Source organism: Ochotona curzoniae, unplaced genomic scaffold, assembly GCF_017591425.1.
Source record: "Ochotona curzoniae isolate NIBS_2020 unplaced genomic scaffold, NIBS_Ocur_1.0 patch430, whole genome shotgun sequence".
NCBI classification, from domain to species: domain Eukaryota; kingdom Metazoa; phylum Chordata; class Mammalia; order Lagomorpha; family Ochotonidae; genus Ochotona; species Ochotona curzoniae.
This window is the reverse complement of record NW_024467007.1, coordinates 6,522-140,200: the sequence shown is the minus strand read 5'-3', so window position 1 is coordinate 140,200 and position 133,679 is coordinate 6,522. Positions and strand designations below refer to the sequence as shown.

At 39.8% G+C, this 133,679-nt stretch overlaps 1 protein-coding gene across 17 annotated transcripts; it reads right to left on the bottom strand.

The window, feature by feature from the left end:
- Positions 1-12,132: 12,132 nt before the first annotated feature.
- On the bottom strand, positions 12,133-128,979 carry LOC121167799 (sarcolemmal membrane-associated protein). Of its 17 annotated transcripts, XM_040997436.1 has the most exons (26): positions 128,674-128,979; positions 83,714-83,867; positions 69,878-69,950; positions 69,199-69,201; positions 63,797-63,833; positions 61,560-61,622; positions 57,624-57,719; positions 57,306-57,377; positions 55,654-55,794; positions 54,405-54,542; positions 52,076-52,244; positions 51,939-51,989; positions 51,395-51,448; positions 47,010-47,072; positions 44,750-44,752; positions 35,808-35,867; positions 34,218-34,220; positions 28,694-28,774; positions 28,348-28,407; positions 27,209-27,331; positions 26,203-26,277; positions 24,893-25,213; positions 24,324-24,441; positions 21,835-22,006; positions 17,240-17,377; positions 12,133-14,002 (listed from the first exon to the last, which is right to left on the bottom strand). In XM_040997436.1, the coding sequence occupies exons 1-26, from the start codon at positions 128,869-128,871 to the stop codon at positions 13,910-13,912; spliced, it is 2,559 nt and encodes an 852-aa protein (XP_040853370.1). In that variant the 5' UTR covers positions 128,872-128,979; the 3' UTR covers positions 12,133-13,909. The 17 variants fall into 17 exon arrangements, with proteins under 17 accessions (XP_040853370.1, XP_040853360.1, XP_040853361.1 ...); XM_040997426.1 differs by lacking the exons at positions 34,218-34,220; positions 44,750-44,752; positions 69,199-69,201 and having other exon boundaries at positions 26,203-26,298; positions 51,398-51,448; positions 83,720-83,867; positions 128,674-128,978; XM_040997427.1 differs by lacking the exons at positions 34,218-34,220; positions 44,750-44,752; positions 69,199-69,201 and having other exon boundaries at positions 51,398-51,448; positions 83,720-83,867; positions 128,674-128,978.
- Between the last annotated feature and the right edge of the window lie 4,700 nt (positions 128,980-133,679).

The window sequence follows — 133,679 nt, the reverse complement described above, 5'->3', positions numbered from 1 at the left end:
CGGGGAGGCCTCCATGCCCGCTCAGCTCAGCAGTGCTGATTGAACCCACGCCTACGAAGGTGTTCACCTGGCCTGCCGGAGGGAGCCACGGGTACAACCAGTGACTGTTCAGAGTGCTGTGCTGTGCTGTGGAGGTTTCGGGGGAACCACATCACAGAAACAAGAATGGGGATAAGAGATTTGTCCAAAGTCATTGGACTCAAGCAGCAGAATAAACTTGGGGTGCAGGCAGAGTCCATCAGCAAGCAAATCTTGGGCTCTTCTCACCAGGCCCATTCCTTTTCTGATGCCAGCAGCTAGTTATGGAACCTCTCTGGCCTCCCTGATGCTTGCTGGTCTTGCAAGCTTCAGCAGAGGACGGCATCAGGGAGGGAAGGGGAAGGAGGGGTGGAGACGCTGGCTTGCCAGCGAGACTACGGGCTATGAATGGGGCTTCTGTTTGCCTGCCCTGTGCGTCTGGAATTTTGTAAGAAAACAATGAAGTGGAAGGAGGTGAAAGCATGTTCCTTAATGCAAGCCCCCGCTCCGAACCCCCCCTCTATCCCCAACTTATAAAAGCCCTGCTTTGTTCCAGGCCAAGCTAAGAAGAGCCTGGGGAATACAAGGTTTGGGGGAGTTCAGGTGTTTGGGGGCTGGTATGCTGAGGTCTTGGGAGGGGGCAGCCGAAACATGGTCTGAGACCACAGACTCCCCGTCACCTCCGTAACCACACCAACCCCGGGCTCACGCTTGGTAGTCTACAAAATGCTTTCTCAGATGTTTTCCCCATGGAGAGCGCAGGCGGGGACAAAGAGCTCTGACTCATCCTGCTGCCAGGGTGACTGTGGTGTGCCAGGCACTGTGGGTCCCATGCTTTGTTCATCATTGTCCCTGTTGTGAGGAACGTGACAACTGGGCGTGTGTGTGTGTGTGTGTGTGTGTGTGTGTGTGGTAGTGGGGTCTTGGGTTCCCTTCCTGATAAGCCTGGGAACCTTGTGCAAGTTCTTCAGTCATTGCATCAGTGGCAAAAGGAAGAATGGCAGGGGCTGGATGAGTGGTGAGGATTCTCTGGGCTGTTGGGGTGGAGGGTGCCTGGTTTGGGATGAGGTGGTAATTGAGGGTGGCCATTAGCCATTATGGGTATCGAGAGGCAAGTAGTCTGGCTGGACAAAATATGGTCTATCCTGGGAGCACCTCAGGGTGTCACCTGAATGAAAGGTCTATCCCACAGAGCAGGGTGTAGTGGCAGGGGAGGCACATATGTCAGGGAGTCTGGGAGAAGTGGGGGTGAAGTGGTGCTTCCCGTGGGGAGGGGTCTGCGGGGCTGCTGCCTTTCCGTTTCAGTTATGATACACAAGCACTGGGAGCTAAGGAGGGCCAGCCCCCTCTGTGTCCCTGGCCTCTGCTCTGACTGTTCTCGTACCCTGCTCCAGCCACCACAGCTTCTCCCAGCACCTTCTAGCATCCTCCAGCAGTCCAAGCACCCTGCTACCTTGGGGCCTTTGCACATGCTGTTCCCTCTGCCAGATCTGTTCTTCTGCCAGGTTAGCTCTCTCATTTCTTAAGAACTTGGGCTCGGGTGTTACCTTTCTAAGGAGGCCTTCTCTGATCACTTTATATAAAAATAACAATTTGCTGATGGGGAACCCTGACCACCACCCCAGGCTGAAGCTCCCTTCAGAGCACTTACCAGTCCATGACACACTTTATACTGCAAATCTGTCTGTACTAGAATGCGAGTCCCATGAGGGCAGGAATTTGGTTAAATGCTGGGACTTGAGCACTATGCTTGGCATGCAACGGGTCCTCCAAAAGAAAGAAGAAATACTTGCCAGATGACTAAGCCATTGTTAAGTCAGGAGGCTGCTGCTCAGTGATAAAGTCTAAGTCCTTTTTTGTCATATTCGGCCACTACTTTGCTGCAGGCATTGGACAAAACCCTGGAATGCCTTCGCTTATCTACCCAGGTACCATTGTTGTCGTGTTTTGTAGACAAGGAAACCAGACCTCAAAGAAATTCCTTCCCTTACTCAGGTGAGTTATGCACAGGCACATGACATTCATTCCTGATGCAACAAGACTCTGCAAAGGTGGATGCCATTACAACTACAGCGCCTACAGGTGATCTGTATCCTCGCTTCATATTTTTCTGTATTTATGATTTCTTACCCAAGAAGCATGCGTTAAGTCTGTATTTAATCCCACATGCACATCTATCCAAGGCTTCACCAAGACAGCAGGCATCCTGAACAGGGAGGCTGCCTGTGGCAGGGTGCTTGGGCAGGGGTAGGAATGGGGGAGACTCCTGCTATAGGATGGACTCAGGGATGCAGGGACTGCCACTGTTACCATCGGTGGCAAGGGCTAACGTGGAAGAAAAAGCCTCTTCCACATGGGTAATGCTGTGACTTCTTTTCCTTCTGGACTTTTGTGTTGCATGGACTGGACCCAGCGTTGTGGTGCAGTGTTAAGCTGCCACCTTTGTCAGGATCCCATACTGGAGTGTCGCTTCTGATCTAGTTCCCCATCAGTGAGCCTGGCAGGGCAGTGGAGGATGGCACCAGTGCCACCCGTGTAGGAGACCTGGATGGAGTCAGTTTAGCTTTGGCCTGGACAAAGTCCCTGACGGGAATAAATCAGCCAATGGAAGATTTTCCTCTGCCTTTCAAATAAATACACCTTGGGGGCGGTTGTGTGTGTGTGTGTGTAGGGGGGGAAGCTTCAGGGGCTGTTTAAGGGCTATTTGGCTTAACTGATGTCATGTTTGGCTTTGGAGCTGTGACAAGGGCCACATTTTCATCCAGGCTGATTTTCGGCTGAAAGAGGACTGCCTGACAGCCCCATACCTCTCAGGGTCGGCTTCTGTCCCTGCAGGCTCTATGCAGGAGACAGGCAGGCTGTGACAACCTAATTCCCTCAGCTCCACAAGCTTTCCCTCCCTCCACCTCCTGACTGCTAGTCACTCCTGGTCAAAGCCCAAGAGATGTCCCCATTCTTAGGAAGTATACTCTAAATCCTCTGGGGACAAAGACACTGGAGGAATGAGTGGACGCTTGCAAACAGTTTTCAGAATGGAAGTGTAAGAACACAGAGAAAGCAAATGGTGTGGTGTGTGCAACTGGTAAATCTGGGTAAACACGAAATCTGAAGTCACAAGGAAACAAAGGAAGAGATCTAGGTGAGTTACGCCACTGCTGTGCTGAAAGAAGCTGAGCAAAGCCTCCTGCACTTTTTTTCCTTTTTTCCCCTTTTCTGGTACTAACCCAAAGCAGGAACTGCGGACACAGGCGATCGCCCCGTTCCTCTCCCTGTTGGCCCTCTCCCGACCCTCGTAAACTTCCTCAGACGAAAAACATCCTGTATGGAAGAGGCCTTTGATCAGAAAAATATGTAATAAATGTCCAGGGCCAGAGATTGGAACCTCAGAAGGGGCTGAAGGAGGTAGGAGGGAAGGTGCCTCCCCCAAGGGGCGGCCAATGCGGGTCACCCGGAAAACCTGCTGGAGCCGCCCCCCGGGGCAGTGGGGGCTGCATGAGGGGAGGGAATGCGCTGCAGCCCTGTCATTAGTCCTATCATTATAATACGGGAAGAAACTCCTCCAGGGGACTCCTTACTGACAGTGCTCAGTCCAACAGGCGCTCAGAGCACCTAGAGGTTGCCTCAGGGATTTTGATGGAGACTGGGAGGGAGAGAGGGAAGGACAAACAGAACTGCTCTGCAGTAAATTCCTTTCTGCTTAGCCAGCCTGCGTTCTCCTCACAGCCAGCAGAGGGCAGTGGTGCGGTCTTTGCAAGGGGCAGGTGCGCACCTAGGCTGCTCCCCTCCCTGCAAGCACTGTTCCCACCGGAAATGCCCTCTGCTCCGTGTCCTCTACAGATTGTTCAGCCTAGCTCATCCACAAGAACCCCATTCATATCTGACACCTACCTGCAGCCCCCCTGCAATGTCCTCCTGCTTCTTCCCCCAGGAAACCAAGGTCTTTCCTGTTCTTCGCTTTCGGTCTCATCCCCTTTCTCAGGTTGCTCCGTGGGGGAGGTCATTGATTCTGAGCCACTGCATCCCTTCCATCTGTATGATTTGGTTGTTCAAACATTGAATGCTCTCTCAGGATGCACAGACAGGAAGCTATTTTGAACTGATCAAGCCCACAGCACCCTCTGCTGTTCACATCTTTCTGGAAAGCATTCTGAAAGCCCCAACAAACGACCACAGTTCCATAAGGACTCGGTATGGAAGGTAACATTGTCACCTGACAGGCACAGGCGAGGGAGCCAGGTTTGCTGGTGTTATGGCAGCAAGGAGGTGGATGAGCTATGTTGGAGGTCAGGAAAGCTGGGGTTGAGGTGGGCACCACAGAGGTCTGAGCTAGGACGGGTGTGGTTCCGAGATAACCGGAGACAGGTTTAGCATTCTTACCGCCAAGAACACCAGGTTAAGAAACGCTACCACAAGCGGTAGTGTGCTCTGTCACTAGAGGGAGTCCCGTGCAGGGCGGATGGGGGTGGGGGAGGGAAGGTGTGCAGCTGGTATAAAGACTTGCCTTGGCCAGCACCGGAAGCGTGTCAATGTCTAACCGTTAGTGCAGCTGCCAGTGGCCCAGAGTGACCTGACAAAAATAGGGCCAAGCGGCTGAGGTTTTCATAAAGCTAGGCCACTGAAAATACTTTGCTCCCCTGATATGGGTTTGCGATCCAAAAGGCTCTGAAAACCAAGTTTTCTGGTTTGGCATCACAACTCCTTTGGCAGAAAACCGTGACCTGAACTGACATACAGCTTTAACCGCTTTTACTTATTCCATGTAGTTGAATAATCATATGGCTCACTGTAGAAACCTCGCAATTTACTATGGGGTGATGCATGCACCATATTACATTCTGAACACATCTGGCCTTCAGGGCTTCCTGAAGAGTTACAGATTAGGTATATTAGCATATCAGGTGTGTCCTTTTATTGTTTGTTTTTAAATGTTGCAATAGTTTATAATGGTGTAATAGTATCTTTTTAAAACAAAAATTAGTGTTACAAATTAAACATTTGACAACCCAGAGTCTGGCTCCAAAGTTTTCCGGAGCATTTTCTCAGTCTCTGAGGCCCAACTCCAGCAGAAGTCACCACTGCTACTTTACAAAGCTAAGCTTGATTAGAACCGAGGTTGCCAGCTGGTGGCCTCCCTGGTCATGCCAGGCCTGCAGCCATGCTTGGTTTGCCCCATACAGCGCATTCTTACTTTCCCTCTAATCTGGAAAGTGAACATAAAGTCCAGTTTCCAGTGTCTCTTGAAAATTCAGAAAAAGTCCACTACAGTCCTGCCAAGGGGTGGCTGATCCTTCTCTGCTGACTGGGACAGTCACTGGACACAGGACCCGAGGGGCTGCTGTTCCAAGCTTATGACTGCTGTCATGAGCTGTGCACAGGAATGGTGTCCCAGCCAACACCTCCACACAAAGCCAGGAGTTACTGCTCCAGGGAAAGCCTGTGCGGAAACAGGCCTGTGGCAGACCAACGGCACATGGGACAGAAGGCAAAGGGCAACTCGCCCAGCTCAGTGGGTTCATTAGTGGACGACACAGAATAACTCCCTTAACTGGGAATCCTTCTCCTGTCTGGAGTTGTCAGTTACAGTACATCTTAAGTCTAGCCACTGAGAACCTCTATGATGATGTGACACGGCCCTTGACCTCCAAAGATGCCAGCATCCAGAGGACAAAGTCTTGAAAGATGGGGTTGATGTGTTTTAAGCATCGAAATGAGAAAGGGACAAACCAGGGTCAGTTTTGGCTACTCAGCCTTTACCTGCAGAGCAGGAGGAGCTAACACTCTGCTCGGAGGGGAGTTGATACTGATAAAATAGGCCAGCCTTACACAGATGGTCTGTTTCAGGGAATTTCCAGATGTAGTGGAAACAAATCTTTACCCACCTATGCATCTACCTGAAATGGATGTCCGATTCTACCACATGCACGTTTTATTTTTCATGAAATAGCTAACGTCCCCTCCCTATTTCTCCTGTGTCTCCCTAAATCACGTTTCTTGCCCACCAGCACTTCAGAAGCAAACATGGGGAGCTGGAATTTGCACTGTCACTATTTATACGTTTCCTACATAGAAAATGTGTAGAGTGGTTATGTTTTTCACTCAGTGTTATTTCAGCTCTATCAGAGTTAATGCGTATAAACCCAAAGCATTAATTGGTTGAATTGTATCTCATCATGGAATCACCCACCACAGTTCATCTGGTCCCTATGGATGGATGTTTAGGTTGTTTCTTTGTTTGCACCATTACAAATGCATCAGTGAACACGAATGCTGGTACACAGGCCTAAATTAAATTCCCAGATATATGAAGACATACTATTGGTCCAAGAATCATACATTTTCATTGTTACCAAGCATTATTCAATTGTTCTCCCAAGTGCTCATATTAAGTTACAGTCCCACCAGAACGAGTAACTCCTGTCAGGGTGCATTTCCATGAATGACCCTTTCACATTTTACTGACCATCTGGATTCTATTTTTTTCCCCTTTGGTAAAGATTTATTTATTTAAAAGGCAAAGCAACAAAGAAAGCCTAGAATTCCATCTGGGTCTCGCACTTAGGTGGCAGGAACTCAAGCACTCCCAGGCACGCTAGCAGGAAGCTGGGTCAGATGGCATGGATGGCCTGGCACTGAAAGGATGCTCTGGTATAGGATGTGGGCATTGCAAGCAGCAGTCTAACCCACTTCATCACAATATGTGCCCCACAAAAAGTTTTCAATGTTACTACAGTTCAATTTGTGTACCTTCAATAAATTGGCCTAGCATGAAGGTCATAAAATTATTTGTCCTTTTTCTTCTAAAACAACATTTAGTTTGTGTTTTTAAAATAAAGACTTGCAGGGCCTGGCATGATAGCATAGTGGTAAAAAGTCCTTGCTTTGAATGCACCGGGATCCCATATGGACGCCGGTTCGTATCCCTACAGCCCTGCTTCCCATCCAGCTCCCTGCTTGTGGCCTGGGAAAGCAGTTGAGGATGGCCCAAAGCTTTGGGACCCTGCACCTGCGTGGGAGACCTGGAAGAAGCTCCTGGCTCCTGGCTTCAGATTGGCTCAGCTCCAGCAGTTTGAGACCGCTTGGGGAATGAACCATTGGTCAGAATATCTTCCTCTCTGTGTATCTGCCTTTCCAATAAAAATAAGATAAAACCTAAAAACAAAACACCCCCCCCCCCAAAAAAAAAACCCCACACTTTCTGACTAATTGTTTCAGGTATTTGGAAACACTGTGGATATTTGTATATTACTGTTACAAAGCCTAGGTTTGTGTCCTGGTTCTCCTGTGGATAGGCTGGAAGACAGATGTGAGCATCTGGGTAACGAATCAGCAGATGCAAGGTTCTTGTTTGTTGATCTCTTTTTCCAAAGAGAGAGAGAGGGTAGCAATAAAGAGAATTAGTAACTTAGTAAGTTAAAGCACACACACACACACACAAATATCTCATGAGACAAGGTCCTTTTCTATGGTTCAATCTCCCCTCATGGTGACTGAAGGCATTAAGTGGTTTGTTCCAGGTCACAGAACACACAGGAACACTTATCTACTGATTGCTACGCCCACTGGGAATCACAAAACAGTGATTCAAGTTTACCTTCTGACTTGGATCCTAATCTCTTTATTCAACAGATATTTATAATACGGTAGGAACGGTACTAAGTTTACTTATGCGATGGTGAGTGAAGACCAACACTTAGGTGCCCTTATGGAGCAAACAGTCTAGTGGAGAAGAGAAAGAACTATCAGTGACAGCCTGAGGAGGGAGAATTGTGGACAGGCACTCTAGTCCAGTATTAAAACTGTGGGGCTGGCATCATGCCGTGGCAGGATAAGCCTCTGATTGCAGTGCTGGCATCCCATATAGGCGCCAGTTAGAATCCCAGCTGCTCTACTTCCAATGCAGCTCCCTGCTTATGGCCTGGGAAAGTAGCAGAGAACGGCTCAAATTTTTGGGCCCCTGCACCCATGTGGGAGTCCAGGATGAAACTCCTGGTTCCTGATTGGCTCAGCTCTGGCCATTGTGGCCATTTGAGGAGTGAACCAGCAGATGGAAGATATCTCCCTTTTTAAGAAACAATAAATAAAAACTGTTCCTGCAGTTGAAGAAAATGGGAAGTTTTTTTTTTTTTAAAGATTTATTTTTATTATTTTTTCATTGGAAAGGCGGATATACAGAGAGGAGAGACAGAGAGGAAGATCTTCCATCCGATGATTCACTCCCCAAGTGAGCGCAATGGGCCGATACTATGCCGATCCGAAGCCAGGAGCCTCTTCCGGGTCTCCCACGTGGGTGCAGGGTCCCAAAGCTTTGGGCCGTCCTCAGCTGCTTTGCCAGGCCACAAGCAGGGAGCTGGAAGGGAAGCAGGGCTGCCGGGATTAGAACCGGCGCCCATATGGGATCCCGGGCGTGCAAAGTGAGGACCTTTAACCACTTGCGCCACCGCGCTGGGCCCGAAAATGGGAAGTTTTAACAGAATCATTACCTTGAGAAATCTTAATAATTTTCAGTTTTAAAAAATGTATCTATTCTCCTGTTACCTGATGATGGCTCAAATGCTTGAGCCCCTGTCACCAACATGGAAGGTCTGGCTGCGAGTCCTGGCTCCTTCTCTGGCCCGTGGCTTTTGCAGGCATTTAAGGAGTAAAACCGCAGGAGGAAGATGGCTCTGTTTCTCTGCCTTTCAAGTGGATGAAAAAAAAAATTTTTTTTTTAAAATACATTAACTCTGAAGATTAACTATGGGGTGTAGAAATAGGGGTGATGAAGAAGGATAACAAAACAATAATTATACTAGAGAACATTTTCAACCAAAACCAAAATGTTCTAACCATGCAAAGATTCCGGACAGTGAACTAATTTATGGCAGAAACCAAGGATTTCAGAAGCAGAAACAGCTGAGGTTTTTGAGCACTGCTGGAGTTCTTTCCTGTCTGCTTGTGCAGCCTGGCGTGAGGAAAAGACCCTTCAGCCTGGCAGGGAAGAATTCCTGCCATTTATAGGTTCAAGCAGGCATGCCTGCTTAAAGTTCTATATGGAACAACATTCTGGATGAAGAGAAACTCTACGATATCGCAGTAGCAGTATAGATGCATGAGATGAAGTGTGGCTACCTTGTTAAACTCTGCCAAAGCAAGAGGCTAAAATGAATGCTGAAGTGGAACACTGGAACATAAGCCACAAAAGATCCCCTACTTGCTTCTCTCTCTGCTTGGGCCCCTTTGCCATCAGTCTCAGTGTCCTTACATGACAGTATAAGAAATCATGTATCATCAAATCTGGGATAAATGTGGCTAATCTTTAGGGGGGGGAAAACAAACTATGGTGCTTAATGTATGGCATGAGCGGCACCATAAGCACAGAGATGGGACCAGACAAGACAGACAGGAGCAATGCTTGCCTCTGAGCAGGGGTGTGTTACCAGAACAGCCACACTGCAACTTTGCCCGACAACAGCCCCTTCCCAGAACGAATCAAAACCTTTCACCTGTAAATCACAGTACAGACCACCCAACTGGGCAGAACTCCAGCACAGCACAACACAGAGCCTCAAAAATGATGACCCATCACAATGCCTTTAGGAAAAAGCAATCTCAGATCTGAATGGTTTTCAAAGGCAGGTACTTCAAGAGAAACCAGTTCTGCTCCCCTGACCATCAGGAAGGGGAACTCACCTTTGGTTCTGCAGTCAGATAGTCCTGGCGTGGATGGCTGGGTGGTGAAGGAGAGAGGAGATCACTCATCTATGTCGCCACAGGTTCCTGGGTCTTCAGTTACATTGGATTGTGACTGCCATGTCCCCTGTTTGAATTCCCCCTCTATATTACAAGCTCTATAAATACACGGACTGAGTATTGCCAAGACTGGGCATAATGTCTCAAACATTATTACACATTCAATAGGCAGTTGTTAAAGGTGTGGTCATAAAACCACTGAAACCTGGAGACACAGTGTGGAACAGCAGAAAAGAAAGTCAACATCTTGATTCTCAACTTTACTCACTCTATAATTCTGTGTACAAATATACAAAGCAAGTTCAGCATTCTGATATTGTTGAATGAACATATCAGAATTCATAAGTGCAAATGAATATGAATGAGTTCCTTTCAAAGTAGGTATTTTGGTAAATTCTCATTCATCTATGGAAATCAGTTTGGAATCTTTGTTTTTACCTTTAAGCAACATCACATGGCTTTAAAACATTTTACAAAAGCAGTATATATTTACCAACTAAAAATACATCAGAAATCACAACGAGGGAAGGGAATTCACTCAGCATCATACAAAACCAACCAGTTTTGTGGTCTGTGTATAAATCTTCTCAAGTCCTCCCACTATAAACATACCCTGTAAGTTTACATTTTTCCTTTTACAAAACCAAGGTTATTCTACACTGATATTTCTTTTACTTTATGAGGTGTGAATATCTTTCCTTACCTTTACTACAAGTATAGTCACCTGCAGGTTGGCAATACTGATTTATTTGACTGATCCTTTGCTAGATATTTACGTTGTTCGTCTGTTACTCTTACAGAAAGCGCTAGTACAAATACCTGTTAAACACTTCGTGCGTATGCCTGCTTATCTTCTCCAAATACATTTCCAGGAGTGATTTTTTTGAGCTAGGTTTTATTTTTAACTTCATTGATTTGTATGCAGATTTTTTCTACTTGTTAATATAATTCCATTTTTTTCCCTCTAAGACTTTTTTTTTTTAATGTGAAAAGCAGAGTGGCAGAGTGAGTGTGTATTCCCATCAGTGTTTACTCTCTAAATGACCCCAACAGGAGCCTTGGACTCCATCTGGGTATCCTACGTGGCTTTTTAATGTGCTTCTAGCACATCAGCAGACAGCTGGAACTGAAGTGGAGCAACCTGGACTGGAACCAGGGCTCTAAGAAGGGATGTGGACATTCCAAGTGATGGCATAACCAGCTGGCATGTAGCACCTGCCTCAGATTTCCATCTTTTTGGTAACAGACACATCAGTACTGGAAATAGTCACAAGTTACTTGGGATCAAATCTAGTGATTAAAGTGAGAACTCGAGCTAGGTAATACTATTTTTGCCTAAAAGTCTCTGAATGTACAGCAAGGTTTTCAACATGTCACTCAAAAGTGGCTCTTAGCTCCATTACAATAGGAATTCCAAAACCTTGTGTGAAATTGGTTCAATTCTAAACAAAGCGTGGTAGTTAGTTTTCCAAACAGACTAGTAAAAAGAAGATGAATAGAGCTAAGTGATGATGCCTTCTTAGGATTCATAATGTTACAATCTAATCTCATTTACATTCATAGAAACTCAACGGTTCAGTCAATTAAAATAAATGTACTGTTCATCTGAAACTTTAATAACTGCAGTATTTTTTCCAGTAGGACCTTTTCGAAAACTAATTTTCCACTGAATGGCACTTTAGATACATTATCTTTGAATTTTCACTCTACCACCACAAATATTATGCTCTCCATTTTAAAGATGAGGAAATGAAGATTAGGAGAAGTGATATGTCTGATAAGGCACATACAGCAACATCGAGATGCGAATACAGATCTGTTTAGCTTTAAACACCATTAAACACCATGTTCTTAATTTTTTGACTCTGTCATGTAGTAACTGTAGGTATTTCTCAAATGGGATCACTACAGGGTCATTCAATTCATAATTTCAGTGTTTAGAAAAATTTCTTAATGACTCGTCCTTACCTGTTAATACTACTACTCTACTTAACATGGAAGCCAGCTGAACAAAATTGGAATTACTACTTGTGAATAGGTTCACTTATGTTCTTGAGAAATAGTGGAACTATAAAAACCCATTTATTCAATTTTTTAAAAAAAGCAAATATTGATACTGGCTTGTACAGTTAATGAGACTTATCTGGCAAGTGTGTCACATTTCAACAACAGCCATATTAAGGGTGGGAGGCGCGCGGAACTAGAGCGGTAAGTCAAATAAAAGCCTAAAAAACCTGAAGGAAGGTTTGGTGTTTTCTTTTAAACCTCAAAGACAAGCAAATACATGTATGTGATGTATAAAGAATCATTTCAAGAAAAGACTATTAACAACTTAATAGCAGAGGCAGTACTAAGAAGTTCAATGATATTCAACTCAAACATGCATAAGGAGAGTAAAGTTATTTTATTAAATCATGCACATCACGTGTGTTAGTGCAAATAGTTTAATCTGTACTCCAGAAATTCTATTGTACTTTATATCTTTACAAAATAGATTTAAAACAATTATTTACTTTAAAAAATGTAATTCTGAAGTTAAGCATTTCAGAACAATATTTGCAATAACCTATATACAAGAGGTACTGGGTACCACTGGCATATTAGCATTCTGTGGTGGAGTGGCTTCCTGCAACAGAAAATGATGAAATGAGCTACATGACAGTATTTTCTACAAGTTGTTTGTGACTAATTCCTCCACAAACCTAGTGATCCTCCCAACAGCAATCTCAAATAGCTTAAAATATAGCTTTTAAAGTACAAACAATGACTGCCAAACATTACAAGGCAAATTATACCCTAAACTCCTATGTCAATCTTTGGCTAGGCCTGTGGATTGCCAAAGAACATTCAAGCCAGTTCACTCACATTCCCTCTCACTCTTCACTGACTGAAAATTTTAACTATGTGATCCTTTAGGATATAACTATGACCTAAATAAACTTTACTGACGTAACTATGGTGCTGCACAAAACCATAGCGAAACTGTCATGTCTGTGTTTTGAATTGTATAATATTAAGCAGTGCTGAGGTGCCTCTTTGTGCATGGAACACTATTAATGTTGGGAATAGTGCTTCTTATGGACAGAAAGTCCCAATTAACAGCAATAAAAAGAAAATAACCATTGGCATAATCAACCAGGATATCTGTTGATAGATCACAACAGCCACCTTGCACATGAATTAGCTCCAAAATATCATAACCAAATTAAGTCAGTAAAATCTTATCTAAAGAGATATTCTTTCTTCAATTAAACATGCTTGGAGGAACAGATGATAGAAAAAAAAATCATGCTTTCTAAAAATGCTGTATATGAGAAAGTAAGTTGGCTTTTAAAGAAAATATCTCTTTAAATACATGAGGTTTAATAATTTACATTCCAATTGACTCAATGGTTTGGTTGACTGCACTGAGACTGTGTAATTACTGTTTTTTGCTCCCAGAAATACTTTAGTTTGCTCAAGAAAATACACAACTCTCATGGAAAGTTTTCAAAGCTGATGTCCTCCACATCTTCAAGTCACATTAAGGCTAAACAAGCGTGCACATATTCCCAAATTATTACTCTAACAGAATATTGTTCAAATGTATTTTTCCTTAAAAAAAAAAAATCCACACAAATAGTTGTCTCTATGTCTTGTTCCCAATAGCTCAGTGGTTTTACAATAAGTAAAAATGGCGTAAATATGTAAAAAATATATATATGTGTATATATTTCAAACTGATAGGCACTGAGCACACAGGGCCTCTCTTCCCATGTACGTACTGGTTGTTTGGTTCGGGTAGTTACCGAATCAGAAAAATGAATTATCTGGCCATCAGAATTCAGAGTAAAATACCCATAAACTTAAATGTTATAAATAATTTGGTGTACCAAGAAGCCTACTTTAGGCCACCATAATATTCAGAATTTCAACATACTAATTTAAAAATTACATGAAAAATTGCAAGCAAATTATTGCTTACAGTAGAATAAGTCACAATTTTATATCTTCTTTATAGACAGATACATTTTATATAATTTAAAGCAATGACCCTACAGTTGTATTCTTGCACTTCTGTTGTTTTAAGAGGTAAAAAAGAAGAAAATGGTTCTGTTTGTCCCCAGCATGAGTGTGATGCCAGCTTCTAGAGGGAGACGGTGTACGGACTCAAGGAACGCTCTCATGGAGAAGCTCTGGCCAGACCTGGCACGTACAGCACGATGGCTGTCACCGCAACCAGGGCAGCCAACATGGGCATCCAGGGCCAGGGTTTCTGTGTGGAAAGAAACCAAGAGTCAATATCACATTCTCCCCTCTTTTGTCATACCTATTAACCCCTTCGTTGCAGAGAGTCCTGAATACTTAAGAGGATATTGGAAAAATCTTATTTTTGTATTGTGAAAGCAAAGTTTGAATAGAAAAGAAAAAAAAAAAGTTAAGAGGGAGTGCAGGTATAAGGAGAGTTGTAAAGTAGGAAAACTCTTTGGAAGTCTAATGCACCCCATGAGAACCCCAGGGAATTTTCAACTCTTACATTATAAGGAGAATCTACTAATGATTTCTAAGAAATTCTGGGACTTCAACTGCTTTATTTACTTCGCAATTTACTTTTTCCTACATAACTGATGAAAATAGGCCCCTATAGTATTTCTGCCTAGAATGTTTATTTCTTGATTTTAAAAAGCCTCACACATTGGGAGAGTTTTGCACATGGGGCTGTAACTAAGGTGACAGAAAGAAAATGGCCTGGACTTTGACTCTCTAATGTGAAACCACAGCCCAGAAGACAAAGTTAGATGGGGTTGAAGATGGAATGGTGTCATCAGGGGCCTTGCGGATCTGAGCCTCTCGGTGAAGACCTTGCCTTGCATAATAAAATCATATGAACATTCCACACAAGCACTGATGGACTATTCCCTAACTTTCAGAGGGTTTTATAATATTATTGTGCCCTGGCTGATGCCTTTATTTTTACTAGTATTCCAGATTTCACAGAGAAAACTGCTTTTTAAAGAAATATTCTGATGTTGCAGCTCAGAGCTCAGAAAAAATGGGATAGGCTTATGTTCTCACTGTATATACTGGGGCTGGAGTTGTGAGTCAATGGTGCATTATGCTAATTTCAATCTTTCTAAAAATATTTATAGTCATAGTGTAAATAGCCAAAAGTCTAAAAGAAATTCTTTACCAAAGAATGATAGTGGGGAAGGAAGGAAGGGTGAGACAGGTTGAAAACTTCAAAGAGGCAAACTCTTCATTTCTCATTCAAATCTGATTAAGCACATAATAGGGAAGGGGTTACAAATACTGTAGAAAAGCACTGTTTACTTCAGTTTGCTGGAGATAAAGACTCAGTTAAAGGAAGCATAGTAATAACTGGTTAGGTTGGGATTCATGGTTAGAATTACTACAAAGGAAACAAGACAAAATGTTATATGATTAGTGGATTGTTCAGCTCACTGGCAGGACACAAATACATGGCATACTAAATGAAGGGTTTGCTTCAGCTAACAAAATACCCATGTGGTTTTGCCATGCACTATATTACAAATATGGCACAAACAGGTGACGGGGACAAACAGACAAGGACTCAACAATAGTGCTTGTACCTTTCTCTACCACAATGGACCGAAACACCAAAACAGGAAAGCCAGGAATAGGCCGATGAATACGGCTGGGACGGGTTGTAATATGGAAGGCTAAAGAAGGCAAGGGATATTAAAATCATTTTATGCTATGAAAAAAAAAATCAAATAAGATGATTTAGACCCCGGGGGGTAGAAGGGAAGGAAGGAGAACAAGGTAATAGGAATATACCACTCAGGTTTCGCACTGATTCAAATATTTTAAAGACATTTGACACAATCCAGAACAATGGACTGTGATATGTATGTTGGCAAATTACCAGCTGAGAGGGACCAGCTGGAGGCAATGGGCAACGTGGGTGTCCTTACCACGCTAATGAAATGCAGCACATTAAGACAGAGCAACGACAACACTTCACCAACTCATGCTCTGCTTAACAGTGTATTATTTTTGTTTCAAATCTGGAATCCATTATTTGATAATGTACTCCCTTGGCAATGACTAAGTTTATTTTATCCCTCCATGAAACCCTTTTTGCAACCCTCCCCACCCCCAACAAAAGACAACTCACTTGCTTATGAGATGGTATTGCTTTCAAGCTTAGAAATAAATGCTCTTGATAATGCATACCCTCTAACACAAGGCCTGAAAAACCTTTGGTATATACGTAGGCACCTGACTCTTGGGGCTTTTGATATGTTAGCAGAATATAATTATCTTATGGAGGATTTTGATTATGCCAAATGTTTTTGTAGGCTTATTTAATAGGAAGTAGACTGAAATACCTTAATCAGAGGGATATGGATTAAGACAAAAGTAATGAAACTACTATTGTATGATTTTTTAGAAGAGTTCTATCATCTACATGTTAAACTGTAGATTTATTCTCATAAAATGAAATCTATTTTTCACTTAGCATAGAGCTTCCATATACAATCCACCAACTTTTAAAAGGCTTCCGTCTAAGCAGTAAGCCTTTGTTGCTTACAAATCAAGACTTTCTTAAGCAAAGGGCAGTTGGACACATCTCATGAGCATTCTGTGTGCAACTGCGTAACTGGACGGCCATGCAACATCACTCGGAAGCCTCGTGCTGCAAGTTAGGCAGAGTGCCTTCTTCAGCAGGAAGCACGTGGCTCACACCCTCTGCAGTGGCCAAGCCGTGACAAGAGCCTGGAATAATCAGAGCACAACCAATCACACTGAACATCCATCAGTTAGGGCCCACAAAGGCGATGATCACCAAGAACACACAACACAACACTTATTTAGTATAACAGCTCATCAAAGACCATCTGCCTTTCTCACAAATGGAACCAAACACAATTGGACTCAATTTATACCAGTGCCAGAATATTCTCAACTTTTTCTCACTGAAAGTCCTGCAGAAATTCACCAAGTATTTTCTAATATTTACAGGATGCCAGGGAGACACTACACTTTTAGGATGTACCTTGGTGAGAACATTATTAGTATAAAACGAAAACCATAAATAAGTCTCCATTTTTTTTGGGGGGGAATAGAACCAAATGCTAAGGATTAGTATTGTACTACTTTCCCTTAAATGGATCCCTGGTGGTACAGTGCTTCATTTCTCAGCAAAGGAGGAAAAAGAGCAAGATGATGGCTTAGTGACAGAACTTCAGACTTCAAGTGGGAAAAGCTGACAGGTTAGCTCTTTTGATTGCAAACAGGGCAATCCACGCAGGACTTGGTGCCTTCGAGGGGTACAGGTAAAAGGGCAAATTCCTACTAAAAGAAACTAATAACAATGATTCTATTGTAGAATTTCATAATGAAAAGCTTATTTCATTTGTATCACAGGCCATTAGTTCCCAGATCAGTAATACAGTCCTCTGAAAATCCATTTCCAGTCTCTCACCTGCCTTTCAGTCAAAGCTAAGCCAAATTCGCAAAGACTTACATTATTATTTCCTTTCTCTTGGAGCAGCTTCAGGTTGTCTTTACATTGTTTGAGCTCATCTGTGATTGATTGCTTTTCCTGCTCAGTCATTTCAAACTTCAACTTCAGTTCTGAGAGTACAGTCTGTGTCTTTTCATACTAAAGGCAAAGAAAAAAAATTGTGCAGACTCAACTTAAAATGGGCATGAAGTTATGGTGCTATTCAGGCTTATATACCAGACCCTACTCAGTCACCTGCAAGGCCGAAGTCAAGGCTTCCTGGTTTAAGCAGGGTAAGATTCACATACACTCTTGTCTTTAATAGTTACCTTGAATTTCTTTAAGAATATTCTGGCCCTTACGTGTAAAAGAAAAATTAACAGGAGTCACCATTTTGTCATCTTTTTCTAATACAAAGGATCACTTTTCACCTTTTTCACCAAGTGAATTATAGGAGAAAAGGAAAATTGTAAACTGAGAAACAGAGAAAGAAAGCAAGCAAGGGAAGAAGGAAGGAAGAAATTCCATAGCCAAATTAAATGGCAATATTAGAAAGCTTGGATTTATATCCTGGACAATGTCACCCAAGCTATTTAGCCTTGAAGTAAAAAGTATTAACTCCCAATAGGTTTTTCTTTATCCAGCATTATTATGTACTAAAATGTTCTGATTGAGATTTTTAGTTAAATGAAACACAAAATAAATCTAAATATTTAGCACTATGGGAAATTCTGATCTTTTCTACATAAGGCTTGCATCAGTTAAAAATAATTTTAGGGACAAGTACTAGGTACAGAGTCAAGATGCTGTTTAAGAAACCTTAATCCTTAAACCTTAACCTTAAGATACTGTCTCTGAGTATCTGGGTTCAAGTCCCGGCTATGCTCCGGATTACAGCTTCCCACCACACCTCGGGAGGAGCGAGTGACAGTTCAAGTAGTTTAGCTCCTGCCACCTGCTTGACAGACCTGGATTGAGTCCTGGCTGTAGCCTTTGGTTCCAGCCATTGCGGGCGTTTGGGGAGTCAACTTCTGGGAGGGGGCTATTTCTTTTGCTCTCTCAGATAAATATAGTTTAAAATGTTTTTAGACATCTGTTTACGAAAGAAGCTTTACTTATAATGAAACTTGCTACTGTCTGTCCTGGGAAATGGTTCACTGTAATGTGACTTTCAGACAAATGAAATCCCTGGAACATAAGTGAGACCAAAGTAAAATGAGGTGTGATCTGCTCCTACTTTAACAGGCCCTAGGAAGTTAGAATTCTACAGGTTCCACTTTTAGACATCTTTCTTGCAAGCCAGGCTTCCAGGCAAAGAGCAGAGACTGTTCTGCTACTAGATGTGTCTTCCTCCCTGCCTCTGCTGTCCCACACTAGCATCTTTGAAGCTTTTAGAAGGAAGACAGAAGGAGAAGCACCAAACAGGAAATACATACACCATGGGTATGTCATACCAGAGATTCCACTACTTTCTCCATTATAGCCTATAAGGCTGCAAAGTTTCCAGTTTCAAAACTACTTATACCATAAAAATTCTTTAATAAAGGAAACTTTATTAATGGTGTTTTTAAATAATTCAAGCATCTTGGACTAATTAGGAACTCATCAGTATGCTCAAAAAAGATGAATACTGTGGTGGGCATTTGGCCTCACGGTTAGGACACTGCTTGGGAAGCCTTTCATACTGAAGGGCCAGCATTTCGGCCCCAGCTTTGCTCCCAATACCACCTGCTTTCTAATGTACATGCTGGGAGGCAGCAATGATGGCTCAAGCTGGAAGTTTTCTGCCACTCACACAGGAGGCCTGGATTGAGCTGCAGATCTTGATTTTGGCTCAGCCTAGCCCCGGCTCTTACACAATTTGGTAGAATAAACAGTGCATGGAAGCTCTTTTCCATTAAAATATAAATACAAGAAAGAATGAAAATGTAAAAAAATAACACTAGAAGAGAGAGGCCAGAGGAAGTGGTTAACGCCAACACACAGATTACTACAAAGGGAGAAGAAACACAAGAGTACAGAGGTGAGGGATGGGGGAGCGGGGGGAGAAGAGACAAAACCTGAAACTGTCACCTAACAATGTTCCCAGCATAAACCTGGGTGCTATGCCAGAGAATGAACTAAAGAATCCTTTACCGCAGTTTTTTCCAGTGGATGTGAAGGTCTGTGATTTCCTTCCAAGACGCAGAAGGTTACTGGAAGGCTGCCAAAGCAAAGTCACTCTACCTGGCCTAGTTTCTGCACCTTCAAAACTAATCAATTCTCAGTGATCCACGACACAATCTGACTCTCAACAATAACTAAGAAAGAAGAAGCAAAAAGTTCTTTGCTGTCCACAAATTTCCCTTGCTTTCCTTTTCCACCAATCTTAGATCCAGCCTGCGCTTTACATTAAAGCATTTAATTATTCTAGGCCTTGTCAGCAGAAGCAGAGGAAGGCTGCAGCTCTGTCAGGAAGATCCTGCTGTTCCTTCCAGAAGGAGGGGCTGCAAAAGACTCTGGCCCCACAGCCAAGTGGTGAAGCCAAACAGCTTTTCCGAATCAGCTTTTGCAGTGTGAGCTCGTGTGCTCAACATCTTACGATTGTTATGATTAAGTAATGGCAAATCAGATGAAATTAAAATAGTAGATGGTTTCTACAGTCAAATATAAAGATGATATGCCATTATTTTCTCTTAATACTGAGATTTAAAATTTATTTTTCTCATATGCTTTAAGTATTCATCTGAACACTGCCACAAATATATAAATAAAATTTAACTAGTGGAACAAAGGTCACTTTCTGCAGCTTAAATTTCACACCTTGCTTGTATGTCATTTTTTTTTTTCCATCTTGCTTTCCAATTGGGGTGGAAACAAGCTCAGCCCCAATTAAGAGGCAAATATCACACAATATCATAAAACATCTTTAGTTCTTATTCATAAAAATAACATGTCTGAGCTTGCTTCTAATAATAGAAGAGGCTGTTACAATGAGAAAGATATACAATCATAGCACTGCACTGCACCTTAAGTATGATTCTGTGAGGAGAGAAAGGGGAAATGTAGGCAGTTATAAGTGTGTTAAAAGGTGATTATTCATTTGCAGTGGCTTATACCAGTAAGAACCTCATTAAAAATTATTTTAGTTACAGACTAGTATCAAATATGTTGACAACAGGACAAACGGAAAGATAGCAAGTTCACATTTTCACAGGATTATGACTGACTATATATACAGCATTTCACAATGGAAAACAGTGAACAAGAAAATTGAGAAGAAACATATTGACAAGATCAGACATTTTTTAAATATGCTGCATTTAATGCAATCCAAATACTATCAACAATTTAGATATCGTGACAACATGCCACTGCCATTTGTGGAAACAGTTAAAGCATTTTGCACTGACTGCTCAGTGACCAAAAACAGCGAACAAATAATGCAACAAAATGGCTAATGCATTCACAGTAACATATAACAGAATCATCTTCCAACCATAGCAGTCTTCCCAGATTCTGAAAGAATTATGGCATATGGACTGGAAGGACACAAAGTGCTTACAGTATTAAATACCAGGATATTTACTTTGGCACAAAATTTGTGTTCCAACCAAATAAATGAGATTTCTCCTAAAACACATATCCTTTGCAAGGTAAAAATGAACATATTACATAACCAATATGTCCACATGAATTTTACAGCTTTTTTTTTTTTTTTTAGGAACAAACATGAAGACAGAACAATAATCATTTCCAAGTTCAGAATACTACAAGGAAAGGAGAAGGCAAAGAAAAACAGCATTGATAAAACAATTTTTTAAGAAATAATTTTGGGAAAGTCATTATTAAAAAAGTGAGTCCACAGCTTCCTTCCAACTTATAGAGTCCTTCATTTAAGACAGTCAACAATTGGGATGGTCCTTGATCAGTAGATCAGGCCTTAGCAGCCTTTCCATCCCCTAAGCAGGCCAGGTGCAGATGCAAGGAGCACCAAGGAGCACACTGCTGAGTGCAGCTCTTACTGCGCTGCAGCCAATTCCAAAGCCTTGGAAGGTCTCTGCTTTAAAGTTAACTCTTATTATTTTTAACATCCTTAATTAAATAGCTGCCAAGCCAAGGTTTTAAGCAACAAATCATGAGAGATGAACATGCATGCTGGTGAAGAAGAAAAAAGGGGATGGGAGATGAAAGTAAAAAGATTATAAAACATGTGGTTGGCTGAGTGATGATGAGGTGAATTTTAAGTAACTTTTCAGGTTGGCTTCACCTGAGGAGTTCAAACAGCATTACAGTATGGCTCTAGTCTGCTTTCTAGACGAAATTATAGAAGATATTGTCTTTGAAAGATAAACAATAGATTGAGGGACAGGGCACAAAGGGCTTCTCATATAGGTCAACTAACTTGCAAAGAAAAATTAAAACGCAATTATGCATATCTGTATTTCTGAAACCAAACTCTGCTGATGAATCATATTACACAGGTAGAAATCACCAAACAGGGATGCTCCAAGGATCAACTTTGTGACAGTTAATGGAACTTCTGCTTCCCTTTACTTCTAACTAGCATGGATATCTGATTTGCTTGTGGCTTTAAGTCCAACCATAATTGGGCTCATAATGTCTTTTCGCTTTACCTCTTTCTGTACATCCTTTGCTTGGTTTTCAGCCTTACTGAGGAGAGTTTTTAGGTCAGCTGAATCCCGAAGATGCTGTTCCTTCAGGGACCCCACTTGGTTCTCAAGCTCTTTCCTAGTCATCTGGAGGATGCTGAGATCACTGGTAAGCTCTAGACTCTGCTTCTGAGAACTGCAACACAAATGTTGACAGGTAGTTATTCGTCGGCAAAAAATGGGACACAGCAGGAAGTCCAATTTCTTACATATCTCACTAGGAGGGACAGAATGGATTCCAGAGGAGGACAGGAAAGCATAAAAAAAAATGTGATGTTTCATAAAATAACAAGCATTGAAGAAATTATATGTTTAAAGCTGTATTCTACTAAATACACACAGATGGAAAAAACATGCAAAAGAATTAGGAGGTATATACTTTTATATTTTGTTAGGCCAAATTATATATTTATTATGTCATGAAAAACTATCTTCTATAGGAAAAAAATATATATGTATTATTCAACTTATTTTCTAGTAAGTTTAAGTGACTGACAAAAAGGACAGAGTCAGAAACTTACAAGCTTAGGAGCTACTGCCAAGTCAAAAAGACAAAACTGCTTTAATGAGAAGACACCAAACTGGGGGAAAACACTAATCCTGGGATGAAAAACGAGGTGCCCCTGACACGACTGAGCTGTGGCATGTTTTCTACTTAAATACTCTTGAGCCTGCATGTCTGTGCCATATTATACAGACACAAACAATACCAGAGGATCTTAGTGATCCACAATGTCAAATAAGAGGCATGAATGCAATCCTATCTGAAGCTGTGCTATAGGTTTAATTCTGATCACTTCTATAATCTGATGTTAAAACAAAAAACATGATATGAATAGCAGTAAAACAGCTTGATACACAGGAGTAGAAACTTCTTGTTCAATTCCTTCTTTTATATCACAGACAACAGAGAATGAAGGCAAAATAGGGTAGTGGAACTGTACAATTTCCTTCCTATAAAAACCAACAGAGAGCCCGGCGCAGAAGCCTATGGCTAGAGTCCTCATCTTGCATGTGCCGGGATCCCATATGGGTGCTGGTCTTAACCCTGACAGCTCCACTTCCCATCCAGCTCCCTGCTTGTGGCCTGGGAAACCAGTTGAAGATGGCGTGAAGCCTTGGGACCTTGCACCTGCATGGGAGACCTAGAAGAGGCTCCTGGCTTTGGATTCACTCAGTTCTGGCTATTGTAGCTACTGGGGAGTGAATGGGGAGTGGATGGAAGATCTTTCTCTCTGTCTCTCCTTCTCTGTAAATCTGCCTTTCCAACAAAAATAAATAAATCTTAGAAAAAAAAAAAAACGGAATCAAACCTATTAATTAAGGAATTGCAGAGTATAAATCACATAGTGATTATATGCTAGGTAATATCTTAAAGATTTATTTTTTTAAATTTTTATTGGAAAGTCAGACATGCAGAGAGGAAGATCTTCCATCCACTGATTCACTCCCCAAACGGCCGCAATGGCCGGAGCTGCGCCAATCCAAAGCCAGGAGCCAGGAATCTCTTCTGGGTCTCCCACTTGGGTGCATGGTCCCAAGACTTTGGGCCATCTTTGACTGCTTTTCCAGGTCACAGGCAGGGAGCTGGAAGGGAAATGGAGCAGCTAGGACAGGAACCAGTGCCCACATGGCATCCCAGCATGTGCAAGACAAGGGCTTTAGTCAATAGGCTACTGTGTCAGACCCCCATTTCTACTTTTGATGCAGCTTACTAATGTGCATCTTGGAATGCAATGTGTGATGATGCATTAAGTAGTTGGGTCCCTGCTAGCTACCCTTAATAGAGAGAAACCTGGATGGGGTTCAAGGCTGCTGGCTAAAGCCCCATTCCGTCTCAGCTGTTGCTGACATTTGGGAATTGGACCTGCAGATGGAGGATCTCTATCTCTTTCTAGTTTCTATCTCTTGCAAACAAATTGAAAATGAATACACAAAAACCATTCAATAGAATGAACCAAGCTTTTAAGGAGGAAACCAACTTTAAATAAACTGAAATATGACAAATGTCATTAAGGAGACTTGACTCCATTATATTTGTTTGAACAAATATAATGCATTCATTGGTTTGCCTGTAAGGGACTGGATACTAAAATGATTCAAGCAGTTTTTGAGAATTCTTGATCTTACATATTATTTCTCTTCATATAATTCTCTCAAATTCAGAAGCTGAATTTTTATCTCTCAGTATATGTTCTTTTTCATGGTCACCTAGTCACTAACAGAAAGGGTTACTGGCATGAAAGAAAAACATTACTGAAATTTACAAGGCAAGTTCAACTACTAATTGCACATCTTTGATGTTTAGGTTTTTCAAAGGGGTGAGAGAAATTTAATGAATTTATATTCCATGAATACACCAGGAAGGTATTTAAATATCAAAAATCCATTAAACTCAGATAACAATTCAAGATAAAGACATATTTTGAAGCTACAAGAGAGTTCTTGCATACTTGTGCAATTCTTTTTCCTGTCGTTGCAGTTCTGAGGATAACAAGACATTTTCCTTTTTTAGAGAATGGCATTCGGTTTCCAATACATTCCATTCCTTTCGCAACTTCTCCAGTTCACCTAAAATAGTTCCAAATCATACCTGTTAATAGCGGAATGTAATTTCCAAAATAATTCAAACGGTAATGGTATTTCAGAGAATATACTTTTCCCACTTGAATACTTTACATGGCTGTTCTTTGATTCTGCTTACTTTGCATCCATATCCAAGAAATTCTATTGGAGAAGTATTCTTTTCCACTTCATTTTCATTATGCAAATAATTTCAACATTACTCAATATTACTTAAATAAGATAGGAAATTACAAAAAAAAAAAAAACAAAAACCCAGCTCTTTAGCTTGTAGAGCCTGCAGATCTAAAGAAAACGCTTAAAACTCCAACATATACACTTCAGTGCTTTTATACAATTGATTGTTATCAGAGAGGAAAAGGCTGAACAATTCTTTCTCACGAGTGAGGAAGTTACCGCTGTCCAGAGTTAAGAGCTTTCTATAAAAGAGCCCAATCACCTTGCAACCTTGTGGCTTCCTCTCTCTGCTGGTCCTCACACTGCTGACAGCGAAGTTGGAAACTGCTCTGCAGACTCGTGACTTCTTTCTCATATTCCGAGGCTGCTTTCCGCCACCGCTCAAGCTCGGCTCTCACCTTCTTAAGCTCTTCTTGCAAAGAAGCAATGTCAGTGTCCCGCTCAGAAGCAGCCTTTTCTGCTGCTTGATGAAGGAGCAAAACTTCATCCCGGGCACTAAGCAATTCATCTCTAGTACTTGAGATTTCACTGTCCTTCTCCTCCCGGAGATTCTCAATATCCATGTGTAACCTCTGCAGCTGGGCTACAAAAGTATATGACTCATCACTTTCTTCATATACAAGACTTAGGAATAAAAGAACAACTCACATGTGTAGCTATTATGCAGCCCAGTTCTCAACACTGTTGCTTTTGCTTAAACTGTATAGGCAAATCCATATCTGATGCAAAAAATGTCAAAATACAGGTTCCAAAAAGAAAAGTCAAAGTGATATTTATTTCCTCTCCCCAGAGAGAAATAACGTTTTGTTTTCATTCTTCTAGATTATTTCCTATGTTTTTATACATAGATAAAAATCAAATATTAACAGGAAGAGATTATACTACATATATATTGTTCTCTTCCTATTAATTAAATAAATTTTAGAAAGAATTTCTAAGATGTATTTGACAGACAGAGTCACAGAGAAAGAGGGAAAGACAGATATCTTCCGTTCACTAGTTCACTCCCCAGAAGGTCTCAGCATCCAGCACTGGGTCAGACCGAAGCCAGAGCCTCAGTTCAGGTCTCCCACATGGTTGGCAGGGGCCCCAAACACTTGGGCCATCAATAGGGAGCTGGATCAGAAGCGGAACAACTGTCTGCTCCACTTCCCTTTCAGCTCCCTGCTTGTGGCCTGGGAAAGCAGTCGAGGACAGCCCAAAGCCTTGGGACCCTGCACCCTTGTGGGAGACCCAGAAGAGCTCCTGGCTCCTGGCTTCGGATTGGCTCAGCTCCAGCCATTGCGGCTGCTTGGGGAGTGAGTCATCGGATGAAAGATCTTCCTCTCTGTATATCTGCATTTCCAATAAAAATACAGAAAATCTTTTAAAAATAAAAATAAAATAAAATAAGATAAAATAAAATAAAAATAAAGTCAAATAAAATAAAGGCTCCACAAAGACCTGGTTATAATGTAAGGTTTTAGAGAATTGAAGCTGTGAAAAAGGACCCCAGTCTGCTTACTCTTTGTTTCTTTTGAATCACTAAAAGCAGAGAATAAGGATTTTAAACATCCTTGGTGTGTTCCATACCTTGAAGAACCTGTATCTGTTTGCTGGATTCCTCAACTTGACTTCGATAGGCTTTTCTTTCTTCTTCCAAAAGAGCTAAACACAAAAACACATTATATCTAATTATAGGAAGTAACGAAAGTATTAAGAATTGAGCAGCTAGCAGTTCCTATGAAATTCTTTCTAGAATATTGAAATTAACAAAAATTACACAGTAAGTATTATCAGTTAGATAGTTTAGATTTTAGGAGCATAAAACAGTGGTAAGTAACAATTTAACCAATTGAGTAGACATGTACCTTTAAAATAATATGTGCTATTCCTCACATGAAAAAAAATTCTTGATAATTGCTAATCAGTGTTTTGAGCTTGAATTTTTAAAAGCCAGATTTAAACTCCTCATGTTTACTGCCAACCCAAAGTACTAAATAATTGCTGAAGAGTAAAGTTTATTTTTTTCTTGGGATTAACTATATTAGTCTGTACCCTGTAAAGGGTTCAACTAAATGACTACCAGTTCCAATTTCTTCAAGAAACAGGAAACGAAGAACTAGTAACGGAAGTCCCTGTTCCCTCCTAGTAGGTTAAATTTTCTTCCTGGTCAAGAAGGTCATCTTAGAAAACAGCAGGACTTTATGGACTGTTAATTTTTCCCCATTTTAAGACACTCCAAAAATATTTACTGACTGCCACCAGGTAATTACTATCAATGATGTGGAATGTAAGTTCTAGTGAATATCACAGACTACTGGTTTATGATAGCAAAGGTAAGGGAGCTGTTAGAAAGTAAAGCAGCTGGGATGTTGGCAGATGCTGCCCTTTAATTTTGCCTGCTTTCTTTCATTTATTGATGAATGTATTTATAAAAATCAGAAGGAATATATATTTCCCTTGTAAATTATCTTGTAAAGTAGCTACCACTAGGTACAACTAGTATATATACTCTGGATTCCAAGTTTGGGTCCATCCAATTCAACCATGTTGCTTCCACATATTCCTTAAAGAATCAAAGCAATCTGGATCTCACCTTGAAGTTCAAAGCATTTTTGTTTACTTGCTCTAGCTAGCTCCTGGGCTTCGATCAATTCCTTGCGAAGATGCTGTATTTCTTGTTTTGCCTCAATTTCTGACTGTGCACCCTGCAAGTCATCTGACAAAAACATGTTTATTTTAGAAGCAAGAGTTAGTGTCACACCATAATCTTTACAACAAAAGAATGTCAATCTCTTTTGTGTTGAGACATGCATAACCAAGATAGCACAAGAAAAGTTAAATAAAATCTAGAAGCAAATTATAGTAAGTATTTTTAGTCATTTTATCCTGGAGAAAGAGCACAGTTAAAAATACATATTAGTAACTCACGATAATGATATTACAGCAGACATTTGCATGTTAAATTACATATTCCATTAATGTAGAGTTTAATAACACTTGAAATTCATTGAAATGGGCATAATACAATTCTTATCAATTTTTGAATTTCTTGATAACAAGTCAGGAAACCTTCACTTGAAACTGGAAATGGAAAAGTGAAAACTTGCCTTCAAGGAAAAACATTTAGTACAGTTAACTCAGTTGTGAAACATAAAATGAAAAGTAGGCCCTATTGCGCCCACTTTCATCACCATTTCCCCACATCACACACACACACACACACACACACACACACACACACACACACACTCTCTCTCTCTCTCTCTCTCTCTCTCTCACACACACACACTCACACACACTCTCACGCACACACACCGACTCAACATGGGTCCTCCTCTAAACTCTTTCTTGCATATATATCGCTTATCCTTTCTTGTACACTTTGTATTTTAGTTCTATCTGCAAAATTTATTAGATGAAGAAGAAGGCCGTAAAATGAAGAGATTTACAACTGTAACAAGTAAATAATTGTTTTGGTAAAGTTATGATTTTTTTTTACCTTAATTACTAGCAATAGTAAGTTCCTATCAGAGATGAGAGAGCCAACAAAAAATTACAGTTACATTTCATGTTCTACATATACCATTTTACCCTTCACAATATTTACTGATTCAAATTATTTTACAACTTACATAGTTTTATTTGAAGCATAGAACACCAATTATCAACTTTGAATTTTACTTCCTGTTACTTTACAGAACCTATCTTAATTTCTTCAAAATATGAAAGTACCTTTTAATAGGGACACTTTAGCAAGAGGTTCATTTAGGTCTTGTTCATCCATCTGGGCGTCTAATGAGGGGAGGAAGACAAGTACAGTCAATACTCAGCTATACCAGCAAGCTATCATTATGAAAAGAAATAATCAGAACTTAACATAGGTATTACATTTAGATAGTTGAAAGTGGTTTTAGCAAAATATCCTAAATTCAAGGGAGTGACCTGATTAAAAAAACAAGCACTGCTTTCCTTCTCAAAATAAAAACTTAGAGATCTCTACGTACATTAAATTCTATACTTAAACTGCCAATAACAAATACAACCACAGGCTGTAAAGCATCAGGCTACATGGACTTACCCGTAGTGTCGTCACTGCTTTTTTCCTTGCTCGGACTCAGAGTATCGGATAAATCAGATTCCTTTGCTCTTGACTGGTTTTCTACAGAGAAAAGAAGAAAAGTAAAATCTCAAGATAACAAATATCTGGAAATGCTTCAGGGAATGAATGCTCATAATCCACTTCTATGCAAAATACTGTAGGAATCAGTAAGGATGATTAAATCTCTTACTTCTTCAGCACCCTGGTCCAAAATGGAATGCAGGTTAATACACGCAGCTCAGGTTAAATTACCATGTGGCTCATGTCTGCTGCTCAGAGGGCTGGGGCTTTTGTTCAAGGTTGTCTATTTGCCAAATGGAAACAAAAAATGAAGCAAGCTTTGCTAAAGTTCAGGGAACCGCAACAAATATAGCAAAATTCCCAGGACAATGTGGACATTGTATGAGGATGATGAAAGGAAAAGACTCTTTTATATGAAAAACACTAGCTAAGAGGTTGTCCTAGAAACATCTATACTCATAATAAAACTCTTTATAACTAAAAAAAAAAAATCACAACTATTTGATATAAAAGCATAATTTAAAATGGGAAACTGAGAATATTTTATTTCTAAAAAGAGAATTAAAAAGTCCATGGAAATGTATATCATGAAAAACTATGTATTATTTTCATGATTTTTGAGGCACAAAATAGACTTTTTTTTTAACTTTCCTTTTCTATGAGCTTAAAAAATACATGTATGTTTATTTCAAAGAGAGTCAGACAAATCTTCCATCTGCTGATTTACTTCCCCAAATGCCAGCACCAGTCAGGTCTGGTCCAGACTGATGCCAAGAGCCAGGGGTTCAATCCTTACCGGGTGTGGTAGGAACCCCATAGACCACAATTTTCTGTCTCCTAGGACATACCTTAGTAAGAAGCTGGAGTTAGACGCAGAGCTGGGACTAAAACTCCAGTAATCTACCATGGGAGGTGGGTACTTCAAGCAGGGACTTAACTGCTGTGGCAAATGACTGACCCTTGATGAACTTTTTAAAGTACAGTTACAGCAAAAGCTCAAAAAAAGTTTGTGAAAAAATGGAATTTAAGTTTTTTTTTTTCCTAACAAAAGTTTTGAAACCCATTCAGTTTTTTTTTTTAAGAATACAGGTTTTTCATGAATTTTTTTGAAGACCCCTTGTATATTTGAATACATTGGGAATAAACTGAAGATTTGTTCATTTATTTGAAAGACACTACGAGAGAGGAGAGGCAGAGGGGACAGAGATCAGAGATCTTCCACTGGCTGGATCACTTCCCAGATGGCGGCTGGCAATGGCCAGTGCTGGACCAGGTCAAAGTCAGAAACCAAGTGCTTCATTCAGGTCTCCCTTGTGGGTGAGCTAAATGAGGCTATCTGCTGCTTCCCTGGCCATTTGCAGGGTGCTGGATCAGAAGTGGGATAGCTAGGACTCAAACTAGTGCCCATATTGGTTGAGTTTGCTTTTCCCTGACATTGAAAGTGATTTTCTCTTGTGTGGCTTACACGTTCTATAAAGTACTTTTCTTTCCTTTTTTTTTTTTTTTTTAAAAAGATATATTTCTAATCCTTGCCTTGCATGTGCCAGGATCCCATATGGGCGCCAATTCATCTCCCGATTGCTCCATCTGCCATCCAGCTCCCAACTTGTGGCATGGGAAAGCAGTTGAGGATGGCCCAAAGCCTTGGGACCCTTGCACCCACCCATGTGGGAGACCCAGAAGAAGCTCTGGATCCTGGCTTCAGATCAGTTCAGCTCCAGCTGTTGCAGTCACTTGGGGAATGAACCAGAGGATGGAAGTTCTTTCTGTCTCTCCTCTCTGTAAATCTACCTTTCCAACAGGAAATAGATAAATCTTTTAAAATTTTTATTTTTAATTGGAGAGGCAGATTTACAGAGAGGAGAGACACAAAGATCTTCTATCTGCTAGTTACTCCCCAAATAGCTGCAATGGCCAGAGCTGAGCTCTTCCAAAGTCAGGAATCACAGGCTTCTTTCGGTTCTCCTATGCAACTGCAGGTTCCCAAGGCTTTGGGCCATAAGCAGGGAGCTGGATGGGAAATGGAGCAGCCAGGATACAAACCACTACAATATGGTATGTACTACAGTGTTTATAGGCTGAGGATTAGTCAGTTAAGCTATCACGTTGGCCCCTCTGTAAGACAGTTTAAGCTCCTTTATCTCTAAGGAAGTCTTCATTTTTCTAGTATGTTGTTCCTTTTTATTACATCTTCTGTATTTTCTTAGAAATTACTCATGTTCTATTTATACCATTCTGTGTGTGTGCATATTTATTCCCTTCAGGAGATTATAGTCATAAAGCATATGTTTTAAAAATAATGTTATCTACTTGAACATATTTGTGGCAATGTGAAATAAAAATTTTAATTATGCATACCCACTTCTAAGTTCCAGTCCCAAGGAAACAGTAGCTGATGCACTGTATAATATATAAAGGTGCTCATTGCAGAACTGTTCATGAAGAACATTAAATCTATTATGAAATAGAAAATATTCTATACACTCCATTATTATAATATAGTTATTACTAATGGATAACAATTGAAGAGCAGTATATATAATATAATCTGAAGTAGACTGAAAATAGATGCCCCTTTAACTACATTTACTTACTCAAGTTCTGGGAAGGCCTGTAACAGGGCTCTCAGTGGTTATTTCTGGCAGTGGGGACACTTCAGACATTTACTTTCTGATTTCAAATAGTCATCCTGTTGCCAAGCAACAGGCCTGCCCTACCTCTGTGTTATCCTTAGAAAAATGCCAGACTGTAAACCTTCTGAGAAAGCAAAGGTTTATTATAAGCTTGCAATGTGACCAAGGAACAAAAATCAAAACCAAGTCTATCTCCCTATTCAGATAGGTGTTTGGGATTTATACAGTTAGGGTAAATGGGACATAACTGGGTAAAAACAAGTGATGGAAAAAAGCAGACACAGAGAAAAAGGGTGTGGAAAGACTTTTGTGTATGCACATTAACATGTTTAAGATGGCTTCTGAAACACATCAGAGTGTTATTTGACACCATAATGAACCATGAGGTAATCTCCAATATGAATTGTTCCCTGAAGATTCCAGTCGTAATGTTGGCTGTTGATGGTTCTGTCTAGTTTTATCAGGGAGCCTAAAAAGACATTTCAGCAGATACTTAGCAATGATAACTGCTATGAGACAGCAAGTAGCGATGCAGCAGGCAGGCAACTGACTATTCTCAGCTATTAGCATTTTAGGTATTCAAGAAAGGCTTGTTGATAAGGGGAGATGGGTCCTTTAATGTCAATAGTTTCAATGTGGGTATATTTAAAAAATTTTTGGAGTATATACAGTTTTATAATCAATGACATGTAAAACCACTATTGTCAATATCCAATAAAGTATTAAAATATAACTTAAGGCTACTTCATGTAAGAACATTTTTAAATCTGTGCGTTAATTCTGAAACAAATGATGAATTACAAGAAGCCTTTTCCTTTTTCCTGGTTGCCATTTGTAGTAAAGGTCAGCTTCTGAGTGACAGGGGCTTAGATTAGAAGTGAAGTCACAGACCACAAAGGCCCCAGGAATCTAATCTGGAACCTCTGCTGCATTCATACTGTGGTACAGTCAGACATTTCTGAATGTTCCAGTTATAATCACAAAGTTACTATCTCAAGTAAAACAGGCCAACACATCTAACCTCTATATATGGATAGAAAAGCAACCACTTTGTAAGAACAGAAAAGGAAACAGGAAAGAGACTCTTCTCAGATTTTAGTATTTTTGGCAATTTTATGATCAAGATATCAAAGTAAAGCAATAGCAGGGTATTTTCAGAAGCATTCCTCTGGCTTAGAAGTAACTTTTATTCTATATTTAGAGTACTGGCTGGGAAGGTGGAATTAATTGCCTCAAAAGGTGGGATATCCAATCTTCCATCAAGATCTTACCAGGATGTATATTGCATGAGAGCGGAAGTTTGCGTTTATTTCATTAACTGCTATATTCCCAATGTATAGAACAGTGTTCAAAAAAGACTGAAAAAGACTTAAGGGCCCATATCTACTTTTGAGTAAAACGGCAAGCTTTTATTAAGTCAACTCATGATCTATCATTGTTGATTCCTGATAATATAGTGATTGCTTGGAGGTAAACCAACTCCATTCAAGAATGAAACATGTCTTTTCAAAACTTCTATTTTGGAGAAAGCATTTGGCCTAAGAGCTATGATGCTGGTTAACACACCTATGTCTCACATTAGAGAACCACGGTTTGATCATTGGTTTTAGCTCCTGACTCCAGTTTCCTGTCAATATAGACACTAGGTGGTAGTGGTGATGGCTCAGCTGTTTTCCTGTCACCCACATTACAGATCTGGATTTGGTCCCACCCAGTCCCATCTGCTGTGGGAATTTGGGGAGTGAACAAGCAGACAGTAGTTCTGTGTGTCTGTCTCTCACAAAAACAGAAATTTTTAAAAAGCTAACCTCTTCTTTACTTCTGAAGCAGCATTTAACTTTCTAATATTAAGCAGTCATTGCTGGGGTAAATATGTGGCATATTGGTTAAGCTACTGTTTGGGAGAGAACCATATCAGAGCGGCAAGGTGTAGGTCCTGGCTCCACTCCCAATTTAAGCTTCCTGTGCACTGCAGGAAGCAGCAGATGATGGCTCCTTGCCACCCTCATGAGAGACACAAAACGAGTTCTTGGTTCCCAGCTTTGACCTGACGCAGCAGTACCAGCTGTTATGAGCACTGGAGGAGTGTAGCAGAAGTTGGGAGATTTGTGTCTCTGCCTCTCTTACAAGGAAAAGTAAAACAAAAAAAGACAAGCATTTGGTGTGGTGGTTAAGTTGCTGCTTAGCACGTAGACATCCTTTGAGGCCTGGCTCTTCCTCCAATCCAGTTTTCTGCAGATGTATATCCCAAGCAGCAGCAGATGATGGTTCAAGTATCTGTACACCATCTGCCCACGGGAAAGCCCCAAACTAAGTTTCAGCCTTCTGATTTTGACTTGGCCCAGCCTGGTTGCAGTCTTTTGGGGAAGTGAACCAGCAGAGAGAAGATCTCTTTTCTCCTTTTCAATTAGGTAGATACGTGTTTTCCTTGTTATCTAGGTTTGATTTATTTTTATCGAAAGGCAGATCAGATTTACAGAGAGGAGAAATACAAAGATCTTCCATCTGCTGGTTTCCTTCCTATATGGGTGCCAGTTCATGTCCCAGCTGCTCCACTTCCCGCCCAGCTCCATGCTTGTGGCCTGGGGAAGCAGTAGAGGATGACCCAAGCCCTTGTGCCCCTGCACCCATGTGGGAGATCCAGAGGAAGCTCCTGACCCCTGACTTTGGATCAGCTCAGTTTTGACCATTGTGGCCACATGGGGAGTGGAAAAACTTTCTCTCTGTCTCTATGTAAAATCTTCCCTTCCAATAAAATAGTACACAAATCTTAAAAAAACAAAACAAAACAAAACAGGAGCAAGGGCTAGCACAATGGCTCACCTGGCTAATCCTCTACCTTCAAGCACCTTCTTACATATGGGTGTCAATTCATGTCCCCGTTGCTCCACTTCCCATCCAGCTCCTTGCTCATTACTAAGAAAGCAGCAGAGGATGGCCCAAAGCTTTGGGATCCTGCATTTGTGTGGCAGACCTGGAAGAAGCTCCTGACTCCCAGCTTTAGATCAGCTTGGCTCTGGCTGCTGCAGCCATTTGGGAAATGAATCAGAGGATGGAAGACCTTTCCACCTCTATCTCTCTTCCTCCCTGTAAACCTGTCTTTCCAATAATAAATAAATAAATCTTAAAACAAAAAGCAACCCATAAACCAAGAAGTAGAATTGCTGGGAAAAAACCATACTCTTTTTATACACAATGATAACCAGGCTTTAAAAGGAGGTTAGCAACACTACACAAATATTTTTCCTTAGTGACACTAAAATAATTTTAAACACATATTCTCATTCACTATGCATCCATCAAAAGCACTAAGGTACCAAGACACTTTTCTTTAACTGATTTGAGAAATTTTTCTCTTTAACTCTACTTGCACTTCAAAATGCTGGCTACTCAATCAGCTAATTTGAATAAGTACTTAGGTGATGAAGTAAAAGCTATTTTAAAGTGTGTTCTCATCTAACTTTAATAAGATGAAATGAATTGCCATTGGTACTAAAAATAGTTCACTGTTCTGAAACTCAATGCCTGTTTGCCAGAACAATATTAGTGATGCATATTCTATGCATTCTTTCCCCAAATATGGCATCTGCTGTGCACAAACTTTACAATGGAATCCCCCAGATATTTGATAATACCACCTTTTAAATATTAAAAAAGGACAAATAAATCCACTTACTTTAACAAAACAGAATATACTAAAATTTAGCATTCCAATCTCTCATTACTCATTTTAACTGATGAAAAAGACTATAAATCTAGTTTTAATTTTTACACTCTGATGAAAATTCCACTATGACAATGAGCATATCTGCAAATTTATTTGCTTAAAAGCCATGTTTTAAAATTCACTTTTCATCTTCTTTCTTCTTCTCTAGATCTGACAATTCTAACAGATTAACATAGTAAACTACTTTCCATTATGAAATATGATTCTATACTCCCAACGCTAATCACTTCTCTTTAATACACTGGCATGACAAAAACTAGTATTTAAAAATTTTTTTTTGTATTTTTATTCTAAAAAGTAATAAATATTAAATGTCACATGTACTTTAAAGGTGTTATACCCACAAAGAAGTAATTCTAAGAATGTTTTACTTGAACTGTATTATAAAAGATTTGCTATGTGTTTGATTAGAATCCTGTGACCAAAGACGAAAATAAGACTGGAAATCAAATCACAAAAATTCTTAAATATACATAGAAAGTTATTTTAAGAATTAACTTTCAAAAACAATACTTATAGGCCCATCTTAGAAGCAAATTCCAAGATATCTGTCTTAAAAAGCAAGCTTTACTAATGTCTGATACTCTTAGAGAACCGCCATTTCGGCAGTAGTAAGACCTAATCGGATGGTTAAAACACAATGACCTTGAAAACGTATACATCATGATCCAAAAGAGTTATCAAAAGCCATAGGGAAAAACAGAATACAAACCTTTTGCAAGCTTTGTTTCTTCTACCACTTTGGTTAGATGCCCCTCGACGATCAGCTTCTCTGCCAAAGAAAATAAACGTTAGTATCCCAGCCCAAAGGGAGCAGCACTTCCCCGAGGCCGGCAGTGTAACACATTCCATGACCAAATTTAAAGATGATAACATTACTCCTATGACCAAGCTTGAACAAAAACTTGAACCTGGAAGGGAAACTAAGAGAACTCTAAACTGTGATAGCGCAATAACGTTAAAACAGAAAATGCAGGGCAATCAGACAACTTGCTTTTTATTTTTACTAGATTTCTTATTTTAAAAACCCTGACCCTTTTGCAAAGGACTTGGAAAAAATAGCGCCATCCTCTTTTAATCAAAGGCAGCAAGTTAAAATAAAGCAATTATAAGAAGGTATCTTATCTAAGTTAAGAAGCACAACAATTATGTTACACTAATAGTTTGCCTTTCCATGCTGACAAATTCAGCAGAGATCCCTACTGTATAACATATTTCAGGAAATGGAATAATTTTAGAAATTAAACAAATTAAACGATTTATTTTTCCTGTAAATATATAAAGTGGTATACAGCACTGCTTGTTCCTGTTTTCTTAAAAACAAAAAGCCAAAGCAATACACTTAAGACACTATTTCTTATACTTCAATAGCAGAATGATGGACTATGACTGTTTTGAATATTACTACTGTAATAATATAGGGGAAATCTGCGGGGGGGGGGGGGCAGGAGCCGGGAGGAAGAAATTTGACAGGATGGAAAGGGAAAAATCCTAGAGCCTATGGAACTACATAATAAAATAAATTTTAAGAAGGGACATCACTCCTACTGGATGTCCCTTATAATGTAAGCTGTCCTTCCTGTTCTTTGATTTGTTTTACCTTATTCCTGAAATTCCCTTCATAGAAACAGCAATTTTTAGCCATTTTTCTGGCATTTACATTTCTACTTTTTAATATACTATCTTAAAATTTTCTATTAAGCTTTAATATCCTGTCATCCACAAAAGCTACACTTTATCAATCTCTATCAATATTTACATTGACTTTTATATATCTGAGTCATATGCTAAGATTTTCTTTTCCATACTTTTACATTAAGTATTTTTGTATCTTACATTGCTTCTTTTTTTGTTTGCTTGTACTATGCTTTTGTATATCAAGCACAGCCCAAGTTTAAAAAAAAAAAAAGACTTATTTTTTATTGGAAAGGCAGATGTACAGAGAGAAAGATCTGTCTGCTGGTTCATCCCCCAAATGGCCACAATGGCTGGAGCTGAGCTAATCTGAACCAGGAGCCGGGAGCTTCTTCCGGGTCTCCCACGTGGATGCAGGGTTCTAAGGCTTAGGGCTGTCCTTGACTGCTTCCCCAGGCCACAAGTAGAGAGCTGGGAAGTGTGGCAGCTGGGACATGAACCAGTGGCTATGTGGGACCCTGGCACTTGCAAGGCATGGATTTAGCTACTGAGCCATCACACAGGGCCCCAGCCCAAGTTCTCATAGAACATAAAACATTCAATATTGTCAAAAATACTAAACAGTCTGTGATTCCCTTCCCATAGTTCTTTGATCTTGCTCCAGTCTGGGTGGTCCCCTGTGCAAATGTCTTTGTCTCTAGATTCTAAACCATCCTCTTCTATTTATTCCCTGATTTTCTTCTATTACATCCTCTCATAACTTCCTAAAATGGATGATAACAGGTTAGCTTTGAGGACTGGCACTGGTCATGGCTCTCAGGTTAAGCCAGTAGTCGTTATGCTGGTACCCCATAACAGACTGTTGGTTTGAATCCTGGCTGCTCAGATTCCTGCTGCTGCACCAGAGAAGGCAGGAGAAGACGGTTCAAATGGCTGGGTCCCTGCCACCCCTGTGAGACAGCAGCGTGGCAATCTTGGCTCCTGGTTTCAGCCTGATCCTGGCCCTGGACACTGTAGCCATTTGGGGAGTTAACAGGAGCATGGAAGAGCAATTATTCCCCCTTTGCCTATTTTCCAAATAAACAAATAGTCTTCTTCTGTTTGCTTTTTTAAAAAAGAAGCAAAATGCATGATTCCACAGTCAGCTACAATCTAAGAAGGTGATTTTAATAACAGTCTGATTTCTGTTCTCCAGTAAAACATGATAGAGACTTTGTGTTCCGTATCACCTGGCTTGCCTGTGCCTTCCGGTCACCCGAGAGGACTGCCTGGTACTGAAGCAGGTCCAAGGACTGATGTACAGCGTCTGAGAGTATGAGTTTTCTATACTTCCCTCACCTTTCCTGCTGGGGCACCTGAACCAGCATGCTGAGAGAGCAGGAGGCTACATCAGCAAAGCCTGCAGCAACCCAGGCCCCTGAGTGGCTGAAGGACAGAGTAGAAACCTTCTTTCTTGTATAGACCATGTTTCTTGGAAGAATCCCTGAGAGGTAACTGTTCGTTTTCCTCTTTTTTTAAAATCGTATTTATTTATTGTGAACACTAAGAAACAAAAAGGAACATAGAATAAAAAAAACCTAAGAAAAAAAAAACAAAATAAAGGTATAGATTAGCTAAATTTAATAAAGCAAAATTCTGTGTAACAAAAGTCCAAGAAACAGACCTTCCCACCAGCCTCCAAAGCCTTCCAGGTAACTCCTACACATCCATACCCTGATTTCTAAGGTATTTACTCTCTCACATTTCTTTATAATCACACTATTTAAATATTCATGACTAAATAATATACTGTAATTTTTACTGCTTCTGAACTTAAAAAAAAAATTATTTTTCTTGGAAGGACAGGTTTACAGAGAGAAGGAAATAAAGAGAAAAAGATCTTCCATCCATTGTTTCACTCCCCAAGTGGCTACAATGGCCAGAGCTGAGCCAATCTGAAGGAGCCAGGAGCTTCTTCCAGGTCTCCGATGTGGGTCCAGAGTCCTAGACTTTGGGTCATGCTCTACCTCTTCCCCAGGCCACAGGCAGGGAGCGGGATGGTAAGTGGAGCAGCCGGGATTAGAACTGGTATCTATATAGGATTCTGGTGCATGCAAGGTGAGGACTTTAGCCAATAGGCTACAGCGCTGGGCCCTGAACTTTTTTTTAAAAAACAAAGTATTTTCTTGAAAACGCAGATTTACAAAGCAATATATTCTACCAGCTGGTTCACTCCACAAATAGCTGCAACAGCCAGAGCTGAGCCAATCTGAAGCCAGGAGCTTCTTCACAGCAGAAGTTCACACATGGGAACAGGTTGCCAAGATTCTGGGCCAACCTCCATTGTCCCAGGCACAAGCAGGGAGCTGGATGGGAAGTGAGCAGCTGGGATACAAATTAGTGCCCATATAGGATGTTGGCTCTTAAAGGTGGAGAATTAGTCAGTTGAGCAATCGTGTCAGCTCCTGCTTTTGAACTTTACATAGCACGTCAGGCTTCTTTCACAGCACACCTCAATATCATTTGCCTACTAAGGGTCTGTTGCGCTATTTGGAGTTTTGAACAATTGGGAATATGACTGCTGTGAATTTCTTCGAGTTACATTTCTCTGCAGGCAATTCTGTAGGGAAGTTTAACATCTGAAAATAATCATCTACGCATTTTGCTTAGTCAGAAAATATCGAACAGATTCCCAGAAATGATCAATTCTTTCCAATGTCTGAAGAGAACCAGGCCAGTTTCCTCGCTGACTACATTACAGTTGTGACATACAATAAAAGAAAGCTCAAGCTAAGAAGTTTAAAGGGAGCACAAGTGTGCCAAGACTGAATTGAAAGCTAAACAGCTGTCCTCCTCCCATGACAGCTGTAACTGAAATGTTTAAGCAGAAGATAAATTCAAATACCACAGACAATCTAATACTAATGTCAGCTACTGAGGATATCTCAAACAACCCAAGAATCTGCTGCTACATATCATGCTGGATATTTCTCTCCTTTTTTTTCTTTTTAAGATTTATTTATTTTTATTGCAAAGTCAGATATATAGAGAGGTGGAGAGACAGAGAGGAAGATTTTCCTTCGGATGATTCTTTCCCCAAGTGATTGCAACGGAAGGAGCTGAGCTGACCTGGAGCCAGGAGCTAGGAGCTTCTTCTGGGTCTCCCATTTGGGTGCAGGGTTCCAAGGCTTTGGACCATCCTCAAAAGCTTTCCCAGTTCCCAGGGAACTGGATGGGAAGTGGGGCCACCAGGATTAGAACTGATGCTCATATGGGATCCTGGCTCCTTCAAGGCGAGGACTTTAGCTGCTAGGCCATTGTACTCAGCCCCATGCTGTATATTTCTAAGTCTCAAAGGTGGATTTCATTCAAGAAATAATGCTATGAAGTCATCAAAATAATGTGTTTGAGATTAAACTTCCCCAGGTAAAAATTTACATACATTTTGGTAATCAAAAGATATTCCCTAGACTATAAGAAAATATTATTTAATAAAAGTAATAAAGCCAGATCAATCAGCTTTCACAGTCATATAATGGAAGATAAGGAGAAAAACAAATTATTTCCCTAAAAAAGCTTCCATAAATACTTCTCAATTTTATCCTCTCCTCACCCCATAAATTTCATACTTACTAGCTAATGTGTAGTTCTATGTGCCAGGCACTACTTACAGCACTTAGCAAAAACAACCTCAATTCATTTTCCTAATAATTCCTACAGGTAGGCACTGCAATACCATTTTATAAATGAGGAAATTGTGATTAAGAGAGGCTAATTTGTCCACTATTACATAAACTATGAGAAAATATGTTAGTATTTGTATCAAGATCTCTCTGACCCACAAGTCTTATGTGAATCTCATTGGACTGAAATTTTCATGGTGGGAGGTCTGTGTTCCCTCAGAAGGGTCTAGGAGCATCTATTTGTTGGCAGAAATTTAGCGTTGTCTGTTTCAGAATGACAACATCAACAATAAAGGAGGAAGAGTAAAGCAAGTGAGAGATTTTATTAAAAACCAGAGATTCCTGCTTGCCAGGAGGGGTCCCCAAAGGAGTTGTCCATCTGGGTCTGGGTCCTGGGAGGTTACACAGGGAGCATAAATAGATTATGTTTGTGTGTGTTCATCATTTTGTTGTTGTTTTCTATGATACTGCTTTCCTTTATTTTTTTGTTGAGGATTCTCTTATGGACAAATGCATACTGACTTTTCTAGTAACCTTACAAATTACATATATTATCCAATTTACATCTTATGGTGTAAGCTATATTCTTATTTTCTGTGTTTTGATCTAGCAAGGTCTGTGATATGTGATTTAATCATCACCACAGAACTATGAATTTACAAATTTTTCCTTGTTAAAAGATAAAATCAATTTTTGCATTAAGGAAATCTCTGACCTAATTATAAACATCATAAATGGAAATGAGTGAAAGTGACCTTTAAGGTCAATAAAGTTAAATATGGGAAAGAAACTGAAATCAGATTTTAATAAGCTATCATCAAGGTAAATAAACAAACAGCTCCAGAAGGTATTTGTCCTAGAAATGAAGACGGAGGACCAGCTGAGAGAGGAGCAACTCAGTGACAGTGCAATGTCGGCCTCAGATGTTAAGATGCCGTTTAGGATGCTGCATCCCATCTCAGACCGCCTGGGTTTAAATCCCAGCTCTGCATCTGACGCAAGTTTCCTGCTCATGTTTGTTCTGGAAAGCAGCGAATGATGGCTCCAGTATTTGGGTCTCTGCACCCACAAAAAGAGACCTGGGCTGAGTTTCTGGCTCCTAGTTTGAGCCTGGAAAAGCCCTGCTGATATGGGAAACTGCAAAGGAATCAGCAGGTGGAAGGTCTTCTTGTCTCTCCACCTGTCATTCTCTGCCCTTCAAATAAATCAATAAGCCATTAAAAATATGGATATAGATAATTTTTTAAAAGATACAGCCTACACACTTAAACACAGTTGACATGAATTTTAGATTATCACCTGAGTAGTTATATTGGGAAAATAGCAAGTAGAAATGTTAGAAAGCTGGTCAAATGGGAAAATGATAGGTACAAATACTCCTCCAATATATCCTACACAAACCACCATAAGGACAAAGAAACAAAAAAAGAAATTTAGCAATATCTAGCTTACATTCTTTCTTGATATGATGGGAGATATAACCTCCAATAAGCAGGGAGCCTCTTGCTGTTGAGAAACTTCAGTGAAAAAAGCAAAGTTTAAAAAGCGTTCAAGCAGGATATGTAATCAGAATAATCCCAAGATTGTTCACAGAGGCTGACCTCATAGTGATGAAAAATAAACGTTCAGTCCCAGGAGCAACACTTGGCCCAAATAAGGCAATTTCTATGTGAGAGCAAAACCCTAACAGAAAGAAGCAAATAAGAAAAAGCACACACAGATACTGACTGGAGTTTTATGAGAGTCAGGACGACACATTTTTGAAATTTAGAAGAAGTATCCAACAAGATATGAAACATTAAAAGAATTAAACTTTTGTCTAGAAATAACAACAGCACTTAAATCCCACAGTCAATGCGGATTAATATAATGACATAAGGTTCACTTCAGGCCAGTTAACTCCACCAGAAGGGAGATGCCCTTGAGGGAGTACACAGTCTCTACAATGTAACCTCCGAGGAACTTTGTTCTGGCATCCGGCTGTGATGCCACTGCCCTTTCCAGGACACACAGTAGCAAGTGAAATCAAACGGGCAGGCAACAGCCCAGGGAAGGCTGCTTCGCACTCTATGCCCACCCAGCGAGGTCAGATCTCCATGTGTTTAGATTCTCCATGTTGCACTTTTCATCTTTCCCATCAGTATACAAGATATATACATGACAGAGCACATGGCCATGTATGAAACAGACTTAGAGATGCAGATTTCACGAGCTCAGAAAGCTTCTTGGGTGGCAAAACACAGAAACCTCATTATATCCATTAAGTTTACACAGTAAACATTAAGTAATTAAAATCTGCAGTGTTTGTAAAGTGTGAAGTTCTGCCTAAACCAAACTCATCTCCCGAATCCCCGAAGAAGAAAATACCGCAAAAACTTTTAGTTTTATTGAAAAAAAAAAGTTTTTAATATACAAAATACTGAATTTGTGGTTCTGGAATTACACAAAAGATTTAAATATAATCTGTTTGAAGTCCAGTCTCTCTGACTGGGATTAAGAGCTATTCTCTGAAACGATAATTTAAAATAGTTTGTATTACCATAAAAGGAAACCAAGTTGAAATGTTTTCCATTTCACTTATTGTCCACAAAATCACCATGGAAACTGAGAGCCAACAACCAAATAATTCTCTCATGGATTCATAAATGTTTTTATATATTTGTATAAAATACATACATATAAAAATTAAAAATCATTATATTAAAAAGACATGTACAAAGAATCAGATGGATAGTAAACTGTTTGCTCTCTAACTTATAAAGCACAAGTTGAACTGATACCAGGCAAGCACAAGCACCAGTAAACAATGAAGGCTAAGTATTTAATGTTTGCTTTTCCAAAAACTGGTCTACCTCTGCATAGAGAATATACTCTTCATGATCGTAAATCAGTTCAAATGCCTATTACTGAAAATGGCAAAAAGTTTGTGTGTACTTGTCAGTAAATAGTCTCAAATGGTTAAAAAGTGGTTAGTACAAATTTCCTACACTATGAGATTTGCTGGACTTGCCTGCGATAATACTTTAAAAAAAATTAAAAATTTCTATTATGGCATCTTGTCATTGAAGAATGAAATGTCTCTTTGAAAACAAACTGAATTTAAGGTAACCTTTCCTATTCTAATTCTGGCCATGCAAATTTAAGGAATCAGCTAGAACCATTAATAACCAAATCCTTGCTATTTGCAACTTAGAAACCAAACAAATCCTAAACACAGGCCTAAACTAGTAGTCATTGTACTCAACGACCCAGGGGCTTCAGAGGTTCAAGAATATTTGTATTTTTGTTGTTCTTTGGTCAGCCATATGTACAAAGAGTGAGATTTATTTCATTTTGCTTTACTTGCAAGGCAGAGTTAAAGACAGAGGGAGAAGCAGAAAAGATACACAGAGAGATAGACCTATTGATCAACTTTCCTTCAGCAGGTTCACTTTCCAGATGGCCCAATGGCCAAGTCTGGGCCAGGCTAATACCAGGGGGCCAGGACTCCACCTGGATCACCCACACAGGTGAGAAGGATGATGTGCCTGGGCTATCTTCCATTGTATTAACAGGTGGCTTAGCAGAGAGCAGGAACAGAAGTGGAACAACTGGGACTTGAATCATTGCTCATACAGGATGCTGGCTTAACCAGCTGTGCCAAAATGCTGACCCCTGAATGGGATTTTATATTCTAATTTTTCCTTCTATGTACCACAAGCTTAATATTTCCTAAGATATTACATAATCCTCATAAATATCACTTTACAAGTTGTCTAATATTACCACTGAGGAAATTTGCTGTAATTCACAAAACTTCTTTGCTAATTCTGAATGTCTATTTGAACCATTTTTCCTCCATAATTACAATGCAGTGAAAATCTCTAATCAACTTTATGTTCAAAAAATTGTCCTGTGTTACAATTATAAATATTTAAAAATGATTTTAAATAAAATTGTCCATGATAAATTACACATTAATAATTAACAATTAAAAGTGAAATAATTTTTAATTTTCATTTTTAAAAGATTTTTTTTTTATTGGAAAGGCAGATTGACAGAAGGAAGGAGAGACAGATATTTTTGGTCCACTGGTTCACTCCCCAAGTGGCTGCAATGGCTGCAGCTGAGCCAATCAGAAGCCAGGAGTCAGGCGCCTCCTCCAGAGTCTACCAGGTGGGTACAAGGTCTCAAGGCTTCGGCCCATCCTCTATTGCTTTCCCAGTTCACAAGCAAGCAGCTGAATGGGAAGTGGAGCAGCTACAATATGAATCAGAGCCCATATGAGACCCCAGTGGTTGCAAGGTGAGGACGTAGCCACTAGGCTACTGCACCAGGCCCATAAAGCATTTTTATAAACTACAACAGATTAAAACACTTTCTGTTTTTTGATAATTTTATGTTCACATTTCTTTGGGTTCAAAATATAAAATCCAACTTTCAAAACAAAATTAACTTATCAAAGAATGATCACATGTAATAAAGTATAAATTTTTTTCCGAAGTGGATACTAATTATCTTACCCCAAGTAGCTGTATTAATTCATAAAGTTTTAAAAGTTACTTTAACTAGAGACAACAAAAAGATGCACTGACCTTTGCTTTGGGAATATTGTGGTTTTTTTTTTTAATACCTATTCATTTTTATTGTAAAGGCAGATATACAGAGAGGAGGAGAGATAGAGAAGAAGATCTTCCATCCAATGATTCACTCTCCAAGTGACCGCAATGGCCGGTGCTGCACCGATCCGAAGCCAGGAGCAGGGAACTTCCTCCAGGTCTCCCACACGGGTGCAGGGTCCCAACACTTTGGGCCATCCTCGACTGTTTTCCCAGGACACAAGCAGGGAGCTGGATGGGAAACAGGGCTGCTGGGATTAGAACCGGTGCCCAAATGGCATCCCAGCGTGTGCAAGGCAAGGACATTAGCCACTAGGCCACCACGCCGGACCCAGTTTCAGTTTCAACTACTGCTTCCCAGTCACTTCCTTGCTAACGTGTCTGGGAAGCAAGCGAATGCTGGCCCAGATATGAGGGCTCCTGCCATTCGCATGGGAGACCCCGATGGCCTTCCTGATTCTGACTTGGCTTATCCCTGGCTGCTGTGGGTATGAGGGGAGTGAACCAGTAGATGCAAGATCTGTCTCTGTTTACTCTGCCTTTCAAGTAAATAAACAGGCAAAGTTGTGAACAAGACAATGAAATAAATCGCTTCAAAATAATACTAATATATCTAATATTATAGCGTATAATATTAGATATGTTATAGCATCTAAAGTTGGTAAATCAGAAGCTCCCCTAAAGCTATTCTCCAGAAGGATCTCTATGGAATATAATATTGATCTACTGACCTTCTGCCTGCTGTAATCAGCAGGTGTGACCCTTCCCTGTGCACCACAGATGGGGACACCACACAGGCACGCACACCCCCCCAGATCAGATCAGACATTCAGGAATGTGTGAGATCCCTCGTTCCGAGCCGGGGAGGGAAGTGTGTGAGGAGGAACGTGGTGAGCAAGACAAGAAAAAGGGAAATGCCTCAGAAAGTATTTGCCTAATCAGAAAAAGAACGGATGTCAGCAAAGGATTTTTACTAACTAGAGTGGTCTTCACTTCTTACTAAGAAGATGAAGAAATTACAACAACCTCAGGAGCACTATAATGTAAACATTTACATGATTTTCAACAATGGACCATAATATTTTTGTTCAGGATTAGCATGGCTGTCTAAACTGCCTCAAAAGACTACTTTTCTTTAAAATCATCTTAAAGACAGTCTTGCTCTAAGATGTAGGACAATCTACTCTAACGTCTTTCCCAGAAACAGCAAGTTCCTGTGACCCTGAGGGCCATCTTCGGAAGGGTGCACCAACTAATTATTTTGGTGGCCTCAGTTAATCTATGTATTTAAGAACCTCAAAATTTAAATAGTTGATAAAACTAAAATTCAAATAAACAGCTTAATTTTACTCTTTATTAAGCATCCACAGGAAGCTTAGACACTTAACATTTAAAACTGCTCAGTAATGATTTTTAAATTGAAAAGTCAGAATTACAGAGAGAAGGAGAGACGGAGAAGGATCTGCTGTTTGTTGGTTCACTACCCAAGTGGCCATAACATCCAGAGCCGAAGCCAGGGGCTTCTTCCACGTGTCCCACGTGGGTGCAGGTCCCAAGGCTTTGGGCCGTCCTCAACTGCTTTCCCTGGCCACGAGCAGGGAGCTGGATGGGAAGTGGAACAGCCGGGATTAGAACCGGTGATCATATGGGATCCTGGCGCATGCAAGGTGAAGACTTAACCTGTTAGGCTACTGTGCTGGGCCCAGTAATGATTCTTAATTAACAAGCCTGAAACTTCCTTGCGCGCGCACACACACGTGTGTGTGCGTGTGTGTGCGTGTGTGTGTGTGTGTTTGTGAGAGAGAGAGAGAGAGAGACTAATCTGAAATGTTCTGTTCCATCTATGAAGGCAAAATGCAACAGGAATATTTTTCTCAAAAGAGAGAAATACTGACACTATGAAAAGGCCGGCTATTGTCTGAAGATGGCCCTTTGTGCATGTCTAGTAAAATAAACACATGGAGTTTCTCATTTAGCCTGACTGCATTAAAACCAATGTGAAAAATACTCTGTACTCACTCTGGCATTCTATGAATTGATGAATAAAAGTGCAGTCCCCGCCACTCTTTGAAAGCAAGTGCTCTAATAAAGAAAGAAACACCTTTAAGGATACGATATTGTTGGTCTTTGAAAACCAACAGCAAAGAGAAAAACGGAAATGTATAAACATAGCTAATTCTGGATAAAATTTGAATAGATTTTAATACATATTTTTCAGTTGAAGATAAAGGACTGAAAATGATAGTTTAATAATCATTAATTTGTACCCCAAATGGTTAGCTTTTAAAGGTGCAGTTTTTATCCAAAGAGATAGAAAAAAATGCACATATTGCTTTAAAAACCTTCTCCCATTTTCAAAAATGTTTCTCCATGAGAACTTAACAAATACCTTTAAATAATGTTAAAAATTTTGTATTTTATTACTACATTAACATTTAATTTCTATTTTCTAACAGCCCCTCTTAGAAGCTAAATATTCATATCAGTCAGGAGATAAAAGGTAAATATGTTAAAAATACCATCAAATAATTCTTTGAAATTGAAGAAACATAAAAAATTCTATATTTATCATTTCACACAGTCTTCCCTTTTGAGTCATTTAATCTTTAATTCATATATTGTCAAAAAGTTACACTGTTGAACTTTGTTCAAATGATTATAACCACTGTCTGTGCACTTTAAATTAAGAGCTTGGCCAACGGCTTTTGTTCAGATAAAACTGAGTTGTTTTCTTTTTTTTTAATGAATAGAGAGAACTAAACCGAACCACAGTACTTCTAATAAGTTTTAGCCCTTTTATTAAAGTTAAATTTATTACTCTGATGCAAATAACTACTGAATTTGGATAATATCTTTCAATGACATATTTGTGTCTTTTTTCAAAAATACTAAATAGATTGGGAAGTTTGAGTGTTAAAGATAAATCCCAACATGTTGACAATCTGAAAGGTGTTAAAACACTAAAACCTGTCAAAAATGGACATGAGTTCGTATCACTCTCACAGGAAAACCTCTGCTCTCCTTATCTCAACCTTCCACATCCCTTGATCAACTCTGCAGCAGAAGCAGACACCTCCTATTCTGACAGTAAGTCACTTCTCTTAGCTGCCTTCTCTGCCCCTACTAAATCTGTCATCATCCTTCAACTAGTTACAAGGCGTGCAGAGCCTCCAGTCCACAGTCATCATCAGTAACAGGGAAATAAAAGGTTCATATAACTCACGTTTTGGAATGATCACTGCATTACATATTTGAGATGTTATAGGGATAAAATATAGCCCTTAAAAAAACCCAATGTTGGGTGTAAAAGAATCCTAAAGTTTATAACTATTTCATAAAGAAAATTTGCTACTTGGAGCCAAGAAGATCAAAACAGCACACCTCAGGAGGGTAGTAACAACCAAGAGAAAAGTTGTTCTACATCATTGCTAAGCTACATGATACTTTCAAACTATACTACATCAGAAGCCAACTAAAGGAATTCATAGAATCTATTTGAAATCAAATTTCAGAGTAAAATCAACAAACGCTGCACAACACCTATTAAAGCAGAAAACTCCACCATTAACTGACAAAGCTAAAAGTCACTTTTGTCTACTTGGATTTTAAAACCTAGACTTCATTAAAATACTTACTATACTGTTTTAGATAAAATTTAAGATCAAGTATACACACATATATGTTTACAACTTCTACAAAGAAATTGCCTATATGTATCAGAGAAAGCTCTTACAGATTACATATATATAAAAGATTTGAATCATGATAATATCACTTGAATTCCGATCTTTGGGAATTAATTTTCCCCAAACTAAAAAAAATTGATAAAACAATCTCAAAGAAATTATATTTACTGAAGGGAAAAGGGTTGCTTATAAATAAAGATAGAGAAATGTAACTTAGAGAAATACTATTAAATTGAGTTTCAATTTATGCATGAGTTTCCTATACATTCTGATTTCTTACACCCACACTGTCCAACACTATAGCCATTAGTCACATGTGGTTGTTGAGTTCTACAAATACAACTAGTTCAGACTGAGGTGTGCTGTAAGTACAAAACATACACACCATGATTTCAAATATAGTAAAAAGAAGCAAAATAGTTCATTAATAATCCTCTAATGCTGATTACATGTTGAAATGCAACATTTTGGATACTGTGAATTAAACATATCAATAAAATTTGTTCTGCCTAATTAGGTTAACTATTTAAACCAAAAAAATTAATTATACATGTAGCTCATATTTTCATAAGGCATTAATATTCTAAATTTTCTAAGCTATAATACTTATTAAATAAGATACAAACGTTACAACACAAAATCTGTGCTTTCAGCAAAGTATATTTAAATAATTTTAAAAAGGGAGCTCATTGGAAGATGTATTACTTTATTATTTAAATAGTAACTTTCATTAAAATCAGGACTCTGGCAATATTAGAATACTTTGTAATTGGCATGTTCCTATATTATAAGCAATTCAGAGTGGAAAAGGGGCCCCATCTTAATCCAAAGTCTATTTCATAACTAAATCTGGTAAAACACAATTTGAGTATATACAGAAATTTACTGCTTAGTTACTCTAAAATATTGTTAATCTGTCTCAAGTTACCCAATTTATCACCCCCGACCCAAATTCCTATACACCAAGGAAATAATAATTATAGTATGGTTTACCTTTTAGTATTTAAAATAACTTTAGTTTTAAATCAAGGTATCTATTTATAACTATTACAGTATGAAAATAATCTACTATTCTGAATCAGTTAAATTTTAAGCAATAATTTTCCAACTCTGTAAACACATCCTCAACACCTGGAGGGTGATGGATTTGATTAAAAAGTACATATGTCAGAAAGAGAGAAACAAGCAAAATAATGACAGAAAACATAAAAAAAATTTAAGCAAGTTATCAGAAGATGATTAGATAATTTCATGTAAGTTTTCTGTATATATTTGACAACCAACTAGTAATTTTTGTGCAATGAATATAAACTACACCTTTAAAAATTCTGAAATTTAAAGTTGAAATTTTAAGAAATCAATTTAGTTTACAAATCACACTTAGAACAAGTAACAATTAGTGATGAAAGTGTTATCCTGAGTTTCAAAACTTATGAAATATGCGATATTAGGCCTTGACTTTGCTATATAGATCTACCTGAGCCTATTTTGCTAGTCTTAATTAAAAACAAGTTAACTGAATCAAACAAAAAAAATATAAAAATCCACCTCTTGACTGACTGCTGCCCAAGAACTACCATGATAATCCCTGACGCCTGGAAAAAAGTACTGAATATGAAGTTCTAGGCATGGATCTTGTTATTTTCCACTTAATGTTTATATCAAAAGTGAGATGACAGGCACATAGATGAGTAAACACAGAACGATATTGCTCCTTTTGCACTGCAAGCAGGTAGTGCAGGATCTGCCTCCTTACCGGTGCTTGAGCAATGCTAGATGGAAGGGGAGGGGTAGAAGAACAGGCATCTTCAGAACTGAAGCATTTTAAAGGCCACTTGATAAAATGTACGTCATGTTATAGTAGGCAAAGCAGTAACTAATAGCTTACAGTTTTTGACAACAGAGAGCTCACACTATGCTTAAAGAATGGTGACAGAACTAAGAAGTAACAAAGGATTTTTCTGGTGGCAGAAATGACTGATTTCATTCTTTGATCAATGAAAGACTGATAAAGAAAACAATCCAAGGGATAGATAAATAAATTCGAACATTAAAAAAATAGGGGTCGGGGGTAAGCGTTTGATTCAGCAGTTAAACTGCCCACATACCACATCAGATTCCTAACTACTCCACTACCAATCCAGTTTTACGGTAAGGTGCACACTGGGAGAATCAGGTGACAGTTAAAGTTCTTGGGTCCACGGCACCCATGTCAGAAATCCAGACTGAATTCTAGGCTTCTGTTTCCAGTCTGACTGAGCCCTGGCTGGCGCAGGCACTTAGGAAAGAACTCGCACAGCACCTTCCTCTTTCTCGCTCTGCTTTTCAGATAACATGGGGTAGGGTGGGAGCAGGGGAGGATGCTCAGCAGGTGCTCAATTATCTCCTAGAAGCAGAACCCAATGGAACAAAATGGTAATATACCTCTTTGTAAAATACAATAGGGACTAGGAAGAGCCTACACGGACCAGTAATACAGTTGAACTTCGTCATTTTCCTATTATTTGAATAGTTAAAATTTCCATACAACAAGGAATATCTAGGAAAATAATACAGTAACATGTCTTACAGAATAAAAGGAAACCTGATTTTGAAAGATGGAATTCAATGGTCTGTGAATAGCATGCATTTCATTCCAAATACTTAAAACCCTAGGCTACCTATCCTGCTTAAACAGTAAAAGGAAATCACGGGGGGAAGAATTTAAGTTTTTTACACTACCTTTTTCTCTGCTCCCATTTATTTTAGGTAAGAAGTCATCAACTTGTATCCCTAGGATTAAGACAGTATATCATTGCCTAATCAAAGAAAATATGACTTAAAAGTGGTCAAAGTGTAACCATGGCATTTTATATTTCAATTCATACTAAGACTGTACTGAATGAACATTTTAAATGTATTTTTACAAGAAAAGCTCAACTTGCCATTTTTCCATTAATTTAGAGTAAAGGTTCCAATTCCATAGCAGCCTTACACTGAACCCCAAAAGAAAAAGGATCCTGCCATTCATGTATTGTTCTTACCTACAGATCTCAAAGGAAACACACAGAAATTCCATTCATCTCAAGGACTAAACAATGGTGCCCACTGGTGGCAATCAAATATATTTTAGAAGGAAGTCTCCTAAGAGCTCAATTATTTTATATTCAATCATGTAAAATATCCCTTTAAGAAAGCACTCAGTGTGAGATAATAAACAAGGTCTAAGGTTTAATGATAAAAAAATATTCGGCTTTAAGTAAAGAAACAGGATCACACCTACCTAAGCTGCTGCATTCTTTAAGAGTTTTCTCCTGAAGATGTCCTAACCGTACTGTAAATAAAAGTCCAAGAAAAAGATATTTCACAGATAAAAAGAAAGAAATCGAATCAAATCAATTTATGGATTAGCTAACTTACCTTGTAAAGCTGTCAGCCTTTCATTGGTGAAATCATTATCAGCTTGCAAAGCTTCTATTTTTGCCTGCAGCTCCTGTTCCTTTTCTTCCATTTCATCTATCTTATGCTGCAGTTCTTTTTTCTCAGCCTGTCCCTTCTGTTGGATTTCCTCTTGTTTTCCTTCTGCTACCTGTTGAGGAAAAAAATAAAATACAGAAAAGAAAATTTAGTTATTCCATAAGACCTTCTTATGTTTTCATAAGCCTTAACAAGGACAGCCTTATTCACCTAAATATCTAAACAAATTATTCCATATTCTAGAACATACTGGTGTTTCTAAACTGGGAAGATAAAGACAAAGGTGTAATGTCAAAAGGGATTGACACTCAGGTCAGTCCTTCCCGAAACCTAAAAAAGGAAAAACGTAGAGCAATCACACAGGCTCCCCACCATGATAAAGAAAGGTTAAAGTTGAAAAAAAATTAATTTTTAAAGAGGAAAGTAAAATAACTAAAATTACTATAGTTTTTATCCTAAATTCTGAAATGTAACTTAATCTGAAATTTTAGGTAAAATTGCATTTAGCTAGGGGAATACTGGCACATGTACTTTTTCAAAAGACCTTTAAAAAAGAATAATTTTTAGGGCCTGGTGCAATAGCGTAGTGATTAAAGTCCTCGCCTTGCACACACCAGGATCCCATATGGGCGCCGGTTCTAATCCCAGCAGCCCCGCTTCCCATCCAGCTCCCTGCTTGTGGCCTGGGAAAGCAGTCAAGGACAGCCCAGAGAATTGGGACCCTGCACCTGAGTGGGAGACCCAGAAGAGCTCCTGGCTCCTGGCTTCAGACTGGCTCAGCTCCAGCCGTTGTGGTCACTTGGGGAGTGAACCATCGGACGGAAGATCTTCCTCTCTGTCTCTCCTCCTCTCTGTATATCTGCCTTTCCAATAAAAATATATAAATCTTAAAAAAAAAAAAAAGAAGAATTTTTAAACTATTACAGGTTAACCAGCCACACAAAGAAAGGGCATGATTTGGTCTTCCTTAAAAAATGCATATGTTTGAAGTATTCAATCCATGGTTGGAATTACATGTATGTATACTGTATGTACAGATCTTGATATACTTAGTTTTAAAAGCCTTTTTTTTTTTTAAGATTCATTTATTTTTATTGGAAAGGCAGATATACAGAGAGGAGGAGAGAGAGAGAGCGAGCAAGATCTTCTGTCTGATGATTCACTCCTGATGTGGCTGCAATGGCTGTTGCTGAGCCAATCTGAAGCCAGGAGCCAGGATCTCCTCCATGTCTTCCATGTGGTACAGGATCCCAAGGCCTTGGGCCGTCCTACACTGCCTTTCTAGGCCACAAGCAGGGAAGCAGAGCCGCTGGGATTAGAATTGGCATCCATATGGGATGCTAGTGTGTGCAAGGCAAGGACTTGGGCCACTAGGCTTTTGCGCCTGACCCAGTTTTAAGAGTTTAATGAACTGGGCCCAGGATAGTGGTCTAGCGGCTTAAGTCCTCGCTTTGAACATGCCAGGATTCCATATGGGCACCAGTTCTAATCCCAGCGGCCCTGCTTCCCATCCAGCTCCCTGCTTGAGGCCTAGGAAAGCAGTCAAAGATGGCTCAATGCCTTGGGGCCCTGCACCCACATAGGAGACCTGGAAGAAGCTCCTGGCTCCTGGTTCCAGATGACCGCAGCTCTAGCCGTTGCAGTCACTTGGGGAGAGAATCATCCGAAGGAAGATCTTCCTCTCTGTCTCTCTCCCTCTCTGCATATATCTGACTTTGCAACAAAAATAAATCAATCTTAAAAAAAAAGTTTAATGGACCAACTAGACATGACCTTGTGCTGTGACCTACCCTAACCTCAAGGTCCCGTATGCACAGGGATTTGCAGCTGAGTCAGAGTCAACGCATCCTTACAGGTTAAAAGAGGACAAGCAGATCACGCTGAGATTCCTCTGGGCTTGTTCTAGCACTCACTGATCGTGGTTTGCCATCAGGATAACCCAAAGATAAGCAGTTTTAGGATTAAAAAACATAGCTAAAATCTTGGGTTTTGCTAAAGCTCATTTATCAGAACATACTTCTGAAAATACATGATAATATATTAAAAGATGCCTACTGGGAAGCACCTACTAAATTTTCACCCAGAGGAAATAAATCAGCTTTTAATTGTCTATGGGATTGCAAGTTGGGCTGCATGGAATATAAGCACCTCGTTGTCATGATAAATTTCAGCCAGTACGAAGTTTTCCTGCAAGTTTCAGCGGCATCAACCTGTTGAAGTAGCCAGTGTGTCACAGACTATTAGCATTCTTTCAGGGTGAGTAAATACATACCTTTAATTTATCAGATAGATCTTTAATTTCATTAACTGCTCCATTATATTTATTGGCTAATTCTCTTAACTCTTCCTGAGTCCGTTCATTCATTTCTTTCAGGTGTGTACATTCATCTTCAGTATTACTCAGGCTTCGCTGCAATTCAAGTTTGTAAGTAATTTACTCAATAAATATAACTTAATAACTTAGAACTACTTTTTAAATTTAGTTTATAAAGATACAATTCTATGAGTAATTCTAACCAACATTTTTTTTTTTGCCTTGGACTTTTTATAAAACATAGTTCAGTAATATGTGGATTTTAATTTATTTCAAGGCATATGGAAACAAAAAGTGCAAGTATGAATTTGCAAAAAAAAAAAAGCCCTAGGGGTCAGGAAGAGAACGTTACCTTTACGCAACTCTACTCTAAAGGGCCACAATCTGTTACTTTTAACCTTTAAGATATTTTGAGTGTATTAACTTTTATGATATCATGCTTAATGTGAAACAATTTTATTCCTCAAGTACCCAGAAAGAGCACTGAAGATAAATCACTCTTGGAATCTCTAACACTGTAAGCAACAATGAGTTCCTCTCTGGAGGACAGGTGAGCTAACGTGTAGTAGTCAGTTCCAGACCATCCTGGACCAAAAGCAAAACCAGGTGACAGGAGGCCATCTGGCACACAACACTGTCCACTGTATAAAGGCTGAAATACATAAATACAAATTGCCAAGATTCCCTGGTTAGGAGTCCTACCCTCCTAATGAGAACTTGGCTAAAGCAGTGTACTCTTTCCTTCCTACCTGAACAAATATTTTCTAGCCATATATTACCAAGTTTCAAAGGTCCTGGAGCGGCTGGCACCGTGGCAGAGTGCGTTCAGCCTCCATTTGTTAACACTAGCATCCCATTTGGGGACTGGTTTGAGATCCAGCTGTTCCAGTTCTGATTAGCTTCCTGCTAATGTGCCTGGGAAAGCAGCAGCAGATAGCCCAAATGCTTAGGTCCCCGAACCAATGTTGGACACCTTGAAGAATCTCTGGGTTACTAGCTTTGACCTGGCCCAGGAATGACTGTTGCAACCACGTGGGGATCAATCAGCAGATTGAAGATCTCTTCCTTTCTGTCTCTCTTCTTCTCTCTATAACTCTGCCTTTCAAATAAATAAATATAAAAATATTTAAAAATATAAAGGGCCCTGAAAAGTTTAAAATTCAGAAATAACTCTACTAGCAACCTAATACTTTTAAAAGTGAAATACCTCAACTTCTGAAAGTTTTCTAACAACTTCAATTTTCTCCTGAAGAACTCGCCTCAAGGACTCTTTGGCTGTTGTCTCATAGTTGTGTTTATCTTCCTGCAATGCTATGAGTTCCTTCCGTAAACTATCTTCTGTTTGATTCTAGAAGAAAAAAAGGATTTATAATTATAAACAAGTTGTTTTTTTCTTAAAAAAGCACTTAGAGTTTTTTAAATATTAGCAGATTATAATATTTTTAAATTCTATAATAAGGTACCTCCAAACACAAATGATGCTAATCATTTATAAACTGAAGCTATATTTAAAAACTGCATCAGTAAATTATACCTTTACAAACATATTAATATTCACTTCCAATAAAGACAAAAAGTGATTGACAATTTCTAAAACACAAAATTAAATACTCAAATTATTAGTATTCTGCATACCATCTTAATTACATCCAGAGGCAAAAGTAATTATCTTTAGAAGCACCAAGCCTAAAATAATAGTTCAAAAAAAAAAAAAGCAAAAAAAACGGTATGAAAGGAACAATGTGGACTTCAAGTCTGAGGTAAGAAATGTGCAAAAAATGTCTTTGCTTGTTTGTCAGCATAAATCTAACAAACTCCACTAGGCTTTTATAAAAAAAGACTAAGGAGTCATTCTGAAGAGGTTTATTCTGATCAAATATTCAAAACAAATTGATCAATTACCCCAGCCAAGTGTTGGCAGTAAAAATCAGACCAAACGGATACTCTAAGGTGACTATGTCAGCCAGTGGATTCTGGAGAGAATCAACATGCTTGGAGTGGTGAGATCAGCAGCAATTCAGAACTGTGGAACTATCAAAACTTCTTGAGCAGGACCCTCGGAGCATGCCCAAATTGGGGACACTGAGATGATTGTGAGGCTGGGTGTGGTTTCTCCCTTTATCTCCCCTCTTCCCTCAGATACAGGAAGGAAAAAAGGGAATGTGGAAACAATGGTCTCACCCATCTTCCTCTAGCCCTTGATCCTTTGCACCCTAACCAACTATGTAAAAATAAAATACAATTTAAAAAGTTTTTTTAGAGGCCAAGTGTGATAGCCTAGTGGGTAAAGTCCTCGCCTTGCATGTGCCAGGATCCCATACGGGTGCCAATTCTAATCCTGGGGGCCCCCTCCGCTTCCTATCCAGCTCCTTATTTATGGACTGGGAAAGTGGTCGAAGACGGCCCAAAGCCCTGGGACCCTGCACCCGCATGGGAGACCCAGAAGAGGCTCCAGGCTCCTGGATTCAGATTGGCAGCCACATGGGGAGTGAATTAATGGACAGAAGATCTTTTTCTCTCTTTCTCTGTATATCTGACTTTCCAACAAAAATTAAAACAAAACAAAAAAATCTTAAAGAAAAAAAGGACCAAAAAACTTGCCAACTGAAGGAACTTCTGTAAATGACCTAGTTTCTTCAAAAAGCATCAACTACAACGGAACAATTATAGCTATACACGAGCATTCATTATATTATTACTTCTACTCACAGGTGTTACTTGAAATTTCCCATTTCAAATGATTAAAAGAATGGTGGAAACACATCAATGTTTTAATATTTACTCAGAATTACATTCAAAGAAAGGAAGTCACAAAAAATACTATGTAGATTTCTTTACATAAATGAGATTAATACTTACTTTGGAGCATGCCTGCAATTGGTTTCCCATAACTTCTAACCGTGATAAGAGCCTATCTTCATCTATTAAAGCCTGTTGAAGAAAAGTTAAATATAAATATAACCCAAGAGTATCTACACAATAACATACATATATAAAGATTTCAATTAACAAAAGATGAAATCATAAAATTGACCCATATCTGGCTAAATTTTCAACATATGTTCATTAGTTAGAAAACTATGTTTGCCACAAAAATTTAGTTTTAGTTCATTCAAGCTACAAAGAACATTAAACCATATTTAAAATGTTTCTTGAAAATAAACGTAAGTAGGATACCTGCCAACTGGTATCGGAAGCCTCTTGGGTGATGGCCAGTAGTCGCTGAAGCGTAGCTAACTTCTGTTCCAACATCTGTTCCCGATGTAAGGCCTCCTAGTATTATAAGTCACAAAAGAGATTTTTAATAAACTCAATGAGTCTTTTAAAGAGCAATCAATTAAATTTCTTTTGGAATATAGTCTCATATTATTACATTTCTCTTAATATAGTCCAAAAATTTTTAAACATAATTTTAAAAATGTATCTAGGCTATATTATTTTAGAATTTGATGGATTTTAATTTTGTTAGAGATGTTCTAGCTGCAACTTCACCTATACCAAGAAAAGAATTCACCTGTTTACAAATATAGTAAATATGTAAATAAGCTTTTATTAAAAAATAAAAGCAACTTTGAGAGGCACAGAGACAAAAATAAAGACAAAGAGAGTGTCCTCGGTCAGGGCTGGGACAAGGCTGAGGTCAGGAGGCGGTAATACAGAGCAGGTTTCCAGTGCAGAGAGCAGTGACTGAGCAATTCCAGCCATCACTGTGGCCTCCAAGGGTCTGCATTAGCAGCACACTGAACTCCGAATCCAGAGCCTGGTAACAAATCCAGGCAATTTGGTTCGTGATATGGGTGTCTTAATTGCTACACTAACTCCCTACCGAGTAAACTGCTTTAGGTTTTATTTAGTTAAAATTTAGAAGAGTGTCTTTAAAAATCTATACCAGAAAAAGCCAACAATTGGTTCACGCTTGCATTTACTCATATGTATGCACACATATGTAATATCTACACACACACACATAAATCCAAAACGTATATCTCAAAACAAACTCTGTATAAAACAAGATAATATAATCTTGGCAAGCAGCTAAAATAGCTTATAATTTTTTCAGTGTATAAAAATGATCTTTTAAAATGAAACAGCTTTTGTTTAAAAATTTCTGTGCTTTAGAAGTGCTTATTCAGGGAGAACCACTCTCCCAGCTATTTTATCACAGCATCTCTAGGTGTTCTAATTTTCTGACTGTACTCCACTTAGCAGCAATTAATAGGCTGCAAGTAAACAAGAACTCAGCAAATATTGCTTCAACGTACTTAAGGGATCAATGAGTTAAATAACAATTTGGCAGCTCCAAAGGAATATTTTACAGTGAAAATCACTTGTGAACAAAGTCTGATTGTTAGATGACTGGTTAACATTTTATAGCTGTTAACATCGTGACATACTTTACTGGGAGTAGTTTCCATGTGAAACGCTGGCGGCACTTAGTTGTGGTTTTGGCATACACTCTTTTTTTTTTTTTAATCTATTTTTATTGGAAAGGCAGATGAGATTTACAGAGAGAGACAAAGATCCTCTATCTGCTGGGTCACTCCCCAAATGCCCTCAATGGCCAGAGCTAAGCCGAAATGAAGCTAGGAACCTGGTGCTTCTTTCAGGTCTCCCATGCAAGTGCAGGGTCCCAAGGATTGGCGCCATCCTCCACTGCTTTCCCTGGCTACAACAGGAAAGTGGATAAGAAGCAGAGCAGCTGCGACATGAACCGGTACTCATACGGCATTTCAGTGCTTGAAGGTGAGGATTTAGCCATTGAGTTATTGAGCTGGGCCCAGAACAATGAATGAAAAGAAGAATGTACACCATGTTTCTCATGTATATTTTCAGAGTGCAAAACAAGATTTATTTGAGAGTGAGAGAGAGGTCTCCTGCCGTAGTGACAGGATGGGGCTTCAAGGGAGGAAAGACCCTGGCATACATTCTTTACCTTCTTTTATTCCTGTTATTATCCAAAGAACATTTACTACCTTAAAACTGTCAAGTTACCTCAACAGACAAGTGTACACTTCAAACACAGTATTTGATGTTTGAAGCAAGAATTTATTGCCTTTCATGGGCTCAGTACAGTACCCTAGAGTGGCTAAAGTCCTCGCGTTAAATGTGCCAGGATCCCATATGGGCACCAGTTCTAATCCTAGTGGCCCTGCTTCTCATCCAGCTCCCTGCTTGTGATCTGAGAAAGCAGTCAAAGACGGCCCAAAGCCTTGGGACCCTGCATCTGTATGGGAGACCCGGAAGAGTTTCCTGCTTCCTGGCTTTGGAACACTGCAGCTCCAGTTGCTGTGGTCACCGGGGGAGTGAATCATGGGGGGAAGACCTTCCTCTCTCTCTCTCTCCTCACTGTGTGTCTGACTTTGCAATAAAAATAAATAAATCTTTTTTAAAAAAAGAATGTATTGCCTTTCACATCCTTTAATAATCAAGGAAAAGGTGATCATTTTAGAGTTAGAGGTATTATATTTTTACACAACTCAAAAATATATTTAAAATATCTAATAAAAGAACTATCTCAGAATCTATAGAAAAAGGACAATTTACATTCCATGTTTATTTGCTCCTAACACCTTCCTAATATACAAGAAGTTATAGATGCTATAGAATGTTTTACAGAAAAATCAGTCTACTAACCAACTATATCTTTAGAATCTACCTCCACTAGATGGTGTAATTACACTTTATAAAAGGTCTCTCAATTCTAAGACATGGAACGCATGCATTCTAACTTTTATTCAAAAGGTTCAGAATCTACATTAGCAATTCAATAACGAAATATACAGAATGTGTGGTATAATTTTCTCTTTAAGGAGACAGAAAAAGGAAAAGTGAGGTGAGTCTACCATGAATATTCACAAGAAAAAAAGTTAGGAATCAACAAACCAAGGCATGAGCTTAACTAACAGATTATTAGTATGAGCAACAATAGGGAACAGCCTTGGGATCATGATTTAAAGATTATGAGCACCATATTACTCAGACACAAAATGAAATTTATGCCAAATTAATCTCAAAGTTTTCTTGCATCTCTAAGAGCAGACAGATTTTTGAAAAATGCCTTCCTATTGAAAAGTAAATAATTTTTCACTGTATATACCAGGCAATAATCTGTGTGTTTTATATTTATAAATTCATTTATTCACAATTCAGTAAAATAAATGCTATTATTCTATCCATTTCACAGAGGAGGAAAATGAAGCACCTCAGGAATTACAGTTAGGGATCACATCTGGGGAATTCTTTGATATTCTACGAAAGCACAAATGTGTTGAGCTGTTTTTGTTGTTGTTGTTGTTTTAATGTAAGAACACATTATACCTGGTAGAAGATCCAGCTAATACACTGATAATTTATTTTTATAGATGTGTATATCCTTAACTGAGGCAGAACATCCCTCAGTGACTGATTCCCATTAAAGAAGGTAGGAACCCCGGATCACTGGCTTCGTTCTATAATTTCAAACAAAAGACACCTGAATGTAAAATGACTCACCCAAGGTCATGGAACTGATTTAGGAAGAAAGCCAAAATTTAAATAACAAAACAAAACAACAACAAAAAAAACCTCAATCTCTAAATTTCAAGCACAAAATTTTTGTTAATCATCTTCCCTCACCAGAATAACTATAACTCAGCCTCAAACTATATTAGAAAGTCAGATATACAGAGAGGAGATACAGAGAAAAAGAACTTCCATCTGCTGGTTCACTCCCCAAGTGGCCACAATGCCTGGAGCCAAGCTGATTTAAAGCCAGGAGCTTCTTTCGGTTCTCCCACACAGATGCAGGGTCTCAAGGTTTTAGATCATCCTTCACTGCTTTCCAGGCCACAAGCAGGGAGCTGGATGGGAAGTGAGACTTCCGGGACACAAACCAGCATCATATGGGATCTTGGCACAGGCAAGGCAAGGGTTTTAGCCACTAGGTTAGGCCTGAACTGGGCTGCATGAACCTATTTTTAATTCTTTGTCCTTTCTTTTGTATTTATATTCTTCCAGTACTTTAAAAATTCTTTTTTTCCCCAGTGCTTTTAAATTCTGTTTGTGAGCTAAAGAAATAAATGTAAATTATTTATTTGATTCTGCTTTTAAGAAAGTCTCAAGATTAACTTTTACCTGAAGATACTGAGAAAGCTGGAATAGTTCCTGAGAGTACATACTTGGAGTGTTAGCAGCAACCTAGAAATAAAATGATACAGTGTCAACAATCACATAAAACACTTTTTATAAAAGACATTGAAGACAAATCAATTCCTTGAATTATCTATTTGCCTAAATGCACAAAACATTATTTTAAAAATTCATCAGTTTCCTTAGTTGTCAATATACCTCTGTGCTATGTCCAAAGTTTGTAAATGGTATTTATACCTGATTACCTGGTTTAAAAGCTTAAAAGCAGGTGGTAGAACAAGTACTACTCATGAAAACAATGCAGAAATAATACTTCCAAAGTCAGAGCCACTTACTTTCCTTTTATAATTCATTGTTAAATGGTTCTCCAAAACAATTTATTAAAAGTAGCCATTTCCAGAATCAGGCTGGACTGCAACACCCATTGGTTCCAGTGGAAGACAGGGCTGGAAACAGAACCGACCCAGCAATTGCAACCACCAGCTGATTGGGGCGATGGACTGTGCCGGGCCCTGTACTTGCAAGTACACACAAGAATCTGGTCTGGGATCACCTCAGACAAAGTTTCTTTTGGGATCTCCCCAATAGAACTGCCGGACTCAGAAACCATGGTCTTGCCATGGAGTACAAGTGCCAGAACCAAGCCTCCCCAGAGGCTCAGACGGAGCAGTGGAGAGAATAACCAGCTGCACATGGAGGATACGGCAGTCTATCGGAATCTGCAGAGGACACCTGGCATCACCACAGAGGACAGAACAGATCAATCAACTACCCCAGCCATATGTTGGCAGTGAAAAACTGGGCAAACGGAATCTATGGTATGTCAATCAGAGGATTCTGCAGCAACTTCACTGTGCTTGGAATGGCGAGATTGGCAGCAATTCAGAACTGTTGAACTATCAAGACCACTTGAGCAAGATGGGTGGGAGACTGGGTGGGGCTTCTCCCTTTACCTCCCCCTTTACCCCAGATACAGGAAAAAAACAATGTGGAAATAATAGCCTTACCCACTTTCCTGTAGCCCTTGAACCTTTTTTGCCCTAATTAACTATGTAAAGATTGTCAAAAAAAAAAAAAAGTAGCCATTTCAAAATGGTATTTGTATGTGTGTGTGCTTGAGGGTGTGAAATTTCACATTTTATCCGGTGGCCAGAGATAATTACTCTCTCTCAAACTATACACAGGTTTTAAGAAAAAGGATGAGAGATAATGGTGTTCAAACCTACAAAAATAAATAAATAAACAAACACTGCAAATCATAGTCAAGCTTTTAGAAATCAAGAGTATTACAACAGCTTGGTTTTCAAACCTGTGGAATGGAGACCCATGGCATGGCTGCAATTTCCTACTCAACACTAACAAAGCCTAAGCGGTAACTTATTAATGAGGTCACAGTATCATTCCTTTTAGTGATCAGAAAGTATACTTTTATTAATGTGCTGACTAGAAGACAAGAAAAAAAAGTCAACTTTTTTTTTAAACTAAGTTCTAAGTCACAAGACCATTATTTATTTCTGGAGTAATTCTTGGTACTGCAGAAACCCAGGATTAAACACTTACATTACTAAAAAGGAATCAACAGTTTAAAGCATGCTTTCATTCTTTTCCCAAAAGGAAGAAATAAGTAGAACATTTGTCCCAATAGTTCAGTTACTGCAGTAAGAAAACCAATACCACTTTAATGCCAGAAGATGTGAAAGAGTTTTTGCTATTAAGTAGTATCTATCATTTAATGCACTGCTATTTTTGAACAAAAGAAAAATAGTTCCTAGTTGGTAATTATTACGTAGTTTATGTTCAGATCATGTTAAAACTGATCTTTGAAATAATACCTGAACACTGCTATGAAAGAGCACATATTTCTTTACTACTTTCCAGTATATACAAATGTTGAGTGAACTATGTAGATGGAAAGTTTTAAGAAATTTCTAGACAAAGCTATAACTTAGAGTAAAAAATAATAGCAAACATTCCTTACCTTTACCTAAGAACTAAATAGGTACTTATAGTCTATACAGTTAATGGGTTGAAATAACAAAGCCTTTTATTGAAGAAACATCCTAAAATTTCCAGATATTAAATACCAGAGGATTACTACATAGTTATACATATTCTACATATTTTGTTACAGAGAAATAAGTTTCTAGATGAATCATATTACAAACAAAATAGTTTCAAAGTAAACTAAAACAGGCTATAAAGAATAATTATTAGCAACTTACTTTGTCAACAGGACTTGGTAATGGGGCATGGATGACACTGAAAAGCAAAATTTAGAATTTTTATCGAATTTCCTGACAATTAGAGGAGACAAGAATATGACAGTACCAGAATATCACAAACCACAAAACTGACACATTTGCCTTCATATAGCTAAAAGAACATGAATTATCTTTTTAAACCTCTGTAAATGTATAAATTTGTAGGGAATAAAAAGGGGGTAACAAATACATTAACCAAATTTTTACACATCAGTATATTTCTAAAAGCAAGCTCCAATCCAAAAATGTATTAAATACTGGGAAAGAATCCACACTTACTGAGGGTGGTGATGGAGTCTTAGGCTATATTTTTAAAAGACAATTTTGATTAACATGTAACATATACACTTTTGAGGCAAGTGCATAATTTTAATATATACAGAAAGCATAAATGGATCAAAGCAGATATTGAACATCCCCACTGCCCTACCTTCCTTTCAAGTTTGGAGGCTTCTAGCTCCTGCTTTCCAGGTTCTCAGGCTGTAACATATTACGGTGATCTATGATTGCCCCAGTGTGCTGTGGTACACTGGGACCTCTCATTCCTATCTGTCTGAGTTTTGTTACCCTTTTTCCAACATCCTTCCAATTCCTCTCCTCCCATCATTCCCAGATTCTAATAATCACTAATATAAGTTCAAAATGACATTTGTTTAAACTTCACACATGAAAGAGAACCTATAATATCTACCTTTCTGCACCTGGCTTATTCATTGAATGAACCTAAAATCCCAACCATTTTATTGTAAACGAAATACTGGATTTAATTCTTATTAATCATTGGGTACTATTCCATTTAGGTATTTACATTTACTTAAATAATTCACCTAACGCCAGACATCAAGATTGGGTCTACATCATAGCTACTGGGATTAGTGCCACATCTTTTTGGTAAAACTCATCCTATTGAGAGTGAGACAGTATCTCATTGTGATTTCGATTTGCATTTTCCTGGTGGTTAATGATAATGAGCATTTTTTCATATATTTCTTGGCCAGTTGCATTTGTTTTAAGAAATACACATTCAGATCATTTCCCCAGTTCTTAAACTGCAGTTTCAATGTTTTTTGATTAGTAATTATTATACTTATTGATGGGTCACAATGTGATGTTTTAATACAAGTACATAATATGTACTGATCAAATCAGAGCAATCAACCTTTCCCCTTCTATACCATCACTTTATGAGGTTTGAAGTTCCTTTCTTACATCTGCTCTTAAGACATGTATTTGATTATTATGAATCACAGTCACACAATTATTCAGTGTAACATTTCTTTGATGTATCCTGATTTTGGCACCTGTTAACCAAACTTCCTTTATCCTCTGAAGTCCTCTCACCCTCTAGTATCACTACTTCATGCTCAGAGAGGTTTCTACCTTCCATAAGAAGGAAAACTGTTGACATTTGTCTTTCTGTGGTTTACTTAACTTACCCCGATATCCTCTAGGATTTGTTTTATTACATTGACATAGCAAAGAATCACTCTCTAAATCCCTCATCTCCAATTTGGGGATGTATAGGTTAAGCTTCTAAAATTAAACACTCCTATGGAGAATGTCTTATAGACCCAAGTTCTACAGTAAAGAAAGGCTAAGATCTGGAAACCTTCTCTAGTGAACAATAATGCTAAATAGAACAGCAGTACTGGGACCAACTTGGTGGTAGGCTAACCCTCTGCCCTGTGGCCTGGCATCCCATGTGGGAGCCTGTTCACGTCTTGGCTGCACCACTTTCCATCCAGCTCTCTGCTTGTGACATGGGAAAGCAGAACATGGTCCAAAGCCTTGGGACCTTGCACCCACGTAGGAGATCTGGAAGAAGTTCCTGGCTCCTGGCTTCAGGTCAGCTCAGCTCTGGACACTGTGGTGATTTGGGAAGGGGAGCCAGTGGATAGAAGGCCTCCCTCTGTCTTTCCTTCCCTCTCAATCAAATCTTTCAAATGAATACAAATATATTTTTTTTAAAAAGGACAGTAGTACTATTTTGCTGTACCAGCCACCTCAGAAATTGAATACTTAAATGTACGTATTAAATTGAACTGTCACTTTAAAACAAACATTAAACAGACAGTGTTACTAGCTGCTAATTGCTTAAATAATACTGACACAAAGTTTAGAACTAAAGCATGCAAGTTCAGAAATTACACTGACTGGGTCCAAATTCTAGCTCTTCCTTCCCAGCAAAAGACAAATTGCCTGATCAATGCAGATCTCCTCTTCCTCAACCATAAAAATGAAAATTATCAACCCAAATTACTGTATTGAATCTGCTTAAATAAAGAGCTTCAAGCAGGACCATGATAAGCCCACAGCTAAGGAAGGCAAGGCCTCTAATTTCATATCCTACAAAATAATCTATGTGAGTTGGGGGTAAGTCTGGGGCACACATATCTGCCTTAGCAGGTACTAATCATTTGCACCTGACCAGTCACTCAGCTTGAAGACTGGGTCAGATTCTTAAATTCAAGTGGCTAAATGTGTGTAAGCTGCTAAGGAACTGATCTGGCACAACTGATCAAATTTACTAATAATTTCCAGCACTCCACTCCTTTCTGAGCATCCATGATCTCTGTGTTACAGAGGTTTCTCTATATAACTCGCTACTGTACTTCTATGTTTTAATTAGTGTGATTAATTCACTAAATTTAATAATTTAATAATCATGTGCAGGCTTCAGTTTTCCTTTTTACCCTATAAAATTAGACATTTTAAGATAAGCCCATTTAAAAAAAAAAAAAAGATTTACTTATTTTTATTGCACAGTCTTCACTCCCCAAGTGGCTGCAATGGCCGGTGCTGCACCAATCTGAAGCCAGGAGCCTGGAGCTCTTCCGGGTCTCCCACGCGGGTGCAGGGTCCCAAGGCTTTGGGCCATCCTTGACTGCTTTCCCAGGCCACAAGCAGGGAACTGGATGGGAAGCGGGGCTGCCAGGACTAGAACCAGCACCCATGTGGGATCCTGGCACGTTCAATGTGAGGACCTTAGCCATTAGGCCACTGTGTTGGACCCAAGATAAGCTCATTTTTAAGAGTACAATTACTATATATTGATGATAGAACATATATGAAGTAAACCATGAACAAATAGATCAAAACTGCTCAGTGCTAGTACCCTATCCAGATATAACCATTTTGGTTATATATTCTTTTATTTGCATATGCACATAAAGGGAAACAAATAGGAAAATGTAAATGGGAGCAAATGGTGCTACTAAAATTTGGGTAAGAATCTAGCTTTCTTACTGATTCAAACATAAAATCTTCTGTTCTTGTGAAAATTTAGTTAACAAACAAAAGGATAAACATCCAGTAACACATGTGATAATATGCATTTGCACTTCACAGACTCTCTTGGATATAGGCATATTTTATTTAAATTATGAAGAAAGTCCACGTGTATATAAAAGAGCCAGAGAATGCAGAAAATGAAAACAAGTGTTCAGTATTAGAACAGTGGAGCTTCATGTAGTATCTACATTTCTTATCATTAGAAAATTGCTTATGGGTCAGGGTAGTAGCCTAGTAGCTAAACTCCTTGCCTTGCATGTTCCAGGATACTCTGTGGGTGCCAGTTCATATCCTGTCTGCTCCACTTCCCTTTCAGCTCCCTGCTTGTGGCTGGAAAAGCAGTTGAGGAAGGCCCAAAGCCTTGGGACTCTGCACCCACGTGGGACACCCGGAAGAAGCTCCTTGCTCGGATCGGCTCAGCTCTGACCATTGCAGCCACTTGGGGAATGAACTAGGAGTTGGAAGATCATTCTCTCTGTCTCTTCTTTGTAAATCTGACTTTCCAATAAAAATACATCTTGAAAAAAATTGTATACTATAAGAAATCAAGGAACAAGAGTCAGCTTTTGGAGAATAACCTGCTGAAAATCTGAAAAGCACTAACTGCTATATACACAATCTAAAATCAAGGCATGTGGCACATCCAAAAGCATGTTAAGCATTACAAAAATTGATTAAAGTAACAGGAACAGCTCTAATGTGGATCACACATGTATTCCATGCCAGGTATTAGGCTGAGTACTTCAAGCACAGAATGTTGCTTAATCTTCATAAAGTTCCTGCTCCAACGGTATTATTGTCATCTTCATATTTCAGTTGAGAAAATGAACCCTGATCAAGTCACAGAACACCTGGCATTAGGCTTTGACTACACTACTTCTGAAGGCTATCGGATCTTCTTCCAACTCAGGAGAATGGCCTGTCCAAAAATTTTCCAGAAAGGCAATCAAAATCATGTACAAGGAACTACAGCAAAATTGTAAACGATGCTAATATTTAAAAAAAAAAAAGTGGGGGGGAATACCAGAAAGAGGGTAATGGGAACAAAGGTGAAATGGACTAAAAAAACCCAATGACTAAGGTCATAATTAACTGAAAAAACTCACACACTCTGCCAGTTGGAACCTGGGAACCCACACTCCTCAGGTAGCTGCTCAAAGTTTGAAGGAAAAAGCTGTTACCAAATACAGACCTCAAGGTCTTTCAAGAAGCTATACATCATCAGTAAATTAAGAGTTACTCTTAGTTATAAAATATTGCTCCTGGGCTCAAAAAAGTTGTTTCATTGAAGTTCAAAATTTCTCCTATTTTCATAATTAAACCCGTTTAAAACAAGAAACATTAATTTTGTAAATTTAAAATATCTTTAACATTTATGCTGTATTTCAGATACTCTTTAAAAAAATTTTTTTTTTAAATGAGTACAGAGTGCCAGTTTAAGCCCCAGGTCCTCCACTTCTTAACCTGTTAACACATCCTAGTTGGCTTCAAGTACTTTAGGACCCCAGGACCCCTTCTACATGAGTGGTGAAGGAGTCCAATGGAATTCCAGTCTGCTGGCTTTGGCACATCTCAGCTCTTCCAGCTGTAGAATGAACTAGCAGATAGAAGATTCTCCCCCGTGCCCCTTTCTTTTCTATGTATATATTTCCTTCTTGCTTTCTTTCTGCCTGGTCCTCTCACATGAAAAATAAATAATGATAAGAAAGCACTGGAAAAACATTGGGTTTAAAAGCTTTGTATGGCATACAACAGGTAAAGCCACCACCTGTTACACCTGCACCCCATCTGGGCGCCAGTTGGTATCTCTGCTGCTTACTTCTGATTCATCTCCCTGCTAATGACCTGGGAAAACCTGGGCAAGATGACCCAAGTAGTTAGGCACCTGCCACCCACAAATGAGACCCAGATGCAGCCATTTGGTTAGAGAACCAACGGATAGAAGCTCTCTCTCTGTATAAACCTTTTTTTTTTTCCATTAAAGGTATCTTCTAAGTGAAGTATAAAATACATGACTAATCAAAGTACAGACGGTCACAGTGACAGAAGAATCTCTATTGCTTCTCTCCTACTCACTGCTCTTGTCCTTCAGTTTCCATGCTCTCACGCATCACTGTCCCTCCTCTTTTAGGGCAGAAAATATCATGTTGAGTACAGAAACAAGCTGCTAGCAATTCAAGCATTTAAAAAAAAGGATTTTTAAGGATCATGCAGCTGTGTTGTAAAAATCACCAAATCAAAATGTACTTATGTTTATATTTTAAAATCTAGATTGTATGTGTGACTTTCACTTAAATACACACACACAACACACAACTTGAAACTGTGAAAAAAAAAAAAAACATATTCAAGGGCCTGTAAGATTGTGAGCTCGGTATTCATGTATTAATTGTACAGGCAATCAGTGTCTAAGAACCGCTACAGTAACCTCCTACCCAAAGGGATGGAGGTGCCACCACGACTAGCATGCCCCAAACACTGTGAAAAAACAATTAGACACGAATTAAAATAAAAACTATAAAACTAAATTTAGAAACAAAATAATCCCTGCCTCTAATGCTTTCTATTTAGTATAATTTCAACTAATGTGAAAAGCAATTTAAAATAAAGTGTATCATACTCCAGGAAATATAACAGCAATTATATAACCTAATTAAAATAATCTTACAACACTGACTGTTTATTATTGTCTAGAATATTATTAACCAAAATAATTAATCCCCGAATTAAAGAGCACTAAATTATACTCACTCTGAGCGGAGCCGGGCTTCCATACCATCTGGTAGAAAAAGTTTTATTGTGGAAACAATACACCCGTGGGTAACTGGTTAAAACAAACAAATATCATGAATAAAACAATTGTTTAAATATAAACCTTTGTACTTCTCATATCTAAACATGTATTTCTTTTCCTAAAAATAACTTCTAGGGAAGAAAACAAATCTGGTTTAGTAGCAGTAACAAAATATTCATTATCCTGGAGAAACTTATCTCTATTCATAATAAATCATAATTATAAAACAGAATTACAGATGGAATGGTTTCAAAAAATCCTAATTTCCAATTCTGTAACAGTCAATATATCATATATATGGAAATACAACTGAGTGAGAAAAATCTAACTCTGTTTCCTTTTCAAATATAGCCTTCATTCTAAACTCTCCTGCCTCTAATCTGTAACTCTTAGTCACACTGCATAAAACTCTATGAAGTTATAAATAATTAAGAAATGGCATTTAATATCCCCATTTAATGTCAAGGAAATCAAGACCAGTGAAATTGCTTATTAGAACTCACATTTGAGGTTTCTAGCTCAGTATTTACAATTTTTGTTTTGTTTTCTTGATAGCTGTTTCTTGTCCCGCCCGCAACATTTTTATATAACGTCATAACGCTGAAGATAATTTATTATTGCTACTTCCTTCCTCCTCTTCCTACTGATTATTTTAAGAGACAACACTCCTCCACAAAGCAGTAACTGTACAAAGCTTCCCTGTGAGCATTTCCTAAGAAAAAAAAATTCATTTTCTGGTTTAAAAATTGATGACTCTTAATTTCTACATTCTTCAAATACTCCATCTTCCTCGTTTAAAATATTAATTAATTTATTAAAATTATTAATTGAGAAATGGCAGAAACACATTATATCATGATAAATGTAGTATTTTATAATGGTTACATGACTATGTAGAGTTGTCAATAAACAATGAATGGTATATATAAAACTGGTGTTGCAGATAAATTATACTCCAATAAAGCTAAAGCACAGAGCTAAGATACTTGGGAGAAAATTATTATTATTTTTCATAGATTCATTTATTTTTATTGGAAGGCAGATATACAGGGAGGAGGAGAGACAGAGAGGAAGATCTTCCAGCCATTGATTCACTCCCCAAGTGGCCACAATGGTCGGTGCTGAGCTGACCTGAAGCCAAGAGCTTCCTTCAGGTCTCCCACATGAGTGCAAGGTCCCAAGGCTTTGGACTGTCCTCTACTGCTTTCCCAGGCCACAAGCAGGGAGCTGGATGGGAAGTAGGGCTGCCGGGATTAGAACTGGCACCCACAAGGGATCCTGGTTGCATGCATGGCAAAGGCTTTAACCATTAGGCTACCGTGCCGGCCCTGGGAGCAAATTATTAAATGATCAGGCTCACAATATAAGCAAGAAGTACTATGATTAGCATTTGGAAATATACATGAAACTTAAGCAACTTAGCACAATTTATTTAAAACTGATATTCATTATTTTTTTACACAAAAAAATCTTAACAGATATCAAAAACCACATTCCACAGTCTTCTAAACTCTGCTTAGCTAGCAAAGTATCATAAGAAGCCAAGCTACCTGTAATCTCCAAACTACCTTATCTTTTCCAATCTCTGTCCTGTCCTCAAGTTTTCCCTTTGGCCACTGACCTTTAAGTGTCCCTTATCCACCCCACTGTGCCCCCAGCTATGGGTGTGGCCAAATGCTGTTTATTTTGCAGGATCAGACTTTCACCAAAGATCAGAATCTGGGTTAAACATTCCAGAGCCTTCATATCTACTTCTGACAACATTAAACACATTGCATTGTGAATATCATTTACACAACTGCTGTTTCACCAATTAAGCCAGAGAGCAGCAAGGATTGGTGGTTTCCCACTTTTTGAATGTTTCTTTGGTAAAATCATTTGGTACAAAGTAGGCATTTAACATACATTTATGAACATATCAAGAGCACACCTGCTTAAAATTTTATGGTTCAAAGGCAAAGATGTTTTTTACAGCGGGGATAAGGGGATTCATTTCCTTTGCATGAATCACATAATTTTCTCTTAAAGATGAGGAACAGATGAATTTATAAAGCTCTATAGCCTTTCCAGAGAATCACAACAAAGAGTCCATAAGAAATACAGGAGTGCAACACAAGTTGGAGATGCAACAACAACTATACTTAACTAATATATATAAACACCACAAAAATTTTACAGAAAAGTGAGCATTTGGCCTAGTGGGTAAGATGCCACTCTGGGGCCTAACGGGGTAGCCTAGTGGCTAAATTCATGCCTTACATGCACACCAGGATCCCATATGGGCGCTGGTTCATGTCCTAGCTAATCCACTTCCCATCCAGCTCCCTGCTTGTGGCCTGGGAAAGCAGTAGAAGACAGCCCAAAGCCTTGGGACCCTGCACTCATGTGGGAGACCTGAAGGAAGCTCCTGGCTTCAGTTCAGCTCAGCACCGACCATTGTGGCCACTTGGGAAGTGAATCAGTGGACAGAAAATCATTCTCTCTGTGTCTCCTTCACTCTGTAAATCTGACTTTCGAAAACAAACAAACAAATCTTCAAAAACAAAAAGATACCATGCCATTTGGGATGCCTGAATCCCACAATACCTTCAGTAGAAGCCCAACTCTGCTTCCAATTCTGCTTTCTGTACATGTGCAACCTGGAAGGCAGCAGGCTGCTAGATGGTTCAAGTAATAAGGGCCCAGTTAGCTACATAGGAGGTCTGGATTGAGTTCCTGGCTCCTTGCTTTAGCCTACTCTAGTTCTGGCCATTTGTGCATTTCAGGATTGCGTCAACAGGTGGGAAGAGACTCTTTCGTAAACATATTTTCATAATTTTTAAAAAAATTTGTACTTCCTATACCTGTAAATACTTTTTTAAAGCTCATGGAATCATATTATTACAAGTTTAATACATTTGCAGAGAGAGAGGAAAAAAAAATCCATGCAGTTCTTTTCATAACATACTTTTCCCAGGATCTCTGAAGACTCTTTAGTATGCAAGGACTTAAATTTCCTTTGCACAAAAATAAATTTACCTTTCACTTATTTCATTTATTTGAAAGGCAGAGAGACACACACAACACATATGGTCACATACATACACAGAGAGAACTCCCACCCACTCTCTGGTTTACTTTACAAACGCCCACAACAGTGGGGGAACAGTCAGACCACAGTCAGACGCCAGGAGCTTCAGAGGGTCTTGTGACAGGGATCCAAAAGCCTGAGCCATTATCTACTGCTTCCCTGGCACACATAAACAGGAAGCTGAAATGAAGTGGGGCGGCGTGGAAGGCAGAACTCCGAAGCCAAGCCGCTCAAGCGGCATGCTATTTAAACAAAGGGAAGCCAGTATTGCAGACGATGACTTTACCTACAACGCCACAATGCCAGCCCTATCTTGCTATTTTTTCAACAACTGATTTTAACTCATTTTCATTTTATTTGAAAGGTAGACAGGTAGAGAGGCATCTTTCATCACTGGTTCACTTCCTAATGTCCACAACAGCTGGAAGCCCAGAACTCAGTTCAGGCTTCCCACACGGCTGGCAGAGGCTATAGTCATACCTGTTGCCTTTCAGTGCATACATCAGCAGGAAGCTGGATTCGCAGCAGAGGACCCAGGATTAGAATCAGATACTCTTGACACGGATACAGATACAAGCAAGTACTGACTGCATATTGTACCAAATGCCACTCTTTGTCCTAATTCTATTTTCCGTAATTTTTTGAAGCCCCTTTGTGCTTAATTTGGTAATTATTTTTAAAGATTTGTTTATTTTTATTGGAAAGGAAGTTTAAAAGAGAGACAGAGAAAGATCTCTCATCTGCTGTTTCACCCCTCAAATGGCTGAACTGCCAGAGCTGAGCTGATCTGAAGCCAGGAGCCAGGAACTTCTTCTGGGTCTCCCACGCAGGTGCAGGATCCCAAGGCTTTGGACCATCCTCTACTGCTTTCCCAAGCCACAAGTGGGGAACTGGCTAGGAAGCAGAGCGTCTAGAACATGAACTGGTGCTCATATTGGATCCCAGCAGATACAAAGGGAAGGATTAGCCAATTAAGCCATTATTTTGGCCTTCCTAAATTGGCCATTTTTTTTTAAAAGCAAAACAAGTCAAATTAATTACAGAACAAAAATGTAATGCCAGAGCTAAGAATTTGTGATGCGTTACATTAAGAGCGCTATGGATCTGATATATTACACTGGAGTTCACCAAAGGGACTGATAAAAAAAAAATTATGAAGTGAAACAATGCAAGGCAAGGACTTTAATCACTACCCCATCTTGCCGGGCCCTAAAGCATTTTAAAGTACATTTTTTTCACTCCAACACTGACAGGGAACACCATCACAGATTAATTCCAGGATTTAAAGACACAATCTCATTCAAAGATACATTCTAAACAGCTTCTCCAGATAAGGGGACCACAGGAACAAAGCCACGTGCAAATTCCAGATATGTAAAAACATAAAAACAGGTGTGTTAGAATTGAGGCAATGAGGTATCTATGGAAGAGCCATCTGCAATTACCAGTTGTGGTTATGAAACTTAAAAAATCAGAGTCAGGGTCCAGCATGGTCGCCTAGGGGCTAAAGTCCTCGCCTTGGGCACGCCCGGATCCCATATGGGTGCCAGTTCTATTCTAATCCCGGCAGTCCTGCTTCCCATCCAGCTCCCTGCCTGTGGCCTGGAAAGCATTTGAGGATGGCCCAAAGCCTTGGGACCCTGCACCCGCGTGGGAGACCTGGAAAGAAGTTCCTGGCTCCTGGCTTCAGATTGGCACAGCACTGGCTGTTGCCATCATTTGGGGAGTGAATCATCGGATGGAAGACCTTCCTCTCTGTCTCTCCTCCTCTCTGTATATCTCTGACTTTGCAATAAAAATAAATAAATCTTTAAAAATAAGTAAATTTTTATTTTATTTTTTTAAAGATTTATTTTTATTATTTTTCATTGGAAAGGCGGATATACAGAGAGGAGAGACAGAGAGGAAGATCTTCCGTCCGATGATTCACTCCCCAAGTGAGCGCAACGGGCCAATACTATGCCGATCCGAAGCCAGGAGCCTCTTCTGGGTCTCCCACGCGGGTGCAGGGTCCCAAAGCTTTGGGCTGTCCTCGACTGCTTTCCCAGGCCACAGGCAGAGGGAGCTGGAAGGGAAGCGGGGCTGCCGGGATTAGAACCGGCGCCCATATGGGATCCCGGGCGTGCAAGGCGAGGACCTTTAACCACTTGCGCCACCGTGCCAGGCCCAGTAAGTAAATTTTTAAAAAATAAGAGTTAAGACTTCATCAGTTGGGGGGCCAGTATAATGCCTCAATTCACTAATGCTCAACCTGTAAGCTCCGGTATTCCACATGAGTGCTGGTTCATGTCCCAAATCCTCTACCTCTCCTTCAGCTCCCTGCCTGTGGCCTGGGAAAGCAGTAGAGGATGGCCCAAAGCCTTGGGACCCTGCAACCCCATGAGAGAGACCCAGAAGAAGCACCTGGCTCCTGACTTTAGATCTGTTCAGCTCCAGCCACTTGGGGAATAAACCAGTGGATGGAATATCTTTCTCTCTCTCTCCTCTCTGTAAATTTCCCTTTCCAATAAAAACAAATAAAATTTTAAAAAAATAAATAAAGCCAACATGAACTGATTACCATTTGTCTGTCCTAAGCTATTACCACCTCTGTTATCTTAGACCACTTGTTTTGTTTTGGGGGTGGTACATTCACTTTGTGTTACACAAGCAGCATTTTCCACTCATTGTTCACACAAACAGTATAGAACCCAATTCACAGAGAGGAAGATCTTCCATCCGATGACTCACTCCCCAAGTGAGCGCAGAGGCCGGTGCTGTGCCGATCTGAAGCCAGGAGCCAGGAACTTCTTTCCGGTCTCCCACACGTAGGTCCAGGAGCCCAAGGCTTTGGGCTGTCCTCAACTGTTTTCCCAGGCCACAAGCAGGGATCTGGATGGGAAGCAGGACTGCTGGGATTAGAACCGGCACCTATATGGGATCTCGGCGTGTCCAAGGTGAGGACTTTAGCTGCTAGGCCACCGTGCTGGGCCCAACAAATTGGTTTTTTAAGTTCCTCTAAAGTTGCTTAGCTATTTTTCCACCTTTTATATATCATCTCAAATTCATGGATTTGAACATACTTAATGTATTTCGATCCAATGTTTATTATTTGATGCTGAATTTACCCACTGTTAGCCAGTTGAGGTTCATTCCCCTTATTTCCTAGAAGTTTTTTTGAGAGACATCAATTTTAGATGACTGATTTCATTGCTTTCTGGACTAGCAAGATTGTAGGCTTTATTTGCTCTAGTCTCAGAGGCAGCTGGTTCTCCTAGGAATCTTGTTTCTATTTGTCTGGTGGAGGAATTCTTTCTCCAGGCAAGTATATGCATTTACTTTATTTCTCCTAGTACACCAGGGGGGGATAGTGCTCATTACTTTATTATTTTTTTTACTTAGCCATGAGTATGGCTTTCTTGGTTTACCTGTTCCTTCAACAAATATTCACTGAAAACTCTTGGCTACAAGGCAGTCTGAAGGAAGTACTGGAGAAACCAAGATAATTATAACCAGGTGTCTGTGTCTAAGAAGCTTTCATTCAGAGAGAGAACAAGCCACAAATAGCTACCATATACACAAAGGGGAGGAAACAAGAATTACAAGTCTATAAGAAGGGCAAACTGCTTGTGGAAATGGAAGGCAAGGGCATAGGAAGGTTTTATAAAAAGTAAAGAATTCAAAAGTTGGAAGGAAAGGTAGAAAGAAGGGCATAAACCAAGAATCATGAAAAGAAAAGGAAGTGAGAGTGCATGTGCAAGGCAGTTGAAGGAAACTGGAGACAGGCAACAAGGGTTTGCATGTCAAGGTCCTCCTGGTGTCAGATCCCACGCTAAGAACTATCCATGATGAACCATGCAAATAGCTATGTTTCCATTTCACAGACCAACTGATTTAGGAAGGGTTGAATTAACTTGTTTGAGATCACACCTTGGATTAGTCGCCAGTGCTAGGTTTCAAAAGAAATCTGAAGGTCATCATCTCTAACCAAATTGAATAGCTTAATTTATGAAGGAATAACGGAAAATAAAGCAAAAAGGTTGAACCAATTCTATATTTTTGAGTACCTCAAATGTACAAGTAAGCATTTCAGGTTTTATTCTAAAATATGGCACACCTACTTAAGGCTTCTAAAAGCCGGAAAGATACAAATAAAGTTGTAATTTGAGAATATTCTAGAGGCAGTAGGTTGGCAAGGTATTGTGGGCAGAGGCAGTAGCAGGGAAAAGAGAAATATATGGTCTAAGCGATACAATTATTAGGGATAAGGAAGACACAGAATTCAGAAAAGATGCCATGAGCTAAGGTGTATGGCAGAATGACAGAGAAGTAAAAGAAACTGAGAAGTGAATAGGATGTTCTAGCTTGAAGGTGAAATTAAGCTATGTGCAATGTAATTACAAAGCAACAGCAAGACATTCAAGAGGAAACAACCAGCAAGCACTGGGAATACAAATTCAAAGCCAATAGGAACAGACACACAGCAGACGAGGTGAGTAGGTCAACTTGGGACTTGGAGACAAAGCAAAGCATGTATGCAGCCCCTGCTAGGAATCTGATCATGCAGGGTTATTAAGTTCAGTTGTATAACATATAGGATCCGCATCAAACAATGCTCCTTTTAGGACTAAAGGTTGTATCCAGGCATATGCAGTTTCACAAAGCACTACAGGTGATTTTAGTACCCAGTCTGTGCTGAGAATTCACTTTTAAAATGAACAAAAGGCGACTGCTGTGCCACCAGAATGGTTGCCTTGGTTAATCTTGTAAAGCTGGCACATTCTGTGCGCAATCAGCTTGTGATTTCCTCTAGCAGCTGGAAAGTGGAGTTGGTTAGGAGAGCCTTTGATGGCCAATGATAAGTTCCAAAAGAAAGACAGAGGAGCCTAGGCCTGAAGCTACAGAAAAAGAAGCCAATTTATGGCAAACAGACTGCTCAAATGATAAGTACAGAACCTGATAGTAATAATACTAACCCTGAACCTGAGCTGAGCACTTTACATATGCTTTCAAGGCCCACACTGAACATGGTACTATGACCATTTCATAAGATGAGGAAATTAAAGCATAGACAAGCTAAGTGACAGAGGAATAAAAAAGATACTGATTAATAAGGCTAATAATTTCCAAGCCTTACATTAAGCCTCTAGTAATTATGAAGAACGGTGCCAAAATCTTGGTTGACACACTGTGATAGAAAAAAATGTTTCTTCTAAAACTTTTTCTTTTAATTAACAGGTAATACTTTTATATTTTTGTAGGGGAGTACAAAATTTCAACACACATATAAAGCATAAATTGGTCAAATCAGATAATTAATATTTCCATTTTCTTATCTTTTCTTTGTTTGGAATATACCAGCTCTTCTCTTCCACTTCACAGATGTTTATATATTTTTGTGACCTATAACTAGTTTGCTGTGTTGTAGAACACTAGAACCTGCTATATTGATCTTTAAAAAAATTTTTTTTCATTTATTTCAAAGGCAAAGCAACAGATTTTCCACTCACTTCTGATTCACTTTTGTTTATAGGGTTTGATATCTATAGAGTAGGTTATTCATACATGTGAGATCATCCACATTGCACATTTAAACATCAAAACTAGATTTTTTGAAGAGCTTAAAGGAAACACTAACATAAACTGATATATTCAGTGGCTCCAGACTCATATCACTATATATATATTTCTAAAAAGTTCTGAGAGGATAAGACACTGGTTAGAAGGGTTGTGTCGAGGGCTGATACAATAGTTCGACTACTCCCCTGCCTTGCAGTTGCAGCATTCCTTACGGGTGCTGATTTGTGTCCTGACTGCTCCTCCTCCCTGCTTATGGCCTGGGAAAGCAGGAGAGGATAGCCAAGTTGCTGAGACCCTGCACTTGCATGGAAAATCTGGAAGAGGCTCCTGGCTTTGGATTAGCTCAGTTCCAGCTCTTGTGGCCATTTGGGGGGTGAACCAGTGGACAAAATATCTTCCTTTCTTTCTCTCTGTAAATCTGCCTTTCCTGATATTTATTTATTTTATTTATTTTTTTATTTTTTTTAAGTCCTAGCTTTAGTCCCTGACTCCAGCTTCCTGATATTCTAGACCCCTGAAAACAGCAGCGATGACTCAAAGTAACTTAGATTCCTGCCACTCTCGTGGGAGACCTGGATTGCGTTACTGGCTCTCTGTTTAGGCTTCAAACAGATGCAGGCAGTTGGGGAACAAAATATCTCTCTTCTCTGGCTCTCTGTTGCAGCCATTTTGGGAGTGAACCAGCAGATGGAAGACCTCTTTCTGTGTCTCTCCTCTCTCTGCAAAATATGCCTTTCAAACAAAAACACGTAAATCTTTAAACAAAAGTCACTATATGGTACTGCTTTGCATATATTCACACTTTATATAACATATTATATCATACATATCTTTCTTCAATTTACGTGAGATTTATCTTGGAACTTTAGCTCATATAGTTTTACAACTATATAATATTTTTGTTACTTTTTACTCTATTTTACTTATAAATTTTTTTTTAAATCATTTGAAAAGCAGAGTTAGAGAAAATGGCCTCAATGACCAGGGCTGTGCTAGACTCAAACCAGGAGTGTAAAACTCCATCCAGGTCTCTCACACGGGTGGCAAAGGCCCAGGCACATGGGTTCTTGGATGCTACTCTTCCATGAGCACTGCCAGGGAGCTGGATCCTAAAGTGAAACAGCTAGGGCTCAAACCAGCACTGATATGGGATACTGGCATCACTACAGACAATGGCTTAACTTGCTGCAGCATCACAGTGCCTGCTACCTTAAAGATCTTTTCCTCCTATTTAGAGTTTTTATTAGAGATAATCACTAAATATGATTAAATGCTTTTTAAACTTCTATTGCTTATATAAAGTTACTGTTTAAAGTTATATAGATTTTTTAGGCTTTGGATTATGCTGATATTTGCTGACACTGAGTCACCTTTGCATTCCTGGAATAAATTTGTTGTTTATTCTATGATTTTTAACTTAATCAAAATTTTAATTATAATACTAGCAATTTATCATACTAAAATAGCTTAGTTTCTGTACTAATTCTTCAGCAAATTTGGCAGTAATATATGTTAATTTCTTTCAATTTAGTTGAGAATCCTTCTGTTTCTGGTATCTTGACAGTGATGAATTTTTAGTAACTTCTCAGGTTCTTCTAAGAAAATTGATGTGGGCATGACATGATGGCTCAATTGACTAACCCTCTCCTTGTCAGCAGTAGGATCCCATATGGGCGCTGGTTCTAATCCCGGCAGCTCCACTTCCCATCCAGCTCCCTGATTATGGCCTGGAAGGCACAGAAGGATGGCCCAAAGTCCTTAGGACCCTGCACTCACATAGGAGATCCAAAAAACTCCTGGCTCCTGGCTTCAAATTGGCTTAGCTCTGGCCGTGTGGCTACTTGGGGAGTGAACTAGCAGATATAAGATTTTTCTCTTAGTCTCTCCTTCTCTCTGTAAATCTACCTTTTCAATAAAAACAGAGAACTCTTTTAAAAATTGACTTTAAGTTTTCCACATATTGGGATAATTTTGCTAGGAAAACATTAATATCACTTTTCTCCTTATTATTAGTAATCATACATTCTCGTAGAATTCTTTCAATACAGTATGCATTTGTGCTTATTCATGCTTCACCTAATGCACCTTATGATTTATGGATAACCTATCTTACTGTTTAAAAAGAATTAGCATTTCAATTGTTTTTAATTCCTGCTAGAGTTTTGTTTGCTTCATTCATTTCTGCTTCTTCCAAGCCTTTTTTTTTTTTTTTCTTATTCTTGGTCTAATTTCTTCTGATAAGTGGCCTGTTCCTTTAGTATTTGTCTTTGGCTCTTGATAATGCAGGAATTTAAGATTATAAACTTTATCTGACTAACTGATTTACTGTATTGAGGTATAAAGTGTCCTTTCCAGGGCCTACCATGGTGGCCTAGAGGCTGAAGTCCTCGCCTTGAACGCCCACGATCCCATATAGGCGTCAGTTCTAATCCCGGCAGCTCCACTTCTCATCCAGCTCCCTGCTTGTGGCTTGTTGACCCAGAGCCATGGGACCCTGCTCCCACATAGGAAACCTGGAGGAGGCTCCTGGATCCTGGCCTCAGATTGGCGCAACACCGGCCACTTGGAGAGTGAATCAATGGACAGAAGATGTTTCTCTCTGTCTCTCCTCCTCTCTATATATCTGACTTTCCAATAAAAATAAATAAATCTTTTTTTTTTTTTTTTTAAAGAAGCAAGTGTTTGGCTTAGCAGTTACGACATGTGCATGCCACATCAAAGCACCTGAGTTCAATCCCTGGTTCTAGCTCTAGACTTCAGCTTCTAGATCAAATACTTGGTTCCAAGGTTTAACCCTGCCCCGACCATGGCCATAGTAGGCATTTGACCCAGCTGATGAGAGCTCTCTCTCTGGTTCTCAAACAAATAAGTCTTTTAAAAAAAAAGCTTCCTTTTTTATCCCCTTAAAAACCATCCAATTGATTACTTTTTTTTTTTTTTTGCTTTTTTGGTTGTTTTAAATTATTTTTGTTGGTTTTTTTTTAATCCCATGCTTATCCAGTAGTGTTGCATAATTTCAACAATATTCTCCAAGAATTATAAACACTATTATTTAGCACATACTTTTTTTTCTGGCATAAGCTTAAAAAGATAATACTTAATTTGTGATACAGCTATATCCCCAAAACAGCTCTTGGGTAATGTATGTCAACTTTTTAAAGCCAGTAAGTTAAAAAAAAAAAAAAAGATTCTAAGATCATAAATAATGAAGAAATTTTTTAAATTTTCTTAAAGTTAGCACAAAAGGCAAATTTTCAAAAGAAGCGTGTAGGACTCCTACATTGCTATAATAATACAATGTTAACAATAACCAAGAGTTTCACAAATATCCTCTTAGTTTTCCATAGTACTTTCTTTCTACAACAATATCTCTCATAACTAGATGAGAAGGATGGAAAGGAATTTGCAAAGAGCTGCATTCTCTAATGGCTTACTATGGCATAAGCTCATCTGGAAATCTGTAAACTAGAACAGTATATTAAATGCTCTGGGAAGTTCTACTTGCCAAGGTCAACCAAACATTTTTCGTATGTATTTCATTACCTCACACTTCCATCAGTTAACACCTAATAATGCTTTTTAGGAAATGGAAGCTTAGGAGACAAATAGTCCTTGGAGAAAAAGTCTCTTCTCTGTGGTTTGTTCAAAAGTGATGCTTCATATACTGAGCTCAAGTTGATGCTTGTTAAATGACTCAGTATCAAGGGAGGTGTGATATGGTAAGAGTCATTAAAGTAATGAGTATTCAGTGCTGCTATTCCCAGAATGGTTATACTTAAGTAGAATTCTCCTAATAGTGTAGTCACTATTTTGCAACAGAAGTCAATGTTTCTCTTTTGTTTTACCATTGTAAATGGAAGTTCCTTAAGACTTCAGTTCTACTTAAGTTCAAATACTTGAAATCTAATTTCTGAGGAAATCAACAAAAACCAGAAAAAAAAAAAGCCTACTACTGAAGTAATAGCTAATGAGCACACTCACACCCCCCCCAGCAGTAACCATTATATCAACCCACCACCACCACCTCTACTGCTCTGCTGTGCAAAATGTCATCTGTTAGCAATGTTATCACCACCATTGCATCTTCAGAGAAAAAAAAGAAAAGCTTGCCAAGCTATTCCACTGTCCATATCAAATGAGGATAACGGGATCACACACTACCGGTTTCTAACATGAAGTTTTAAGATCCAACAACAGAATTTTAGCATTATAAAATACATAATAAACTAAATAGTGCCAGTAACCTTCAGAATTACCAAGACCAAACAACATTTATTTAGCTAGAAATCCTTTAATTCCAAAAGCTGTGAAATATGACATTTTGTTTTAAAACCTGTGGTAAGTTCTATGGGCTGCCTACCTCTACAACATTTCCCTCTTGTTTCTTGTTAACAGAACTCTGATTTTGTTGGTCAAACAATGCATGTAAGACTTCAAGGGACAAATCAAAACTGATCTGTATCAATGGCAGATGTGCCACAGCTTCTACCCGGCTGCAGGTTGCTATAGGTAATTATGTAACCCACCCACAGAGCCAGTGAGATAGAAGAAGAAATCTGTTTGGGAGATATCTAAAAGATTGCTCTATTAACTCAAAAAGAGCCACACTTACAGTCAATACCTTTTGACTATGTGGCAATAAATCAAAGCATGATAAAAACTACAACATTTCAGAACTCAAAATTTGCAGGGTTGAGTGGAGTTGAAGTTGATTAAGATGTTTCTTGAGAGTTGTATCCCACACTGGAGTGCCTGGCATTGGGGTCCCACCTCTGCTGCTGGTCAGGCTTCTTGTGAATGTACTCAGCAGACAGCAGATAACAGCCTATGCACTGCCACCCGTGTGGGAAACCTGGATGAAGTTCCTGGTTCCTGGTACTGGCCTGGCAAAGCCCCAGCTATTGCAGACATTTGTGGAGTGAAATGTGGAGTACGCAGAGAATGGAAAAATCCATCTGTCTCTCTCTCTCTCTGCCTTCCAAATAAATAATAACCAAAACTTTAGAAATAAAAATATTTAAAAAGCAATAGAAGAAATAGAAAACTTTGTTTTTCATGGCACATAATGCTGAATTTAAATAGCTTTTATAAGTACATAAACATTAACAGAATTTTAATAAAAACACAACTTTTAAAATAAATAATAAGAAAAATTGATCCATACCCGTACCTTTCCGTGTGTTCTCCGTCACATCTACCCCAAACTGAATAATGTCTCCAGAAAGAATTTCACATGGTGGACTTTCTTCGGAGCCTCGACTCAATCTCTGGCTATTTATAAAGGTACCATTACTACTTTTAGTGTCTTGGAGATAAAACTGCAAGAGGGAAAAAAAAAAAGAAAGAATTTAGATTAATAATAATTTCAAGCCTACCTTAGTTTAAAGGAAAAAAGTACTTCCAATTTTGCAAGATACTCCAGGTGAATTTTTTACCTTATCAATTCAAGTGGCTTACTTTTGCTAAGGTTTTCTACCATCAGGCTCCTAGGTTTGGCCTGGCCCAGTCTCAGCTATTGTGGGTATCTGGGGGAATGAAATGGCAATGGAGCAGCTGCTTGTTTTTCTTTCTGCCTCTCAAATCAAAACAAAACAAAACAAAAAAATTCAAGAACTTCTTAAAATAATAAAATCCAGCCAAGAAAATGGTGCAAACACTTTGCAAAGTAGCTTGTTAGATGTTCAAACTATTATACATAAAATTAGCATTCTACTTCTAAGTATATATTCAAGAAAACTGAAAACATATATCCTTATAAAACTCATACACAATGTACATTATTTACAATAGCCAAAAGATCGAAGTAACTCAATGATAACGAACAGATGAACAAATGTGGAATAACTACACAATGGATTATTACTTGGCAATAAAAAGTACTGAGGTAATGATATACACAATATGAACGAACCTTTAAACTTTCCTATGTTAAAAAAAAAAAAGCCAGTCACACACACCCAGAACTTAAATAATTTCATCTATATCAAACATCTAGAATAGGCAAATGCATAAAAGCAAAATGCACATTAGTGGTTTCAAGTGGTACAAGGTTGCTTTCCGGGGTGATAACAATAATCTAAAATGAGTGGTAATGGTCACACAACTCTGTGAATGAAACAGAAACCATTTCCTTGGCCAGCACTATGGTATAGGGGGTAAAGCTGCCACCTGCAGTGCCGGCAACACATATGGGCACCAGCTTGTGTCCAGGCTGCACCACTTTCAATCCAGTTCCCTGCTCAAGTATCTGGAAAGCAGCAGAGGCTACCCCAAGTGCTTGGGCCCCTGCACCCACATGGGAGACCCAGAGGAAGCGCCTGGCTTCTGACTCTGGATCAGGCCAGCTCCAACCATTGCAGTCATTTGGAGAGTGAACCATGGATGGAAGATCCTTCCATTTCTCTCCGCCTTCTCTCTGTATAACTCTGCTTTTCAAATAAATAAAATAAAATCTGAAAAAACCAAAACAAAATAAAAACAAAACAAAACAAAAAAACATGCTGGGTGTATATTTTAAGACAATTTTATAGGGCCTGGTGCTATTAATAGCCTAGTGGCTAAATCTTTGCCTTGTACACACTGGGATCCCATATCAGCACCGGTTCGTGACCTGGCTGCTCCACTTCCCATGCAGCAACCTGTGTGTAGTCTCAGAAAGCAGTAGAGGACGGCCCAAAGTCTTGGGACCCTGAGCTAGTGTAGGAGACCCGGAACAATCTCCTGGCTCCTGACTTCGGGTCAGCATAGCTCCAGTCACTGCAGTCATTTGGGGAGTGAACCAGAACATGGAAGATCTTATTTCTCATTGTTTCCCTCTTTAAAAAAAAAAAATATGAAGAGTCCTGCATTTTAAAAAGGAAGATCTTTCTGTCTCTCCTCTCTGTAAATCTGCCTTTCCTATAAAAATAAATCTTTTAAAAAATTATGGAATGATTCCTGTATAAAAAAAAATAAAGAATTTTAGGGGGCCTGGCACCGTGGCTTAGCAGTTAAAGTCCTTGCCTTGAAAGTGCAAGGATCCCACATGGGTGCTGGTTCTAATCCCAGCGGTCCTGCATCCCATCCAGTTCCCTGCTTGTGGCCTGGAAAAATAGTCGAGCACTGCCCAAAGTCTTGGGCTCCTGGACCCACGAGGAGACCCAGAAGAGCTCCAGGCTTCGGATTGGCTCAGCTCTGGCCATTGTGGCTGCGTAGAGAGTGAATCATTGGACGTAAGATTTCCTCCCTGTCTCTCCTTCTGTCTATATATCTCTGACTTTGCAATAAAAATAAATAAATATTAAAAAAAGAATTTTATAGTAAGCTATCCTTTTTTAAAAAGCCAATTAGACAAAAGCCTTTCTTTCCAACTCACTTTGACTTTCTAGTTTTACTTCTAGGATGACTTATGAAAGCAAACTGTCTTTATTGTTCAGATAAGGGCAAATGGTTTCTAGTAATATCCATCATTAATATCTATCAATTAGCCAACACAATTTAAAATCAGGAATGACACATCTTGAATAAATTCTCTGTGATAAAGTGGACTTGAGATATTACAAACTAAAATACTGAACCAAGTACAACATCTTCGCTGCCTTCCCAACTTTCATCACTTATTTTCCTTCTTTAAGGGAAGGGATAGCATAGGAAATTGAGAAGAACTAGGATCATATGCTTGACTTGCTAGAAAGAAAACAATCCAAAGAAAAACGTTCTAGTTTGCTGTTCACATCTTTCTGTCCTCTGCAGCCATACTTAAGCCAGCAACATATTGCCCAGAATAGGTTTTAAATAGTCTTTCCCAAGAGAGAATTGCAAAGAATACATCATACACTAAAATATACTTTACACCATTAGGTGCTCACAACCTTAACATTAAAACTATGACATCTAAATGTGAGAAAAGTAAGACTAGGCATGTGAAATATTTTTCCAAAGGTCACAGAGCAAAGTTTATTCAAGTAGAACTAAAAGGGCCATTTTCTCCCATTTCTTCACGCTGACCTTTATGTTTCATTTATCTTCACTCCTCCCACAAGCTCTTCCAAATGAAACACAAAAGACTAAGCAATCTGTAGAAAATGTGAAATGACATTTAATTTCATTAATTCCAAGGTGACAATTTAAAAGTCACCAAGCTACCTATAAATGATTTATGATTTGCTTATATTCAAAACAGATCAACTGTTGCTTTGCCTGGCAATTTGTACATTTAATTACAGATTATGAATAAAGAAGATTGCATTAATATTTTTCAAGTCTATTTAAAACTCACAGGCCCTAACATTTCATACCAGAAGAATAAAAAAGGGCAATATTTTAAAGTAAAAGCACTAATCTTATTTTTCTTTTTTTTTTTTTTAATACACATCTCTAAATTCTGATTTGGCTCATTTCAGTAAGTTGAAGAAGAGCATTATACTAGATTCACAGTGGTGGTTTTCAAACTTTTTTTGATCCATTAGTGGTTATTAAGTCAATTGAAGTAGGTTGCCATCAGCATTTTCTTTTTTTAAACATAAAAGGGCTCAAAATAAAGAGGACATGAAATAAGGCCATTATTGTTCGTAAAATGTTTGGTTTCCAAATATTTTAGAGTAAAATCAAAATCATTACTTACCACTGCAACCCACAAAGCCTAATATGATCGATCTGGCTCCTCGCTCCCTCTCTGAACTCAATCATTCTCACTTTTTTCCACAGTCCTCGCTCTCAGTCACACTAACCTTCACTCATGCCTGTGACCTCTGCACTTGTGTATGGCTAGATTGCATTATATTTAGTTTCCTACAGAAATGTTTTCACTGATATGATATAACCTTTTGTCTTTGGCTGTTTGAAAGGTTGATATTGCAAATAATGGTTTTGCACCTGCTGTAAAATATTTGGCCATTATTCAGACTACAATGTACAGAAACTACTCTATTTACTGCCGGGTTAGGCTTCCAAAGTTATATAGATGTCGTAAGGAAGGAGAAAGAGACCATGCTTACAGTTCCTGGATGAATTTCCAGAAAGCTGGCATGTAGCTAATTCTAGCCACTTTCAAACCAGAAATACCCTGCTTTATGCTAACAAACTTTGTCAGATCTTTTCTTCATCCCTAAAAGAAATCAGTGGTAACAACATTAACAATCATTTATGAGACTTAAGCATGTTGTTTTCCCAATAGCTTAAGGAGTGCCCTACCAGCTTTCATGTTTGCACTAACCACCAGACATTCACTTTGCTTTTTCCTGAATAAACTTTAAGTTACTAAAACCCAGGCACTGGTGGCAATTCTTTAATTGAAAGAGTTGTCCCTATCCCATCACCCACTTTTCCTTGTATCTTGCTGATTAATTTTAATGACAAAAGCTTTCAAAAAGTTTCTTTTATAGATTAAGCATGCATATGTTTAACTAGCATTTGGCAGAATTTTCAACTTTGCTACAACCAGTAATTACTTTTATTTCTACTGCAAGGATAAACTAGACCTTTCTAATCCTTCCTATATTAATATTCAAATACCAAAATGTTAACAACATCCAATGTTCCAATATCCAAACACCAAAATGTTAACAACATTTGAGCAAAAGCTGGAAAACAAGGCACAAACATGGTAGACTTGGCAAATGTCAGAGACTTCAAACTATACATACAGGGACGTTTTAAATATGTGAATACAGAATGGATTCTGAGGTAAGTGACAGAGCATAGATTTGTATTATATTTAAAGATTTATTTATTTGAAAGGCTGAGCAAGAGAAAGGAAGAAAGAAAAATCTTCCATTTCCTGTTCACTCCCCAGAAGGCCCCAACAGCCAAGGCCAGGCCAGGCAGAACACAGAATTTCATCCAGGTCTCCCACATAGGCACACAGGATCAAGAACTTGGGCCGTTCTCTGTTCTTTCTCAAGCACATCAGTAGGGAGCTAAATAGAAATTTGTGCAACCAGGACTTGAACCAGCACCCACATCAGATATTGACACTGCAAGCAGCAGTTTAATTTACTGTGCCACAAGGACAGCCCCAACACTGATTATTGATTCACTTCCAGCCAGTCCCACAAGGACTTGCGCCAGCCCCAACACTGATTTTTAAAATAACCTAAATCTAAATCTCAGATCAGAGTAGTAAAATAACAAAACCAAAAGTTCACAAACAACATTCACAAAAAAAGCAGAGGACTTTTTATCCATTTACACCTCAAATCACAATGAGTGAGGAAAACGACCAACAGCCACAAACCCTGCATGGACTCAGTGTGTGTGAGTATATACAGAGTAGCTATGGAGCATTTGAGGACTTGAGGAGGACACCACACTAACTGCTAGGCATTCCAAACTAAACTAACTGCTAGGTATTCACTGCATAGAACAGAGGCCAGTTTGAGATGAGAAGCTGAAAATGGGAAATGTTTTTAGCTTACTCCAATCCTGAGGAGGTATCTTCTAAAAAAAGCTCAAACAGCCTGTGGCATACAGATGCTAAACAACGACCTACCAAGCAAAGCCACCCTGCAGGTCCAGGGTCCACACTGTGCGCAAAGCTCCTAAAGGACACACAACTGACAGAGGACAAGCGAAAGGACATCCAGATCAAAGTGGAGAAACCCAAGGAGCCTAATTCTAAACATTTCACACAAACAACAGAAGAGGGAGCTCTCGGAACTAGAAACGGCACCCTGAAACAACCTGTTTCCAAAGTCCAGGAAAACTAATTCCACATACAAAGAAATGAGCAACAGATCAAGGTTCATCCCATGGTTATTTCATTTACTTATTTTTTTTTAAAGAGAGAATAAGGAGCAAAGTAATATTTTTATAGAAAATGAAAGACAGACCTTGAGAACAGATTGAAATTATAACCTCCTACTTCAAACCAAGCTAAAAGGCATTAGGAAAATAATTCAAAACACAGAACATCAGTATAAATCACAACTACAAAACTCTAGAAAGGATGAAAAAACTCAAAAAGATAAACAGAAATAAGGAGAAATCCATTTCAGAAATGAATACAAACCAGAAAGAATACAACAATGATTTAATATAACAATGCCTTAAAAAAGGGTAAAAGTGAGAAAATTCCTAGTTTTCTTCTTTTTATTTATTTTTAGGATGGACAATGTTAGAAATGGAGACAAAGACTGAGAGGAATCTGCTGATTCACTCCCCACGTGGCCAGGGCTGAGCCAGGCAGAACTCAGGAGCTCCCACACAGCAGTAGAGGCCCATCCACTTGGGTCATTCCCCATTGCTCTCCCAGGTATATCAGCAGGGAGCTGGATCAGGAATGGAGCAGGTGAGACTTGAATCCAGAGACATAGTAGCAACTTAATATGTTATGCCACAACATGGACCCTATGTGAAAATTTTTAAAAATCAAGGGAAAAAGAAACACAAGGTAGGTGAGGACAGATGTTTGGCACAGCAGCTAGGATACTGCCTGGAATACCTGCACCACATCAAAATATCTGGATTTAGCTCTGATTCTTCTGATTCCAGTTTCCCATTGCTACATACTTGAGAGGCAGTGAATGACAGTTCAAAATTTGGGCCACAGCCATGTATATGGAAGACCAGCAAATGAAATATTTCCCTGTCACTCACTCACTCTCTCTCTCTCTCTCTCATCTAAATTAAATAAAAAGAAGAGAAGCAGGAGGAAAAGGAAGAAGAAAAGAGAAGAGGAGAGGAGAGGAGAGGAGAGGAGAGGAGAGGAAGAGAAGAGAAGAGAAGAGAAGAGAAGAGAAGAGAAGAGAAGAGAAGAGAAGAGAAGAGAAGAGAAGAGAAAAAGGAAAAGGAAAGCAAAGCATGGAACTTCTTCCAGATCTTCCACATGGGAAGCAAGCGTCCAAACACTTGAGCCATCTTCCACTACATTTCCTAGGCCATCAGCAGGGAGCTAGGTTGGGAGTGGAGCAGCCAGAGCATAAACTGGTGTCCATATGGGCTGCCAGCATTGCAGGTGGAAGTTTTACCCTTCCATGCCACAATGCTGGTCCCGGAGCAGTGTCAATGCAAACTCCCACTATGGTAAATCATTCAGTCTAGCGTTTACTTGCCACCCATCTCAGAGAGAGATGGCACATCCATTAGATCATATGCAGAGCAACTCTAAATAAAAAATTAAGAGGTCTAATTTAAGTACCTAAATCCTAAGAGAATAGAAATTTAGTTCGGCACGATCAGTTGCTAAGGAGGCATGAGTGAGGGTGGTGATTGGAATGAAGAAGAAAGAGGAAGTCTAACAGGCACTGCTGTACATTTAGACACAGTCAAGGCCCAGTTTCCAAGGACTATTAAAACAAAACAAAGGAACAAATGGAGAGTTTGAAGATCATGGCCCCATAAAGAGAACCTTGGGACTGGACTAAGAATTTGAGATTTCGTAAAACAAAGGCAGTCCTAAGGGATTTGATTTTTAAAAATTGTTTTAAAGAGATTATTGTAATAGCTCTAATGATTTAGCAGCTGTGTGTAGGATGAACTACAGTGGGAGTCACTGGAAATAGCGAGATCCATGACTTGCTCACTTAACCATCAGGATTCTAGTTGTTTCTTAGATTATACAAACTTAATTTCTAATATGCATGGTCAATATAAAATCACTTATATATAACCTTTATGCCTGCCTGACTAGCAAAGCACCACATGTTTCAGAAGCTGGAGTTTTGTTTTGTTTTAATTATGCCATGGAAGAAGAACGTAAGAAACCTGATTCACATTCCACAAGAAAATACGTTGAAATGTGGTGAAATGTCTTCACCAAAATGAAACCTCACCCATACACTGGAATGAAACTTGCAAACCTATCCACTCAAAACCCTTACAAATGTTATCATTTTGCCAGGATTTTTTCTTATTTACTAAGTAACATTTTAGACACATTCCATTGTCCAATCTTGTGGGGCCAGCTCACAAGGCAAAAAAGAAAAGACCTGTCTGTAGCTCTCTCCATAGGAAATGATATTAGGAAGGACATAAAATATAATCAGCGATAGTGAAGATCTTTCTTCATCCCTCAGGCTATCAAATAAAATGAAAATAAATATTTAAAACCTAAAAGATGCAAGAATTTCAAATTCTAATATTTAAAGTACACATTTATACAAATGCCACATATTTTACATAGCATATTAAGGACAGAAACACAGGGATATTGTGATATTTAAGTACCCAAACATTTTGACTACACTAAATAGGCCATTCTTTTCATGACAAAATGGTTGTTTAAATGATCCTAAATTCAGTTGAAACAACAAAATAAATCTACTACCTTTTTTTTGTAAACTTCACCCACAGAATAGCCATGTTTCCCACAAACAGAAATCATCGTGTTTATATTTCTGGGAAATATAAAACAAGCATACTATATTTAAATCATTACATATTATTTAGTAAGGCACATAACAGGTTTAAAATGAGGATAGTTGATATTGATCTATACAACCACTAGGAGAAAAGAGAGAAGGAAAAACTGAAAAAAAAAGGACAAAACATTAAAATACATTAAAGATTGGTATAATCGGCAAAACACAGGAATATAGATCTTACTTGGAAAAACTGCTCTCACACACAAACTTATCTCTGGCAAACAAATTCTGTGGAAATGTTAAAAGATGCAAACAGCACAATTGCTGAAGAAATAACATTCAGTTTTTTTTTTTAACATTCACAGTTTTTAAAAATATTTTAAAGGATGTTGAAAATCATGATGAACTTTTCTATTATTTAGGCATAATTACTCAAGTTGGAATGTAATTTTAATGTCTAAAACACATTACAGAGGGGTAGGTATTTAGCCTAGAGGTTAAGATGCCTGCACCTTACACCGGAGTACTTAGATTAAATGTATAGCTCCTATCCTGACCAGCTTCCTGCTAATGAAGTCCCCAGGTCTATCAAGCAATTGGATTTAGGCAATCCATGTGGGAGATCTGGATTGTGTACCGAGCTCTTGGACCCTGCCCAGGCCCAGCACTGCAAGCACGTGTGTATGTGTGTATAGTATGGGAGGAAGGTGAATAAGGAGATGGGACAGCTGTTTCTCTGGCATCTATAGTGATTATTAATTCCTCAGATTTATTTCCTCAAGGGTTCTGATAATTTAGACATCAACGAGTCCTTTTAAAAAATGAGAATTCTGCCTTGAAAGTAAAAAGGAACTAAAGTTACTGAAAGCTCTAAGTGAATCAATACAAGTAATAACATTCTAATTTATGAAACAGTCATTTTTACTGAGATGGAAAATGACTATTTGGATATGGAAAAGACACTCTTTACAGGGTCGAGTACACCAAAGAGGCTTTCATTTCTCTCTTACCACACAGTTCCCAAGATCCCTCGTGTTAGACACAGCCTCTCAAGATAAGAAGGTAATGTTCCCTGGTAGGTACGAATCACTATTTCTTCTATATTTTTGAACAAAATTTGGCAATAAAAAGCATCATGCAAATTCTATATTTATTTACAGCTTAACATAGACAATATTTCTTTTTCTCCAAGAAAAAAAAAATCTTTTTCCCTAAATTTACAGTTTGAGAGAGAGGGGGACAGAGAGAGCAGCAGAAAGCTCCCACCCAACTGGATGACTCTGCAAAAGCCTGCAAGAGCTGGGACTGAAGCCAGGAACTCAACCTAGATTCCACATGGAGGTCAAGGACCCAATTACTTGCTATCTCAGGGTCAGCATTAACGAGAAGATGGAATTTGGACATAGAGTTGGGACTAAAACCCACGTACTCCAACATGGAATACAGGTGTCCCAAAACCATAATTGTTAACCCAAATGCCTGCCTTTCCCTAAAGATCTTTAGAGGTCAAAGTGTTGGGATCCCATATACGTATTGGTTTGTATCCCTGCTGCTCCAGTTTCCATCCTGCTCCCTGCTTGTGGAGTGGGAAAGCAGTAGAGGAGGGTCCAAAGCCTTGGGACCCTACATCCTCAAGGAAGACTCTTGCCACTGCTACCACTTAAGCAGTATTTACCAATGGATAGAAGACCTTTTTTTCTGTCTCTCCTCTGTCAATATGCCTTTCCGATAATTTTTTTTGGTGAAAATTTAAAAATCTTTAGGGCCTGGCGCGGTGGCCTAGTAGCTAAAGTCCTCACCTTCAATGTGCTAGGATACCACATGGGCGCCAGTTCTAATCCTGGCTGACCTGCTTCTCATCCAGCTCCCTGCTTATGGCCTGGGAAAGCAGTCAAGGACGGCCCAAAGCCTTGGGACCCTGCACTCCTGTGGGAGACCTGGAAGAGCTCCAGGCTCCTGGCTTCAGATCAGCGCAGTAGCAGCCATTGCAGCCGCTAGGGGAGTGAATCATCAGACGGAAGATCTTCCTCTCTGTCTCTGCTCCTCTCTCTATATATCTGACTTTGCAATAAAAATAAATAAATCATTTTAAAAAGAGAGAAAGTTGTTTTTCTAAAAAAACTGTTGATTCATTTAATGTATCTATAATTCAGCATGGAAGTTTTAATCACAGCAAAACAAAAGAGAGGTAATTATTCAAATAGTGACAAGGATAACAAAAATAACCTCCAGTTTTCCAGTTCTGGGGTATTTACCAAGAGCTTGGATAAACTTCATTGCATGTATTTTTTACTTAATTGTTACAACAATCTCATATTTTATTTTAAAAAGATTGATTTATCTGTTTGAAAGACAGTTATAGAGTGAGAGGGAAAGACAGTGCACTTCTGTCTGCTGGTTCACTTTCCAAATAGCCACACAGGCAGACAGGCTTGAGTCAGATCAGAGCCAGAAGCCAGAGTCTCCATCAGGTGTCTCATGTGGATGGCAGAGGTTCAAGTACTTGGCTCATTTTCTGTTGCCTCCATGTACATTAGCAGGGAGCTGGACTAGAAGCAGAGCAGCCAGGACTTGAACCGGTACTTTTAGGAAATGTCAGCATCACAGTTGGAGGCTTAACCTGCAACACCACAATGCCAGCTCCCACAATAATCTTCTTTAGAGATGTATTTATTTTTATTTGAAATGCATATTGACAGAGAAAGAAGAAGGGAGGGGAAAAAACAAGAGCATAAACCTGATTACATTGTTTCACTTTATTATTTTTTAAGATTTATTTTGTTTTTATTGGAAAGGTAGACATACAGAGAGGAGGAGAGACAGAGAGGAAGATCTTCCATCCGTTGATTCCTCAAGTGGCTGCAACGGCTGGAGCTGCACCAATCCGAAGCCAGGAGCCAAGAGCTTTTTGTGGATGTCCCAGACAGGTGCAGGGTCCCAAGGCTTTGGACCGTCCTCAACTGCTTTCCCAGGCCACAGGCAGGGAGCTGAACGGAAGTGGAGTTGCCGGGATTAGAACCAGCGCCTATATGGGATCCTGCTGTGTGCAAGGTGAGAACTTTAGCCACTAGGCTACCGTGCCATGCCCACGTCGCTTCACTTCATAAATGTGCTGTTGACTTCAAGTTCAAGAGCTGTGATAACTTTCAAAATAACCCAATCACCCTGTCTAACTTGACAAAGGAACCATCCATTCACTCTATTCTGCTTACCTAGTGTCACTTCCCAATCAAGTCCCAGTCCTCTGCTTGTTTGCTCATGCTATTCTTAGACTTGATTAGCCCTTGCCTGCACTCACCCACACTCTCCACCTGCTAAAAGACTCCTTTTATTTCTGAAATATAGTATAAACATCTTAACAAATAAAATTTCTTCCAGATAACTAAACAAATACCTAAACTAAATAAAACTTGAGATTGTGTTCCAAGTTACACCGCTAACTCCAAAACCTCAACCTCCATAACACGTTTGAAACAGTATTATAATGCCCTCTTCATTTTTAAAAAATATTTATTTATTTTTATTGGAAAGGCAGATTTACAGAGGAGGAGAGACACAGAGGAAGATCCTCCATCCAATAGTTCACTCCCCAAGTGACCACAACGGCTGGTGCTGAGCCAATCCAAAGCCAGGAGCCAGGAGCTCTTCTGGGTCTCCCATGTGGGTGCAGGGTCCCCAGGCTTTGAGCCATCCTCGACTGCTTTCCCAAGCCACAAACAGAGAGCTGGATGGGAAGCAGGGCTGCTGGGATTAGAACCGGTGCCCATATGGGATCCCGGTGTGTGTAAGGCAAGGACTTTAACCACTATATTATCGTGCCAGGCCCACCATCTTCATTTTAATCTATAACATTGTTGGAAAGTTCTAATAGACGCAAATAATAAATTTTCCAATGTAGAAGAAATCATTCAAATCTTATATGAAGCAAAATATAAAGGTTTGAGTTCAAGCTCTATCAGATTGTAACTTACTATGTTACCAACAGCAAGTAACTTAACCTTTTTGAATCTCCCTTTAGTTACATTTAACTTGAGGATAATATCATTACCTATACTTCTGAGAGTTTATTATAAAGGTTAAGTAATGTAAAGCATTTAGCACAGTATTTGTGTTTAAATACTAATTTTAGTAAATGCATAGAAATACATTAATAGGAAATTATTCTGACTTTCCATAGTCAAAAGAACTGATTCAAGACTTTACTGGTCCATGTTCTAAAAACAAAGTTCCTTGACAATTAATTACTTAACAGTAAGCAGCTGAAACAGACATAAATAGGTCATTTAACAGCTGAATTCTAATTCATACAGGTGTTAAAAATAGTGAGTCAGCCTTCATTGTACGGAAATATTATAATAAATAACCACAAGGAACAGAGACCACAAACTGAAAACCAAATGGTGAGAAACGAGAAACACTGTGATATGAATCAGGGAATCCCTACGTATAGTTACAGCAAAAGGAAGTGACCAGGGCCCGGCGGCATGGCCTAGCAGCTGAAGTTCTTGCCTTGAACGCCCCGGGATCCCATATGGGCACTAGTTCTAATCCCGGCAGCTCCACTTCCCATCCAGCTCTCTGCTTGTGGCCTGGGATAGCAGTCGAGGACATCCCAAAGCTTTGGGACCCTGCACCTGCGTGGGAGACCCGGAAGAGGCTCCTGGCTTCGGATCGGCATAGCATCGGCGGTTGCATCGGATGGAAGGTCTTCCTCTCTGTCTCTCCTCTCTGTATATCCGCCTTTCCAATAAAAAAAAACTGGACTGTCATACAAAATATAATAAAAGTCCATCCTTATCTAATATCACATATAAAAATTAACTGAAAATGAATCAAAGACCTGAAAGAAAGCTCTGAATGCATGAAATTCTTAGAAGACAGTATATAACAAAAATTTCAAGACACTGGATTTTGCAGTAAGTTCTCACACTTGACATCAAAGCCAAAGGCAACAAAACAGACAGCAGATTGATTGAAAAACTTTAAAAATTTTTTGTGCATTAAAAGGAAAGGTATTTATAAGTCATATATCTGAATAAGAACGTGATATCCAGAGTATGTATGAAGGCACTTAAAACTTCTTTTAATTCATGCATAGTTTTTGCATAATATGTATTTTTCATGATCTTTTGGAGGTAGCTTCATACATACTTGACGACAACCGCACAATCCAACTCAAAAATGGGCAAAGGATCTAAACAGACATTTCTCTAAGGTTATACAAAGCCAATAGGCACATAAAAAGATGCTCAACATCACTAATAACTGCAGAAATGGAAACTAAAACTACAATGAAATACACCTCACACCTATTAGGATATTTACTATTAAAAAGAGCAGAAAGGGGTAGACTTTGACAAGTGTTAAAAATGCCACTTGGGAAGCTTGCATTCTGTTAGTGAGTGCCTTGGTTCAAGTCCCAGCTCTGTTTTCAACTCCAGCTTCCTGTTAATGCCCACTCACTTTTTTTTTTTAAGATTTATTTTATTTTTATTGGAAAGGCAGATATACAGAGAGGAGAGACAGAGAGGAAGACCTTCCGTCCGATGCAACCGCTGCTGCTATGCCGATCCGAAGCCAGGAGCCTCTTCCGGGTCTCCCAAGCGGATGCAGGGTCCCAAAGCTTTGGGCCGTCCTCGACTGCTTTCCCAGGCCACAGGCAGGGAGCTGGATTAGAACCGGCGCCCATATGGGATCCCCGGTGTGCAAGGTGAGGACCTTAACCACTGCGCCACCACGCCGGGCCCCCCACTCACTCTTAGGACCAGCAAGTATTTCAGGCCCTGCCAATCATGTAAGAGATCTGGATGGAATTTGGGGCTTGTGGTCTTGGCCTGGTTCCACACATGCTGTTGTGAGCATTTGAGGAGTAGACCAAAAAACAGAGCTATTTCAGTATTTCCCACTGCCTTTCAAATAAAAAAAAAATTAAAGGGTAGAAATATATTTGCAAAGATATGAACAAATCAGAAATCATATGCACTGTTGATTGGAATTGAAAATGATATAGACATTGTGGGAAACAACATGATGATTCCTCAAAAAATTAAAAACAGCATTACCACATGATCCAGCACTTACAATTGTGATATATACTCAAAAGAAAGTTATTACAGCAATATGTACACTTATGTTCAGACCAGTAATAACTAAAACAATGAATCAACCCAAGTGTTCATCAAAAATGGATAAGCAAAATATGGTATATATGTATAATTACACATACACATATATATACACACAAACACAATGCAGTATTATCAGCCATATAAATTAAGAAAAATTTTGAATCATTATGTTGAGCAAAATTAGTTAATTACAATAAGACAAATACTGGATGATTCCACTTATACGACACAGAGCAATCAAAACCAATGAGGAGAGAGAACGTAGAGTGGTGGGTGCCAGGAGTTAGAAACCTGGTGGTTCAAAGTTTCAGTTTCACAAGATGAAAAGAGTTCTGAAGATGGATGGGAGTGATAATTGCACATTATGAATGTATTTCATGTAACCACTGAATTAATGGTTAAGATGGCAGATTTTTTGTTGTGAACATTTTCCCACAGTAACAAATAAAAGCAGTTAGATGTATAAGGTTAGAATTGTGGGCTTGAGATATAAATGTGATTGTCATAAGCATATAAACAGATCATAAAGTCAAATGACAGGATTAGATTACAGAAGCAACCAATACGGTAGACAGAGCCTTGGAACAGTCAAAGGTTTAAGATCAGGGAGATGAAGACCAAGCTAAGGAAACTGAGAAGAATGGCCTGTGAAACATAAGGAGAACCAGGAGAAAGTGATACGTCCTGGAAGCTGAGTGAATGAGGTTTTCCAAGAATGGAGCAGATCACCTGTCAAATGAGGCTGGTGGATCAAGCAAGGTAATGAACAAGAGCTGACCACTGGAAATAGCAAGTTGAAAACACCAGTGATGACCCTAACAACAAGTGTAGATGTCGTAAAGGACAAATGCCTGACCAGACTCATTCAAGAGAGAATGAGTGAAGAGGAGTAAGAGACCAGATACTGAGACAAATCTTCTGAGGAGTTTTGTTCTAAAGGAAAACAAAAAATGAGTAATTGCTAGGAGGGAAAGTTGAGCAGGGGAATTTTTTTTTAAACCTACAGTTTCATATACTAACAAGAATGATTCAATAGAGAAGAGGGCACTTAGCCCAGTCTTGAGGATTCAGAACGCTTCTTGAAGGAGCTGTCCCATGTAGAGCCAGGAAGGCTGAGTAAGAGTGAGTCAAGACAAATGAGGATAGGATTAGAACAAATGAGTAATCAGAAGTAATAACTACATAGTGTGTGAGCCTAGCTGTGGTCGGGAGTGGGGATGGTTAACAATATAAGACAAAACTGAGAATGATAGGAGATGAGCTTAGAGGTAAACAGTTACCAAGCTGCTCCATTTCCGATCTAGCTCCCTATTTATTATGGACTAGGAAAAGAGCAGAGGATGGCTCAAGTCCTTGGGCCCTGAACCCATGTGGGAGACCTGGAAGAAGCTTTTGGCACTGGGTTGGCTCAGCTCTGGCCATTGCAACTATTTGATGATTGAACCAGCAGTTGGAAGATCTCTCTGGCTCTACACTCTGTGTATCTGTCTTTCAAATAAAAATAAGTAAAAAAAAAATTTAAACAATAAGAAGGAGAAGGGGGAGGAGGAGGTGGAAGAAAAAGAAACAGAAAAGGGGCCTAGCGACAGAACCTAAATGCTCAGTTTTGAAGGCAGCAGCTTCTAGCTTGAGCTGCTAGGCACATGATGTTGCTGTTATTTGTGTTTGGAATACTGGAGAAGGTACAAGTAGTGAATAAATAATTTCAGCTTTGGATATGTTGATTTGGGGACCTGTGTAAGGCATCCAGCAACTTAATATGGTTAGACAGGTAGAAAATTCAAACTTTAGGGCTCAATAAATCTAGAAAGCATCAACATTTGTGCAGCCATTAAAATTACCATAAAGGGCCAGTCATATAGCATACCAGTTAAGGCACTTCTGCTTCTGACCCAGCTTCCTACTGATGCATGTGTGAGGCTGCAAATGGCCAGGTACTTGGGACTGGGATTGAGTTCCAGGCTCCTGGTTTCAGCCCGGCCAAACCCTGGATATCACAGACAAAGGGAAAGTGAATTAGTGGGTGGAAGACCTCTGTCTGTTTCTGCCTCTTTGCTTTTTCAAAATAGCATAAGAATAAATAAATTTCTTATAGATTTATGAATTTGTAAGGCAGATTCACAGAAAGAACACTTATTGTTCGAGGTCTTCCATTTACAGGTTCACTCCCCTAGTGGGCATAACAGCCAGGGCGAAACCAGGCAGAAGTCAGGAGCCACATGCTTCATTTGTGTCTCCCATAGGGTGGCAGGGGCCCAAGAATATGAGCTATCTTCCATTACTATTCCCAGGCCAGTAGCTAAGAGCTAAATCGGAGTGGAGCAGCCGGGGCATGAACTGATGTCAGCTGCCTGTATTGCAGGCAGCAACTGTATCTGCTATACTACAACAACGGATCCAAATGCTAAATAAAAATTTTTTTAAATTACAACAGTGTGTGAGATGAGTCAAAAGTAACACAGGGTAAACAATGGAGGAAATTTTAGGAACACTGGCCTCTAAAGAGAAGCTAGTGGCGGAAATGCTTCACAGAGTTTCAGATACAACAGCTAGAAAGATTAAAAAGAAAAACAAACAAACAACAACAAAACCAAACAGAAAAACAAACCAGAAATAGGCAAGAACTAATTCTACTATATCAGCAATGTACATAGAGGAGTGACAGTGACTTTTATAAGCTGACAGACATCAGAAGAGATTAAAGACAGAGGGGTAGGAGAGACAGAAATACCACGTCACTTTACAACCTAGATCCTCTCCATTAAAAAAAATGAGTAGAACCTACAGGGACATTCCTTCTTGTGGTACTACTGAGATATTCAAGTCATTTTTGAGTGGGGAAAAATCAGAGACCAAGCACATATATATCACCATCTGTAGATCACAGATTATTTACAGTAAATTATTCTAAGAATTTGACAATATATTTTAATAAACTAAAAATTATGGTCGAGCATTTATAAAAGGAATAGGACAATTTTTACTTTTTATTCTCCTCCACAGTCTTATCACCTAGCTGATGACTTCAGGTAAACTCAACTAACATTATAAAAGTCATGGGGCCTGGCGTGGTGGCGCAAGTGGTTAAGGTCCTCGCTTGCATGCCTGGGATTCCATATGGGTGCCGGTTCTAATCCCGGCAGCCCCGCTTCCCTTCCAGCTCCCTGCCTGTGGCCTGGGAAAGCAGTCGATGACAGCCCAAATCTTTGGGACCCTGCACCCACGTGGGAGACCCGGAAGAGGCTCCTGGCTTCAGATCAGCACAGCATTGACCGTTGGGCTCACTTAGGGAGTGAATCATCGGACGGTAGATCTTCCTCTCTGTCTCTCCTCTCTGTATATCCGCCTTTCCAATGAAAAAATAATAAAAATAAATCTTTTAAAAAAAAAGTCATACATATACTATTGTTATAATACAGGGGAAAACAGTGGTGGAGTAGGGAGAGAGGGTGGAAGTGGAAATCTCTTACCCTAAGGAACTGTAAAAAAGTCATACAGTCCTATGTAACAAGGACATGTATTTAAGCATGGATGATATAGAATCTTAAACCACTAATAATTAAGGAAAGATATTATCAGTAATAATAAAGACTTATCAGAAATGGAAAAGCTCTTGGATGTCCAAAGAAAGATACAAGTGGAAACAAAGAAAACAAGATTCAATTTCCATTTCTGACTAAAAGCAGACAACTTGTCAACTAAAAATCACTTCGTTCTGGATGACTGTACTGCACTACACTAAGTGGCAATGATTCACAAGTTTTTGGTGTCTGCCACCTGTCCAGAACAAGTTCACAGACTTCCAAAACATCAACAGGAAGCATGTTTTCTGATGAGCACCTGAGGCAAAACCATGTGTAGAAGGGACATAACAGAATAATGTACTTGAAATGGGATTGCACTTTTTTGGGGGTAGGGTAGGGAAAACTTCTATGGTGTGATCATTCGATTATGGAATATCTGGATCTAGGATGTATCCAGCATTAGAAAAGCACGACTCAGACTACAGCAAAATGAAGCGACAGCACTCTAGGCCAGAAAGAAAAAAAAGACATTTGAGGCAGTGTCTTCCAGTGTCTGATTGAGTCAGAGAAAGAGAGAAACAGAAAGGAGAGAGATGGGAAGAGAGATGAGAAGAAGCAAACTCAGACTTGACTTCAAAACATAGAAAAAAATCTGTAGCTGTGTTCAACTTTTTGTTTAGTCCCCTCCCGTATTAATTTACTACTAAAACAGCCTAATTATATTTAGGAAAACTAAAAGTCCAAATTATCTCAGAATCTAAGTACTAAAGGATCTTAGATGAGTTTTCTGCACAGCATTCATCCTTCGTGACATGTTTTAGAGCTCTGCTTGACTGCTCCACTCACTTCATTTTAACTCTTTATTATCACTCAATTTTATATTTCTTCTAAACTATAATGCTGTCATCTATTCCTGAAAAATAAAGCTTTCTTTGATAATTAAGTGATGATATAAAACTTAATTGGGTCCATGAAATTCCACTTCTATGTATCTACCCAAGAGAAATAAAAAACAGAAAAAGCTGTGCACCAGTGTACCAAACAGTATTGTTCATAATAACCAAAAATCAGAAACAAGCCAAAAGTCCATTAACCACTGAATAAACAAAACAAAGCAGCATATCAGCAACAAAAAATAAGTGAAGGGCAAGCAGGAGGAACACTGGTTAAGCCACCACTAGGATCCCCACATTCCACACTGAATGCCTGGGTCCAAATCCTCCCCTTGCTTCTGCTGCAGCTTCCAGCTAATGTGTGTCCTGGAAGGCAGCAGATGATACTGGCTCAAGCGCTGAGGACTCTGCACCACACAGGGGGCCCACACAAAGTTCATGGTTGCTAACCTGGTACAGTCCTGGCTACTGTAAACATTTGGCAAATAAACCAGCAGATGAAAGACAACTGCTTGTCTCTTCCAAACACATAAACAAAAAATGAACTACTGAGATAGTTGACAAATGGATAAACCTCTAGAACAATGTATATGAAGGAAATCAAATATAAAACACTATATATTTCATGATATTATTTAAAATTTATGAAATATATAAATCTATAAGACAGAAAGCAAATTAGTGACCAGAATCACTGGATATGTGACTGAGAACTGGCTGGAACTGAAAAAAGAATCTCTTAAAAGAACCACCTTCTCAGATAGGTCACACCCCGGGCCCCAAAGCCTTACTACTGGTCCCCCCCTCTCAGGTGACATCCCAAGATCAAGTTTCTGCCCTCATCAATCAGCTGCCCAATAAATCATTAACATTAAACACTGTTTTGGGGAAACAAAGTCCTACTGAAACAATAACACCCCCAGACATACGAATGTTATGAGTCTCTTAAAATACAGAAAATTTTAATCAAAAAATAATACTAGCAATTATAAATATCTCAAAATGTTTAAAGGAGAAGTTCATAAATCCTTACATTCAGAAAATATGTGGAGAAAAATAAAATAATGCAATTATGAAGATCAAAGTAGCGGAAGATACAAAAAAATACAAACTTTGGAAATCTAGAAACATCAAGTTAAACCTCTGAGAACATAGAACATTTAAAATATGGAGTAAAAATTCTCTCATCTCCACTGTATTGCTACATATTTAACTCATCCCAAGATAAAATCCAATCACTGAGGCAAATAAGAGTTCTTTCACCAACCAGTAAGAGACGAAACTGTCTCCTGGCTTCATCCCCAGGAGGTTACCGAGGTACGTTTTGTGAACAAAGTTAGTACAAACATCAGAGAATGGCCTCTAATATCTGTTTTTTAAGTAAGAAAAGGAAAAGCCTTCATTAGCTACGGCAAACTCCTGCTTTTTGCAACGTTGCTCTGCTAATTTACACTTCTCACAGAAATAATGACGGTCACTGCACAGGAGACAGCTCTAAGAGCTAAGAAAAAACATGTTAAAATACAATTTCCACATTTACTCCTATCAGGGACAATACAATCATCTTCATTATGACTGCCACTACAAACTAAGATAGCACACACTTAATCGCACACAAAAATGTCCAAAGCAACCCAATAGCTGAGTCATTATCCACTACAGAGCTTAAGAAGTTGATATAGTCAGTGAGTGGAAATTATATATGTTACAAAAGTAATCTCTTTCTGTAGTCTTTGTTAAGGGTTCTAGAAGTGAATTTCAACATGGTTGCTAACTCTAAAAGTGATTTTCTTACAGTTATCTTCCTACTAGCTTTTGGATACATCCCCCACTCAGGAGTTAAATTAAATAACATTTATACATCAACTGAGTTATACTAAAGATCATGTCCTACCCATTTCTAGCTGAGCATAGATGATAATCTATTATTAGCTTCGCCAAGAATGGGCTAGTCAGCTGGGATATAATAGTCTCCTGAGCTTTATGCCATTTCCTAAATTTAAAAATGAAACTTCAATTGAATAAAAATAGGTACAACGTAACAGCTAGTGTAATTTAATTACAGATAGATTAAGACAAGTATGACACTAACTTTAGAACAAAAAAGAACTAGAAAAGAATCTAGAAAATTAAATATGAAGGGTGGGCATTTTGGCAGTGGGGTAACCATTGTCAACACCTACATACCGTAACTGAGTGCTAGTTTGAGTCCACACTACTTTACTTCCTACCTTTATTTTACCTTGCCAATACGCTGGAAATGAACTAGCAGACAGATCTTTCACTCTCTTGCTCACCATTCCTCCTTTCAAATAGATAAACCTTAAAAAAATAATCCAATGTGGGGACTAACACCACAATGTATCAGGTTAAGCCCCTGCCTGCAGCACAAACATCCCATATGGGCATGGGTTTACTTCCAATTCAGCTCCTTACTAATGGGTTGGGAAAGTCAGTTGAGGATGGCCCACAGCCTTGGGACCCTGTACCCATGTGGCAGACCCAAAAGAAGCTCCTGGCTCCTGGCTTCGGATCGGCGCAGCACCAGCCATTGCGGTATCTGACTTTGCAATAAAAAATAAATGAATCTTTAAAAAAAAAATTCCCCTCTCCCTCACTTTGATTTTAATTATTTGAAAAACAGAATGACAAAAAACAAACAAACAAAAACAGGAGCTGAGAGATCTGTCTCGCAGTTGCTCCACTTCCCAGTGAGCCAGACTGAAGCCAGGAATCTGGAACTCTACCAGGGTCTCCCACGGGGATGGCAGGTTCACATGCGTGTAGATCATCTTGCTTGGCTTCCCCAGGTGCATTAGAGGAAGCTGGAGCAGAAGTAGAGGTCCCATATAGAATGCCAGCATCACAAGTGGCTGCACAACGACTGATGTGCCACAACGCTGGGCCCTAAATATGTTTATAAATATTACAAGATCAAAATTTAAATTCCCTGCCTGCTATTTTTCAAGAATTTTGTCAGATGTAGTTGTACATTTGATTTTTTCACTTATGGCACTCATATTCCACTTTATTTTCCCATGGCATTAAATACTTTCTGACCATGATTTAATGTTATGATAGCTCATAAATTTCATTATTTAAGCCTAGTTCTAGTGACTACATATAGATGTTTGCGGTTATTTTCTGTATTTGAAATTTTTGCATGTACATTTTTATGTTAAACATCTCTAATAATATAATTAAATTCTTAGCTTTAAAATTAGTGACATAAAGGATATAACAGATAACAGTAATGCAGTAATTACCATTGCCAAGTTGTCCTAAATACTTCACAATTTTTTTGGCATACACACACACACATATATATTCTAAGCAACTCACAGAGCTAGGCTACTTCTTGCAACAATTTCTGAGGAAGGAAACGAAGGCCCAAAGAGAACCAGTGACTTGCCCAAGATCATAAGCTAGGAAGTACCACAGTCAGGATTCAAATTTGCTAGTCAGTTTCCAAGATGCATATTTCAATCATTACACTAGACTATTAATCCCATGTTCTTCAACCACAGAATGCCAAGTATCCTAGAAATTTTTACCTACGTAAAAATTTACCTGAGGAACCTCTGTTTTAGAAAGCATTTCAGAATATGTTGAAAATTACTATCGTAATTATAAAAGGGGTAGGGGAACAGAGTAGTACAATGAATAAGCCCTCCCTGCCAAAAACCTCTGAAAGTCATTTTGCTAGTAGTTTTAAATACAGATAGTCAAATAAGAAAATACTCAAAAATGTTTAAAATAACGCATAGTCTTGGATTAGGCAACAATATCTAGGAAATAACAATAAAAGCACAAGAGAAAACATAAATGAACAAATTTAAATCATTAAACGTTATTAAGAAAAATAGGACTTCATTGAAATTAAAAATATTTGTGCTCTAAAAGACACCATGCAGGCAACTAGTTAGACAAAGTCATGAAGACGCAAAGCAGAAAAGAAGTTAGTAGGGACTGGGAAAGTGACTGTTACATCAGCATGCAGCTTTTACTTAGAACGATGATAAAGCTTCGAAGAAAGGATGGAGGCTATGGCTGCACAACAAATACATTTAATGCTGCTTAACTGTACATTTATTATACAAATGGTAAAAAAATGTTTAAGCTTATTTTTTTGTTTGGGAAAGCAGAGTTACAGAGTCAAACAGTGATTCTTCTATCAGCCAGTCCACTGTCCGAAAGGGTGCAAAGGCCAGGGCTGGGATGGGCCAAAGCCAAGAGCCTGGAACTTCTTCCAGATCTCCAGCAAGGGTGCAGGGACCCGAGCACTTGGGCTCTGCTGCCTTCCCAGGCACATTGGCAGGGGACTTGATCAGAGGTGGAGCAGTCAGGACGTGAGCCTGTGCCCAAACGGGATGCCAGAAGCTCACGTGGAGGCTTCACCACTAGGCCACAGTACTTGCCCAATAAATGGTAAGTTTTATGTTATTTATTTTACCACAACAAAGATTAATAAAATTAATCGATACCGAGCTCTCCTGCTATCATCTGTTGGCTCACTCGATAAATGCCCACACTGGCCAGGATTGAAGCAGGACAGGCCAAGCTAGGAGCCAGGAATTCTATCCAGGTCTTCCAGTGGGTGGCAGGAATACAGCTACTAGAGCCGTAACCTCTGCCTCCCAGGAGACGCACTGGCAGGAAGCTAGAGCCAAAAGCCAAAAACACTTACAAGCACTTCAACAGTGGATGCAGGTTTGTCAGCCACTAGGTCAAATGCCAAACCTGAGATAATTCATGTTTTTAAATGGTTATGAATTGTTCTGCCCTCTCCCTCTTCCCAAAAAAATACAAATGGTCAGTAAAGATAAGAAAAGATGGAGCCAGACACGGGGCATGGCATGTAAAGCTGTCACCTGCAGTGTCGGCATCCCATAAGGGTACTGATGAGTACCAGTTGCTCCACTTCTGATCCAGCTCTCTGCTAATGCACCAGGGAAGCAGGCCCAAGTATCCGGGCCCCGGCATCCATGCGGGAGACCTAGAAAAATCTCCTGACTCCTGGATTCAGTGTGGCCCAGCCCTGACTATCGTGGCCTTTTAGGGAGTAAACAAGAGGATGGAAGACCTCTCTCTTTCTCTCAATCTGTAATGTGACCTTTCAAATCAATAAAATAAATCATATAAAATCATGAACATATGAATAAATTTCTTATAATATCAGTAGAATGACAAATATAAATTAGTCCATATTCTTCTTAGGTGTTCACAATTCAGGGCCCCAACATGATGGCTCAGTGGCTAAAATCCTCACCTTATATGTGTCAGGATCCCACATGGGTACCAGTTCGTGTCTGGACTACTCAACTTTCATCCAGCTCCCTGCTTGTGTCCTGGGAAAGCAGTAGAAGATGGCCCATGCAATCGTGAGGGGTACTTAGAAGAAGTTCCTGGTTCCTGGCTTCGGATCATATCAGCTCTGGCCAGTGCGGCCACTTGGGGAGTGAACCAGCAGATGGAAGATCTTTCTATCTCTCCTTCTTTCTGTAAATCTGCCTTTCCAATAGAAATAAATAAATCTTTTAAAAAATTTACAATGTAAATGATACAAGTAACTACATGCTGTACACTTAGAATTCACCCTGCTCACTTTGTAGGGGTGGGGAACATCTGGTCTATGGGCCAGAGGAGCCTTGTGAAGTCATCTGGTAGATTAGAGCCCTACCAGGACAACCGCAGGCAGGGCTCTAAATTCAATAACTACATAGCAGGCTAATTTCTAAGCTGATAATTTTTATGGCCCACAAATGACATTATAAATATCCAAATGACACTTGACAGAAAAAAAAATTCTCCAACAATAATTTAATGGGACACACAATACAGAAGATAAAATCAGGGGCTGCTTGTAGTGCCAATGTCCCATATGGGTGTTGCAATTTTTTTTTAAAGATTCATTTATTTTATTTGGAAAGGCAGATTTGCAGAGAGAAGAGACAGAAAGAACTTTCATCTGTTGGTTCACTCCCCAGCTGGCCACAAAACTGGAACTGAGCTACTCCAAAGCCAGAAGCTTCTTCCAGGTTTCCCAAATAGGTGGCAAGGACCCAGGCACTAGGACCATCTTCTCCTTTTTCCTACTGCACATAAATAGGGAACTGGATTAGAACTAGAGCATCCTGGACTCAAACTGGTGCCAATGAGCCCAGCATAATGGCTCAGTAGCTAAATCCTTGCCTTACACCTTCAGGATCCCATACGGGCACCAGTTCATGTCCTTGCTGCCCTACTTCCCATCCAGCTTTCCGTTTGGAAAGCAATAGAGGATGACCCAAAGCCTTGAGACCTTCTACTCACAAGGGAGACCCAGAAGAAGCTCCAGTCTCTTGGTTTCAGATTACTTCAGCTCAGCTGCGACCACTGTGGCCACTTGGGAAAAGAATCAGCAGACAGATCTTTCTCTCTGTCTCTTCTTTGTAAACCTACCTTTCTAATAAAACTACATCTTTAAAAAAGGGGGTGGGGAAATTCAAGGAGTAGGAGTTTCATGTAGCAATAAAAATGACTCTTTGGACACTGACATTCCATATCAGAGTCCCTAGGTTCAAATCCCAGCACCGCTTCACTCCCAGCTCCCTACTCAAGCACATTCTGGAAAGTAGCAAGTGACATCTCAGGTGAATGGCTGCCTGGCACCCACGAGGAAGACCTGATCTGAGCTCTGGGTTCCTGGCTTCAGCTCAGCTGCCTGTGTGTGTCTGCCTAATTAAATACATTATTTTTCAAAACATGAATTCAGACTACGAGATAAGAAAAAAAGCTATAACATGACACATGCTATAAAAAAAGGTAATCATTTCTAAACTGCTGATTTAGTAAATTTGTTCATACGTTTACATACAGACGAAAAAGACATTAATCTAACTTTTTAAAGCATGAATACAAATATGAGTAGTATAAATAGTAAAATCAAGACCATCAAAACAAGATCGTTTTTATAAAAGTATCATTTAAAAGGTTATATTTAAATATTTAATCAGTATACTTATACGCTTTTCTTTAATTCAGACCACTACATGATAAATGTTACAACTCTACTTCACTGTAACTTTTCTTCTTAAGCAGCATACTTGCTGGCAACAGACAAGCAATTAAAACTACCTCAAGTTCAAAAATTCCCTTTGGACACAATAAAAGGTAAAAAGGCCATTACAACATCTTTTAAATAGTGTTTTAGAAGTACCTCTTAAACACTTAATTTAAATCAGAATACCAATCAAAATGGGGTCTCTTATATAGATCAACTTAGTAAAAGATGTAAAATGATTCAAATACTCAAATAAAAGATGTCTATTTATTAAAATTAAAATTTGGGAGTACTTCATCTGAGACAATTTGGATGCTGTGCCAAAAAAAATTTAAGCAATTCTGGGAGGTTTCTGTTGACTGAAAAGTTCATTTGATAGGCTTTTAAAAATTACACTGAAAATACAGAAACAAGCTTTAAAAGAATAGTTAAAACTAAGAAAGTTATTCGTACCTTAACTTTTATTTTCATTCGCAAACTTTCTCAAGACCCTGAGAAACTCAGTCTTGTTTCTGGCATGTTATCTTAGCAGCAGAGCAGGATTTACAACAAGGAAGTGACAATGCAGGTTCTGGGTTTTGACATAGATGGTTTACAATACAAAAAATTGTGCAAGAAAACAGTACCAAGGCTCAGAACCACCTTCTATGCTAAAAAAAAAACACGAGAAACTTTGTGTTTTTTTTGTTTTTTTACATATAAGACTGCTGCTTTCTTAAAACTTACACTGAGCCAACATCCATAAAAATGCAGTTTCATAGTTTAATTCTTCCCTTAACTCCTGGCTCAAAATGAAGTTTTAAATCCTACAAATCATCAAATGTGTTGAAAATCTTGACTATCCTTATTTCTTAGATACAGTTCACTAAAATGAAAGGTATTTTGTTTGACCCCTCTGCTACAAAACAATTTAATCATGCTTTCCATTAACTTTAGAGTTCACCTTTAATATTTCTAATTAAAATTAATTTATATTACCTCGCTCATTACTTGTCTTACAGGTTTAATTAATAATTGCTTTTTATCTTCATTTGCACTGATTTTTTAATGTTGAAAGTACCCTATTGTGAGTAGCCAAAAGGTCGAAACAAGATGCAAAACTGGAAAACTATTTGGAAATTATATAATCAGAAAATAAATGACAAAAATAATATAAAATCGGGCCCTGGAGCGATGGCTCAGTGGCTAAAATCCTTGCCTTACACACCTGGAATCCCATATGGGCTCCAGTTCATGTCCTGGCTTGGCTGTTGTACTTCCCATTCAGCTCCCTGATTGGGCCTTGGAAAGCAGTGGGGGACGGCCCAAGGCCTTGGGACCCTGCACCCGCATGCGAGACCTAAAAGAAGCTTCTGGCTGCTGACTTCAGAGATTTAGCCACTGGGCTCTGTGAATTTTTTTTGTATAAAGTTATTTAGGACTTTGGATATCACAGAACCCAGTTTCAAATTTCTTGGTTAAGTTTCTGTAACTCTTCTTTTAAAGTTTTATTCAAACAAATGTCTTAACAGACACTAAAATATTTCACTTTGAGATTTATGGTAAAAATTCAAATTTTGGTCAAATGTAAAAGAAACAACCAGTTATCTCCATTATAAGCAGTAATTAGAAAGCCTCTCATTCACATATTTTGGACACAGTAAGGGCCAAATATATCCAGGTCATGTACACACACACATACACACACACACACACACCCCTCATATAATTCTTTATTAAACTCTTTATTTACTTATTTTCAATATATTTGAAATACAGAGACAGAGATTTCCCACCTACTGGTTCATGTTCTAAACACCTGCATCAGCCCAGGCTAACCAGGCCAAACCAGCAGCCTGGAACTCCCAGCGTGAGTGGCAGAAACCCAAGTATTAGGCCCTTACCTGTTGCAAACTACTGAGAATTCATCTGAGTGGTAACTGATCTATATACCTTTTCTTTTAAAACTATTTTATAAAATAATTATTTTCATTTTTTTTGAAAGGCAGAAATATCTACCATCTACTGATCCACTCCCCAAATGCCTATAATAGCCAAGGCCTGGCCAGGCTAAAATAAGGAACCAGGAACTTCATTTGGGTGTCCCACACAGGTAGTAGGGACCCAAGAACTTAAGCCATCACCTGTTGCTTCCCAGGGTACATTATCAAGAGAAAGCTGGACTGGAGGTGGAGCATCTGGAACTTGAATTAGGTACTCTGGTATGGGATACAGGGTATCAGAAGTGGGGACCTAGTGGTTGCATCAAATGCCTGTCCCTGTATAGCTTTTCTCACCGTATTTCCCTGCACTGACTCCTTGGAAGTATTAAAATTGGGGGGGAGGGGGAGGGAAATGTTATCATTCAGATGTGCAAACACATACTTTTCATACGGAAATACTTAACTACATGTATCCTTTCAATCAAGCACTAACTTAGAATTCTTCACTTTCACTGTCCTTCTATTAAACAGCCTTCAAGTCAAGGAAGAGACAGACACTCTTATCTCAAGTCTGACTTTCAGCCCTCAAAGTGACAGGTCATGCTATTAACAATGCCCTTTTCAAAAACTCTTCCGGGCTGACAAGTTAACCTAGTTGCTAATGTCCTCACCTTGCACCCAACCAGGATCCCATATGAGCACTGTTTCTAATCCTGACAGCCCACTTCCCATCCAGCTCCCTGCTTGTGGCCTGGGAAAGCAGTGGAGGACGGCCCAAGGCTTTGAGACCCTGCACCCGCATGGGAGACCCAAAAGAAGCTCCTGGCTTCAAATTGGCTCAGCTTAGCAAACCGAAAATCTTCCTCTCTGTCTCTCTACCTCTCTGTATATTTGCCTTTCCAATGAAAATAAATAAATCTTAAAAAAAAAAAAAATAGCCAACCTCTTCCCTACCTTATAGGTCACAAATTCCATCTTTCCTGGTCATTTTACTTCCCTGGCTGTTTTTCCAAGTCTGTTTTATTTTTCCCTGTCTGCTGTTTAAATGTTGTTCATCTCTGGAGTTCTTCCCTAGCTTTTATTTTTCCGGAAATCTAATTTCCCTGGGAATGTACTTCCTATAAGCTTCAACTACATGGACTAATAACTTAAATCTCTCTCTCTCTACATAGATGATTTGATTGCACTCCCAGAATTTATTTTTAACTCTCCTTTTTACTATATCACTCACTCTACTGCATTTCCTTGCCTCTCTAGACACACTGCCAAAGCCTTCCACATTACTATCAAGACATCTGTTCTAAAAACAAAGATCTCACTATATGATTCTATTAGTAACACTCCTCAATTTACAACAGGGTACATCCTGATAAGATCACTGTTAAGCTAAAAATACTATTAAGCTGAAAATATACACAGTTTCCCAAATCTCAGATCTTACTGACACAACACACTGGAGTATCACTGTAACCCCTCGTGTACATTAGGACCTACAGCAGCTCACTAGCACTGCACAACCTGTAACACCATATCCAAAGCCGAAGTCCAAAGTATGGTCCCTTTTTTTTTCTTTTAAGATTTAACAGAGATTTTTCAACGTGCTAGTTCACTGCCTCACCCTGCCCCCAATGTCCCCAACAGCCAGAACTGTGCTTGTCTGAAGCCAGAAGCCAGGAGCTTCTTCCAGGTCTCCCATGCGGGTGCAGAGGCCCAAGGCCTTGGGCCATCCTACATTGCTTTCCCAGGTCCTTAGCCTGGAGCTGGATTGAAAGTGGAACATTGGATTCGAATCAACACCAATACAGGATGCCAATGCCACAGTTAGAGACCTAGCCTGCTACACAACTGTGTCAGTTTTGCATGGTTTCTGTTTTAAGTACATGGCTTTTGTAGCACTGTAAAGTCAAAATATCTCTTCTGTTGAGAATCGCCTGTACTTCAAAACTTTTGGAAGTCCTCACCACTTGATCTTAAAGGAAAAGCAGCACGGCTTGAAGACATGACTTCCCCTACGTTTTCTGTTCATCTCCTGTCCTTCCTCCTAAATAATACCACACAACATCACTCAGTTTCTCAAGCATATCACCTATTTTTACTCCTTTATGTCAATGAGTTAAGAGATGTACTAGTGCTGCCTAGAAAATGTTTCCCCAAAATCCAGCTTCCCTTTTCAAGACCTCTTTCAGATATCACCTCTGGAAAAGTAATTTCTTCTTTTAGGTTGGATTCATTTATTTGAAAGGCAGTTACACACAGAGAGAAACAGTTAGAAATATTCCATTGGCTGCATCACTCCGTGAATGTCCACAACAGGCTGGGTTGGGCCAAGCTAATGTCAGGAGCCAGGAACTCCATCCAGGTCTCCTACACCGGTGTAGGGGCCCAAACACTTGAGCTATCCACAATTACTTTTCCATGCATATTCCCAGGGAGTTAGGTTAGAAGTGGAACAGTAGAGACTCGAACTGGCACCAACTTGGAACGCTGGCATTTTAGGCAGCAGCTTAACATGCTAGAAAAGCAATTCTAGTAGTTCCTTCTTTGTTGTTTTATCATTAGTCATTCCATCATCAACATTTCAATTGCAGTTCACCTGAACAGTGCCATTTATAACCATTATTTCACTGCACTGTAATTAACCTATAGCCATGTCCACCTATGCAGAATCCCTAAAAGTAGTAATTAGATCTTTTCACTCTTGCATCCCTGTCAGCTGGCACACATGTCACATAATAGATGATCAATAGAGAGATGTTCAACAAGCAAGTGTGTAACTAATGTTATCCCTATGATAAATACTCTGATGTTTGATGTTAATGTTTAACTATTTTATTTGAAAACAGTGTTGATGCAGATTCAGTCTACGACAAAGCAGACGAACCAACAAGACAGTTTATGGAGATATGAAAAGGGGAAAACATTAAATCTCAAAACTCAATGTTACATGTCAGTTATTCACAGGAGAATCTCTAAGAAGTATAACAGTGTTAATCTTCTAGTTCTCATACTTCGAAGTATAACCTTTATAAAGATTTTTTTTTTGAAAGATAGGCTTACAGAGAGGCAGAGAGAGACACTGGGAGGGTGGGCTCATCCTTGGATCAGTGAAAACAGCACCATTTAGAACTATCCAAACCCTTGGACAGAACCCCTGGGGTGTGTACACATTGAGACTCTGGGTTGTTGTAAGGTGGTGGTTCCTCATCCCTGGGTACTGGGATGTGTGGAAAGTCGTGAGTGGTTTTCCCCTTTGTCTCTCCCCTTCCCCCAGGAACAAGAAGAAATAGCAAATTTGGAAGCAATGAGTTCACCCAATTTTCCCTAAACCTCGATCCTTCCCACCCTGATCAACCATGTAATCATTATTAAAAAATAAAATTTTTTAAAAATTATGAAACACAAAATATAATAGCTAACAAGTAGGCCTACAACAAGGCAGTTACTTCAGAAAATAATTGTTATTAAAGTCTGTAATTTTCTTAGTACACTTAAGTCTCCATTCTGCTATGATATCAAAACAGTAGTAAAGAAAACTAGTAAAGAAAGACTAGCAAAGGAATAGGCAATGATTAATTTTCATAATAATACTATCACCTAATGTTTGAAAATAATTTTAATCACTTTCTCACACATTCAATAGTTTACTTATTATTACATCAGCTTTAAAAACAGCTTCAGCTGAAATATAAGATTTTGATACAGTTATCAAGTCAGATTACTGGGAAGAGAGGAAGTGAAATAACTACTAGAACCAAGCATAACACCAATATACTTACTTGATGCTTACCGAGAACTGCCTACACATAATTGATAATGTACACAAACTTCAACTTCAGGGTATTAATTTTAAAAAGCAAAATTACTACTACCAAATTTTGCATTTCAAAATCTATTTCATACTGAAATTCTGAAGCAGTTCCTATTACTTAATATATACCTCTGATACTGACACTCATGCAATATTTTCTTCATCATAATCCTTTTATTTTCTTACATGTTACTTTCAGGGCATTAAAATCTATACTGACTCTATCAGAAAAGGGATTTAAACAAATTATTGCAGAATTTTAAATTGATAAAAACAGTATAATTTAAAACAATACATGCAACTGCAATCCATTAATACAACTGCAATCCATTAATACAAGATTAAAAACAATGCTGAAAATAAGAAAATACTCTGGAGTCTTCAAATCTTTCACACTCGGGCCAGGCACAGTAGCCTTGCAGCTGAAGTTCTTGCCTAGCACAGGCCAAGATCCCATATGGGTGCCAGTTCTAACTCCGGCTGACCTGCTTCCCATCCAGCTCCCTGCTTGTGGCCTGGAAAAGCAATCGAGGATGGCCCAAAGCCTTGGGACTCTGTACCCGCATGGGAGACCTGCAAGAGGCTCCTGGCTGATAGCTTCAGATCGGCACTGACCACTGTAGCTGCTTGGGGAGTGATTCAAAAGACAGACAACCTTCCTCTCTGTCTCTCCTCCTCTCTATATATCTGATTTTCCAATAAAAATAAGTCTTTTAAAAAAAATCTTTTGCACTCACCATGAATCTAATCTTCATCATTTTGCAATCCTTCTAACCCAAAGCCAACAGGCTAAAGCAGAAGGATAGTTCACAATCTATCATAATACATGCAAGTTTAGTTATTAGGGTCATTCACATGGATTAAGGGGAAGCATGGTCTCCCTACAGCTCCAATTCCAAGATTTTTAACCCTCTATTTTATGCCTTAGTTTCCTTAAGGTTTCTGCCCTACTGCCCAACCCAGTACCTCCAAACAGAAACCAACCTACTACAGCTGATCCAGTATGTAGGCCCCTCCAACACAGAATCTGCTTGGCAGGGACAATGATCATTTTCCTAGACTCTGAACACTGGGCCATGACTGGGTAGTTCAGCAACTTCATGGAGGCAAAGATCCCTTCCTATCACAAGTTGAAATGCCACCTGTTTTAGGTTTCTTTGAAAATACATTATAGATATGCCACCTAGCATGGCTCAGCCTGGGACTCCACATTTGGAATCAGTGCCACAAGCAAACACAGTAATAGTGGGTGGAGTACTCTGGTGCCAGAGCTGAAGGACCAGACCCATTTTCCAATGGCAGCAAAGACAACAGTGCCAAAGGCATTATCTGAAGTCCAGTGTAAGCACTGAAAGCTAAGGAGGTACCCAGTGTCCAAGGAATACCTCGGGCCACTTCTGTGGCATGATTTTGACTGCAGCTGCAGCATCAGTCTCCAGATTTTTCAGAAATTGTGTGAGCTATCCAAGGACTTCTCAGTGTACTGCTCTTCTTACATCATCCACAGTGTCTATAGGCTCTCACTAAAACTCCAGCTGATAAACTACTCTTCTAATCTTAGTCATCTCCTCACTGCCCTGCTAATTGTTTCTTTCATCTTTACATACCAAAGACACTTACTGATCTCTTCCTTAAATTGTTATTGTCTAATGCAAGTCCCCGTTTCTAACAAGCCTTCCATACTTGATCATATGGTGCTCTTAATTCCATTGAAAACTTAATTTTCCCTAGTTCTTCACAGAAGTTAGCTTGAGTTCCCATCTAAACTATAAAATTCGTGAACACAGAATTTATTTATTTTTATTGGAAACTCAGATTTACAGAGAGAAGAGACAAAGATCTTCCATCTGCTGGCCTATCAAGTGGCTGCAAATAGCTGGAGCTGAGCTGGTCTGAAGCCAGGAGCCAGGAGCTTCTTCCGGGTCTCCCACATGGACCCAAGGCCCTGGCCCACCCTCTGTTGCCCTCCCAGGCCAAAAACAGGGAGCTGGATGGGAAAGTGGAACAGCCAAGACATGAACTGGCACCCATATGGGATCCTAGCAGTTTCAAGGCAATGATCCACCCACTAGGCTGCCATGCCAGGCCCTGAAGCAACATTTTAATAATGACATGATGTCACATGTTGTCTGAGATAGTCTTACAGGTCATTTTGCATGTTTGCTGATCGACTGGAATCTTACCTTTTATTTTATTCAACTTATTTTATCTTTTACCTTATTCAACTCTTCCATTTCAAATCTTTACGTAAGGAAAATCAAGTATACCACTGAGTTTTACAACTTTTAACAGCAGAACTATGCAAATTTGGTAGTGTTAGATAACAGATATTAATTAAAAGACAACCTCTTTAACACATTCTCTGAAGGTTTTTCATACAATTTTTTTTTAAATAACTTACGTTTAACAGACCCTAAAGGCCTACATTCAAGGAAGAAAACTTTTTCAACAATGAAAAACCGCTTCCCAAAATAAGTACAGATATCACCTGGCAAACACACCACTAAAACAATAAGAGCAGTTATTACAGTCACAAGTTACTGAGTACATATCCTGGACCAAGCATTCTGCTAAATACTTTACAAGAATCCTCATTAATTCTTTGCAAGAGTCCTGTGAGGTGAATCTCACTACTAGTCTTCTCTAACACAAGGGGAAAACAGAAACAGAATTCTCAAGGTTACCCATCTGGCAAGCAATGGAGCCAAAATTCCAACCTAAGTAATCCAATGTAACCACTTTGGCAGCATTGCTCAGTCACCCAACACATTTGGTAGACATTCTACTATCCCTCCTCAGTTGGGTTAACTTCTGGGTTTGAATTTCCCAAAGAATATCACTGTCTTTCAGGCTTTCTTACCTTAACCACATGCTGTTCCCTTGGTCCTTCTACTGCAGAACACTGAACAGCTCACCTTAGGTCTCTTTTAATCCAGCAAGCAAAGCTCTATTCACTCTTCAACCTGTCACTTAAAAACAACTTTCTCTGGGAAACCTTCTTTCTGTCCATATTTTGTGACCCTAGTTCTGAAGGAAAGCATGTACTTGTATCCCTCCCTTATTCCTGGAAACGATTCATAGATATTAGTATCATTGATCTAACCTATATTGTAATTATATTTTATAGGAATATTTAGCAAGCATTAGAATGTACCACAAACACAGCATACTACAATACTAGTCAAAGACCTAGAATAAATAAAGACCTCACTTTAAATCCAACTACAACTCACTTCCTACCATACCTTCCAATATTTTACTGTCCATGTGCCTATATGTGTCGCACATTTACTGGCAAGTGAAATTAGTATCTTACCACACCCAAGCTCAGATCAGAACTTTAAATTTTATCTTACCAATCATTTCTCACTTTTCCCGTAAAGTTGGCACTACACTTTGATAATACTAAAATTGTGCATATAACAAATATTTCAAAATTGGAAACATACTCACTCTCCTCTCTGTTAAATTTGCTAAAACAAAAGTCAAACTAAGAATAAGACACTGGAGCCAGTGATGTGACGCTGGAGCTGATAAAGCCACCGTCAGCGTTGCAAGCAAGCATCCCATATGGATGCTGGTTTCAGACCTGGCTTTTCCACTCTCAATACAGCTTCTTGCTGACATACCTAGGAAAGTGGTGGAAGACGGTTCAGATCCTTGTGCCCCTGCATACATGGGAGACCCAGAGGAAGCTCCTGGCTCATGGCTTCAGACTGACCCAACCTTGGGTCACTGCGGCCACTGGAGAGTGAACAAGCAGGTGGAATATCTCTTTCTTCCTGTCTAATCTTCTATCTTGCTTGCTCTATAACTCTTTCAAATAAAATAAATCTTAAAAATAAAAAAGGGAGTAGGACACTAATAGTAATGAAGCGGAAACAAACAAAAAAAACTAAATTGTACTTGAAAAGATGCTTTTAATCCTACTCATTTCCTACAGCTCACTTTACTTTCACTAAGCTATTACTCCACCTAACCTTTCAATTTTACCAGTTCAAGAGGTAATTCATATACCAATACAATTGTTTATTTGCAGTGTATAATTCAGAGATCTAGAATCATCACCAATCAAGTTTCCATTTTCATCATTTCGCAGTTATTCTCGCTGTGTCAGGGTTCCAGAGCATCAGAATGAAGAGCACACATATGCACAGGTTCGTCACCTGAGTCGGGCTGGAAACCCAAGGTAAGCTGTTCAGTGGCCCTGAGGGAGTGTCCTTCTGCAGAGAGCTCAGCCTTGTCTTTTAAGGCCTTTGACTGAAACACCCACTCACAAAATAGAACATATACTTTGTTCAAAGTCCACTACTGGTATAAAAGTTGATCACATTTAAAAATATATACATTCATGTCAACACATAAGCTGATATTTGACCAAGAACTGGGGACCACAATCTTGCCAAACACACACATAAAATTAACTATGAAGGGGCTAGCATGATGGCTCAACTGGTTAAAACTCGGCCTGCCAAGTGCCAGCATTCCATATGGGCTGGCTCTTGTCCGTGCTGCCCCACTTCCCATCCAGCTCCCTGCTTGTGGCCTGGGAAAGCAGTGGGAGATGGCCCAAAGCCTTGGGACCATGCAGCTACATGGGAGATCTGGAAAAAGCTTCTGGCTTTGCATCCATTCAACTCTGCCCATTGCAGCCATTTATTTAGGGAGTGAACCAGCAGATGGAAGAGATTTCTGTCTTTCCTTCTCTGTAAATCTACCTCTCCAACAAAAAATAATCAAATCTAAAAAAAAAAAAAAAATCACTACCAAACTTCCTGTTATCCAGTTCCTAACAAGCACTAATCTACTTCCTGTCTCTGAATTTGCCTATAAATATTCATACACCCAGAATTCCTGAATAGGCAGCCTTTTGTGTCTGGCTTCTGTCACTGAGCATGGTGTTTTCACGGTTCACCTAAGCTAGATGTATCTGTACTTTACTGCTTCTCTTTTTAACCACAAATATATTTCATTTTACCATCTATACATATTTTATCTATCCGCTCATCAACTGTTTGACAGGCTATTTCTACCTTTTGGATATTATAAATAATGCTGTTGCATTCATACACAAGTTTTTACATAGACATGTTTCTGCTGGATACATATTAGGAGTTAAAACTGTTGGATCATTGGTAATTCTGTAATATTCCCTTTTACTTTGCAAACCTTTTAAATGAAATTCACAACTAAAAAGTTTATGTTTTTTACAAACATAAGCTCCGGCCCAGCACAGTGGCCTAGTGGCTAAAACCCTCACCTTGCATGCAGCAAGATCCCATGTCAGCATTGGCTCATATCCCAGCTGTTCCACTTCCCACCCAGCTCCCTGCCTGTGGCCTGGGAAAGCAGTTGAGGACGGCCCAGAGCCCTGGGACCCTGCACCCGCATAGGAGACCCAGAAGCTCCTGGCTCATCTTTTTCTCTGTCTCTCCTTCTATCTGTAAATATGACTTTCCAATAAAAATAAAAACAAATATATATCTTTAAATGTCTATTAGTAGGCTTTTAGTTCAGGTGAGAAAAAAACCTAGATTCTAACTCCCTCAGTTATATGACTTGATGCAAATAATCTCTAAATATCAAACTCTTTTTAAATAAAAAAGACATAGACTATAGCTATTGAACTTGCCTCCCGAGAGCATTATACAGATCATATGAAGAAAGCACAGTGAGCATTATATAATCTCACAGAAAAGTGTTATTCTGCAGAACATATACATAATAACTCAAAAGTTATATCACCAAACACAAGATCACCTACAATCCCAAAACACTGAGCAAGGTGTCTTGCCCATAGCAAATGGTAAGTAGGGATTTGTGCAAAGATTACATATCTGTAATTGAGTCCAAGATCTCAAATTGAGAACCAATTTGAATGAGTATCTGTGCTTTGAGCCTCCAAGGGTTTGCAGAAAAACAGACCGCTCCGCCATCCACATTTCATTCTTTGAAATATTTGCAGAGTACCTATTCCCCTGCTCCCAAGAGTTGGTTTGTTGCAGGGCAAGAGTACATTTGCATCAGAGTTATTTTGCTGTCTATGTCCCACAGTGCAGTTGCACACAAATGCCCATGAAAGTACAGAGGAAGCAGCAATTACTTCTTCCATTACTGGGAGTCAGGGAAAGTTTCACATTGGAACTGAGCCTCAAGGGATAAAGGGTAGAGGTCATTCTGGAAGACAAAACAGCAAAAAAAAGGCACTTGTTTTAGGAACAGCGAGCACCGTCACAGTCAATACCCAAGAGTCTGGGAAGAATGAAGGCAAAAATGGTAAAGCGGAGATCAAAGGAAAGGAAACAAGAGACAGAGTTTTAAGTCTACAAATAAATGGAGCAATAACTGAGACTTTTAAGCAAGGCTGTAAGCTGTCCACGGTGCCAGCAGAAGGCATGGGTCCAAAAGAGGAAAAAAGTTTCAGGCCATTTCAGCAATTGATAAATGGGATCAATTTTCTTGATCCAAACAACTATGACATAATCATGAACCAATCTCAAAAAAAAAAGTATCACAATGTTTTCACGTAAAACTCTAAATAACAGCTATTCCCCTCCCTGTTTACCAAAGAGAATAGATACTAAGCTCTAATGCAAATGCCACTAAGAAAAACAAATACAAGTCTGAGATAATAAAATGTGAATTTAGGTGCTGGCATTGTGGCACGGCAGGCAAGGCCACAGCTTGTGACACTGGCATACAATATGAGACTTGGTTTGAGCTCTGGCTGCTCCAATTCTGATGCAGCGTCCTGAATATTTGCTGGGAAAGCAGTGGCAGAAAATTAAAACACTTGGGCTCCTGCACCCAAGGGAGAACTGCAAGAAGCTCTTGGCCTGGATTACCCTTGACTGTTGCAACCATCTACTGAGTGAACCAGCAGGTGAAAGATCACGTTGTCTCTTTGTCTCTCTGCCTTTAACTGTGCCTTAAGAAACTGTGCTGGAAGGAATATTATTCAGCCATTAAAAAAAAAAAAGTGGTCCCAACTGGAGACCGTTATGCCAATCCCAAAAGGACAAATACCATATATTCACTCTGATATGAGGTAACTTTCAATCCAAAATACAAAACGAAAAGAAACAAAGGTAAATAAGTATTACACTTGTAACCTCACAAATGAGACATGTAATGGAAAGCACAGTACCAGGAACCAGAGGACTGGCAGTATGCATCTCCACTCGTGAACAGAAGTAGGCCCCCAGTAACACTGTCAAATACACCCAGACAACAAAATACTAGACTCTCCCCACTGCTTACACCTGCAGTGTCAGGACATACACAGAGCTGAACAGTGGAGTCCAGACTACAGCTCAAGGACCATATCACTGTAAAATCTCAGGGGACAATGGGGAGAGGAGCAGGACAGGCGGAAGAGGAGGAAATGGGGGGAGCCCTATGCCTGCAAGACTGTAAACTGTTAAATAAGAGTCTAAAAATTATAAGAAGTAAAGAAATAGATAAAAAATAAGTTGTGAATTAACCTAGGGACTAGTCAAATAGCTATGCAGGGAAGAAAAATGTCATAAGTAGACATCCATATATTCTTTTAAAGATTTATTTATTTTTATTGGAAAGACAGATATACAGAGAGGAGGAGAGACGGAGAGGAAGATCTTCCGACCATTGAGTCACTCCCCAAGCGGCTGCAATGGCCAGAACTGAACTGATCCGAAGCTAGGAGCCCAGAGCCTCTTTCGGGCCTCCCACACAGGTGCAGGGTCCCATGGCTTTGGGTCATCCTCGACTGCTTTCCTAGGTCAAAGGCAGGGAGATGGATGGGAAGCAGGGCCACCAGAAAACAAAATATGGAATTCCAGCACGTCCAAGGTGAGGACTTAGCCACTAGGCTACTGCACCAGGCCCTACCCATAATTTTAACAAACTAAAACAATAAATATTTCATCAATTTTCCACTGTTGTGAAAAGTAACATGGAAGGAAATGAGCATATTTTCTGAATATACACATTGGCTTTCCACATGTGTTCATATTAGTATATCTTAAGTAATGCATGTATCAAATAAACAATGCTCTCATAGAAACTAGCACCTCTTAGTGACCTTCATACTTCCAGCAACAAAATGATTAACAGCAAGTGTTTGGTGCAGAGGCCTAAGCTTTCCTTTAGCATGACCAGATCTTGCACTGCAACTCCTGGTTTGAGGTCTGTCCTACACTCCCAATCCAGCTTCCTGCTGACGGCAGCCAACGAGGCAGCACAGTGTCCCTGTTACCCACAAACAACGAGGTGGACTGGAGTCCTGGTGTGGGCCTGGCCCAACTTTGGCTGATGGGGCATTTAGGAAATGGACTAGCAAGCAGAAGATCACTAATGAAAATAGGTAAGTAAAATATCAAAAGAAAAAAAAAAGTTCTTCCATTTAAAATAAATGCACAAACAAAAATTGAGGGAAAAAAATAGGGGTCCAGTGCAGTAGCCTAGTGGCTAAAAGTCCTTGCCGTGCACACACCAGAATCCCATATGGGTGCCAGTTCTAATCCCAACGGCCCCACTTCCCATCCAGCTCCCTGCTTGTGCCCTGGGAAAGCAGCTGAGGACAGCCCAAAACCTTGGGACCCTGTACCCATGTGGAAGACCCAGGAGAGGTTCCTGGCTTCTGGCTTCAGATCAGTGCAGCTTGGGCTGTTGCAGCCACTTGGAGAGTGAACAACAGACAGAAGATCTTTTCTCCGTCTTTCCTCCTCTCTGTGTGTCTGACTTTCCAGTGAAAATAAAATGAATCTTTAAAAAATATTTTAAAAAATTAAAAATTAGGTATTAGGTGTCCAGTAAAATTAACACAAAAACAAACAAAACCAATGAATATATGATCCATCATCCAACCAAAAGCTAAAGCAATGATCCAATCACCTTTCGAGGTGAAGGAAGATGAAAACGGTCTTTATGACGAATCCTCCTCTGTAATGATTTCCTTGCAACGTCCCCGACACATGCAAGATCACTCCTGCTTCTATGTCTTTGCTGAAGTTCCTCCCATCCAAAATTCCTTTCCCTAACACCGTGCCCTTTTTGAAAACTTGTAAGGTCTACTTCAAAGGACATGGCAGCTAAGAAACTGTCCTATCCGAAACCTGCAGTTCATGCAGAATTTTTTCATTTGCTCTAGTTCTAAGGGACAATTTATTTTCTTTTAAAGGTGTATTTCTTGGGGCCCGGCGCGGTGGCGCAAGTGGTTAAGGTCCTCGCCTTGCACTCCCGGGATCCCATATGGGCGCCGGTTCTATCCCGGTAGCCCCACTTCCCTTCCAGCTCCCTGCCTGTGGCCTGGGAAAGCAGTCGAGGACGGCCCAAGGCTTTGGGACCCTGCACCCGCGTGGGAGACCCGGAAGAGGCTCCTGGATTCGGATTGGCATAGCATAGGCCATTGCACTCACTTGGGGAGTGAATCATCGGACGGAAGATCTTCCTCTCTGTCTCTCCTCTCTGTATATCCGCCTTTCCAATAAAAAAAATAATAAAAATAAATCTTTAAAAAAAAAGTGTATTTCTTTGTATTTGAAAGGCAGATTCACAGAGCATAGAAGAGACAGAGAAAGATTCTCCATCCGCTGGTCCACTCCTCACGGGGCCACAACGGTTACAGCTGAGCTGATCCAGGGCCAAGAGCCTCCTTTGATTCTCCCGTGTGCGCGCAAGGGCCCAAGGACTTGGGCTGTCCTCTGCGGCTTTCCCAGGCCACTAACAGGGAGCTAGAACAGAAGAGTAGCAGCCAGGATGAGTACCCATATGGGATGCTGATGTTGCAGCTGGAAGATTAGGTTGCAATGCCACCGTCCCAGCACCGACGATTCAATTAACACTGTCACCTTTTTTCAATTTCTGGCATTTGATCATTTTCATTCCTACTGCCAACCTAGTCTATGCCCTTATAAAAATACATTCTAGAGGAACGAGCCAGCAGATGGAAGGTTTCTCTCTCTCTCTCTCTTTGTAACTCAGTCATTCAAATAAAAAAAATATACATTCTATATAAGCTGCTAGTATGCCTTGGAATAGCTCAGTAGTTATGAAATCGGGCTTATGGCTCCTAGAGGTAAAAGTCAAAACACCTAGGTTCAAATTCCAGCTCTTCCATTTATTAAGTTATAGGAACTTGGGGAGTTAAAGTAAGCTAACCTCTCCATGTTTCAATTTCCTCAGAGGTTGATGTGGAAAAAAAAAATAAGCACCTACCTCAAAAGAAAAAAAAGTTAAAATAGAGAGTATATAGAACAGGGCAAGCATGCTACATAGAATATACACAAGTGTTAGTTAAGCTGCTGGCCATTTTTCCTCCCCCAGGCCACTGGATACACTATTGTCATGCCACTTTTTCTTAAAGAATGGTTTTGTTATATTAGCGTTCTGTTCAGAACTCTCCTTGGCCCTCCATAACCTAAGGGTCCATGTCTGCAGCTTGGCACTGCACAACTTGGCACCATACTACCTATTCAGCTTGATTTACTTGACACCTTGTATATACAAAATAGCAGGAAATACACACAGTCATTCTCCTCCAGATCTGACAACTACACAGAGGGGGCACAAACATAAAAAGTCACAAAAATGGTTGCCCACCATTTTCCAAAAGATCTCCTCAATCCAACAAAATCAGTGTTCTTGGCATTGGAAAAATGCTAAACCCATTCAAAATTATCTGCTTGCTTGCTTTATTGCATTTTCAATACTCAAGCCAATGTATATGCCCCAATTTTAAAGTCTAATTCAAACACCAGTATCCTTATATCCTTTAAACTCGAATCATCTTATCTGAATCAGCTTTTCCAAATGTATAACCACCTTCACTACCCAGTACATTAGTTCCTAGAAAGAAGGAATAATTACATCCAGCTCTTGCTACTTCCTTCCCTCCTCACCACAAGGACTTTCACAGAAAAAGATCACTATGATAGAAAAACACACTCAAAAAAAACACACAGTGAGTTCAAAGAAAAGACTGGAAGTAGACAACTACTACTAAGTGAAGTACAATAAGGCTCTGTGGTAAACTACTGTGCCAACCACGAGTCTGTCAATAGTCCCCAAAACCTTCTATCAAACAGGGTCATGCAATTAAAAAGTAACAATCTATTCACTATCCCTTCTATATAACCACCATCTAGGTAGCTTTATTTGTTCAGTGCTACTTTGAATCAACATGATTAAACATTCTACTGTCTGTTACTTAATTTGAAGTTGGCCTTCAAGGGCCAGCTTTCAAGCAGGGCAATAACTCAACTGCTAAATGCTTGGGAGGCTGACTGGGAAAGACATCACTTGGAGGCAAACCTGCAGGTTTAAGTAAAATAAGATATTCCATGAATTTAGCATGAGAAAGTGTCAATAGGGGACAGTGCTACGACACAGGTTAGGTTGCTGTATGGAATGTTGGCACCCCAAAGGGTCACCAGTTCAAGCCCTAGTTGCTCCCCTTCCAATCCTACTCCCTGCTAATGCACCTAAAAAAGCAGTGGAAGATGGTCCAAAACCTTGGACCTAGATGGAGTTCCTGGCCTCCGGCTTGAGCACGACCCATCAAGTGAACCAGCAGATGGAACATCTCATTCTATCTATGTTCACTCTCTGTGACCCTGTCTTTCAAATAAATAAATAAATCTTGAAAAAAAAAAAAAAGGACAAGTCCTTACAAATAAATAAACACATAAAAAATAAAGGGATAGCCTCATATCCAGAGTTTTACTTTATCCAATACAGTGAGGGAGCAAGGCAGAATGGCAGAAATAAGCCCAATCTACCCTTCAAAGCTAAGGCTTCCTAAGTAACAAGTTCCACTCACAGTTTTAACATGTCATCCAATTCCAAGCTAAACATTCCCTATTGATCTACTCTTAGTCATTGCAAAACCAGCCCACTGTGAGGACATTATTACAGCACCTTTCATGTAAACACTACTTTTCAAAGGTTTTTTTTTTTTTTTTTTAAAAAAAGGAGTCTCCTTTGAGTTCTGAAGGAAAATAAGTGAATTGATGGCGTATGCACATACATTCTGAGAGCAAACCAGAGCCAAGCCCTTATCTAACTATGTAGAACCCAACTGGTTGCTGAGGCAGTGGGGGAAGGGGAACAGCGAGCAAAGAAAGTAAAAGGTGGTTAAGGTAGCAGTGGCTGGAACCAATGTGCAAATTCAAAGGCCAGAATGGTGAATTCTATGAATGACTGTTTTAGAAGAGTGTGTGTATTTTGTGCAGTCTTTGAGGCACCTAAACTTCAGCTTCTAGGGACCAAAAAAAAAAGTCTACTCCATAGGTAAATAGACACCTGGTATCATCTGGTATTACAGAGAAAAATGAACACACTTTCCAGTTCTGGCCCCACACACAGAGTAGGTTATGGGGATTATGCAAGCACACAGCACTTAGGCAATCCTTCCCTCCTTTCCTTAGAAAATAATTTATATAATAACTCCTTAATTCAGTAGCTACAGGAGCAGCACTGTTCGCTCCTCCTTGCGAGGCTTGGCTTTCCTTCGCTGCAAAGCACTGAATCCTGAAAAAATTCAAATTGTTCTTTTAAGGAAGACTTAATCATTTATCTCAGAAAAGGGCAAAAAGTCAGGCAGTGAAATGTGAGCTATTCCTATTAAGTCTTACATAACTTAAAGTTGAAACGAATTCAGTAGTTCAATTAAAACCTGAGGCTGGAGCACAAAGATGAGCTCTCTGAGTACAGTCCTCACACACAGTTTTTAAAACTTGAAGGGTTTAGTATTTTCTTAATACAGAAGCACAGATCTGTATAGTCAGTTGGGATATCAACAGAAAAATGCTGAAATTGTTATACTCGAAAGAAGTATCCCCTTTGGAGAAGGGGGTAATTAACAGAAGTGTAGTTTCCTAACACTAACTTCTAAAATGTCATCTCTGTAAGGGATGACACCAAGAAGTAATTTCCAAAAGCAATACATATATGTCAGCTATCCACTGTCACCTGTAAACAAGACTGAAAATGTAAAACCACAGATGCTCATGCTTTATTCAACTGACTGCCAATTACTCCTTCCAGGGTGAACACCTAGCAAAACTTCTCAACAGCATGAGTTCCACACGAGCATCTGCCCTTACTGGAACAGGCCCTGATCTCAACTCGACTCACAGTCCAACCCCCCAGATAACCTGAACCCTGTTGAAAAATCGGCCATGGATGCCCTGCTTGGCTTCCCGCATTGAATCCACCTTTCTAAAAAGCCTGAAAGCGAGTCTCCAAGCCCGGCTATCTAGTTTTCTCCCACCAAATTAGGGTTTGTGGTTTCACTGGGAATGATCAGCACTATCAGGCTGCCCATCGCCCTCTGAGGCATTTGGTTACAATACCTTCTGTTTTCCATTCAACCACCTCACTGCCATTTCCCCCAGAACCAGAGCTGCCTCCCAGGCTCTGCGCAGTGTTCTCTCGGAGGGTGCAAACCCTGGGATCCTGCATCACAGCACCTCCTGAGAGACGGGCAAAGGCAAGGCAGGTAGAACACGCAAACACGCGGCGCCAAGACAACGTGGGTGACATTACCTTGCCGGTCTTGTGATCGAACCAGACGAGAGCATGGTTCCTTGATAGCACTTTGCAGTCAAAGGTGGCATTATTCTGCGCCGGCCGGCAGCGGGCCACCGAGCGGCCGATTTTGATGGGCTCGTCCAGGTAGACATGACGCTCCTGAAACGGGTGCGAGTTCGGGCGGCAGGTGAAGATGGCCAAAGCTGACGGCATCGAGGACAGCCTGGGGGTGCCTCTCCTACCAGGGACAACGAGGAGTTCCTCCAGATCTGCACTGTCCTTCACCAACGTAGACTCCCCCTGCCTATGCCCCACCTTCCCACCCCCCCAAAAAATTTTTTTGCCAATTATAACAAACTGCGCATCGTCTAAGAGTAACCAGGGCACATCAGCAGCTCTCGACTGGGGTGGGAAGATGGCCCATCGCTTCCTTGCACATCCAGCAGCGCCCCAATCGCATACAGTCCCCCGCTGGCAGCAGCCTCTCTCAGTCCATCTTCCCTGGGAAGGAAAGGCTCACACATCGGGCAGCTTCGGCCAACACAACTCCTGGAAGACACTTCGGGGGGCAGACAGCGATTCCTGGGCAGTGCTGGCGATCGCGCGACCGCAGTCCCCTCTCGCTGGCGGAAACGGTGCAGCACTGCAGCATGAACGAAGGGGTCCGTCCGGGGACTGTCGGCTGCAAGGTCCTCAGGGGGCTCGAAGGGCAGCCGCCGCCCGTCCGCAGGGGCCCTGGGTGGCGACGAGACGCGACGAGCAGAGGCCAGCGAGGAGCTCTAGGCGGTCAGCGGGACAGTCCGCATCGCCCCTGCTGTGCACACCCGGGGGTCCCCAAGCCCCTTGCACGGGATGAACCGGCGGTGGCTGGGGTCTCCCGCGCGCGAGGCGTGGGTGCAGGCAGCGGCCAAAGCCGGAGTCCCCCGGCACCTGGCGGGCGTCTCCGCGACCAGGGCGGGACCCGCTCCGCAGGCAGGCCGGTGCGGACCGGAGCGAGGCCGGCGGGAAGTTGGCCCCCTGGACGCCCGGGCTCCCGGCGGGGGCTGCTCAGCACACGGGCCGACTCCCTTTCAGGGGCGTCCCCGCGAGGGTCGCATCTCAGGGACGGGCAGCCCCGGCTCTAAGCGGACGGACGGGGAGGTGGGGGAGGGAGGCTGGCCCGGAGGTTGAGGGAGAGGCCTGGAGGCCCCGGGGCTGAGTCCGCCGCAGCCTCCACTCGTCGCGGCCAGCGGGGCAAGGCTCAGGCTGTGCCCGAAGAGGCAGGAAACTTTCCGACCTGCGGGGGGAAAAACATCAAAACAAACGGCCGTCAGGCGCCGGTGCCCGCCCGGCTCAGCCCTCGCCCCGCTCAGCCAGCCCCCTTAGCCAGCCTCCACCGCTGCCCACGACCTCCCGGCCGACCTCGCCGCAGGCTCACTGCCGGGATCGGAGCCGGGACGCCACGACGACTCCTGCCTCCCCAGCCACCGATGCCGCCGCGGTCTCAGCTTACCTTGCCAGCGCCCGCCGCCATAGTGACTCTGACTGAAACCTACCCGGTGCACAACCACGGGAACGCGCACCCTTCAAGGGCCCTCCTACCCCTTCTCCCGCGCCGTAGCTTGGGGATGTCACGTGGCAGACGCCATGGAAGCCATGTTTGTCGAGGGCAGCAAGCAGGGCAAGCTGGCTTTTAATGAATCCTCCGGGAGCCATGTTAGTTAAGGGCAAGAAACTTCAAATCCCCGGATAGCCTGTACGACCATTTTGGTTAAGGGCAAGAAAGAATTTGAGCTGTTGAAAGTTTCAGAAGCAAATCGTACTAACTGCCCACTTTTCCTTCTTTCAGTCGAGTACCAGATTTGGCGAAATTTTATTCACTGTAGCTCTTTTTGAAAGCAGCCACGAGTAAAGGAAACAGATCCGAGTGCTAGAGATAGTCCTTAGAAGCCATCTTAGCTCTGGGCACACAGTCACCCTCTGCCGCTTGGGGGAAAGCCACCAAACTCCCACAAGTCTCAGGATTTGCGCCTTAGGTATGACAAGAACCATCCTTCACTCGTAAATTCTTCGCTGTGTTTCCTGAAAGGAGAAAAACTTCCTTGGTGCCTGCATTCCGACTTGAATAACCGTCCTCCAACATGGAATTAGAGGGAATGAGACTTCAGAAAATTTAGAATCACTTTGCTTCCAGAAAGAGGTCGGACAAGTTCCAGTAGGAAAAACAGAATGTTGCCTCCCCTCAAAAATCTTAAAACATGAGGAGTTATTGGCCTAAAGAAAACAAGACTTTAAAAAAAAAAAAAGAAGAAGAAGAAGGCAAGACTTGGACCCGGCGTGGTAACCTAGCACCCAAAGTCCTTGCCTTGCACAGCTGGGATTCCATATGGGCGCTGGTTCTAATCCTGGCTGACCTGCTTCCCATCCAGCTCCCTGCATAGGGAGACTGGGAAAGGCTCCTGGCTCCTGGCTTTGGATCACCTCAGTTCCGGCTATTGTGGCCAGTTGGGGAGTGAATCGATGGACAGAAGATCTTCCCCTCTGTCTCTCCTCCGCTCTGTATATCTGACTTCCCAATAAAAATAAGTAAATCTTTAAAAAAAAGAAGAAGACAAAGCTTTTCCAGAGCTAACCAAAACTTCAGGGAAAGATCTCACTAGAAGTCGTTTAGCACAAGGGAGGCCTCATTCTTCAGATTCCTGTGACAAAATTCCTCCACCATGACCTTGGGCAAGTTTCTAAACTTTTTCAAATGTCTTTCTCACCCACAACGTGGATATAGGATCGTTAATGCACTTGTTGTAGCGAGACTTCAAGGTGATGCCAGGTGTCAAGTGCATGTTGTGCAATGAAAGTGGAGTTATTATTTATTACAGTATTTATATTTAGAGCTTTAGCCCCATGCAGTGCTGGACCCCAGGGACTCAGGCAGGGTGGCCTCCTGGCCCAGTCCCTGAGCCCAGCTGCGATTGCGTTAGCGGTGGGGGAGGGGTGGCAGAGCTACAGACAACTGATCTTGGATGTCAGGAAGACTAAGACAGAGGCGAGCTACCACGGCGTCAGCGCCAGACGGGACTGAACTGAAGGAAGGAAGGTGAGAAAGCCGCAATAAGTGTCGTGTAATGCTGAATGTTTTAATAATAAATTTCCGGGTAGAAGAATAGCAAGGAAAGGAATAAGGCTATTTGAAGCAGCTGCAGCAATGTGCACTGGTGGCGTGGTTAAATAAATATTTGATGCGTTCATGAAAATTGCATACAATTACTCATTATTAGAGGATAAGGTAGGAGTGGTACAAAGTAGGTCTAGACAATAGGCATTACTGGGATTCAATCTAGGTCTGCCACATGCACTGAGGGGTCCCGCTACTTGAGCCATCACCCGTTACCTGCCAGCATCCTCATGAACAGGCAACAGCTGGCCTCAGGAGCCAGAGGGTTCACTCAGGTGTCCTAACCCCTGGGACACTGCTTTTCTGTAAACTTATATACTTTTTTGAGACCCTTAATTATTTCAGCAAATATTTACTGAGTCACCATTGATCCCCAGGTTCTTTGTTCTATAGAAAAAAGGGTATGCTGGGAAGTTTTCCTTACAGAAATTTTGTTTGTCGGTTTTTAATTTCTAGTAACTTTTAGGCTTGTCTAAAATAAGAAGGAGTCTTCCATAAATCCATAATGAATACTGTCCACTAATTTATGAGTCATTAATATATTCTTTCTTTCATTCATTCATTCTATAAATATTTTCTTGAATGGCTGCTGGTAAGCAGTTATCTTGAAAGACCCTGGAAATAAAAGAAGGAAGAAAAAAGATTCCATTGTAGCCTATCATTTTGCCATACCAGTTAAAGCTGCTCCACTTCCGATCTAGCTCCCTACTAATGGCCTGGGGAAAGCAGCGGATGAGGGCCCCAGTATGTGGGCCCCATCACCCACATGGGAGACCCGGATGAAGCTCTTGGCTCCTGACTTTGACCTGATGTAGTCCTGATCTTTGTGGCCACCTAGGAAGTAAACCAGTGAATGTAGGAGCTCTCTGTCTCTCCTTTCTGTAGCTCTGGCTTTCAAATAAATAAATAGATCTTTGAAAAGATATCCCCAAAGCTGCTGACAATTTAGGTGGTGACATACTAATATCTTTGATGTAGTAGAGAGTATAAAGCACAACAGGAAGCACAGGACAGAGTAAGTGTTTTATTTCAAGGTTTATTTATTTTCTTCGGAAAGGCAGATTTACAGAGTGAAGGAGAGACAAAGAGAAAGATCTTCAATCCGGGTTCACTCTCCCAGGTGCCACAGTGGCTGGAGTGGAGCCAATCCAAAGCCAGGAGCCAGCAGCATTTTCCAGGCAGAGTTCAAAGGCTCTCCCAGGCCACAAGCAGAGAGCTGGATGGAAAATGGAGCAGCTGAGGCACAAACCAGTGCCCAGATGGGATCCTGAACATGCAAGGCAAGGATTTAGCCACTGGGCCATTGTGCTAGGTCCAGGACAGAGTAATTTAAATTGGGACTTGGAAAATGAGTTCACACTAGGCCAGCTAGTCTGGTACTAATGTGATGAAAATATTTTTAAGCCAAGAAAATGTTATCATCAAAGATCGAGAGACTTGAAAGAACCGATCTTAACGAGAAATAAGAGTGCATCTACATTACTGGAATATGAAGAATGGTTGTGGTGACAAAAGTGCAGTTTCAGTTGCTGAAGGACTTCTCGGCCATGCCACAGACTTCAGAACGTTTCCATCTGCCTCTCGGGAGGTCAGTGGACAGTAAGGAAAATTAAGGTTTTGAGAGCCAACGTGGCATCACTGTTTACCAACACTGTAAATGGTAAATGATTTAACACCTGTAAATCTCATTTCCTCTTGGAGAAAAGTACAAAACATCTCACAGACTTTTATTAGGTTTAACTAAGATACTGCATGACAAAACGCCAGCTACAAGGCCTAGAAACTAATAGATATTCAGAGAATGGTCATTTTTATTATCACGGCTCATAATTTGAATTTCTTCAACCTTGTAAGTAAGGAGGCAGGTGTT

Excerpts from the sequence above, each read along its gene's own strand:
- LOC121167799 (XM_040997426.1), bottom strand. The coding sequence starts at position 128,871 with ATGCCGTCAGCTTTGGCCATCTTCACCTGCCGCCCGAACTCGCACCCG. Across the intron at positions 35,868-47,009 it reads TCAATTCATAGAATGCCAGA|AGAAGCTGATCGTCGAGGGG; the intron begins GTGAGTACAGAG and ends TTTCTTTGGCAG. Across the intron at positions 22,007-24,323 it reads CAGGAAAAAGAATTGCACAA|TTCTCAGAAGCAGAGTCTAG; the intron begins GTATGCAAGAAC and ends TTTGTGTTGCAG.